Source organism: Hibiscus syriacus, unplaced genomic scaffold (genome assembly GCF_006381635.1).
Source record: "Hibiscus syriacus cultivar Baekdansim isolate YM2019G1 unplaced genomic scaffold, ASM638163v2 tig00110940_pilon, whole genome shotgun sequence".
NCBI lineage: Eukaryota > Viridiplantae > Streptophyta > Magnoliopsida > Malvales > Malvaceae > Hibiscus > Hibiscus syriacus.
In genome coordinates, this window is record NW_024062923.1 from 1,440,834 (window position 1) to 1,573,240 (window position 132,407).

Sequence of the window (132,407 nt, forward strand, 5' to 3'; positions counted from 1 at the left end):
GGAATCCAACAACTCATAGTTGAAGTAGATAGCCTCGAAGCAATACAGACACTGAAGAATAGCACAAACAAAGAAGGAAATATTACCATAATACCGTACATAAGGGAACTGATAAACCGGGATTGGAACGTCAGATTGTAACATGTCCGAAGAGAAGGGAATAAAATTGCTGATAAACTAGCAAGAAGCGTCAATTTCGAAGATAGCCAAACCAGAATCTTACAGGAGCCTCCTGCTGATATAAGCCAACTCGTGATTGAAGAATACAATTAGGTTTAAGTAATTAGGTAGTTTTCATTTTCTTACAAAAAAAAAAGTTATAACATCGACAATGGTATAGTTACTTGAAACCTGGTTGAAAACGGCAGTGCTGAGTATGATTGCTCCATTTTATGCACTATGATTGATACCCACATACACAGTACTTGGACACTATCCTTGGTTGATTCATCGTGTAACTCGGGATTCATAAAAATTCAAACCCTGAACCTCATTTTTTATATATACAAATATGTGTTTAATGTTTTAAAATTAAATTGTATTCAATTATATAGACTTTTGAATTAATTAAATTTAAAATAAAATTATTAGAGTTTTTAAAAGTTAAATGACAGAAAATTAACTAGAATAAGAGAGAGAGAGAAACATAAATAAAGTAATTTTAAATAGAAGTAATTTAAAGAATTTATATTATTAATATACCTTGTGTGTGTAATATGTCGATAGTGAAATTCATCAAGTGACTTCACTGGTAAAAAAAGAATGTTGTCACTTTTATGTTTGAGCAGTTTGGTATGAAAAATGTGTATCGTATATGATCAATAGATTAATAAAGTTTGAATATGTACAACTTTGTAATCGATATATATAACAAAGCTGTCAAAGTCAGAAGAAAGAGAGGAGGAAGTTAGAGACTAGGGAAAGAAAAAAATGATGAAAAGCAGCCTTAAACGCAAGGCAATATACGGAGGTTACTGCTGTTTTAGTTTCTCTCATTGATTAATTGATAATTTACATTTTACTAAATACATTATTATTTATCATCACTCATTTTAACTAACACCATTTAGAAACTTGTGTCTTCACTCGTTTTTTAATATATATATATAATTTAAATTAACCCAACCCGTTACCTCAATTTAAACAAACTTAATCAACTAAATCACCCAGAGACTACAATGCAACTTTGAATGCAAACGGCAGGGGAATTACAAAAGGCCTTAAATATGTTCAATTTTTTTCTTCCTTAAAACCATATATTCACGGAAAAATAAAGGGTAGCAAGTAATGTTAGAAAATGGAGCTACCATCCAAAAATATATACGAATGCAACCCAATATTATCAGCTGCCAGCCTTTCTCGGTGATTCTCCGCAACAGCATTTGCTCATTACATAATAACAATTGAATACAAATGGTGGTATCCATGGGGTGTTTTCCCAGTAATTTTGGTTTCAAATACTTGTCACCACAAAGTAATCTAATAACGGTTCCAGTAGGTCCTGCGTCTGAACCAATTGTAGTCAGGCAAACCTTGGATAGGATCCATTGCAGCAATTGCAATATCCTGCCATAACCAAACACTGGAAATTCAAACTTCCATCTCTACAAGTTCGATGTCTCATCCTACCTAAACAAAGGCACTACGAAGTCATATAGAGTAGTGATAGCTACTTTCTGGTGTATATGTTGCACAACACCGTCCGAATAACAAAAGTCCACTATTTAAGATCATAAAATTATATACGAGCAAAATAATCTTTGCTTCTACTCATCAAGAGTTCCCCTTGAATCATTAGAAATTTTATTTCCTTAAAAACCACATATGCGCTGATTCCAAAGATATGATTACTCCCATGCACTTCCCGAATTAAAGAACAATATAAAAACCAGAGTAACACCAGCAATTTGCTCCAGTATATATTAATCCAGGTAGATGCTAAAACTAACGTTGTTAAAAACTCTTCAAGGCAGAAAAAAAATATACCTGGTGCCCAATATCTTCAGCTACAGGACTAGTTCCATCTATGTGAAGCATCAAGGATGACTTTAACTGAAGGGGGAAAAAGGAAGCAGATAAGCACAGGAATATAATTTCGCAAGTTATTTACAGGAGACATGATATTCACTATTCATGGGCACAGCCTTGGTACCATACACAGATTTATGTGATGTTAAAGTGCAAGAAGGTGTTAAAGAAAAATCTACAAAACAAATACCAAGGTCTTTTAATGAAATCTACACTTGTAGGTACGGGCATAAATGACACGCTAGTAGGGGTGTAAACGAGCCGAGTCGAGCTCGAGTATTGCTGAGCTCGACTCGACTCGAAAACTTTGAAATGAAGCTCGACTCGACTCGAAAACTCGTGAGCTTAAAATTTTCAAGCTCGACTCGAACTCGAAATCCTAAACTGAAGCTCGTGAGCAGCTCGAAAAGGTTCGAAATGAAAAAAAAATATTAAACTTAACTCGATTGAAGCCTCAAACTCAAACTCGAACATGAACCTTAAATACAAGAAATCTTACTGTATTTTTTTTATAAAAAAATCAATACATAAATATTAATATTATTAATAATTTATTTCTAAAAAAATAAAATCTTAATATATTATATTTTCGAGCTGCTTACGAGCTTTTCGAGTCGAATATTGAGTAGCTCGTTTCGGCTCGTTAAGAACTCGAGTCGAGCTCGAGTCGAGTCCATTCGATCCGAGTATTTATGGAGCTTTGATCGAGTCAATCTCGAGTAGCTCGCGATCTGTCTCGTCTCATTTACAGCCCTACACGCTAGTATTCAAAGGCTACTCGAGTTCAACTAAAAAAATTGAATTTGATTCGGTGATAATGGAGTCGAATTCGAGCACCATAATACTTGTCTTGAGTGGCTCACGATCCTAATCGAGCTTCTCATTAATACATATATTAAATTATAAAATTACACAAGTATCCTTATTTTACATGCAAAAGACATTTAATTTGAGTTCGAGCTTAATGGAGCTTTAGAAAAAAAATGGTAATCAAACTAAATAGAGCTCGAGTAGCTCGATTATATCTCAAGTCGAGCATGAGCTTGCCATTATTCGGGTGCAGCTTGGCTTGATTACCCCTACTTATTGGAGCATTATATACACATTTTTAAAGTAGAATCTAAAATCGCCTACTGGAAACTAGTTTTACTATTGGAATACTGCTAGAAGTTCTTAAAAAGGCACAAAACGTAAAATACAAAATATCTATCAGCCATGAAAAAACGGGCAGCACTTTTAGCTACCTGATTACGAGCATGAATGACATCAGCATCTGAAACACGGTGAGCTTGGTTATCTCATACATGATAGCATACGCCAAATCATTCCAAACAATCAGGCTGAAAACAGAACATAAAAGTTAATATTCTTTCATAACGAAAGGTAGAATAATAAATAAAAAAAAGGAATACAAAAGTACAACAGCATATAGCCAATAACCCTTGGTTTATACAAGCAAATCAAAATGTTAAAACTAATTAAGCCGGGGAGGGGGAACCAGATATGATGTTTAGGCCACTACATGAGAACTATAAATATCTAAGATGATATCAAAGAATATGGCAAATTAACTTAAATATCTAAGACAGGGAATCTCACCTTGGCACAGCATAGACACCGAAAAGACCAGTATCTTTATATTTAGTGTTGAAAACCATCATGCATTCTGCAATTTCATTAATGCCAACTTTTTGTGCCAGATCAGAGCTGTTTGGAGGAATAACATAACAAATCAAAACATTGTTGCAACAGGAGAGTCTCATCATGAAACAGCCGAGAAGGACTAATCCAGTTTAAAATGTGATTTGATTAAGGAGAAAACTCACCCCATGTGCTTTCCACCCCCAACATTTTTGCTGCATGAACCCAACATTGCCTGCATAACCATTAGCGCAATGGAGTCTGGATCTGTCCAAGATGCACCCTCAAAGGCAACTGCAAATTGTGCTAGAGGAACATCATCATTGATTATTCTCACCTGATTTTATCAAAATTAAACAATAAACATTAGAAGGCTAACACATTGAATGTCATTACTGAATAAAAAGGTTCAATGTTACTACAGTAATGGCACCCACCTCAGAACCAGTAAATGCAGCTGGTTCATTAACAACTAGCTGAGAAGCAGTGGTTGGATCAGATGATAACTTGGTAAACAACTTCTTTACTTGCTCAACAACTTCCTCATGCTTAACAGCTCCAGAAGCGGCAATGACCTGTAAAAGCTACCAAAAAAAACATTTATATGAACCTGACAACAACAACTCTTTGCACAAAGTACTTTCCTTGCATGATATGCTAAGAAATAATTTGAATAAGTCGTTAGTTTTAAGGATTTCATCATATATTATTAAATGGATACCACATTGAATTCATCATTTTTGAGGACATACATACCACTCGGAGCAGTGTAGTGTGTCTGTATATTTCTCCAGATCCCCTTTGGTTATTGTCCTAATATTATCAACAGGTCCCAAAATAGTTCTACCAAGAGGAGTGTATTGGAAAGCAGTTGAATGCAAATGGTCAAAATAACTTCTTCTTTGACCCTCAACCTACAAAATTCCCAGAGATTATAGCCTTTCTATGAATGATCAACATAAACTAAAATAGAAAGACAAACAAGAGCACTAGTTAATGCCATCCATTTAAATGAATATAAACAGGGTGATGTACAGTTCAAATATCACTGCTCGGTACAAAAGTAACAGAAATTTTAATTATGACCAACTACTCATACAAACCAGTAACTAACCTCATAGACTTAAATACAGCATATGTAACCAATAAAAACAGTTATTTCCAAATGTATCAAACATACCAAACAACTCTTACTTAGAAGCTAACAAGAAAACTTAACCTATAACAACCCAATTACCTCACTTTATTCACTAAAAACAGATAATGAATGTTCTAATTCAATCACGAAAACACATGCCGTCCAAAAATCATTTTTAAAAACATTATTACCCGATGTTAGCCAGACTTAAAGGAAAGAGTGATTATCGGATATGAATATGTGCTTGACACATATGCTCAAATTTTTCTAAGTTCTTTCACATATTTGGAGGATCATAACCCTACTCATGTTCGAACATGTACCAAGCACGAGTGTCAAGCACGAGTGTCAAGCACTTGTATTCCCATTACCTCTCATATTCCCTAACAACGGATAAAATACACGACAAAATCAACCAATCAAATACACATCAGCCAAAACAAACTAAAACACATAAAAGGCCAATTTTTTTAAGTTGCTAAATATATGCTTCAACGTTATAGTCATTTTCGTCAAATGTTTCTTTAAAATCATAATATTCTGCGAGAAGGGGGGGGGGGGGGATTCATAGTCCCTCTTGTGTTCTCTAAAAACAGAAAGAAAGCACTCTTATCAATATAAAACAGAATATTAGATAAAACCCATTTAAAAGAAAAGGAAAAAAAATATTTTTAGTTACCTCCTCCATTTCCCTTAGAATTACATCCCTTTCCCTACTAATTCTATGTTCATCAAACTTCGAATTCTGAAAATATCAGCTAATATCCAGCGCTTTAAAGACATCTTATCCATGACTTTGGCGTAATAAGTCGTCTGTTCCCTCGAAGTAAGCATTCAAATGCCCTCCCATATTCTCATCTCTTCCTCCGTTCCCTCGCGGACCTTTAAATATCATATGCTCCAAGAAATGGGCGGTCCGTTGGTCTCATCGGTCTCGAATCTCGACCTGCATCGATCCAGACGCCAATGGTGGCCGTGCGGGAAGACAGAGTAGATTCGGTTGTCGACACGAAGGCCGTTGGGCAAAGTAGTAATTTTGGTTTCGGGTGAAGACAGGATGTGCGTGTGGAATGCTAGGGTCGGATGAGGTGAACCGTATTTGAGGAACGGGCATCTGGGTTTGGAGCTTTTCTTAACGGTGAGGGCTAAGCGGTCGTAGATCATGGCGGTGGTGGAGGAGGGGAGATCTCTTTATTCTTGAAGAGGCGGTGGAGGCGAGAGGAGAGGCGGCGGAGGAAGCCGATAGGGCGATGGTGAAAGAAGGGGAAGGCTTGTGGGACTCGCGAGCTAGAGAGAGAAACTGCTTCATCGCCATTTTCTGATGATTCTCTGTGTGTTCTCTCTCTGTTGACTGAAGAGAAGTCTTTCCTTTTCTTAGCTTAATGCTTAACACTGATTCGACATCGTATTGTGGTCGATGAGATAATTGTTGTTAAAATAGTTAATTGGGTTTGTAATAGTTAAAATTTGTTTTAAGTTGGTTGGTCATCGAAGAACAAAAGGAAACGCATAATAATTTGCTCGTTAGAATGAGATTTCATTTCCACAAAAGAAAATGACAACTGCACTAAATTGGTTGCAAGTACACAATCTTCATAGGACTGTCAATATGGTAATGAAATAACAATGAAACCAAAATCACTTAGAGAATCTAAATTTCTCTTGCTCTGCCTTGGAAGTGTATGACTCATGTCATTCATGACATGCATTTTATCTTCTTATGCTGTGGAATTTGGAACTTTGGCTCCCTTGGAATAGTTGGATTCTTTGATGACCTTCAACATAACCAAAACACACTACATAAGTACAACAATGCAAATGAACTTTCAAACTACGTTATTCCGACTCTTCATTTTCTTTAAGTATTCATGAACGATACATATTCGAACAAGGGTACGGGCATGATCCTTAATGAACTTGGAATAGCAGGCAGCATAGTATCTGACTCTCATCTAACATAGCTTTTGAAGCCTGAATAAAATAAAACTTTAGATAATTTGAAGCTAAACTAAGGCAAAATTTACCTCCTAGGTATAATAGGCCTGTCAAAGTAAGGCATAGGCTGTGCTTTTGGAACGAGATCCTTCCTCAGCCTCTTTATCTCTTCTTCTTCTGCCATCTGCAACAGAAAAGAAAATTAATTAGTGTAAACACACATTTTCGTTCTACTAATATTCAAATTCTTAAAAATAAGATAAAATTTTACTAGGATTTAAACTCCTAAAAATACGATAGAGTTCTACTATTATTTAAACTCCTAAAGATAGGATCCACAAGCATTATAAATAGTCATTGTAACTCACTATTGTAACACATTCGGAGGAGGATATACGAATTACCAAGCAAAAAATTACAAGCAACTCGTAGCCATTTTTCGAAGCATTTATATTTTGAAAGGTAAAGTTCATACCTTCGCATGTTATTTTTCCTTACCCTTGCTGTGTTTTGATTTCGAAAGAAAACTGAGAGAAGTGTTTTTGGCCGATGAACGGGGGCATTTTCGAGATCTATTTTTGTAGATCTAGTCCCCAAGACTTGTGTTTTTGAAAAACTATTCGGATTTTTATAAACGGGTCGTGTGGATCCGCGTATTTTGTAGTTTTTTTCTTCGATTAGCTTTTAATTTTGACCGGTAATTTATTTGTTATTTTAATTTAACCCTTATTATTTATATATATATATATATATATATTTTATTATATTTTATTTATTTATTATAATTTGTTTACGTTATATTATATTATTTCATATTATATATATATATATATTATTATTTTATCTATATTTACTTATTTGTATGTTTTTTACTATATTTTCATCACGTTATATATATATATTCTTATTTTATTTTATTTTATATTTCTATGATTACTATTTTTAGTTAATATTATATGTATATTTATTTTCATTTAGTATTATTATTATTACTATTTAGTATTTATTATATTATACATACATTTTATATTTTTATATATATTTTTTTTATATTTTATTTATACTATTTATTTATTTTCATAATATTTTTAGTTTCTTTGCTCTTATTAATATTTTTCTTTTTTAAAAAACACTTTACCTTTTTTATTTTTTGTATATATATTTTATCTTCATTTATTTTATTTATTCAATTCATTTTTTCATCCAATTTTTTATGTTTATTATTTGGTTTCATTTTTTCCTTAGTTTACTATTTAGTTTTGTTATTTTCTTTTATTATTATTATTTTCTTTTAAAATCTTATTTTTTTAAAGGGTATTTTCGTAAACTCGTTAAGGATAAGTAATTCGGATCAAATTTTACCTTTTAATTTAACTTGCAAATTTCTTAATCAAAGACAACTGGAAATTACGTAGTACCGAAAGGACGGTTCAAGGGTGCTAATCCTTCCTTGACCGTAACCGACTCCCGAACCTGACATATCTTTGGAAAGACGCATATCAGGTAAGAAATAGGGTATCCGATCAACCCATTTGTTTTAAATAAATGGTCGGTGGCGACTCCAATTCACATTTTTCAAGTCGAAGCCCAATTCCGGTGCCCAACCGAAAGACGGTTGCGACAGCTTGACGACTCCGTTGGGGAGACAGGCTAAGGTAATTTCCAGTTGTCTTTTTAATGAAAATGGTAAGTTTAAATTTTAAGTAACATTTCGATCCTTATTACTTACTTTTGATTATATTTTCGAGTAATAGTTTGTACTGACCGTTTTTAATGATTTCAGCCCTTAAAGATTTTTCATCTAAGGCTCTAAACCCGAGCTCCAAACCCTGCTTTAAGTGGGGGTGAAAGCGACGCCTTCGTGTGAATTTATTCACCGTGCGGGCCTAGCAAGTAGCCTTCGGGATTCATATACCTTATGTCTTCGTGTGAATTTATTCACCGTGCGGGCATAAGGGAATGTGTCCTCTCGAGTTTAACTTAGTCCACACAAGCCTGTGATGGGTTTAGGACTAAGGGTCTGGCAAGACCAAGGGGGCACCGGCAAGGAGAACTCGGGTACCGTTTTTAGAACCTAAACTGGGAGACCATGGAAAATTAGAGCCTACCCCGAAACCACATTTCCGAAACCTAGGATATTTTTACCTTAACCATGTCTTTTTTTCCCCTTTCGTCATTTATTTATTTATTTATTTTACTAACATTTATGCCTTTGTGTTTGTTTTTTTAGCATTTGCATCATAACAAGAGGCTATTCATCCTTAAAAAGCGTTTGTTACACACAAAATAATCTGAATTAATGGATAAAGGTGTTGTAATACAAGAGATTAAAAACGCTAAGGCATGACTATGGTCCGAGAAGATTCAGAAAGAGAAGGGAGACAGTCTTCAGGGAAATTATGTGTCAAAGCTTGTTAGTTACGCATCTGTCAGCCTGAAACAAAATGATGTCAAATAACTGCGAAATATTTGGGACAGTTGGTAGGCCTGTAAATGAATTGAACGTTCATCGAACCGTTCATGAACCGTACGGCGGGAAGTTCGTTTATGTGCGTTTATTTATTAAATGAACACACATGAACAAGATTTTTGTTCGTTTAATTAAATGAACGAACATGAACATAGTCTCGTTCGTTCATTTACGTTCGTGAACGTTCGGTTATGTTCGTTCGGTTATGTTCGTTTATGTTCGTTCGATTATGTTCGTTTATGTTCATTCATTTATGTTTTAACCCAATCTTCTTAAATCAATTTTGGTGACCATTTGTAAGTATCTTAAAATATTAATTAATATGATATTCTGATGACCAACTCCATAATTAATCCAATTTTATTGGAGATTAAATCCAATATGTTGACCTGGAGGCACTCGCACCTATTTCATTTCCCTCTTTTTTCCCAACCCTAGTGTTCACTAGAGAGTGGAGACGATCGCTGAAAGCTTCAAAACAAGTTATATTATAGTGCAATATGAAGTTTTACATGTTTGTTTTCATCTCTTTCTCTGTTTTATTGGCTTAATAGTTGATATGTAAAGTTATTGCAGGTATCTTCACATCTAAAACTCAAGAAAACATCATACTTCTTTATAGAAATAGATGGGAATATAAAGGTACAATCGCGAAGTATACGAGCATCAGTAAGAGAAAAATATAGAATTTGCCAGAAAACAAAACAAGGTTTCTATGCAATTTCTGAAAAGAGTGTAATAAGAGAAAATTATTGTTCATATGTAATCATGGACCACTAAGATAAATGTTTATAGCGTTAAATTAAGTTGTTGAATCATTTAATATCTTTAAAAGATCGATCGAATATTTGATATCTTCAAACATTTCATCACTGCTAATCAACTCTTACGCTATTTATCACTGTAGATTTGGTTGATTTGCATTGTCGACTATTTCATGAAAGAACAATGGATGGGTCTCCAACGTTATGTTCGTTTATGTTCGTGTTCATTTATGTTCGTGTTCGTTTATGTTCGTGTTCGTTTTATGTTCGTTTATTTATTAAATGAACGAACATGAACAAATTATATTCCTTAATAAACGAACATGAACAAAAAATTTTGTTCGTTTATTTTACAGGCCTAACAGTTGGGGGAATGATAGAAAGCAGAAGTTCAGCCAACGATATGGTGATATTGCCCTCTTACTCCATGTCAAGACTGATGAGCCCTTGCTCCGAGCAATAATTCAATTCTGAAACCGGGATAGTTGTTGTTTCACCTTAACCGGGAGGACATGGTGCCCACAATTGAAGAGTATACTACCCTACTGCAATGCGAAAACATCAGACTAGAGAGGGCATATATCAAACACATCAAGAGTCCACCTTTCAAGAACGGACTAGCTAAGATTGCAGGGGTTGATGAAAAATGGGTGACTGGTCGACTTCGACACAAAGGTAACGGGGAAGGAATCGAGTGGATCTTTTTGCACTGGGTCTGTACGGTTTTATTATATTTCCGAAGACCTTGGGGTGCATCGACGCAGCCGTAGTAGAACTATTTGAACAACTTCCAAGGCGAGTCAACCCAGCGCCGACCATCTTAGCCAAGACCTTTCGGTCTCTTAATCATTGCAGAAGAACTGACGAAGGAATGTTCATTGGATGTGTTCAGCTCCTTCAAGTCTGGATTCACAGCCACTTCTAGAAGACTAACGGGGTTGCCTACCGCCGATTCAGCACTACCTATTCACCATTGGGAGAGTTCATCACTATGAAATGGCATGGAGGCACTTCGAAGGAAGAATGGATGAAGGTCTTCACTTATCTTCAAGACCAGGATATTACTTGGAGAGCCCCCTAGTTGTTCTTCAGTGACGTTCTTTTTCGATTTGGGGATTCTGACACTATGACATTACTTGGACTTTGGGGTGCAGTTGGGTATGCTCCGTTGTTGGCACTTAGACAGTATGGGGCACGTCAGTTTATCCCATCAACATACATATTATCTATATCAGAGTTTGTGTATCACGGTGACAGTTATAAGAAGAGGATCAAAGAGGCAACCGAGTCATGGAAGAAAGTATCCCGGATGGATATCGTGGCTTCCAGAGATATGCTTACTCCGGATTATGGAGTGGCGAAGATTGAGAAAGAATGATAGCATCCGATGCCAGACTGTGAAGACACCCGGACCATGGAGGAACATCTCAGGCCTGTCTCTTCTGAACTTGAGATAGTCAAGGCAAAGTTTGAAGCTGTGAATAATGAGCTGAAACAGAGAGTTAAGGAACTAAAAGCTGAACGTTATCAATGGAAACTAAATGTCGATTCTCAGAAAGATAGAGCAGACAAACTGGAAAGGGAGCAGAAAATAGTATATTTTGAGCTTCAAGACTTGAGAAAGGGGTACCAAGATAAAGTCAATGATAACTCCTGAGAATCCAACGCCTGAGAATCCAAACGGCTGATCTGGAGAAACAACATGAGAAAGATGGTAAAACAATATCTTCAAAACGCAAGCGAATGAGCGTCAGATAGTGCCCTTTGACGGGGGTTTGTAGTGGCGTTTCCGTTGGGAGCAAGCAAACAAAGGGTAAAAGCCAGAGACGCAGTCATCCGAGATTTCCTGGATCAAGTACAGAAAGCAGCTCGCCACCTACACGGCCAAGCAATGGAAGCTGGAGTGGTCCAACAAGGCATACAACCAGTGACAGATAAAAATAGAAGACTTGTCAACTTGTTGGAAGCTGTTCGGGGTCTAGAGGATTTAGTCTGAATGTACCTTTGATTGTTTTTATGTCTCTTACAAGATGAAACATTTTTGTCGAAATAAGGATTATTTATAATAATAGGCACTTTTCTGGATCAATGCCTCGAACATTTCATGCATTTTTTTCATTTTGCGTTGTGCATCTACATTTCATTTTTAAGCATTTTCATAAACATGAAATTTCTTCATGGAGGATTCAATGAAGTGGTTTTAACCACATGACACCACATGGAAGCAAGATTATAACATCAAAAGAAAAAAACTGAAAACAATATCCTAAGAAAAGAATCCCCATATCCTAAGGGCTACGATGTTGAAGCTGTTAGCTATTACCACATAAGAAGCCCCAAACATTCCTCTGAAAACTGTAAGGCGCTTGCCGAAGAAGGGGGCATGACATATACCATTTGCACTTAGAGGATTGTTTTGTTTGAACACGTCTTTGATCTTTCAAGTTTGCTTAATCTTTTAAATGATTGAATTTATGCTGCTTTCTAAGGTAGAGCAATTGAACAAATTTTAATCTTTAGATCTTCGAATATTAAATGAATTAATGATTCTTTTAATTCTTCAAGAATTATAGATTTTTGACATATGGAAAGATTAGACTTTTCTTACCATGTCTTAAACCCCATAATAAAATACATTGATTCTTTGCCCAAAACAACTCGTGGTCATTACCAAAAGACGAAATTTTGACATTACCTCTTTTGAAATTGAACATTGTCTTTATCTTTTGATACACTCATACCCTTTCTTTGAGTCAATAAGATCACACCACTGTCTTTTGTAGACTCAAAAATAACCTTTCTTACCATTAAAACCCAAGGCATTGAATTGTTCATTTTAACATGAGCATTCTTCTAAAGAACAACTTGGGGCATCTCGCAGAGAGCCTGAACATTGAGACATCTGGGAAAAAAGAAGAAGAATTCATTCGAAATAATTCTATCATACATTAATTACACTGTTTATGTGAATAGAATTAATCTTGAAAATCTATCCCCCTGGGGATACCTCTTTGTGAAGATTTACATGTATGAATGATGAACGACTTTTTTCTTATCCCTTCACAACAGGAGAAAAATATATCCCTTGTGTCCCCTTTTGAGCTGTAGTATTTTTCTTCTGATTCAACCCTAACTAAGGATCACCCTCTACACTGGGGGGCAAGGTGGAAGAAATATGCTCACATGAGCGAAGACATTGATTCAGATGATATACCAAAAGGTGAACCAAATGCCAATTGCAAAGATTCAATCATAACAAAAAGGGCAAAAAAAAAAGAAGAAAAAAAAACAAAAATCTAAAAGAAAAAGGGACAAAAAAACACATGAAAAGATTCCCTAAAGACAAATGGTACATCTTCAAACTATGAGATTGATCAAGCACAATCATTCCTGAATCACTTCACTCGAAGATCATAAAGTATCAAGAGAGAGAAACATTTTGAGCAAGATTGAAGGCATCAGAATGAATTGATCCTTGGTTCAACACCCTGAAACACTTGTTTGGGCCTATTTACCCTTTTCTTTCATAACCATGAACCCTGACCTACATTACGTGCCTTAAAAGTCCCTTCTAATCATACATGGATTCTAAACAAAGAGAATATCTTCAGATTTCATCCCCACCCATCAAGATTAATCTTTGTTGCAAAAAACAATGTAATTAAGCATGGTAGAGAAAAATAACAAAGGGGGGTTCAAGACGTAAATCATGAATAACGTCTTGAAACCAAAGGAGAATTCGAGTTGAAAACCTGAAAAGGCGGCTCGAATATAAAAATTGTGCAACTGAGGCGATCACACAAATTCCTTGATAAGGTATCGCACAATCCAAATGTGACTATGAAAGCTGGGAGTCGGAGAACACTTCCAGTAGAGGAGCATGCAAGCTACCCATCAAACCTTTGAGCATCAAATGCCAAACCTTTGAGCATCAAATGTCAAACCTTGAGCATCAAATGCCAAACCTTGACCAAACACAATAACCTGAGACCTTTTATCATTTCCTTACTAACCATTCCCAAAGATCAGTAGAGGAGCATGCAAGCTACCCATCAAACCTTTGAGCATCAAATGCCAAACCTTTGAGCATCAAATGTCAAACCTTTGAGCATCAAATGCCAAACCTTTGACCAAACACAATAACCTGAGACCTTTTTATCATTTCCTTACTTAACCATTTCCCAAAGATAGCTTTGATCTTGGCACGTGTCAAATAGCTATAATTTATTGAATGATTAACATTGTCATTAAACATTTGATATCCAATGAACTCTAATTTTATGATTCATCTCAATTATAAAACCGTGAAAGAGATAATATTTTCAAAACTTTTGATTAAACATTTTTCGAAACTCTTTATTGATATTTTCAGAACTTTGAAAATAAAAGAGAAAGAAAAACATTTTTTTTCAAACAAGGCAGTCTCTATAGAGTGGATCTTGGTAAATGACATGTGACTCTTAGACACAAAACTCATGCTCAGAATCAATGTTGAAGTAAGAAATGAGGAACATTTGGGCATCTTTGGAGATTCAACATCAAATATTAAGGCATTTTTGGATATTGGGGCATCATTTGGGGATTCAACATCCTAATACAAATTATCAGACCTTTTTCAAGAGATAAAATATAACCAATTCATGTTACATGCATCTTATGCATACATTTTAGAGCATCATATTTATCATTTTCCACATACATAATTTTTTGCAGCTTTTAGAGTCAAGTTTCAACTTCAAGACGAAGGATACTCGATTCAAAAGCACCTTTAAAGATTCATGTTGGTTGCTTAACTCAGCAGCAAGAAGCTACACTTCGACCAACTCGACAGATTGAAAGTTTCTCTCGAAACAACACAATTTGCTCGAGAGTGGATTTCAACTTCACGACGAAGGATATCTAGCTCGAAGCCAAACTTCACAATAAAGGGGTCTCCACGGTTTCAACTTCACGACAAAGGGAATTGTGTCCACCCGCAACATACAATACTTGGATTTCAACTTCACGACGAAGGATATTCAAGTCAAGGCTCAACTTCACAACGAAGTGGCCATCCGCGATTTCAACTCCACGATGGAGGATATCGTGCCACTCGAGACAACACAAGTTCAACTTCACAACGAAGGGACGGTGGTTGTCAACAAACAACTTCCCAAATTCAGAGCCAATTTCAACTTCACAGCGAAGGATATTGAACTACATACAACACAAGTTCAACTTCACGACTAAGGGACCGCTGGTTGTCAACAAACAACTTCTCAATTTCAGAGCCAATTTCAACTTCACAACGAAGGATATTGGACTCCAGAAAACGCAAGTTCAACTTCACGACGAAGGGACTACTGGTTGTCAATAAACAATTTCCCAATTTCAGAGCCAATTTCAACTTCATGATGAAGGGACCGCTGGTTGTCAATAAACAACTTCCTAATTTCAGAGCCAATTTCAACTTCACATCGAAGGATATTGGACTCCAGACAACGCAAGTTCAACTTCACGACGAAGGGACCGCTGGTTGTCAATAAACAACTTCTCAATTTCAGAGCCAATTTCAACTTCACAACGAAGGATATTGGACTCCAGACAACGCAAGTTCAACTTCACGATGAAAGGACCGCTGGTTGTCAACAAACAACTTCCCAATTTCAGAGCCAATTTCAACTTCACAGCGAAGGATATTGGACTCGAGACAACGCAAGTTCAACTTCACGACGAAGGGACCGCTGGTTGTCAACAAACAATTTCCCAATTTTGGAGCCAATTTCAACTCCACAGCGAAAGATATTGGACTCCAGACAACGCAAGTTCAACTTCACGACGAAGGGACCGCTGGTTGTCAACAAATAATTTCCCAATTTCAGAGCCAATTTCAACTTCACAGCGAAGGATATTGGACTCCAGACAACGCAAGTTCAACTTCACGACGAAGGGATCGTTGGTTGTCAACAAACAATTTCTCAATTTCGGAGCCAATTTCAACTTCACAACAAAGGATATTGGACTCGAGACAACACAAGTTCAACTTCACAATGAAGGGACGCTGGTTGTCAACAAACAATTTCCCGATTCCAAAGCCAATTTCAACTTCACGACGGAGGATATTGGACTCGGAACAATGCTACTTACTTGGATTTCAACTTCACGACGAAGGATATCCAATTCCAAGCTCAACTTCACGACGAAGGGGCCACCCGTGGTTTCAACTTCATGACGAAGGGAATCGTGCACACAAGCATCGTACTACTTTCCAGTTGCAGTCGAGGTTTTCAAGTCGAGAAGAGGACCTGGGTTAGCCGTGCCTGAGTGACAAGCAAGCAACCATTTTCAAGCAGCATAGCTTAAGTCAAGAAAAAACTATCTGTCAATGAAGATTTTTGAGTTCGATTCCGATCCAAGGTCTTTAAACCGAGAAGAAGACCGAAGGGCAACGGGAAGCCACGTGCTGATTCAAATTCCGAAATACGGCTTCAATTTCATATCATTTCAAGATGAACTCGACTTCACGATGGAGGAGTCGTCCGTAACTCAATTCGATAGGGAGTTATTGAAACATCAGAGTCAATTTTCAACTCCACTGAACGAAAAGTGTGTCTTTTAATCTTTGCCCTATCCCCGTTACACGACTATGGGCAAAGAGGGGCAGTTGTCAACACACCTTTTCGTCCTACTAGGATTCAAACTCCTAAAAATAGGATAAAATTTTGCTAGGATTCAAACTCTTAAAAATAGGATAGAGTTCTACTATTATTTAAACTCCTAAAGATAGGATCCACAAGCATTATAAATAGTCATTGTAACTCACTATTGTAACATTCGGAGGGGATATACGAATTACCAAGCAAAAAATTACAAGCAACTCGTAGTCATTTTCGAAGCATTTATATTTTGAAAGGTAAAGTTCATACCTTCGCATGTTATTTTTCCTTACCCTTGCTGTGTTTTGATTTCGAAAGAAAACTGAGAGAATTGTTTTTGGCCGATGAACGGGGGCGTTTTCGAGATCTATTTTTTATTTTTGTAGATCTAGTCCCCAAGGCTTGTGTTTTTGAAAAACTATTCGGATTTTTATAAACGGGTCGTGTGGATCCGCGTGGATTTGTCATTTTTTTTTCTTTGATTGGCTTTTAATTTTGACCCGTAATTCATTTTTTTTAATTTAACCTTATTATATATATATATTTAATTATATTTATTTATTTATTTATTATAATTTTTTGCGTTATATATTATATTATTTTCATATATATATATTATTATTTTTTTATCTATGTTTACTTTTTACTATATTTTTACTATATTTTTCCTAACGTTATATATATTCTTACTTTATTTTATTTATATTTCTATGATTGCTATTTTTTAGTTAATATTATATGTATATTTATTTTTCATTTATTTATTATTATTATTACTATTTAGTATTTTTATTATATATACATACATTTTTATTTTTATATATTTTTTATTATTTTATACTATTTATTTATTTCATTATATTTTTAGTTTCTTTGTTCTTATTATATTTTTCTTTTAAAAAAAAACACTTTACATTTTTTTCTTTTTGTATATATATTATCTTCATTATTTATTTTATTCAATTCATTTTTTTTCATCCAATTATTTTATGTTTATTTTATTGGTTTCATTATTTCTTTGGTTTACTCTTTAGTTTTGTTACTTTCTTTTATTATATTATTTTCTTTAAAACTATTTTTAAGGGTATTTTCGTAAACTCATTAAGGGTAAGTAATTCGGATCAAATTTCACCTTTTAATTTAACTTGCAAATTTCTTAATCAAAGACAACTGGAAATTACGTAGTACCGAAAAGACGGTTCAAGGGTTAATCCTTCATTGACCGTAACCGACTCCCGAACCCGACACATCTTTAGAAAGATGCAGATCAGGTAAGAAATAGGGTATCCGATCAACCATTTGTTTTAAATAAATGATCGGTGGCGACTCTAATTCACATTTTTCAAGTCGAAGTCTAATTCTGGGACCCAACCGAAAGACGGTTGCGACAATTAGGTTATTTTCTCAAAGCCAAACACCTTAAATCATGGATATATTTGTTTAAAGATTGTTTACCTTTTGTTGTCTTTCCCTTTCCATTTTATACTGCTCTATAAGACTCATCTTCTCAGCAACCTGGAAACAAACAAGAAAAAGGTGACTTTTAAGCCCAAACATGTTATCTATATACTACCAATCACACAGTAGTAATTAAAATGAACCTGGTGATCAAACTCTGCACGCTCCACCGCTCGTACATCACTATGGAGTCTTAGGTCCACTGGTCTGGTGCTCTCTTTAACGGAGGTTTGACCAAAACCTGCATACACACTGAATTGATGAGGAAGACGCATGCAACTGTTAAATTTTTTGAGCAGTAGGAATCCGCTGCTTCTCTTGCTCTAGCATCATTTCTTGGATCTTCTTCATGAACTCTTCTCTCCTTTGTTTTACCTCTTTGCTTTAATAGTAACAAGTAATTGAAGTTCATGAACTCTTCTCCTTTGTTTTACCTCTTTGCTTTAATAGTAACAAGTAATTGAAGATTATAAGAATCCTTCAATAAAGATGGATACAATCTAAATAGAAATCCAAACTCAAAAGATGTTGTACCTCAGTTCTTAGCTGAATGGTTTTAGGGACGTCGGTTTGAGCTGCTTTTTCCATCTCCTCCCACCAATTCTCCCAACAGAATCAGAGCTCTAAAATGCAATACAATTCATAAGCCAAAATGCAGAAAATAACATTTATATTTGCATATACTTTTGTCTGTGATCCATGTTCAAAATACAGACCGTTTGCATATATATGTACATAACATCTTAGCTTAGGTGAAAATTCGACCACATATGAAGTTCGATACGACAAAAATAGTGAAAATATATTAGCTTAAGTGAATGGTTACTTACGTTTCTTCGGCTTCTTCGACCTCCATTAGAATTCCTACTTGAAATACTGCAAAACAAAGGAAACAATAAAACAGAAAACACAGAATCAGAGAACTTAAAAATATAAAATGAAGAAGCAAATATGGCTACAGGTGGTAAACTATAACCAATCAGTGCTTCTCTGACCTTCCTTGGCTACTATCCCACGAAGAAGAAGAAAACTGAGAAAGCGGATCCAAACAATTAGCATTCAAAACAAATCTGACGGAAAAAAATGAAGTCTCATATATTCTCAGCGTCACCCTCGGTCACGTTCGTTGGTTTCAATCAGGTAACTCCCATTTCAGTGGCTTCTTCTTTATATCATTATCAAGATTATCAATCTTCTCTTCTTTTGGTTCCTTTTCGTCTTCTCCTTCCTTCTGTCCCCTTCGAACCCGGTATAGAAAGAAGCCTCTCAATGGCCTTAACCAGATGCATAACTTTCCCAAAATCAGGCGCACTATTCCTTGCTTCTTCCATCAACTTATCTCTTCTAATAATAGTAGACTACCTGTTTCACTCGAGTTTCATTCTCGTCAATCTCTTTGAATATCTGATCCATACCCTTCAACCAAATCACCCGTCTCTTTAGCCTCTTCTTCAGCTTCAATTTTAGCTTTGTTCTTGAAAAAACTCTTCTTGAGATGCTCTCAGATTCTCATAAGCAATGCATAGACATTTCTTCGAATTCCCACCTAGTTTCTTTGCATTTGCAATTAACCCCATCCGTCGTTGGTTTTGAATCAGACTCTACTTTTTCGACTTCTTCTTAGCCACCACAATTCCTTTCCCTAAGCTTGTTACTGGGTGAATAGATGACTGGATTCTTGGTAGAATGCTTCTGATGTTTTGAAGATTTCGTTAATGGAGAACTTAAATCGGAAACATTTGGATTAGAATCTCAGAAATTTTAGATTCCTTTGGGTTTTTCGATCGAGATAACCTTCCGGGTCTTTCACGTGAGTCCCAGTTTTGAATTCTTCCGGACCTCCATTGAAGAAAAACTGAGGAAGAAGAAAAACTGAGGAAATCTTGCGAGGAATGATCCTGTAAATTGAAAATAAAAACTGGGTATTAGTTTATGATTGATGAAGAAAAGGAGAGTTCCAAGAAAGTGAAAAAACTGAGGAATCTATGAATTTTTTTTATCAAACAATAAATTAGAGAAAAGAAGAAGAAAAAATGAACGTTAGAAGCCTGGCGACGCTCTGTGAACGGCTAGTTTTTGGGTTATTTAGAGACCGTCAGATTAATTTTTTAAATGTGAATTTATTTATAAACCGTTGACCGAGTGAAGATTAAGATAATAATTGGGATTTGCTTCGATTAGTAACCGTTTATGGATGGGGGAAGACAGGAAGGATCATTTAGATACGAAAAACACCCTTGATTTTTTTGCAAATTACAGTGGAGTCCCTTTGGGTTGGATTATATTTAGGCAATGGGTTGATTGGGCCAATTTGGGCTAATGAAATCATTTTTTAAAAAAATAATATTTAGTTATTTTTTTATTGATTTATAACATTTTGATCACTAGAACATTAAATACTGTTAGTTTGATAATGCGGGTATCAGTAAAATTAGTTAATTTTTAATTTGACTTTTGAACTTTAAATACAATATTAATTTAACCCTTAAACATTAAATGCTATTAATTTTTTTTAATTTGATTTTTGAAAATAACTCGTCATTGTCGTCGGTCACTTTCAATCGTCATTAAACCTTAAATGTTTTTCAATTTATTCTTGAAAGTGAATATAACATTTATCAAAACAATGCATCTATCAATGATTTTCTTTAAAAAAAATCAAAAATCCAAATTTATATAATAATTAAATATATAATTTTTAAAAAATATATAATAATTTAATTTTAGATGTAATAATCGAAATAATCGTTGAGAAAGAATTTAGTATAATTAAAAACAGGTGCACGGGAGAAATAATAAGATTGGATTATATTCCCCACACCATTATGATGGCATCAACTTTGAAAAATATAAAAGCTTTGAAAATGATGTTTATCAATGCAGCAAACACACTTCCTTAGCACATGATCGGTCGGGTATGGGCCTTGGCTTCGGAGGATCGATGCACCTCGATCATATGCATTACAAATGTTGAGCAGCTCACCTTTGATAATTGGAGTAACGATTAAGAAACCATTGTTAAGATTTGGAGCAATATTCTGATGAATATTATAAAATAAAATAAATTATGAATTTGATTATAATATAAATTATGTTATTTATGTTTTTATTTTTTTTAAATAACGATGAATTTAATGTTATAATTTAGTTTTCAATTTTTTAAAAAGATTTTTATATTAAATTTATGGAGTTGGAGATATTAATAATATGTTGTTCTCTTCTCGATCTACACTTATTATGGCTTCAAGTACACACAAAACTTTAGTTACGCGGAGTGGTGAAGCAACTTATTCATCTTGTTTTGAAGATTTCCCTTTCCTATCTGAATGCTACCCATTTAAAATAAATAAATAAAATATAAACTATAACATTACCAATAATTTCCACCCAAATTTTCTAAGATCTAAGCTACCTTCAATTAACATAATTACGATTAGGTTCCATACGCTTTTCCTTGGCTTAAACTACCATATTCCTAGGATCTACAAACTTAAATAGATAAAAAGATGTTTAAGAAGCACGGATTGTATTATATATAAGTATGTTTAGTATTGATAGATTTTAATTGTAATGATATGTTGAAATATAAAAATAGATAAAAATATTTTTTTATTACAAAAGGGATTTAAATTAAAATAATTTAGTTTATATAACATAAAAAATATCCATATATACAGAAAGTATGTTTAGTATTGATAGATTTTAATTGTAATGATATGTTGAAATATAAAAATAGATAAAAATATTTTTTTATTACAAAAGGGATTTAAATTAAAATAATTTAGTTTTATTAACATAAAAAATCTCATCCATATATACAGAGAAACTGGCTGAATCTTAACTTAATTGACATATTCATTGTCATAACATCTAAAAGATCATAAATTTTAACATCAAATAACCTCTGAATTAAAGAATTTAGGAATAATATATAATTCTAGACGTCATATCTAATATAGGTATATAACAAGAATTTCAAATAAATTCGGTGAAATACTTTATATGCATATTTATAACATGAAAAATTAAAACATAAGGAATAAATCTTACATTTAAACAAAATATTATAATTTAATTTAAAGTTATTTTCTTATTTGCTCTTAAATTAAGATATATCTTTTCTTTAATCCTAAGCCTTTGGACTCAAAACCACTTGTTAGCAATATCAAGAAGAATGGACCGACTATTACAACTTAATTGAATCGTGTTTTTGAAGATTTTATGTCTCTCTAAAATAATTCACAAAATTCTATCAAACTATTATTGTATTAGAACTTAATTGAACTAACTTACTTGTACTTACCGTTGCTTTAGATTTTATGAATGACTCTTTTCCATGTAAAAAGAAGAAGAAAACCCAAAATAAAATATTTAATACATTACCGATCTATTCTTTTAAATATCTACCTATTTTTTTATAAATAAAATTAAAATTTTATTTAAAAAATAAGTTATAATAAAGATAACACAATCACAACATAAAAATCTAAAAGATGTGGAGGGAAATACAATCATAACCTTCCTTAAATATATATATTTTATCTTCAAACATAATCACAATGTTGATGTAGTCGTAGAGATTGAGAGAATCAATCTAACAGATTGCTCCACCAACGATTTTGAATGTATCGATAAACCGTCGTAAAAGAAAATCTGATTATATGAGGTCGTTGACTTTTCTTGATCAAGAGATGATTATGATAAATGCAATATGCAACGCCAAACTATTGTAATAATAAAAAAAGGCTTAAATATACAATAGGTGCTCAAAGTATGTCTGTTTTTCTAGTTTAGTGTCTAACGTTTTTTTTCTTACAGTTTGGTGCCTAACGTTTCATTACGTTACTCAAAATGGGTCACGCCGTGACAGACCGTTAGTTTTCTCCGTTAAGTGACATGGGTCACAATCTGGTAATTTTAAAATTTTATTTAAAATTAAAAAAATTATATATTTTTTTAAAAATAAAACACAAAAATTTTGAAATAACCCCAAAACTTTGAAAACATTCAGTTCAACCCATTAACCTTTAAATGTAACACCCCAACCCGTACATGACCCAAAACCTTTAAATGTAACACCCCAACCCGTACATGACCCAAATACGAGTTCGAGATGTCACATTGACTTTTTAAAACAATTTCTTTACAAAATAACTGGACATTTGAACTTATATTAAGAAAATATAATAAATACTATTAAATTATGCTTCATTATAAAAATTTAAGGAAAAAAATACGTATTTGTGAACAATACTATACGGTATGAATAGTACCGTGAACAGTACCATGAACAGTGAAAAATTTCGAATATAAATTGTGTATCGATGCACTGCTATAGTAACTTTCGTAAAAATATGTATAATCTCGTAAAAATCTAAGCTTTCATCTGTATAAATTTTATCGATTACATATATGCGTTTAAAACATTACAAAACTCAATCGTATGACTTTTCAAAACCGATTAGAACATATCGGATTTAATCCTTATTTACATGTCAACCACTATCATTATTACAAAATACATACTATACAATTCTTTTTGATGATCTTTGGAAAGGATAAACCGACCTGTCTTGCATAACTTTTACCAATCTTCCTTTTCTCGGAACCTACGCATGAATAATCACACGCTAAGTCTACGACTTAGTGAGACATATACACAATAAAAATAATGCATTTCATATCTATATGAACATATCATCTACTCATTCAATCATGTCATATGATTCCATGTAAAATAATAAAATGATAACATGTAATAATGCAAACACTTTTATACCTTTTTGTAAGCCATGTATTACTGAGAACTCAAGGTATTCGAGTACATTGAGGTTGTACACTATGTTGTCACCACAACTCGTATGTGTCTCACTAGGGGCTATGAAATTTGTCCAGAAGGACCTATGTACTGTATTTATCCCAAAAGACGACTCCTTAAGAACCATATACATATTCCAATGGATCAAATATGTCTCAAAAGACCTTGTAAATATTCCAAAGGATACATATATGTCCCCGACCACGTAGAACCCTCGACTCTTGGCATGCCAACTATACCTATAGCTCTCGTATCATATACCATGGTCATTATTCTTGTATTTCATATGTTCATGTACCCATGTCATTTCTCTTGTGATCACATATACATTTTCTTCTGTCACATACCACATGTATGTGTAAACATCTATGTCATTTCATATAACATGTAATACATATTGCATATTCATGTAAGCATGTAGATCGTGTAACATATATAGTAACATACATCCATTTCTATGTACTAATGCACACATAATAATCACAAAACATTTTAAAAGTTACTTCTTACCATAGTAACTCCGTCATTGGCTCATCGCAAGACAATGTTTGATCAATAACATAAGTACAATTTAAATTGCACTCACCTTAGCCTTGCTTTGATTCGATTCTAATTCTTTGATTGTTCCGGAACTTGTTTAGGCTCAATATCTACATAAACATAATTTCCGAGACAATTATCAAAAGCCTAAACCTTATAACTTGATATTAATAACTCAAGCTAGCTTAATGAACCAAAATTCCATTTTTCCTTTAGGGGTGTATCGATGCACTATGGGTGCATCGATACCCAAAATAGCTTCGAATTTTCCATGCATCGATGCACCCCTTAATGCATCAATGCACCTTCAAATTTTATCTTAGTGCATCGGTACACACATAGTGCATCGATGCACCTGCCCAGAATAAGCTATTTCATCAGAAAATCATCAACACTTCTCTCAAATTTCATATATAAAATCCTTATCATGCTACTAAACTCATCTATAACAACTTTAACTAATTTCTATCATTCCAACACTTTATAATCTCCCATATTTCATCCAAATTCTTAAGGTTAAGAATCATACCAAATTTTTCATGTTATCCAAACTTAATTCTAACACTTCTAACTTCTTATTCTCATAGATGACAAGTCAAATTCATCCTCCAAATTCATTAAAACCTTCTTATTCAAAATTTCACTTAAAAACCCATTTTCTTTAATCTTTCATAACTCCTTTATCTTTTGATTTTAAGACAAATTAAGCTTTCCTTAAGATTAATTATCATCTAAGGATCAAAACCCAACTTAAATTTCAGCTAATAATCAACAATGAAGAAATCTTACCTTTGCTTGAGCTCTCACGTGGAGGAGGAAGAAGAAAGAAGATGAAGAAGAGAAGTGAAGAAAATATCTCTTTCATCTTATCCCCACCTCCCATATATCATTTTCAAGTCAAATGACCATTTGCCCTTTCATTCTTTTAATAATTACTAACAACTTTCAGGAAATATCTCCACATAAATCATTGAACTATTCTACTTTTATCCTCAAATTCTAAAATTTTTACAATTTACTAACCCGTAGTTTGGGATGTTACATTAACCCCGTCACCGAACCACCCTTCTCCCGACCGGTGGTGGTGTACATCGCCGCTCCCCCGAACTTAGCAACAACCGACGACCTCAACCCATCCTGAGATCACCTGAAACCGGTCACTGTCGAACTTAATCGCAAGGAAACCATTCAGTCGCCCACCTCCAACCTCAGCCACCTCTCGTCGGGAGTCATCCGCCTAGCCAAGTGGAAGAGTCGTCCCGGACCGGTCATAGCCCAGCCATCCACTCGCCTCCAGTCACTGCTGTTTCTGGTGGAATGGCGTTGAAAGTCCAACAAAAAGCCCCCATCACCATTCAATTTTTACGATTTCCTGCCAAAATTGTCGCCTTTCCGCCTCACCGACATCGATGCTGAGCTCGCCGGTCCCGTCTGACCAAAACCCAACTAGTTTGGTAAGCCACTGTCACCGACCGGACGAGCTTAGAAGAGGGTTGGTCAAATGATTTAGGGGTTAAGGTTGAAATAAAGGTTTTCAAAGTTTTGGGGTTATTTAAAAAATTGTCTTTTTTAAAAATAAATATATTTTTTAATTTTAAATAAATTTTTAAAATTATCATATTGTGACACATGTCACTTAACGGAAAAAACTAACAGTCCGTCACGACGTGACCCATTTTGAGTAACGGAATGAAACATTAAGCACCAAACTAAAACAAAAAAATGTTAGGCATTAAACTATAAAAACGGGCATACGTTGTACACCTTTTGTATATTTAAGCCTAAATAAAATCATACCATAAAAGCATAAAAAAGTATACATCAAAATAAATAAAAACCAATTCTTTAAAAATATGTGAAATAAAAGAATTGAGTGATGTTTTTTTAAATTTAAAAATAAAAAATGAATAAAAAAATTAAGAATAAGAGAGACGAGAACACAATGACTTTATTATATATCAATCTTTAGAGTTCACCAACAAATAAGAATTCAATAGGAAAACATGCCATTCGAATATAATAAATAAATAAACAAACAGAAATGAGACATGGTTTTATTAATAAATGGCATTTTTGTAATTTTATTCCAGTTGACCAGAATTTCAGTCGGTAATCACTTTACACGTTACCCTCCGTTGTTTATTGCGGAAGCGGAATTCTCGGCAAAAAGAAAAGGGTAAAATTGGAATTGAATTTAGTATAAAAAAACAACCCGCTCTTCCGAGTTCATGTCGTTCAAGCGAAGCTTTCTTTCTTCTCTTGCTCTGAACTAATTGTCTCTATTCGAGGAGCAGTTTTTGAGGTAAAAGAATGCGAATTATTCCAGTTTCAAATCCATTTTCTTTTCTTTGCTTTGAATTTTATCTTTAATGATCTGGATACCCTTTGTTTCTGCTTGAAAAATATCTACTTTTTAAACTTGTTTTTTTCTTGATCTGCTTCTCCACTTGAAAAGATTAAAAATTTCTTTACCTTTTCCACCTTGATTTTTCTTTCATTAAAATGGGTAGTTTTTGCTTCTGTATGAAAGTGTCATTTTGGTAGTGAACTAGACACTTCATAATTTGAATCTTTTTGCGTGGTAGTTCTTGATCTGAGTCATAACTTGTTGCTAGTCTACATTGTTTTTTTCTTTCTTGAATCAAAGCATTTACTTTCCATATTACTAGACTGAGCTCCTTTTGATTGGTTTAACAGAAACAGATCCGCTTGCCGAGTTGTCTCTTTCGGTTTATATGTAAATAGCGTTCATGTTTTGGTTATGAAACTTGAACTAGAACTTTGATTCAAGCTAATTAGCTATGGATCTGAATGGATTTATTTTGATTTCCATTAGCTTGTGTTTTGAATTTTGGATCTACCATTTTGCTATTTTAATATGTAAATAAGTTTGTAACTGAAATAGTTGTCGGTGCTTGAATGGATGCCTGGGTCAGATCTGAGACTATATTTTCCTGTAATTATTGTTTTCTATTCTATGGCAAAAACTTGTGTATGCATGTCATGTCAGTATTTTTCCGTACTGCTATTTGATCATAAACACAACAAAAATTTATTAAATGGTCCAGTTTTCTGAAAATAAATATGATGTGTCTAAACACAAGTTTTTTTTGTTTATGCTTTTGGGAAGATTTGAGGAATGTTTTTCGCTATTGTGTTTTGATTACTGATCTTTGTTTAGGTAATAGTATAAAAACAAAATGGTGAAGATCTGTTGCATTGGAGCTGGCTATGTTGGTGGGCCAACAATGGCTGTCATTGCACTTAAATGTCCATCTATTGAAGTAGCTGTTGTTGATATCTCTGTGCCTCGGATCAACGCATGGAACAGTGATCAGCTTCCAATCTATGAGCCTGGTCTTGATGGTGTTGTGAAGCAGTGTCGTGGGAAGAACCTTTTCTTCAGCACCGATGTTGAGAAACATGTGCGTGAGGCTGACATTGTCTTTGTCTCTGTCAACACTCCGACCAAGACACGAGGGCTTGGAGCTGGCAAGGCTGCTGACCTTACATATTGGGAAAGTGCTGCTCGCATGATAGCTGATGTATCGAAATCTGACAAGATTGTGGTTGAGAAATCAACAGTCCCTGTTAAAACTGCTGAGGCGATTGAAAAGATTCTCACCCACAACAGCAAGGGATTCAGGTTCCAAATTCTTTCGAACCCCGAGTTTCTTGCTGAGGGAACTGCAATTCAAGATCTTTTTAACCCTGACCGTGTTCTCATCGGAGGCCGGGAGACCCCAGAAGGCAACAAGGCTGTCCGAGCATTGAAGGATGTTTATGCTCACTGGGTACCAGAAGACCGAATTCTCACCACCAACCTCTGGTCTGCAGAGCTTTCCAAGCTTGCTGCCAATGCTTTCTTGGCTCAGAGGATCTCTTCAGTAAATGCCATGTCTGCTCTTTGTGAGGCAACCGGAGCTGATGTTACACAAGTGTCATATGCTGTCGGTAAGGATACAAGAATTGGACCGAAGTTTTGAATGCTAGTGTTGGCTTCGGTGGTTCCTGCTTCCAAAAGGACATTCTGAATCTGGTTTACATCTGTGAGTGCAATGGCCTTCCAGAGGTGGTGAGTATTGGAGACAAGTCATTAAAATTAATGACTATCAGAAAAACCGTTTTGTTAATCGTGTTGTTTCCTCCATGTTCAACACGGTTTCAAACAAGAAAATTGCTGTTTTAGGGTTTGCTTTCAAGAAGGATACCGGTGATACAAGGGAGACCCCAGCCATTGATGTATGCAAGGGGCTTTTGGGAGACAAGGCTCGGTTGTGCATATACGATCCACAGGTCACTGAGGACCAGATTCAGAGGGACCTTACCATGAACAAGTTTGACTGGGATCATCCCTTCACTTGCAGCCCATGAGTCCCACAACTGTCAAGCAAGTCACTTGTGTTTGGGATGCTTATGAGGCAACAAAGGATGCTCATGGAATTTGCATTCTGACGGAGTGGGACGAATTCAAGACTCTGACTTCAAGAGGATATATGACAACATGCAGAAGCCAGCTTTCGTCTTTGATGGCCGGAACATTGTGAACGCGGAGCAGCTGAGGGAGATTGGTTTTGTAGTCTACTCGATTGGTAAGCCACTGGATGCATGGCTCAAGGACATGCCTGCAGTGGCATAAATGTGATGCATGCAAGGCTGATAGATGCTTATGATCCGTGTCAACGGATTAAAGTTTGAGGCTGCCAGTTCGATTCTTTACTACCATTTTTTTTCCAACAAGTTTTACTGTTCCTTTGCTTCCCTTCACCGTGGTAGCCAGCATAGTTGGAATTTTACCATCATGGTGAAGACAGTAAACGGCCCCTGTTGTGCCAATATTCAATAATGTTTACATTTCTGTTGTTTGTTAGAAAACTTGATTATGGTTGGATTTATTATCGCGTCATCTGTTGAAATGATTTTACTCTCAAAGTCAAAAGGGGTATGCATGAGTAGTTGCATTTTGCTTTGACACAAATGAGTTGCCAATATTTAGGCAAAAGCTTCAAATGTTTCTCCCTTTCCATATCTTTCCCCTTCTCTGCAAATGAGCACAAGTTACTACACTGAGAATCATCTGTTGAAATTTATAAATTCGCCTTACTAATATAAAATCATGTGTCCAGATGTAACTGAATCTAACAACTAAGCTTCATGTGGCATAACACTAGAACGTGAATAAAAGATGAATAAATAAATAAATAAATAATAAATATTCGAGCACCCTTTAACTAAAGAAAAACTTCTTTTTATAAAATAATTATTCCCACCCAACTTGACTCCCACGTCGCATTGGATATGATTTGTATAATAGGATTCAATCTGATTAAAATTATTATTAAATTTGTAAATATATTTAATATAATTATGAAGATATAGAGATATTTGACATCCACAAGAGAAGCGTTACGTAATTCTCTTTTGTATACACTGATATATCCACCTTGGCCTAACTTGTGTAGGAAGTTATTATTACTTACCAAGGATTACTTTGAGCTTGAAATTGAAGGAAGCTGTAAGCAGAGGAAAAGCAAAACAAGGACCAATTTAAGTCAATTACTTCACTATTTGAATAATTTACTTAAATAACTTCACCTCACACTTCAACTCTGCCTTCTTCAAGGGCCAAGACTTATTTACTTCATTCGAGGCTAAACAGAAAGCGAGAAAGGATGTTAAAATTAATAATGCAAAATTAATGAAATTCAGAAATGAACTGAAACTTATCATAGTTTCTTTAAGCAATGTATTACTTTAAGGATTCATAAAAAATGATAATGCAAGTATAAACATTTGATATAACTTTAATCAACCTGCTTTTGAATCCAAGATTTTATGCTAAGGACATAATTGTAATATCCCAAAAATCGGGTCAGTGATCATAGTGAAATAATTTAAAATTGGTAGGCTTTAATTGAGTAAATTGAAAAGTGTAAGGAATGATTTAGGAAATTGTGTTAAGACTAATTAGTAGGGGGAATGGAAGAATGAAAGGACATTTTGGTCCTTTAGATGAAATGAATTTCAAATTCATTTTTTATTAGGGATTTAAGTGATAAAAGGAAAAAGTTAAAGAAACTAGCTATCTTTCTTCTCTTCTCCTTCTTTCCGTGACCGTGCTCTCCCCATAGCCAAGATAAGTTTTATTTGAGTTAATTATTCTTTAGTTTATGGGTAAGTCTTGATATCTTAAGTAATGTGTAAGCTTAAGGAAGGGTTATTGGAATATCAGTTCTAACTACGACTATGCTACTAATGGTAGAATCTGGTTGCTTTGGAAAAAATGTATTGATTTCAATGTCATTTTTGCTTCTGATCAAATTATCACTGTTAAGGGCTTCACAATGGTTTCCCTTTTTTCTTATCTGCTATTTATGGTAGCAATGATGGAATTGTTAGGAGACAATTATGGCACCAATTAAAACATGTAAATTCTTCTATTGGTCATTACCCTTGGATTATTGGTGGTGATTTTAATACTTTTTTGCATTCTTATGAAAGTCTGACCATGAATTTCTTGGTCATCATTATCTGCTGATATGAAAGATTTCCAAGAGCTATTCATGAGTTAGAACTTCTTGATCACCCTTTCTTTGATCCTACTTTCACTTGGAGTAACAAGCAAAAAGAACTTTTTCTTGCTAGGAGGCTTGATAGGGTTCTTATTAATTCTACTGGGCTACTTCTTTTCCTCTCTCTTTTGTGGAATTCCTTGCTCCTGGTTTATCTGATCATTGTATGGCTATTGTTAACCTTGTCAAAGAATCTCCTTTTAATAGACCTAAACCTTTCAAATTTTTTAATTTCTGGTCTACTCACCCTAGCTTCTTGAATGTTGTGAGGAACTCTTGGCTCCATAATGCTTCTGGTAATCCTATATCTGTCTCTTTTCTAAGCTTAAAAGACTCAAAACTGCCCTTAAAGAGTTTAACAATGAAAATTTCAAAAATCTCCCTACTCAAGTGAAAGTTAAAAGAATGAGCTGGAATTGCAACAATCCGTACCTTAAAAGGTAAGGATGGAATCGAAAAGGAGATTATTATTCAAGATGAGCTGAAGATTCTTGAAGAAGCTGAGAATTTGTTCTTAAACAAAAGGCAAAAATTCAGTGGATTAAAAATGGTGATAAGAACACTAAATTTCATTCTATTCTTGCTTTAAGAACAAGAGAAACACCATTCGTGTTCTGATTAATGAAAATGGCAATCGTTTGGAATCTTTCGACGATATGGCTAAGGAATTTACTTTCTCTTTCTCCAATTTGCTTGGATCTGTTGACAACAAAGTTAAAAATACTGATCCTTCTTCCCTTAAAGAGCTGTTGAATTATTCTCTTCCTTCTGAAGCTGCTTCTGCTCTGGTTAAGGATATTACTAAAAAAGAAATTCAAGACGCTTTTTTCAGTCAAGGGAATGATAAACCCCCTGGACCTGATGGTTATTCTCCCTGTTTCTTCAAAAAGGCTTGGTCTATTGTGGGAGAAGACGTCTTGGCTGCAGTTAAGTATTTTTTCCATAACAACTACATGAACTCTGGATTTAATTCCACTGTCATTGCTCTTGTTCCCAAAGTTCAAAATCCTCTAGTTGTTAAAGATTTCAGACCTATCTCGTGCTGCTCAGTTTTTTACAAAGCCATTACTAAAATTTTAGTTAAAAGATTGTCTGAATTTCTCTCTGATATTATCTCTTTAAACCAGACTGCTTTCATCAAGGGTATGAGCATTGTTGACAATACCCTTCTCGCTCAAGAATTGGTTAAAGGTTATGGCAGGAAATCTATTTCTCCTAGATGCTCCATGAAGATTGACCTTCATAAGGCTTTCGACTCCCTTCATTGGGATTTTATATCCTTTATTCTCAAAGCCCTCCAACTACCTCCTAGATTTATAGCTTGGATTGAGACTTGTTTCACTCAAGCTAGGTATTCCATCTCTTTTAATGGCTCTCTTATTGGTTATTTCAAGGGAGCTAAAGGTTTAAGGCAGGGTGATCCTCTCTCTCCCACTCTTTTTGTTCTTGTTATGCAAGTTTTATCTAAGATGCTTAATTTGGCTGCTGCAAAGGAGTGTTGGTTATCACCCAAAATGTAAAAGGATTGGCCTTACCCATCTTCTTTCGCTGATGACTTAATGATCTTCTGTAAGGGTAATGCTGACTCTATTATGGGTGTTTTAAGTGTTCTAGACCTTTTTTATGAAATCTCTGGGCTTCAACTTAATTTCTCCAAATGCGAAATTTTTTCTGCTGGTTGTTCTTCAAGATCAGTGGATTTATTTCAACAGATTTCTGGTTTCAAAAAAGGTAGCTACCTGTGAGATACTTAGGTATTCCTCTTGTTACTCGTAACTTACTGAGAAGGATTGTGTTGTGCTTATTGATAAAATTAAACAGAGGCTTCACCATTGGTCTGCTAGAAATCTGAGCTACGCTGGCAGACTTGAACTCATCCGCTCTGTCCTTTTCAGCGTCTCAAATTATTGGTGCAAACAACTAATCCTTCCCAATTCGATCCTTACAAAAGTGGACCAACTCTGCTTCAGATTTTTCTGGAAAGGTGACGATAAGTCTGCCACAGGTGCTCGAGTAAGCTGGGATTTTATCTGCTTCTCTAAAGCCGAAGGCGGCCTTGGCCTCAAAAACACTAAAATCTAGAACAAAGCGTGTTCTTGATCTAATCTGGAAAATCTTAGGGGTGATGGCTCGCTTTGGGTGGCTTGGTTAAATTCTTATGTTTCAAAGATCAAGATTTTTGGAATTTTGTTACAGGTTCTAATGTGGGCTGGAGTATTAATAAACTCCTAAATTTGCGTCTACTGCTCTCAACATCTTTCCTCATTAAGTTCTTTTAGGCTAAGAGATATTGGGATTTTATCCGAATCAAAAGGGAGAAAGTTCCCTGGCAGAATCTAATTTGGTTTCCCATGCACATTCCTAAATTCAGTTTGATTGCTTGGATGTCTTTGTTAAACAGATTACCAACTAGAGATCGGCTCCTCAAAATGGGTATTTCAACAGAATGGACATGTGTAAACTACAGAATCGATCAGGAAACAAGAAATCATATTTTCTGTCAATGCACTCTTGCTGTTCAACTTTGGAGCTCCGTCCTATCGCTTAATGGCTTGAAGAATACATCCACTACATGGGAAGAAATGGTTAATCAGGCTACTTCAACATGGAAAGGGAAATCCTTACTCATCACAATTCTGAAGATTTCTTGGACATCCTACATTTACACATTGTGGGAGGAAAGAAATCACAGAATTTTCAAAAGTCATCACAGATCTTCAGATGAATTGCTCAAGGTTATTATTGAAGCTGTGCGAATCCAACTAAAGGGTAAAAATATTAATCGAGCTGATAGAATTAATTCTAACCTTTGTATTGCATAGGGTATTACTTAACCAATCTTTGCCTTTTGTAAGAAAGTTGTGTATAATTCTTTTGTATTGATCGGTTGATTGTATTTTGTAGCAGAACTCTGCTTTGGAAAATAAAAATTTGATTTATCCAAAAAAAAAAGATGATTAAACTAAGAAATGGATGTTTTATTTGAGATTGAAGAAAATGAGTGTACAATAATTATAAAATTTTAAGGGTAGGCATATTTATAAAACTTTAAGGTGAAACATATTTTCAATAGAAAATATAAAAAATATCTAAATATAAAAAAAAATTGAAATTAAACCCAAAATATTAAATAAATAGATACAAGTATTGCAACAATACCCAAATTCATTATCAGCAGTTCCATCAAGAAATGCTGAATAACCCTCGAGCCAAGCAAATATCCCAGAAATGAAAATAAGGAAGACTCGGAAATGCTAATCCATTATGAAAAACAATTTCTATTTTCCATTATGTAGGACCAACGACTACTACTATTTCACCGCATTCAAATATGATTGATAATCAATTACAACAGAAATGTATTATGAAAATAATTGATATACTATATTTACATGATAGAGATAATGCTTAAGGAATCTTTAAGTGATGAAATAATAGTATTCCTTGTCCTACATGATCGACTAATCCGAATTGGGATTGTAGAGCAAGGGCGAAACTCCCTATCCAATTTATTATATTCACAAACATCAAGATTCGAACACCTAAAATACTTATCACACTAGACCAACTGATTGTTGATTGTCCTACATGTTTATCAACCGTATGTAATGTGATATTATTTTTATAATATTTTAAATGAAAAATTAGATCGAAAGAATCACTCCTACAATAAATCTTTGTAGTACTTGATCTATATTAACATGATATAATCCTTAAAGAATCAAATATGTTATTAAAATTTAAATATATAGAAAATCAGATAAATCCTTAAAGAATCTTAATTCAATCTCGATCAATAAAGTTATAAGCAAAGGGACATATAAGATTGACAACATGGTTTCATATTTCGTTTGTCATTTTGTCTCATATTTCATATTTGTCCAATAATACACGTGATGCACGTTAACTTGTAAAATAACATAAATAAATAATAAATAAAAGGTGATTTTGAAGATTTTTTTTTTTGGAATTTTTGGTGTTAGAATCTAAAAATTTTAATAATTGCAGGGTGTCTAACATTTATCTGCTACCAAAGTTTAAGAAGTTTCGATTAGCGGTGGTAAAATTTGGCAAAAGTTCTCATATAATGCTACAGGGAAGTTTTAATTCTCAAATTAAAGTATTCATTCGATTAATTCCTTAAATGGGGTGTTTTCTATAATAAATTTGAGATCTTTCGGCGTCTTTAGGATTAACCAATTTTTTGGTGGGATCTCCCAGCGTCTTCAGGGTGTTAGATTATTTGTGTTTTCTACGGTAGATTTAGGATTCTCGACGATCTTCAGGGTGAACCAGATTTTTTTACTTTTTTGCTTGGATCTCTAGGCGTCTTTAGTTGAAATCCATGAAAAAATTTGGCCTTTTTACACAAATATCACCTTAACATAAATTAATTACTTGTTAGGCAATGTTTAAGAATATTTTACAGATCAAACAAATTTTTAAATACTTTCTATAAAATTAATCATTTTGTTAGTATTTATTTAATTATTGTATTATTTAATTTTTTTATTTTTTATTTAATTATTTATTTTTTTACAGTTAAAATGGAAAGTAGTCCTTGAATAATTATATTCGGATTTCTCGGCTTTTAAACTTTTCTCTCGGCTATAAATACGCTCTCAACACGTGGATATCTATACTGAAGCGACGACATTCTTCTAGTTTAGAGGATTGATGTGAATGTTTACAGGTTGAGAGCGTATTTACAGCCGAGAGAAAAGTTTAAAAGCCGAGAAATACGAATATAATTATTCAAGGACCACTTTCCAATTTATAACTGCAAAAAAATAAAATAATTAAATAAAATAATAAAATAATAAATAATAAAATAATTAATACAAAATATGATTAAATTTATAAAAAATATTTAAAAATTTGTTAGATCCGTAAAATATTTTTAAACAGTGCTTAACAAGTAATTAATTTATGTTAAGGTGATTTTTGTGTAAAAAAAGCCAAATTTTTTAATGAATTCCACTAAAGATGCCTAGAGATCCCAATAAATAATCCAAAAATCTGATTAACCCTGAAGACGCCGAAAGATCCCAAATTTACTGTAGAAAACACCCCATTTGAGGAATTAATCGGATGAGCACTTTAGTTTGGGAATTAAAAATTCCCTGTAGTATTATATGAGAACTTTTGCCGGTAAAATTTCGAGTCTGAATTTATAACTAAAAAGTATGAACCTTTAAAATTCTAATATGAAATGCTAAAATATATTCTGAACATATATTACCTTATAATCATCCAACGTAACTAAAGGTATATACGACGTAACTAAATTCAATAAATACGTGTAACAATAATACTCAAACCTAAAATATATATTATCTTATAATCATAATCATGTAATTAAATTCAATAAATACACGTACCCTGAATTCTAAAATATTAATAATGACAAGAACACGTACTAGTAAATACGAATACATAGTGATCATATCAATGATTGCAGAGTGACGGTGGATATGATTAATGGTCGGAGAAACAAGAAGCGAAAAAACCTTCGAAGTATTTACCTAAACGATGAAGAATCAAGAAACTAAAAATATGCAGACGATGAAGTATATGCGACGGTCGAAGCCAAAAAGAAACGACAAAAAAAAATTATACATCATGGGTCATCGATAGAATTTGAGTTAAAAAAACATTAGTTGTATATTAATTTTTTATTAATTTAATAAATTAATCAATTTTAAATATTATTAATCGATAATTGAACTTTAAAAAGAAAATTTAATCGTTCATCCGCTGCATATTTTGATGACCGATCAATTAACCAAATTAAATTTCGATTGGATTTTAACCTAATAATAAATACCCTAACAATTAATATACAAACATAATAATTTATTAATAACTCACTAAATAATAATTAGATAGAAAAAGGTAGGACGGGGTTTGAATTATTGAAAACATAAAAATATGTCTAATGGTCATTAGAATATATCTATTTGTTACCAGACAGCATTTGTAAGTACTATGTAACCAAATTCTGATCCAATCGAAGAGACAAAGAGGTATTAAAGAAACCTTATAGTCATAAGCCAAATTAAATGAGTCCTTCACTTGTCAATTTACACCCCACCAACCTTGTTTCCTCAAACTCCTTTGGGGACCATATTCAACAAGTCACTTGTTTTTTTTAGATTAGATTGATTGTAAAAAAATATTTTTTTAAATTCTTTTTAATCAATTGACAACGCACATATCATACAAACGTAATTAGTATAAGCTACGACCTTAAATAGCTCACAAAGAATATATATGTATATATTTAATACAATGGACCATCAAAATCCAAACCCAATTCCAAGGGAATCCTAAGGACACAAAGAAGAGAAGAGTACATAGGGATGGCAAACGGGCGGGTCGGGTGTGGATACCCCCTCCCCCATCTCCATACCCATATAATATTTTTCAATCCACCACCTGCTCACCACCCATGATGGGTAAAAATTTTCAAATCCACACCCGCCCACGTAGGTACATTCTCAAATCCATCTCACACACACTACCCAACTAGAGATGTACCCGACTAGACCTGCTTGACAACAAACTTAAGTTATACATAAGCAACAAACACATAAATAAAACTAGTACTTACTCATTTTGCCCTAAACTGATATCAAGTAGTCTAAGCTCCATTCCAATCCGAATTTCAGTACGTTTCCACAGTTTCGATAAGTTTTGATATGTTCCAACCAATATCAATGCATGTAGATTGATATAATATTTCGACATTTTAACTAAAAAACGAGTATTTTATTATGCAATCCCTTCAAATATCCTAAGACAGTGAATCCTTTATACAAAAAAAAACCACAAAATCCAACATCATTTCAAACGTGACAATGAGCACTCCCAAGTATCATCACCAAGAATCCAAAAACCATGGTTGTGGATACCATACTAGTACGAACCAACATGTACTGTTTAGGCCCTAAACCAATAAGTTTAAGTTCCATTTCAATCAAAGTTTCAATATGTCTAAATCATTTCAATGAGTATTGGTCAAGTGTTAATATAGATCTTAATATAGATCTTAAAGTACATAAAACACCATAATAAAAGACATAATTAAAGTTTAGAAACAAAAATGACAAACACATAATGTTTTTGTTCTTTGGCACAATATTATAAAATTTTAGACAATACTTGTGACATCTGATACTCCAGTATTACAATCATCATTCTCATAAAACACCATAATTAAAGCCTAGAAACATGAATGACAAACACATAATATTTTTGTTCTTTGGCACAACATTCTCAAATTTCAAGCAATACTTGTGACATCTGATACTCCAGTATTACAACATCATTCTCTATTTCTTCCAATTGAGAGTGCTCCAATTTAAATTCACTACTACCTACATATATAATAGAAAGTAAAAATAATATAAGTTAGTAACTAAACTTTAATAAGATAATTAAGCACAATTTGACAACTAATATAAACTAAATAATAATATTACCTTTAATATCGGCCCAAAGCCAATTCTGAGCACACATTAATGCTTCAATTATCTCCGGAAGTAGTCGACTACGATAAGGACCGATTACTCTTCCACCTGTACTGAATGCAGATTCTGATGGGACAGTAGAGACAAGAATGCTCAAAATATCCTTTGTTATTTGTTGGAGAGTTGGATAACTATTTCCATTTGTTTTCCACCAGTTAAGAATATCAAAATCATCAACAAATGGTATGTTAGCAGTTTCTAAGTACATGTCCAAATCAGATTTTTCAAAAATTGCATTATTATTTTGCTCTACAAATTCAGTAAAACTCGTTCAACATTGTTCTTTTGCCCTTGGTATTGAAAAAACCAACAGATTTGGTTTTGCTCTTACTTGCTTGGTTCTTACCATTTCTATATCCATACTCATCCACCAATTCATGTAGAAGACCTTCAATTCTATCAATCTCAACTTGAACAGTAAATGCATCATAATTTTTGTCAAAATAGAAACGAATCAATTTCAGCTTGAACCTCGGATCAAGTATAGTGGCCACGCCCATAAGACCATTAACATCAACCCAATACTTGTTGTACTTCTCCAACATTACTAGCACCATCTTTCTTATATAATCACAAGGCGATGAAAGCCAATTCGACATTGTTATTCTAAGCCCACAAATACATGGAAAATAATTGTTTGCTGTGGGATATTTAGAGGCATAAAATTCAAGTGTAATATCGTAAAATACTTCCAATAATTCACAAATTTTCTCCATATTTTCTCAATCTTTATTAAGTGGCGAATTCTTAAACAAACTTTCATGACCACTCAAGACAACAAATACCTCCTTATAATTTAAAGCAACCATAAGCATGCCATAAGTCGAATTCCACCTAGTCTTGCAATCAAGTTGTAACTTTTTTGTACATTCAGGAACCACTTGCTTAGCTACTTGTTTAAATTTTTGATTTCTTTTATCTGAAGCAGTCCAAAAGGCAACACTATCACTAATTCTATCAAGACCATTTTTTATCACATCACTCAACTCATCTTGAACAATCAAATTAAGTATATGAGCACAACAATGCATATGAAGAAAACGTCCATACAACATTAGCGAGCCATAAGGAAACTCTTGACGCAAAAATATCAATCATAGCATCATTAGTTATGCAATTATCCACAGTTATAGAAGACAACCTGATATCAATATTCCAGGAGTGGATGCATTCTTTCAAATGTTCAGCAAGAACCTCAGCCGTGTAAGGTGCTGGGACATACAAAAACCTATCATATTAATGTGATATGCATTAACACATGAAATAAAGGAAAGTGAAACTTCATAAAAGAACAAACTTCTAAAATAATATTACCTAAGTGTTCGACTTTGGAGTTTCCATCCATTGTCAATAAAGTGTACGGTGACAGCCATGTATCCCTTTCTTTGATTGCTTGAGGTCTACATATCAGTGGTCAAGGCGATCATACTATTCGTTTTTCTCAATAATGCACTTATGCCCTCTTTTTTAGTCTCATATATTTGCATGATATCTTTCTTGGTTGTATTACGACACAAAACTTTAAAGCCTGGTTGAAGTGTATTGGAGTACTTCCTAAAGCAATAATGCTCAACAATGGTAAGAGGGTATTCATGCAAAATGATCATTTCTGCCAAGTCTTTTCTCCCTTGATCTTGGTGGAATTCATATGGTGCCAAAGAAAGAGTATCATTCGAACCACCATCTTTAGATTATGTTCCAAATAGCCTTGTTTGTCGAATATCTATACATTTTCTTTTGACACATTTATTTGCATGCTCGGTTAAGTGACTTGTCCCTACTCTTTGTCCTCCAGTAAGTTGCTTATTGTAGTAGTTACATTAAGCTTTTATTTCCTTCCCAACTCGTTTTCTTGTAAAGTGAGTCCAAGTTGTTGATGTATGCCTCGAAGTTAAGGGAAGACCATAGGATCTGCATCATTGGTTTGCTTTGGACTTTTGTCACCATAGTCAGAAATTGGGGTAGAACTTGCTGTAGTTGTTGGCTTTGAGATTGATGGTGATGAGGGGGTTGTAGTATTGTGTTGTTCACTTTTGTCTGTCATTATGTATTTTGTCATTACAATTACAATAAAACATGTTATATAAGATACATAAAACACATTGAATAGGGGAAAGTAATAAAGCATAAGGAAGACTGAAACACCCTCAACCCGTACCTGACCCGGATACGAGTCTGAGGTGTCACATTGACTTTTCAAACTTTGACTCTTGACGAAAATCAAAGAAATTTAAAACTTTCAATAAAATAACATTGTTACTTTACACAAGTTAACCAAAACAAGACAAAAATGATCGGAGCATTTGTAACTAACACTTTTCTTACATGTCAACACATTATACACCATCAAAATACGTACTTTATCAGTTACATTTGATCTGATCTTGTAGTAGTGTTGCTATTCTTGCCATTCCTATTTCTGTTCTTCCCGATTCTTGGTGCCTACGTGTAAATCACTTACACGCTAAGTTACAGACTTAGTGAGGCATCATAAAATATATAATACACTTATAACATGTAACAATATAAACATACTATATTCTATCATATTATCTAAACTCATTTCATTATCTCAAACAAAATCATCTCAAATTACATATAAATAAATAAATAAATATGCATAAATCATTATTAATCTCCTTATTAATCCCTGTGCATACGTGATTCAATACAAGTAATGGTAACATGATAAAATACAATCATACAAACTCTTTTCATATCTTTTATAGGCCCATGTACATTACTGAGAACTTAAGGTGTTTGAGTACATTGAGGTTGTGCACCACTATACTGTCACCACAGCTCGTATAAATGTCTCGAATGACCTATCCAGAGGTCATAAAGAACCTCGGCAACTGTCCATAGGTCCCGAAGAACCTAGATAAACTATCCATATGTCCCGAAGAACATAGGTAAACTGTCCATATGTCCCGAAAGACATAGGTAAACCCTCGACTCTTGGCATGTCAACTATACCCCTAGCTCTAAAATAACATAACATGGGCATTATCATTTATAACAGTTCACATATTAACATCACTTATTCATATCATTTCTATTATAAACACACATCTCTTCTTTTCTGTCACGTATCCCATGTACGTATAATCATTGATCTTATAATCACATATTTCTTTTCTTCTGTCACATACCACATGTATGTGTAAAACTCTATCTCATATCATATAACATGTAATACAAGTGCATGTAATCACGTATTAAATGTGATAACATAGATCATATCACTTAGTCTTCTCTATATGCACATATCACATTCATATTTCATAGTCATATAAGTTCATAAATTTATATACATATCTATATCACGTAACATTCACTATAACATATAAACACATATGCATATAATCATCCATCTCATACTCTACCACACAAGCATTTGAGTACATTCATATGAGTCATATAACATGTGGTGAATCATATGTAAACATATATAACTTACACACATTATCCATCTCAAACTATAATACATTGATACATATCAGTATACTAATTGATATATTTTAAACTATCACTTTTTACACTAAAATAAAGGTTATTTCATCTCTTAATGAAGGTATGTATCGATGCACTCTATAGTATATCGATGCATCCTTTAACGAGTGCATCGATGCACTATCTATGAATCGGTACACAATTCACATTTAATGTTTTTATCTTAAGAGGGTGCATCAATGAACTAATTGCATTCGATGTTTATTTGTTTGAGAGTGCATCGGTACACATTGAATGTGCATCGATGCACACAACCTAGAAATTCCAGTTAGAACACGAAATTCACTTTCTTTTTAGCTCAACTCTTCATATTTCATTCCCTTTTATATTCTTAAATCGCATACATATATTCAAACTCATTTCTATTCATTAATCACCTCTTTAACCTCAAAATCTTATCCTTAATATGTAATTCAAGAATTACACTAAATTTTCAACATGTTCCAAATTTAATTCTATTGCTTGTAACTTCTTAATTAGACCCTTGGCAAGTCAAATTTGGTTTAGAAATCTAATAAATGTCTTTCAACCAAGATTTCATTTATTCACTTCCTTTCTTTAATCATTTCTACATCTTTCCTCTAATTGTTTTATGACAATTTAAGCTTTCCTTAAGCTTAAGAGTCACTTGATAATCAAAACCAAACTTAAAATTCAACTGAAAATAAACTAATAAGAACTCTCACCTTTGCCTTGAGCTCCCACGTATGAAGAAGAAAGGAGAAAAAGAGGACTCTGGAAAATGGGATATTTCTTCCTTTCATCCACGTGGGTTACTCCCTTAAAAAGGAAAAAAAAATCTTTCCTTGCCAAATTACCATTTTACCCTTTACTTAATTTAATAATTACCAACAATCATCCTCTAAATGATCCAATTTAATTCATGAACTTTTAAATATTTCAAAATCAGACCCCCAAAGTTTCAAAATTTCTATTTTAATCACTACCCCAGATTTTGGGATATTACAAATCTCTCATCCTTTAAAGAAAATTCGTCCTCGAATTTTCACTAAACATATCAATAAAAACATATCTTCTAATGTTCTCATGATACCTCTTTTACTTAATCTTTCCTTCATTAATTTCTTCAACTACCTTTTTCCTTTATACATTTATCTACTGTCAGTTATCATATACACAGTAACCCATAACCTCAATCCATTTATGTCTTTTCTCTCATTCGATTCTACATTTTCCTTTGACCTTTCTAAAATCCATATAATGTCACTCATCGTATAAACAGTAACATACATTTCATCACTCAACATCATAAGTCCATCTCTAACTACCTTATAATAATAACCAAATTCTTATTCCATCAATATTTGACTAAGCACACAACCTTAAATCTTTTCAGATCATCTTGCATATTTTTCTTACTTCTATATCAAACTTATAATTCACACTTTATACTCTTTTCGAATTAATTTTTCTATATCTATTTAATTCTTCATAAATCACCATTTTCTTGTCTCATAGATCATATCTTTTTCCTTATGCTTCCATAATCCTTTCATATCACTTATATTTATCTTTAAATAACATTCCACGTTGTATTTCCATAATTCAGATATTTAACACTACTTGCACAACCTTATTCCTTGTAAAATTCTTATTCAATCAAAATGTATTTATCCCTTTTTCATCTCAAACTTTTCTGTTAAATCTTTAACTTCCATCAAATATATAAATCCTTTAACTTTAATACATTCGCTCTCACATTACTTTGTTATTCAACCTAATTCTCTAATGCAAAACATAAACCTTCGTCAAATCATCCACATATATATTCTTTATAATCAAAATAACTCATCCTTTATTTACTTAATTTATTAAACCTTCATTTTTATTTGTCCCTAATACAATTTTCTTGATTCAAATTCAAACATTTCATTTATCTTTGTCTTATACACTAATCACGTATATATATATATATATCCCAAACTCTTCAAAAATATATTCCTATCACTTGCTCTTTTAATATTTTTCCTCATAACATATATCCTCCCACACTGACACTTTCAATCCGTCTAAGTTGATTAGTTGTACTTCTTTCTAATTTACAATCATCATTTGCATATTAACTATATAACTATTCTATCTCCAATATTACTTCAATCCCTTGAAGAATAACTCCATTAGGTTAACAGAGAATTTAACTCCCTAAATCTGAATGGAACACCTCCAACATATATAGTTTACTTGAGCACTATGCCTTACTAAATTTGTCACTTTAATATTACCACAAATGACTTCTATCTAAATTCTCAATTCTCTCACCCATTAACTACTCATATATATATGCAACTCGGATCAACCAATATCATCATAACGCATTTACTGTACAATAGAAAAATACCTGCTATTAGCTCTGGATCATCAAAATCTTCATTGGTATTAATATTATACATTCGAGCAGTGGAACATATTTCCTGTTGAGTAGAGGATTCAGGTTGACTTCTGCCTCTTCCTCTACCCCTTTCTCTTTGAGATATCGAAGAAGATCGCTCCAACTGTGCATGCTCTTCTGTCCCCAATGGAAAATCTCATGAAATGTCATGTTTCCCCACATCGGAAACAAGATCCAGATTTAACTCTACACGTCCCACCGTGATATCTTCCACAAGTTTGACAATGTCTCTGTTGTACTCTTCCATCACCAGACCCTACTGATTGGGTCTGTCTATTTCTCATCTGATTTGATTCTCTAACGGAGGATACCACCGATCCAGACCTTGCCTGAGACTGAAAACCAGAATCTCTACCTCTCTTGGGTGGTGCAAAACTCGATGAAGCCCCGGTTCTTTTAGAGGGTTGCGTTCTTTGATCCCCAAACCTTTCATTCTGAGCTCTCTCTAGAGCTTTAGCATGATTTAATATTTCTTGAAACGAGGAAAAGTTCAGCACTATTAACATTTCTTTCAACCTCGGGCGCAAGCCCTCTACAAACTACTCACACGCATCATTCTCTGTTGGGATCAACTCAGCCGTAAAACGACTTAACTTATTAAACTCGCACTCATACTCATACACTATGCGATTCATCTGTTTCAGATTCAAGAATTCTTACTTCATTTGCCTGATGAATTGTTCTCCTATATACTTGTGCTTAAACTCTTCTAAAAAGAGAGACCATGCCACTTGATCACTGGTCATTCTCAAAGTGACATTTTCCCACCAAATTCTCGCTTGCCCACGAAGCAAGGAGATCACTCCGTTCAGTTTTCTCCACATCAGAACAGTGGAGTCCTTCTAACATAATTTTGACATCATTAAGCCAAAGGTCCGCAACAACATGACCTTCTTCGTCTTCACCTTTAAACTCTGGAGCTCCTAAACCCTTCAACTCATTTGCAACATTCATTCTTGGAGTTGAAGTAGTAGGAGGTTGGAAACGCGTCAATACTACATCTAATGTTCTAAAGAACACATATTGATCAGCTTTAGGCACTCCAGAAGGTGTCTGTTCTTCACTTTACCGGGCCAGGGCAGGTGAATTACTACTTTTAGTGGGCCGATCATCTTCTGCTTGACTTTGAGAACTATCATGTCCGGACATCTATAAAAACATATCCATATCATTCTATCAGCAAAACAACATACTTACTATTATATCATATCAGAAGTATTCACTATTTTGTTGGCATTTATACCTTTTGGGACACTCTAGACTTCGGTTTATGCCGAGAATCAACTAAATTTTAGCTCTAATACCATTAAATGTAACACCCTCAACCCGTACCCGACTCGGATATGAGTCTGAGGTGTCACATTGACTTTTCAAACTTTAACTGTTGATGAAAATCAAGGAAATTTAAAAATTTCATTAAAATAACATTGTTACTTTATACAAGTTAACCAAAACAAGACAAAAATGATCGGAGCATTTGTAACTAACACTTTTCTTACATGCCAACACAATATACACCATCAAAATACATATTTTATCAGTTACTTCTGATATGATCTTCTAGCAGCGTTGCTGTTCTTGCCACTCCTATTTCTGTTCTTCCCAATTCTTGGTACCTACGTGTAAATCACTTACACACTAAGTCACAGACTTAGTGAGGCATCATAAAATATATAATACACTTATAACATGTAACAATATAGACATACTATATTCTATCATATTATCCAAATTCATTTCATTATCTCAAACAAAATCATCTCAAATTACATATAAATAAATAAATAAATATGCATAGATTATTATTAATCTCCTTATTAATCCCTGTGCATACGTGATTCAATACAAGCAATGGTAACATGATAAAATACAATTATACAAACTTTTTTCATATCTTTTATAGGCCCATGTACATTACTGAGAACTTAAAGTATTTGAGTACATTGAGGTTGTGCACCACTATGTTGTCACAACAGCTCGTATAAATGTCCCCGAAGGACCTATCCAGAGGTCATAAAGAACCTCAGCAACTATCCAAAGGTCCCAAAGAACCTAGGTAAACTATCTATATGTCCCGTAGAACATAAGTAAATTGTCCATATGTCCCGAAAGACATAGGTAAACCCTCGACTCTTCGCATGCCAACTATACCCCTAGCTCTCAAATCACATAACATGGGCATTATCATTTATAACAGTTCACATATTAACATCACTTATTCATATCATTTCTCTTATAAACACATATCTCTTCTTTTCTGTCACATATCCCATGTACATGTAATAATTGATCTTATAATCACATATTTCTTTTCTTCTGTCACATACCACATGTATGTGTAAAACTCTATCTCATATCATATAACATATAATACAAGTGTATGTAATCATGTATTAAATGTGATAACATAGATCATATCACTCAGTCTTCTCTATATGCACATATCACATTCATATTTCATAGTCAATAAGTTCATAAATTTATATACATATCTATATCATGTAACATTCACTATAATATATAAACACATATGCATATAATCATCCATCTCATACTCTACCACACAAACATTTGAGTACATTCATATGAGTCATATAACATGTGGTGAATCATATGTGAACATATATAACTTACACACATTTAATCCAAACTATAATATATGCTTGTTCATACTATTATACTATGACATTTATCTCAGAAATAGACTTATCACAAGTCTTATTTCCATTACCTTATACCTATATTATGCACTTACCTTAGCCTTGCTTGCTTTGATTTGATCATAATCCCTCGATTGTTTCGAAACAGTATTACACTCTAAATCTATATAGCAATACATTGATACATATCAGTATACTAATTGATATATTTTAAACTATCACTTTTTACACTAAAAGAAAAGGTTATTTCATCTCTTAATGAAGGTATGCATCGATGCACTCTATAGTGTATCGATGCATCCCTTAACGAGTGCATCGATACACTATCTATGCATCGGTACACAATTCGCATTCGATGTTTTTTATCTTAAGAGGGTGCATCGATGCACTCCTTATGCATCGATACACTAATTGCATTCGATGTTTATTTGTTTGAGAATGCATCAGTACATATTGAATGTGCATTGATGCACACAACCCAGAAATTTCAGTTAGAGCACAAAATTCACTTTCTTTTTAGCTCAAATCTTCATATTTCATTCCCTTTTATATTCTTAACTCACATACACATATTCAAACTCATTTCTATTCATTAGTCACATCTTTAACCTGAAAATCCTATCATCCATAAGTAATTCAAGAATTACACTAAATTTTCAACATGTTCCAAATTCAATTCTATTGCTTCTAACTTCTTAATTAGACCCTTAACAAGTCAAATTTGGTCTGGAAATCTAATAAATGTCTTTCAACCAAGATTTCATTTATTCACTTCCTTCCTTTAATCCTTTCTATACCTTTCCTCTAATTGTTTTATGACAATTTAAGCTTTCCTTAAGCTTAAGAGTCACTTGATAATCAAAACCAAACTTAAAATTCAACTGAAAATCAACTAATAAGAACTCTCACCTTTGCCTTGAGCTCCCACGTATGAAGAAGAAAGGAGAAAAAGAGGACTCTGGAAGATGGGATATTTCTTCCTTTCATCCACATGGGTAACTCCCTTAAAAAGGAAAAAAATAAAAATCTTTCATTGCCAAATTACCATTTTACCCTTTACTTAATTTAATAATTACCAACAATCATCCTATAAATGTTCCAATTTAGTTCCTAAACTTTTAAATATTTCAAAATCAGACCCCCAAAATTTCAAAATTTATATTTTAGTCACTAGCCCAGATTTTGGGATATTACAAAGACATTGAACATGGGAAAGTAATAAAGCAAAAGGAAGACATTGAATCTCTGAACATATGAAAAACTAAATATTAACAACAAAATGTTTACAGCCCGTTATTTGCAAAATATTACTATAATTTAAGAGATTGCAAAGTAGGCTTAAAGCACCCCCGAAACTAAAAACACAAAGCATCAGTTCACAATGACAAGGTTTAGATACACACTTTATTTGTTTATAAATAATAAATAGCCAAGAGCTATCATCCATAATAATTTAAGCACTTTCTCCAGTTAAAAGACAAAGTTCACATTTGGTTAATTTGATACAAACTATAGATTCAATAAATAAAAATAAAGTGGATATGGGATTTTAACCTCAATTAGTTTTACATCATAAAGTGAAACACAGGGGGCATACAGTTTCAATGTCATTATTCTTACCATACTATTCTTCTTCAGAAGGACAACACTTCTGAATCATCATATTATCGAGCATTGACAATATATGCTATTAGACATTATCCGATTTTAAATTCAGTGGTATTTAACATTTTCTTAGAATCTTCATGATCAAATGTTTTTAATATTTAAGATACTAGACTATATATATGTTCTTAGAATCTCCATGAAGGCGTTGAATTGCATGTCTGCAAATTGTATCAAAGTCGAAATTGGGAAATCCAATCATTACATGGACAATCAAAGGAACGGGATTATCATTGCATTAAAAGTACAATGACCATTTCGAAAATAAAAGACGGACATATATTTACCAATATTAACATGTAGAAATGAACAAAGAAAAAGAGTTAAGTTCCAAAATAGAATGCATGAAAATGATTTCAAGCAGGAATGAAGAAAAGCCCACATCTGAAATTAAGTCAATAATGTAGAGTCTCTACTCTACAATACCGATAAGCTAAAATTTGGACCTCCGGATACAGTAAAGAAAAAGACAAAGCTACTAGCAAATAAGTTCTAAGGAAGAACTTACCCAAAACCAGTAGCATGTCAGATTGCAATTAAAATCAGGGTAAACCGGCAGTAAAAAACCAAATAAGGAATACCCAGAAAAGGACTATGAACCAAGCAGTCGATTCAGATCAAGAAAAACCAGACGATAATCCAATAATTAGAAGGAAAAAAAGAAATGAATAAAGGTGAAGAATGCATAAGACCAAGATTAAATAAAAAAAGATTACCCCTTTCTCTTATATTGTCGGCAAAAACTTGATAGTAGCAGATGAAACTGAGAAATACGTAGAACTAGACTGCCTTTGAAGATCGGCGCAGTAATGACTAATGAGAGGTTTGAAAGGAAAAAAAATTATGCATAAACTTAACTTATCCCTAATATTTGGTTAAATAACAAGTTATATCTTATACAATATTAGAATTTATAAATTAGTCTATAAAATTACACCTAAATTCATAATGGTCCAAAATGTAATGGATATTTAGCTGGGCGGGTGGATGCGGGGCGGGTAAGGTGTCAAACCCATTACTCCCACTACTCGCGACGGGTACCACTTTCTAAATCCACATCTGCCCACTACCCACTAAAATTACACCCATCCCCGCCTCAATTGGAGCGGATGCGGTGCAGAATCTATGAAATTGTACCCGTTTTCCATCCCTAAGAGTACCCGAAACCAGGAGGGCATGCAACTGTTGTTACCCTACACCAGTCCAATAAAAACTCTTTTTAGGTCCTTTCGTAAGAGAGAATATACATATTTTAATTTAACCCTATTAAACGAATTAAGCTAAAACAATGACGAAATTATATTTTAATCTTTAAAAGATCAATTAAAAAGTTAAACTAAAATAATGATAAAATTATATTTTAATTTTTAAATAATTATAATGTAACACTACCTTCATTAAATAACACTGTTAATCTAGTTAATATTCAATTAATTAGAAGATAGAGAATTGTTGTTATTTCTTGAGGTTTTGAATTTAAGTATAATGATCGTCAAGGGTGTGAGAATTCAATGTCAAATGATTGAGAGTTATCTTTGAACAAATATACTTACACATATTAATAATAATGATAATTAGAAGACAAAAGAATTTTAAGAAGAGAGCGAGTGTAATAGGTGTAAAAGAAATAAGTATATTGATATCACGTTGTGGTGTTTGGTTTGACGCGCATTTTTTAAACTGAATAATATAAGTTGCATTGAATGCTGTAAACTTATGTTGATGCAACTAATTTTTTAATTACTATTGTTTAGTCTTAAATTATAGTAATTTTTTTTAATAAATCACTATATTTATTCAAAATAAAAAATATCCTAAATTACAATAAAATTTTATAATTATAATTGTAAATTAAGCACATAATTAGAACAATATCCTATAATCATTGAAAAAAAACTAGCAATTTAAGATCACGTAAGGACCATACAAGGAAAGATTAAACCTAACTAAAAATTCTAATAAAGATAGATACACACAGATCTAATCGCACCAACAACGAACTACAAAGGGATCAAACTATTGAAAGACTACCGACAAATCTCAAATCATTTCAAACAAATGAAAAGCTATCTATGAACGTATAACATGTATACAAATCCAATCTGATGGTCAAAAAACAGAGAAATCAACAATATAATAGATAAGAGCAATCTTGATCATCCGTGGTGATGTCTAATCAACCCCTATAAATTAAAACAACGGCCAAACAACCGAAAAATGTCACAAGGTGAAAGAAAATGTATCATAAAGACAGAAACAAACATGTCATACAAATAAACTTATTGAAATAAAAAACAGATAAAATAAAAAGACATAATAATATATGTTTGAACATTAATGTTTTAATTGTTTGCTATATTACTTGATGATGATGATGGTGATGATGATGATGATAAAGGAATCATATAATAATATATGATAAAGGAGCGGATTTGAAGAATTTTTTAAACCAAATGTTTTGAATTGTTTGCTATATTACTTGACGAAGATAATTTATAGTTTGAACATTTACAATTTATCATATCGCGCGTAAAAGAGTGAAAATATTATTATCATTTTTTAAACTCATCATTATGTGTCCTGGACATCGCTTACTTTTGTATAATTGGAGATTGGATGTGACAAGCATATGGGGATGTTTCGTTTGAGTCAGATTGTACACCATTGGTGGACCCTATACCTTCACTGCAACTACACTCTCCTTTCACTTTTCACTGCACCATATTTGTCTGTAAATTTGAATTTATGTCCTAGGTTATTTGTACTCGGAATAAGTATCGGTTGGTTGATTAAATTTGTGTATTGACTATTATATTTTCTTTTATTTGATTTAAATTTTGAAAAATAAATTATCAAGTTTACAATTTAACATGATTTAAAAGAATGTATACACAATTGACATAATCTGATAAATTATTTTATTAGTAAAATATGAACTTAAGTAAAAAAATATAACGAAAAATTATATTTTTTCTTGAGTCAATCAATTTTTTTATTTTAAATTTGAATTCGACATTATACTTCAAAAACTTTACCTAAGATCTATTTTAGAATTTAATCTTATGAAGCTAAATCAAATCAAATATATCAAATATAAATAGTTAATACGTAACATTAAAATACATAATTCACCTAAAATGTCAGTTAACCCTAGCATGACGCCTCATTAAATAACTATGATCAGTAGAAACTTCTAAAATGTGTATTCTAGTCATAAATGTTAGTAACTTTTATCTTAAATTAATAATAATAATAAATAATATTTTAATATTTAAAATGTATTATATAACATTTGGTATATATAATTTATCTTCAAATTTAATCCTTAAAACTTTCTTATTAATATATCATTTTATTTATTTTCTATAGTGAAAAATTATGTGACATTCTAAAAATGTATTATTTCTAAGAATATCACGTGATATATAACATATATTAAATTTATTATTTAAAATTTTATATTTTTTTAAATAAATTTAATATATAATATATGCATCCTAAAGAATACCTTATTAAATATCAAATAATTATTTTTATGTTTAATAACAAAATATAACATACTTATAAAAGTATATTAATTAGATACTAGTTTTTTTTAAAAAAAATATGTATTAAAATAATAATAGTAAATTACCATTTAACCCTAGAATAATCAAAATACGTTTGAGTAGTGTTCCCCCTGATTCATGTCACGTGCAACATGAAAGTGCAGTCATCTATTGTTGTTGTGTATATTAATGCCCCAAATACTACATATTCCCCCTTCCTCCCTCTCTCCCTTTCTCTCCTATTCTTTTTACTTGGCTTCCTTTTCCTTCACAATTCCTTCGTTCCTCTCCCATGTTTCCACCTTCCCACATGCCTTCCCTGTTCAACTTATCCCTCTCAAGGTCTCTCCTTTCTTTCCCATTTCTACATGATTTTCCTAATATACATAAATATTTTCCTTTGTTCAGTTTTTTTTTGCTGATTTGTTACAGGTGGATTCATCTTTGTCAGCTTCAAAACTGTCACCGAGAGAGCTTTGATAATGGCGGCGGAGACACCAACGATGACAAACCCAGTTCCACCACCATAGAATGCTACGCTTGCACTCAAGTCGGCGTTCCGGTTTTCATTCCACCAGCTGCTGCGACCAAGCTCACCCTCCTGAATGGGAAGCCTCCGCCGGCTCATCTCTCGTCCCATTCATCACCGCAAGAAGATCACTCGATCGGCCGCCGCTCGGAAACCCTCGGGGCCCTTGGGGACCGTGCTTGATCCGAGGAGTAAACGCGTGCAGAGATGGAACCGGGCGTCCTGCTGGTTCGTGGCATGGCCTTAGCGATTGACCCTCTGTTTTTTTATGCTCTATCGATAGGCAGAGGCGGTTCGCCTTGTTTATACATGGATGGTGGTCTCGCTGCCGTTGTAACGTTCCTCCGAACTGGCGTTGACGCTGTCCATTTGTTCCACCTTTGGCTTCAGTTCAGGCTGGCGTACGTGTCGAGGGAGTCCCTCGTCGTTGTTGCGGTAAACTCGTGTGGGATCCACGTGCCATTGCTTCTCACTACATTCGTTCCCTTAAAGGTTTCTGGTTTGATGCCTTCGTCATTCTCCCAGTTCCTCAGGTTTTCTCCTTTCCTGATGCCCCTTAAAGCCTGGTTTGTACATGAATGATAATATTGTTTTAATTTTCATAATATTTTTGCATTATGATTTTTTTATAAAAGCAAAACTGTGAATATACATATAATGTATTATCACATCATCAACAGAAAACGGTTTGCTGGAGATTTTGGATTTTTGCTACTTTTCATTGAGATGGGCAGCGCAATACTCATCTAAGGTTTTACAATTCTCACTTTTGTTTTTGGTGGGTTTTGCTTGAAACATTGCTAATGATGGTATGCTTTCTACCAGATTTTGCAATGCTTTCCTGAATCATTGGAAGCGTAGATTTTTTGTTTTACTTTCACGGTTTCACCTACACAAGCTTTTAGGGTAATTGATTGATTATTTAATTCTGATGAGTTCAAAAGTGAAGAATTTAAGTGGAATCCCACTTTTAAAAATAATTTATTTTGCTTTTTAGTATTAAAGGTGTATGTAGTTGAGTGTATAAGCTGAGTCAGCCGCAGTTAAAGGGCTGTTAATCATATCAATATCAAGTGATACTCCATTACCTGCAGTGAGTTTACCTGGACCAAGGAACTCAGATTGATTCACCAAATTAGATGCATCTAGAGTGACATGGTGTGTGGCTCCTGAGTCCACCACCCACCGATTAGCAGTGTCGGTGACCGCATTTGCCTTTGACTGGGCATTAAGAGAAGCATCCGAACATCCTTTAGAGCAGCAGTCACAGCTCTGATATCATATTGAGCTACTGAAAGTTTAACAACTCAACAATATATTCATCAAAGAGAAGTGAAGTACATAATGCTCACGAGCACGATATTAATACACAGCCTTACAAAGCAGTTAATTTTAACAAACTATTAAACCACCCTTAACAGATTAACAGCCCTTTAACTGCTGCTGACTCAGCTTATACACTCAACTACATACACCTCTAATATTTAGGGTTCATGTGCTTGATATTTATACAAGTTGGTTAAAGATTATTTAATAATTTGTATGTTGTTTTGCAGGCAGTGTTCTGGTTAGTTGTACCAAAACTAATCAGGGAAGAGCAAATCAAGCTTATAATGACGATACTGATATTGATCTTCTTGTTCCAATTCCTCCCAAAAGTTTACCACAGCATTTGCTTAATGAGAAGGATGCAAAAGGTCACAGGTTACATCTTCGGCACCATTTGGTGGGGTTTTGGCCTTAATCTCATTGCCTACTTCATAGCCTCTCATGTAAGTTATTCAACTTACACTTTCACCAACACTAGTGAACAATGGGATTAATTTCTCTCCCATTTTGATTATTTTTTTGGATCAAGGTTGCCGGTGGGTGCTGGTATGTACTAGCAATACAACGCGTAGTGTCGTGTCTTCGGCAACAGTGTGGGAGAAACAAGCTGACGCCAGACAGAATAGTGATTATCCTGTAGGCTAGCTCCGACAGACGATTCACAAGAGAAAATTCGCCCAAAAACCAGAGAAAAAAGTCTCTAGGGTTTAATAAAATATTATAAAATCAATAACTGTCAAAAGCAGTCCACAAGCCGGACTGTTATAGCTAAAAAAAATCGTCTTTATTCGAATTTTGCCAAAAATAGCAAAAATCGTATTTATTCGAATTTTGCCAAAAATAGCAAAATCCCGAAAATCACTCTAAATTGAAATTCGAAATAAAATAAGCAATCTCCCAAAAATCCGGTCTAAATCGGATTTAAATTGACTTCCTAATTAACAATCGAAATATTACCATAAATAGTAAAAAATAACTAAATCTAGTGATTCGGAGGGGGGTCTTATGCGCGATTCTGACACCTGTAGCCAAAGTTATGGCCAAAAGACTGAAACATACTCAAAACGACCCCAATAAGGAACATGTCACAATCAATTCCCGCCTTTGCGCTGATCTGCCAACTCATGGTATCTCAGCGCCATCAACGTGCAATCTGACAGCTCAGCATCATCTGTCTCAGATCCCCCTGCATCAGTCGCCCCGGTTGGAAAGAACTCGTCCTCGAGTTCAGAGTAGTGTCTTCAGGATCCACAAAACAATGACTCAGGTGCTTCACATTAAAGACATCAGAAGTCTTCAAGTGACTGGGAAGTCGCAACCTGTAAGCATTATCATTGATCTTCTGCAGGACCTCACAAGGTCCAATCTTCCGATCCTTAAGCTTATTATACTCACCAACAGGAAAACGATCACGAGTTAATACAGCCCAACAAATCACCAACATCAAAAAGTACCTGACGACGATGATTGTCGACCCGAGTCTTGTACTTGGTATTGCTCTCATGAATGGTCTGTTTCACCTGCTCATGGATACCCCGAAGATACTTTGCCATCTCATCTGCTTTAGGACTGAAACGTCCTATACGTGGAATAGGGGCTAAGTCCAACACCCCGGATGGGTTCTGACCATAGACAATCTCAAATGGGCTTAAACCTGTGGTTCTGTTTTTTGATCTGTTGTAGGCAATTCTGCCTGAGGCAATGCCAAATCCCACTGCTTCGGCTTCGTTCCTGCCAAACACCTTAAAGGTTTCCCAAACTTCGGTTCACCACCTCAGTCTGGCCATCCGTCTGGGGGTGGTAGGCGCTACTGAAATTCAACTGCGTTCCCAGTTTCCCCCACAGGCTCTTCCAGAAATGACTGATGAACTTAGTATCACGATCTGAAGTGATGGATCGAGGAACACCATGTAAACGCACAATCTCCTTGAAATAGAGATGGGCAATCCGGTCAGCATCCATAGTCTTTCTGCAAGCTACAAAATGAGCCATCTTGGAAAACCTGTCAACCACAACAAAGATAGAATCAGAGGCCCTTTGGGTGCGGGGTAAGCCTAGTACAAAATCCATGCTGACATCGAACCAAGGAGCTTCAGGAACAGGTAAGGGAGTGTACAATCCCGCATTGGTGAGAACTCCCTTAGATCGCTGGCACACATAACAACGGTCCACATAAGGGCCACATCACTAGTCAACTTGGGCCAATAAAATTCAGAAGAGATAAGGGCCAATGTCTTATCTCGGCCAAAGTGTCCCTCATTATGGAGTTCACTTATAATTTGCTGCCTCAATGAACAATCTGGAATGCACAATTGTAATCCACGAAACAGATACCCATTATGCAAAACAAAATCATGACGGTGACCCTCAGTTACCTCCTGAAATATCCTTCCAAAGGAAGGATCAGCTGCATACATATCTGTGAACGTCTCAAATCCTGCAACTTTAGTACTCATGGTGGTGAGAAGTAAGGTACGACGGCTCAGGGCATCTGCGACGCGGTTCAAACTCCCTGCTTGGTGCCTCAGCGTAAAAGTGAATTCTTGCAAGTATGCTACCCACTTGGCATGACGTCTACTCAGCTTGTGTTGGCCATTGATGTACTTCAAGGCCTCATGATCGGTAAACAGAATAAACTCCTTCTGTACTAGGTAGTGACGCCAATGCTTCAGGGACTGAACTATGGCATAGAACTCCAGATCATAAGTGGAATAATTTTTCTTTGATCCCGATAGCTTCTCACTGAAAAAAGCAACCGGACGACCTGCCTGACTCAGAACACCACCAATGCCAACGCCAGATGCATCACAATTTACCTCGAACACTTTGTCAAAATCTGGAAGTGCCAAAACTGGAGCCTCGGTCATCTTCTGCTTGACCAGTTGAAAACTGGCCTCTGCCTCCTCAGACCACTGGAAATCACGCCCCTTGAGGCACTCTGTGATAGGGGCGATCAGAGTACTGAAATTTCTAATGAATCGACGGTAAAAAGACGCCAAGCCATGGAAACTTCGGATGTCATGTAATGTTCTTGGTCTGGGCCACTCCAAGACTGCATCTATTTTTGACTGATCTGCATGAACACCATCAGTAGACACAACAAAACCAAGAAAAGTCACAGAAGTAGTGAAGAAAGAACACTTCTTTTGATTGACAAACAAGCACTCCGTTTTCAGCATCTCAAAAACAGCACGGAGGTGATCGAAGTGTGAAGTCCATGTCGGACTATAAACGAGGATATCATCGAAGTAAACTACAACAAATTTCCCCATAAAAGGCCGCAAGACCTGATGCATAAATCTCATGAATGTACTGGGCGCATTGGATAACCCAAAAGGCATGACCATCCACTCATACAACCCTTGTGGCGTTTTAAACGCCGTCTTCCACTCATCTCCAGGCCTTATTCTGATTTGGTGGTAGCCGCTCTTAAGGTCAATTTTTGAGAAGATCTTAGAACCAGATAGCTGATCCAACATCATCTAGACGGGGAATTGGAAACCGGTACTTCACTGTAATTCTGTTGATCGCTCGGCTGTCAACACACATACGCCAAGAACCATCTTTCTTTGGCACTAACAGAGCAGGGACTGCACATGGGCTCATACTCTCTCGGATATAGCCCCTCTCCAACAACTCTTCCACCTGTCGCTGCAACTCTTCGGCCTCCTTGGGACTGAGGCGATATGCTGGTCGATTTGGCAAACTTGACCCAGGAACAAGGTCAATTTGATGCTGAATATCCCTCATAGGTGGTAGTCCAGGAGGAAGATCCTCTGGCATCAAGTTAGAGAATTCTGCTAGCAACCGCTGCACCTCTACTGGTAAATCTGTATCCACGTCTACTGCATTGTTCTCGCAAGGTAGCAAGGCATAGACCACGTCGCCATGCTCAATCTCATCTAAAAACCTGGACATAGAAAGCAGATTAGTATTATGGGTTACTGGGGTAGGAGTAAGTCCTTCCCGCCGGGGTGCCAACACAATCTTTTTTCCCTTGATGCTAAGGGAATATGTATTCTTCCGTCCATCATGAATGACACTGCGATCATACTGCCAAGGTCGACCCAACAATATATGACACGCATCCATAGACACAACATCACACCAGGCATTATCAAAATATTTTCTACCAATTGAAAAGACACCAGGCATCGCCTATCAACTGTTACCTCACTGTCTTTATTTAGCCATGACAACTTGTATGGCTTAGGATGACGGTCCGTCTTCAACTGCAATTTCTGGACAACCTCCTCGGACACTACATTCTCACAACTGCCGCTGTCAATGATCATTTTGCAGACTTTATCTGCAACTGTGCAAGTCGTGTGGAAAATATTGGTTCTCAACCAATCGTCCCCTGAATCGCCCTTGGGGGTAAGTAGACTCTTGCGAACGACCAGAGTCTCATGACCATCTCCATACAGCACATCATCAGTCTCATCATCGTCATACACGGGTTCGCCAATCTCCTCATTCTCGTCTTCCACGTTTTCCTCAATCAACAAATTTTTGCCCTTTTGACTAGCAGGCTTCCTGCAATCAGTCGCCCTATGCCCTTGTTCACCACAACGAAAACATCTAATAGTAGGGTTAGAATTACCCTGCGTGGCTGCTGAGCAGGACGGACTCTTGAGGGCGAACTGGTCGACTGTTGTGATCGCTCCTGATCACTGGTCTCCTGTTTTGCTGTTTTTCAACAGCAAGTGCACGCTGGTATGCTTCCGAAACACTCCACAATGAATGAAGGCTGAGGACATCTTGCAAGGGCTGGCGTAAACCCCCCAAATATCGCGCCACCATCTGCTCCTCCGTCTCAGATAAATCGTTCCGGGCGACCAATTGGTAAAACTCCTCCGTGTAATCATCGACTGATCGCGCGCCCTGCCTTAACGCATGAAGTCGCTGAAATAAGGTTTGCGTGTAGCCGAAGGGAAGGAAGTGGCCCTTCATCTTCTTTTTCATCTTCTCCCAATCAGTGATCTTGGCTTTGCCCTGTCTTTCTCGTGAACGTCGTAACTGTTCCCACCACGCAGATGCTCTGCCCTTGAGTTTGATGGCGATCAGTTTCACTTTCACACGATCGGGGACTTCCTTATATTCAAAAATACGCTCCACTTCATTAATCCAATCCACGAATCCCTCGGCCTGTAATGTACCAGAAAACTCAGGGAGATCGACCCGAAAACCGAGGTCTCCATGACGCTCCTCCGACCACGGTGCTCCCGGAATCCTGCGCCCCGGAATCCTGCGCGATTGTGATATGGGTTTTCGAAAGTGGAATTTGTATCGTGATCAGAGGCCTCACGATCCTCTAAATCCTGCGCCGCTAGGCGCTGGGTTAATTCTGCGACTTGCCTCTGCAAATCCGCAATCATCACATCCTGAACGCTGCGATCACGGCGTTGGGCTTCCTCATTCGGAACCTGCTCACGACGACCACGACCACGACCTCCAGCCATTGAAACTGGTGAAATTTCCCAAGAAGATGTTGAAGCTCTGACACCAACTGACGCCAGACAGAATAGTGATTATCCTGTAGGCTAGCTCCGACAGACGATTCACAAGAGAAAATTCGCCCAAAAACCAGAGAAAAAGTCTCTAGGGTTTAATAAAATATTATAAAATCAATAACTGTCAAAAGCAGTCCACAAGCCGGACTGTTATAGCTAAAAAAAATCGTCTTTATTCGAATTTTGCCAAAAATAGCAAAAATCGTATTTATTCGAATTTTGCCAAAAATAGCAAAATCCCGAAAATCACTCTAAATTGAAATTCGAAATAAAATAAGCAATCTCCCAAAAATCCGGTCTAAATCGGATTTAAATTGACTTCCTAATTAACAATCGAAATATTACCATAAATAGTAAAAAATAACTAAATCTAGTGATTCGGAGGGGGTCTTATGCGCGATTCTGACACCTGTAGCCAAAGTTATGGCCAAAAGACTGAAACATACTCAAAACGACCCCAATAAGGAACATGTCACAATCAATTCCCGCCTTTGCGCTGATCTGCCAACTCATGGTATCTCAGCGCCATCAACGTGCAATCTGACAGCTCAGCATCATCTGTCTCAGATCCCCCTGCATCACAAGCAGTGCAAACTGTCGTTGTCTTGCTCCGATGAGGTTTGTTACCAGGGTTTATTTCCTGCTGCTGAAGTTGTTGGCAATGCTTGTGGTGGGAACTCAACAAAACTTTTAGGCCAACCATTGTGTTTAGATGTTGATGGACCTTTTAATTATGGGATTTATCAGTGGGCTCTTCCTGTTGTTTCAAGCAATTCTCTTGCTGTTAAAATCTTTTATCCCATATTTTGGGGCTTAATGTCTCTCAGGTACACTAATTTCTCGAATTCATTTATTCCATTTCCTTATGATTTTGTTGGTTCAAATTTCTTGTGTGTGTATATAATATATATTTATATATCAATTTGCAGCACCTTTGGAAATGATCTTGAACCAACAAGTCACTGGTTAGAAGTGATCTTCAGTATATGCATTGTGCTTGCTGGGTTGCTGCTCTTCACTTTGTTGATTGGAAACATCCAGGTGATCATTGAAGAACTCATATTTTTCCATGGAGTTGTTTAATGTCTTCAATAGCTGATGTAAACTGACAACGGATCGATCCTTGCATGATCAAGGTCTTCTTGCAAGCAGTCATGGCAAATAAGAGAAAAATGCAGCTGAGATGTCGAGACATTGAATGGTGGATGAAGCGTCGACAGTTGCCATCCCGTTTGAGACAAAGAGTTCGCCACTTCGAACGCCAGAAATGGGTAACTCTGGGAGGAGGAGATGAAATGGAAATAATCAAAGACTTGCCTGACGGGCTTAGGAGGGACATCAAGCGCTACCTTTGCCTGGACCTTATCAAACAGGTACTAATCTATGTTATCAAGATGTACATTCGACATATGTGCCGATTGCGAACAGTCCGGATAGCATATGCCATTTAAATTTCAATAAAGACCGATTTATGGTTCGATTCCGGTTTCTTTCTCAGGTTCCTCTGTTCCACAACTTGGACGATCTAATTCTTGATAACATCTGCGATCGGGTTAGGCCGCTTGTTTTCTCTAGCGATGAAAAGGTATGAACATATGAAGTTTATGTTATGTCTCACTCTCTCACAAAACTGTACAAGGTTGTTTAACCTGTCAATGTTCCCATGGAAACAGATAACTAGAGAAGGAGATCCCGTGCAAAGAATGGTTTTCATAGTTCGGGGTCGGATAAAACGCAACCAAAGCCTTAGCAAAGGCATGGTAGCAACAAGTATAATCGAGCCGGGAGGTTTTTTCGGTGATGAGCTGTTGTCTTGGTGTCTTCGTCGCCCATTTATGGACCGTCTTCCGGCTTCATCCGCAACATTTGTTTGTACAGAGCCAATCGAAGCATTCAGCCTCGATGCAAACCATCTCAGATACATCACAGATCACTTCAGGTACAAATTTGCAAACGAGAGGCTCAAAAGAACAGCAAGATACTATTCATCCAATTGGCGAACATGGGCAGCGGTCAACATACAACTCTCCTGGCGACGGTACAGGACAAGAACCAGAGGTCCTATGATTTCCGCCACACAAAATGGCAATAGCAGTGACCGCCGATTGCTGCAATATGCTGCCTTGTTTATGTCAATCAGGCCACATGACCATCTAGAGTGAAAGCAGCGGATACGGCAATTCTTTGGTCATTTTGTGTTGTTATCTAATAGTTTTTATATTTCTTTTGGCAAAATATTCATCATGGAGATCATTGGAACGTTGTTCTAAATTAGATCATCATTTTCTATTATTTTAATAAACTGAATATCATATGTAAACGCAAAAATTATATATACTAAAAAATAATATATACTAAAATCATGTTAATAAACACGACATGGAGATAAAGGTGCTCGACATCTATGAAATACATAGCATCATTTATTGATCTTAATATCTTTATTTACACCACAGAGATTCTAATAAACCTAAATTTACAACAGCATTTTTCTGTACATTTATGATCATATACATTGGTTTTGTTTATTTATTGTTTTTTTTCTTTCTTGTTCATTGGTCACCATCGTCCCCTGTTCATCATCTGTTAAACTTGATGAAGGTTATCCAGGTTCAGAGGCAAATCCTTCACCAACCAAAATCTAACACAAAAACACTTGATTAGAATCACAAATGTTAATATCTTCTAAAACAACAAATTACAATGTCTCTAGTAAAATGCAGCAAAAAAGGCAACATGTTTTAATTATCTGCGGAAAGAAGAGGAAATGTAACCAGAGTTGAAACATTTTCACCTGTGTTATCTCCTTCGTCAATCATTTGATTCCCTCCTTTGACCGAAACAAGGCTGTTCACGTATACGAGAGTTGCGAACGACTTCGGGACCCCATAAATCGGAAGATCCTTGAGTTCTTGGTTCTTAAGGTTGTAAGAAACAACCAATCCATCAGAGCCTTCCATGAGGATCTCGTCATTTTTCCAAAAAGCCAAAGGCATTTCCACTTTTGTAAGAGGTCCGATTGTCAATATCTTTTTCCAAGATTCCCTCACTCCATATTCCTTCATCACGTATATCTCGAACGATTTTTCGATCCCCTTTCTCGGATAGATTACTAAAGCAATGCATCCATGCCACACCAAAAGACTCCGGCACATTGAATAATCATACAAGGGGAGGGCACTTGGCATTGGTATTACTTGAAACTCTTCATTCCCCAAGTGGAATGAAAGGATGACCTCGTTTCTGTTATTGTCAATAGCATACCAATGAAATGCTCCATTAAAGTATGTCTCGAAACATGGAGAATACCAGACATGGGCGGGGACCTTAACATCGATTTCTTTCCAAGAACCAATTGCCAAAGAATATACTTCGACCCTGGAATAGTGGGGTAAGTCACTCCCACTCCGCTCCTCCCAGTATGAAACGATCCTAACGACTTTACAGTGATGTGTTTTAGCATCATATCCAAATCCTAAGGCACTGGTTTGTGGGATCAAGTTCGAGATAGGCGGATAACAAGGGATAGAGGATTCCGGGAGCACCATGGACTCCCTAGTTGCAGGGTTACATAGAACTATATCATCTCTGTAATTTGATAGGCAAATAATGCCATCACAATGACCTAAAAGCTGTAAGCACGGCTCCTTCTTATATAAAGACAAATCGACATCTAAATTTACGAAAGAAAAACCATTGCTGCAGACCAAGGACAACATGTTTTCTTTCTCTCCTAAGCACGTTAGAAGGCATCGCTTGAGAAGGACACATACATTGTTGTTGCAGTTGTACTTAAGGTGCAATTCGATGAACTTAGGATTGCTAATGAGAGCATACCAGTATTTGCAAACACACTTGCATCGCATCAATGATTCTACAGGCAATCGTAAGAGGATTTCAAGAAATAATTCTCTTGGTAGATCACCAATGACCTCCATTTTCTGCTCTTCTTATGCTACTTGTTTGCTACAGTCGAGCCAAAGCCTGCATAGTAACAAAAATGATTAAAAACACATGTATATATTGTTGCTCAAACCCTGGTTTTCTGAAAAAAATATACCAGCATCCATAAGCATCTGCCAGAACAAACCATGGAGAACTTCAATATACAGTTTAAGATATAGGCACTTGTCGATGATAGTTGCTGCGAATCTATGTTTAATACTCAACTTCACAGGCAGCAAATCTTATGCAAAAATGATTACAAGTATTAATTCCGTTTACCTAAGCAGTGAGATTAATTTCAATGCCATATATGTTCAACTCACTTCCAAGCTAAGCAATAGAAGAAACCAGAGGCTCTTTAGTAAATTTACCTGTATCATCTCCTTCATGCATTTGATTCCCTCCGAGTGAAATAAGGATATCCGTATAATAAAAATTGTTCACAATTTTCCAAACTCCAAGGTTGTTATACTTTTGTGTGCTCTAAGACTGTAGGACATGACACCTCCACCATCATCGTCCCCGATTTGTTATCAAAGGAAATTCAAGAACACATGTTTAAAGTATTCAAATCGCTTTCTTTCCTCTTCTTTCATTGGAATAATAAACAAGGGAAACCATATTTATTATAATTATGTATATGTTCATGAGATTAGGAAAAAAACATTTTTATATTTACTTATATAACAAACACTTGATTAAGGAACTTAAAATAGGCTGTAAATAATACTTAAAAACTGCTAATAAATTCAAGACATACACCAAAACCTATCTGCTACTATATCAATATTAGTATAAAAATTGTACACCCTACTTTCAAGCATACAGTTTTCTAGTATTTCCTAACATAATTAGTAAATAGAATAAATACACGTGTAAATCCTACTTTCGTCCTAATACCTTCTATTCACGGAACTGCCGTCACAATTTTTAATTCACCAAAACACCCTTGACAGCATCTCAAAATTTCAAAACCATCCCTTTTTATTGCTAAGTTTCCCATCAAATATCAGAGTTCCTTTTTTTTTCAACAACAATGCTATTGTTTTTCACTTCCTTTTCAACAGATGGAAAACTTAGCTTTTTCATAAGAAAAGTAATCAGATAATAGAGTTTCAAGTATATGAATAAGCAATAGAATTATAGAAAAATTAAAGTGAATGGAATCATACCTCAACACTTGCAGAATAGGGAAGATGGGGTTTAAAGGATATATTGAGGTAAAGCTGTAGAGGGCAAGGAAGAAATTGTTGAAGCTTTTATACGGTAAAGGGAAAGAAGCAAAGCACATCTGAATATATTTATGATGCAAAATAATATATAGTATTAAATAGTATGGATACATAGAGGGGGTGTAACATCTTGTACTAGTTTCTTCTTCCGATAGATATACCTCGGAAGTATTATTGAGATAAGAGTGTGTGCAAGTGATAAAGGTCAAGCAATCATGGAATTCTGTTTTTGTCCACACCGCTTACATTTAATGATTTAAACTCATCAGGCAATATACTAATAGGTTTACATATTCCTCTTCTCTCACGTCTTCCCGGACCCCTGCTGTTTCCAATCGCTTTCTCACTCGATATCTTAACTACATAGATTAGTTTGTTTTTATTTAATCTCATCAGATACAATTCCTACACTACTAAAAGTTTATTCTTTTACTCGTTCACAAATAAAAGATCTAAAAAGAAAATAAGAGAAAATTTTTTGTTATATTTTTTTATTGGTTCTATCGTGGTTATCGTCGTTGATCATTATCACAATCATTATATCCTCAAATGTTTAGATATATTAGATTTAAAAATAATATAAATTTAAGTTTATCATCGTCTTTGTTCGATTCAGTTTGTGTTCATAACTTCATATTTATGTAATTATATATCTTTGACACGTAACGTACATATTTATTTTTCTCAGATAAAATTCATGTTTTTTACCTTTAATTTTTTTTTTCATTTTAACTTAATATGTACTCATGTTTATCGTCATATAAATAAAAAGCTCATCTTATAAGATATGTTTTTTTATATAATGCGTCGTACTAAAATGAGAATTAGAATGAAAAATTATTATTATTATTATTATTATTAATTTAAGTTTATCATCGTCTTTGTTCGATTCAGTTTGTGTTCATAACTTCATATTCTGGTTTTTTAAATATGCATTGGAATATTGGATAAGCCATGGCAGTGTCAGTCGTTTCTGAACATATTAATATTACTTCATCTCGTCTTAAACTTTATAATAATTTACAATTCTTTTTCTTTTTGTTTTATTTGCTTTGCTTTTATACTATGTCTTCTGCAATGTATATAAAAGAATAAAAATAATATAATTTTAAATTGAAGAAAAATAGTATTAATATATGATATTAACGTGACGATTCATATTATTAATGTGACGATTTATAAAATTAATATAACTATTCAGGATGAATTATGATTTGATAAAGAGATTTAATCGATCTTTCAAAAAAATTAAGGATTTAATTGATTTTTAAAAAATGTTTGAGAATTTATTAAATTTTTTAAAAAAAAATAAGAGTTAGTAAATTATTTAAATTTAAATAAAAATACAGAAAATATTTAAAATATTTTCTACAAATAAATATTAAAATGCTAAAAAATAAAAATTTAAAAATATTATAAATATTGCTAAATTTTTCAAAAAAAAAAATAAAATATCACAAACTAAAAATAATAAACTACAATTTCTTTAGAAAATAAAAATTTAATAGTAATTACTTGAATATTTTTAATTTTTAATACTTTCATTAGAAAAAAATATTCTATTGTTTTTTACTAACTTGAGTTAACTATTATTTATTGAACATACTTTCAGTCAAAAATATAATAATTTTTATATTTTAATTTTTGAATATTTTATATAAATATTTAGGCACAATGACAATATAACTTGTCATGTCTCATATTATTCATATGATAAGACAAATATATACAATAGTTCTTGTACTTTAATTTCTCTCTCTCATATTTATAATTTAATCTCAGTTTTCATTTAGGCATATAAATATGTCAATCATATGCAATGATAGATCGAGGGATTGTTCTTGAAATTTTCAAATTTTAGATTTTTTATTTTTTTTATAGATAATTTTTTCATCTCCTAAAATTTTATAAAATTATTTCTTTTTAAAATTTTATAAAATTAATTTTTTTAAAATTTTATAAATTTATCGTCTAACATAAAATTATACATTTAACCATACATATATTTACATGCGTTAAGGATATACATATAGTCGAATTAGCAAAATTTGTATGCTTTTAATGTTATATACATATAAATCATGAGTATGCACATCATACACTTTTATTTCATGTATGGATGCATATTAAACATGTTTTCATTATCACATATTTATATCATTAACACGTATACAAAGTATTCTTATTGAATTAGTGGAGACTTAAAAAATTATCTTCTAAATATAATTAAAAAACATATTAAGTCATTTAAATCAATTATACATACATTTAATGATATTCTAGATAATTCGAAGAACTATTTACAAGTAGCAACACATAACAACGTATAAAATGCACTCAACTTGCTTTTGAGTTTCTGAAGTAGTATTTTTATGGCCTTATGATCTTATATTTAAATAATATTAAAAAATGAAAATATTTAATTAAAAGTGTATTCAATAAATATTAGAATACTCAAGATGACGAAAGAGTGTCGAAAACATTTTGAATGAAAGTGCTAAATTTTTTAGTAATTTATGATTTATTGAGTTATACTTATAATACTTTTGATAATTTAATTTTGATTACTAGCTAAATGACAGGATGATTATTAGCTTACATGTAAAGTAGATGTCTTAATCAAAACAGAAATCTGTGGGAAATGTTTCAATCAGATGTGTAGCACACGGTTTTGTAAGTGGCATATTTAATCTTATCTCTATTTCTCTTTTTTTCTATTTTATACCATAAAATAAATTGAAAGTTTACCAGTTGTCACAAAATTATTAAATCTACTGTCGGTAACACTATCAAGATTATTAAAAATTGATAATTTATTTATACATAAAGTTTTTGGTAATTATCTTCCAATTTACTTTGCAAGTGCAAGTTGGTTCACAACTGATAAAATGTTATGAGAAATATTAAAACATATTTATCATACAAATGAAAATTACAGTTTAAAAATAAAAAAATCAAATGGATTTTTTAATAAATAAAAATAGTGCAAAATAATTAGGGATGGGTATGGGATCCGAATCCGACGGGTTTCAACACGACCCGATCGGATCGGGTTTTTAAAAAAAAATTGGGTTCGGATCGGGTTTTTTAAAGGTGTGTTCGGGTCTGTCGGATTCAGATTTATGGTGAAAATATCTGAACCGACCAAAAAAAATATTTTTATCTTATTATTTAGGAGTAATTACAATAATACCTCTCTATTTATTATTTTTTAATTAAATCACTGTTTTTATTAAATAAAAATAATAAATTTTTATTATTTCAGGTAAAGTCGGATCAAGTTAGAATTTTATCTTAAGAAGTCAGATCGAGTTCGAGTCGACTGGAGGATATATATTTTTCAAATCGGGTCGGATGAATAATATAAAATTTTTTGATCGAATTGATCGAAACCCGACCCATGCTCGTCCCCATTTACTATCCGAGTTTCTCCTTATCTGCAGCACGATAAAGAATCATCACCTTCTTTCAATAATAACCCAATGCCAAAATCATCCATCATCAATTGAGATCAACCACAATAATAAAAAAATAAAAAAATAAAATTCCAAATACCCTTTTGTCTAAAACAACTAAATTCTGAAGCTTTTTTATCACAGTCTACTAAATCCATCAATCATTTGTTTGGATCAATCTATACTTCCACGTATCCTTTAAAAGCATAACCCTTTTACAGACCGATTAATATGTCCCATTAGGGTCAATCAATCATTTATACAACAGTAACAGCAACAAGCTTCATATCTTTAATAACACCTGTTCTCCAGAAGAGCGTGAAACAACTATACAACATTACTTAAACAACTCCAGTCAACAAAATTGGATAGTCAATAGACTTCTCCCCACTTAATCAAATTATGGTTCAGCAGCTATTATCGTTTCAATTTTGCCGTGTTTGATTTTCCCTTTCCACCATATGCTTACGTGTTTCGTATCTGTGTTGGTAGGGATCAGCAGCCGAACATCCGGGTACTTCCACTCTTATTTGCTCCTCTTTTAGTCTTAAAACTGCCGCTCCCTGCGCATTTTTTTCCGAAATCCGTCTCTTTAAGTAAAGGATTCTTCTCAGATGCCACCTTGTTCGGTTTTGGCAGCGGCAAACTATTGGTAATCGTACTCTGGTTGCTGGTTCTGGATGCTGGGACGTCATGATTATGTTTTCCCTCGTATGTCGTTATGACGGCTTTCGGATCAGTTGAAGCTCTTTCCACATGTTTCCGAACATTGCATCTTGCACTCGTGCATTTGTAGTAGCTCCTGTTGGAATAACGTAGATGCATTAATCCCGAAACATAAACCAGAAGAACTACTTGTTTCGTATTGCCAAGTCTCAATGTGTGCCAAACATGGGCATCAAACACGGCTACTTAAAGCATAGAATAGGACCATAGAGAAAAATATATGATAGTCCATTGCACCTTGGATGAGGGTTCCCTTTGACCACTTTCTGACCATATTTGCGCCACCGATAGCCATCATCTAAGAGATCAACTTCGCTTCTCGTTTGCACGACAATTTTCGGTTCCATGACCGTCTTATGTGACAAGGATACAGCAGCTTCACCGGCAGCATTCCTGCGGTCAAAAGCACAATTATCCAAAAATTATCAACGTTGAAGATATATAAATTTATATGATCAGCCACGTTTGATTTGAAATTCACCTTCTTTTCGGATTTGGTTCATCATCAACTCTTTCTTCTCTACTCTCTTCATCGCATTGTTCCACGTTGTCACTTGATCCAGGTAGCTCCACAGCTTGAGTAGATTCATGATTTGTCCCAGGTATCACATGCAGTGGTAAAAATTCATTTAACTTGTTTGAGTTTCCTGTTAAACCCTCAGAACCTAGTTCAGGAGCCTGTGAATTTTCATTTCCGTCGCTACTGCCCTTCCCTTGTTTATTTGGTTGAGGCTTTTCATGATTGTGTGCACCTTTGTATATAATCTCGGTTATTTGGCCATCGGCAGATCGCTCAACCTTCTTCTTGACGGGGCAATGCGAATGCGTACATTTATAGTAGCTTCTTGGATATTCACAGCCTTTAATTGGCTTCTGCCCATACTTACGCCAGTTATAGCCATCTTCGGCAGGTTTATCCACTGCGACAGAAGGTTGATTTTCCCTATCGGATTGAGAAGCTTCAGCGTATTCCATTGCTGAACTTTGAAGACCAGAAGCTGAAGGAACCATCTGAGATGAAGTTTCTTCATGATTGAAGGATTGATGATGGATCAATGACTTTGGAGGAGCTGCCATTGACAAAGTCTGATATTTCATTTGCGCCTGCACATGAGACTGCACTATGGCAGCTTGAGCTGTAACCTGTGCTAATGCTTGCTGGTGGGATATTCCGAAAGGACTCTGCAAAATCATGGAACAAAAAGTCACTAACCGATCATTATCGAATTAAGTGCATGTATACGGTGTCTTGACAGCCATAAAAAACACCACCAAGTAAAACAGTATTCTAAGATTTAATGACGATCATCTCTTTTATGATTTTAAATATGAAATGGTATTCCATCTGGCTTTCACGTTGTTGGCAAAAACTTCTGATAAATTGGTTGAAGATTCAATATGTCCAGAAATATTTGAACTATTAAGCAACAAATTACATTTTGCCAGAATTTGATTCAAAATTACTAGTTTAACATCTCACGCTTCATAAAAGGTTCAAATTTCAATAATGCATAAACGAAGGCAATACATCCTTAAACAAATCTAGTTAAAGATGCTGAACAGATCAACTAATTAACCACAAAATTTTCAATTCAATGATTGAAAAAGCATCCTACGTACTTCAAAAAAGAAAAAGTTGGGTTTCAATATAATATATTTAGAAAGTAAAAAAAACATGAATTCGTTGTGAATTTCAAATTCACTACTAATTAGACATCCAACAACTGCATAAATTTCAGAAATACTCACGAATGCTATGTTTATATGATCACTCAATTTACACTATTTTTTAATCCAAATCCAAATTATTTACCTTTATTGAAGTAATAAAAACTCATCCTTTCTTAATCTATTGTTCATCAATACAAATAACGAAGCAGCCCATAATTAAAACAACAAATTGAACTCACTTTACCTGTGGAGAAAGACAATAGAAGCCAGGAGAGATAAGCAAACCAGAAGGGCTTAGCCCAGCAGGCACAGTGAGCAAAGGAGACTTAGCAGCACCCGAATTCAAAGGTCTACTCTCGTTAACGAAGAACTGTTTTCAATTCCATCTTTAAAACCCACTTCCATAAATGAATTGTCCATTGAATTATACGGCAATCTAGCTCCGGAGAAGCCATGGCACCAGCTAAAGCTGAGAAAAAGACCTATGCTCTGTTGAATCGGGTCAGGGAAAAAAGCTGAAACCAGTGTCATAGGCCCTGGACTTAGCCCTGAAACACTTGAAAACAAGTCATCTGTTGTTGGCCTTGGTGTTAAAATTATTGTTGGACGTGTTGGAGCTGAAAGCTTTGATCTTGTTCCTTGCTCTGCCATTTTTTTCTCTCTGTTTTGCTCTGTTTTCCCCCTATTTCTTCAATTCATATATCAGAGAGAAAAATAAGTTAGAAAATTGTTTTCTTTGATTTCTTCGTTTCTCGGATTCTTAATTTTGTTGTTTCTGTGTGTAAATGCGTTGGTTTCTTCATATAGTTTCGTGTTATCTTCGACGTTTGAGTGGAATGCCTAAACAGTAGAATTGAAAATGACATTTTGTTTACTGTAAAGTTTACAAATAGTGGATCATATGATATTATTTTATTTAGTCCCCGGCTACTATAAGATATTATAAGACATTATTTTATTGAGTCTTACGACTATTAAAAATTATAATATAATCACATGACTATTTATATATTCTAAACTCGTTCCCTTTTGTTAAAATTGTCACTCATCTAAACTAGAACATGTTAACTATGATATGATAAAAAATTTGATCCTCGTCTATAGGACATTGCTTTGTTGAATCAATAAGTTAATATCTAGTTAAGACGGCCATCAAATTTTTAACGAAAAAGGACGAGTTCAGAACATATAATAATCGAGTGATTATTTTGTAACTTTTAATATTCTAGACTCAACAAAACAACGTCATATAGTAAATGGATTATCTTGTAACTTTTAATATTCAAAGAACTCAACAAAACAACATCTTGTAGTCGGGAGATCGTTTATATACTAACTTTTTTTATTATTATAAGTTCTATAAATAACTTTAATTTTAGTTTATTCCATGTTTTATTATGTTAGATAGGCCTTCTAGATGAAACTAATCTTTTTTTTTTGGATAAGTTAGATGAAACTAATCTTACTCTATAATAAATTATAATTTTTTTTGTTGTACTTCTGATTTCAAGGTTATACATTGATTAATCTGGATCGACACACGTTGCACATTTGATTTTGGTGGGTAAGTGTCTCAGTAGGGATTTTTTTGCATACACAATAACTCAAACTTGAGATATTACTTAAGCGATATCAAATTGTTTACTACTTAAACCAATCATGTCTGTAAATTATAATTATTTTTTATGCGAAGGAAGATTGGGTTTAAGAATTTTTCCAAAATTTTATTGATAAGTTTAATTTCATTAAAAATTTGCTATATTACTTAACTAATAATAAATGAAAATATAAAATTTATAGAATTAAATTAAAATCAATTCTAATGTGCATAATTACATTAAATTTAAATTAATACGTCACAAAGAATAAGTAAAAACAAAAAGCATCAAACACATGTCCTGTACAAGAAAAACTGAAGGATCGAAACGTCGCCGTACTCGAAATAGGTCTCGGCTCGGAGTTGAAAAGATAGCCTCGATTTGCCTTCTCACCCTTGCTACCCGATGTTGAACAGAACAATACAAAAATTGTTTCGATGAATCTCCACATACATAAATGGAATTGATTACTCGAACTCCAATATGAGTGTCGGATATGTGTATGATTTCATTTGGAAATAAAATGAACAAGGGTAATTTTTTTTGTTATTAAATTAGATGTAATTATAAAATAATATTAATTTTATATATCTTCAACAATTTAATAATAACATTTAATAATTTTTATAGTTATTGATACTTGAACACGAATAACTTTAGTACATCACATGAAAGTCCTTTAAAAGGAAGCCGATAAACCGCAGGTTTTCTTATTTGGAAAGCCTTTTTGCTGCCAAAATCTTCTCATTGAAACTGGTTGAATGTACCAACTTACATATGGCAGATCGTACGCTTTTCCCTTCCAAATTACGTCTTTCGTCTTTCACACTCTTAAAGCTTCCATGAGAACGAGCCAGTTTCTTTTTCCAATCACCGGGTTCCTTTCCGAAGCGTGAACGCTCGTGAGTAGGCCTACTGATGATCGAAATCCAGCCGTTTGATTCTTTTGGTACTTCATTGATCTGTTGCTTTGATTCTTCCTTGGACTCTCCGTTCATTTTCATTTCTTTGTTGGTTTGTTATAATATCATATGCCCTCTATATTTTTCTGTCTTCTGTATTTGTTTTAGATGAATTAATTAAATTTCTTTTCTTACATTTGCAGTCTATCTCATTGTAGAGGAGCTTTTCGAGTATATATATATATATATATTATGATTTATTTATACAATGTAAAATTCTTTTAGTTTTATATTGATTTAAGATTGTTGAATGAACGAAAATAAATTGTTGAGATTAATTATTTATTTATTTTCCTAGTGAAACTAAAAATTTTACACTTTGTTTAAGTGGATCATAGTTCATATTTATACAAGGATTAGGGATAGGCATGTGATCTAAATCTGACGGTTTTGATTTGATCGATTTGATCGGGTTGATTTTTTTAAAAAAGGGTTCATGTAGGATCGAGTTTTTTTAAAGGTGATTTTCGGGTCGGATTCGAGTTTAGGGTGAAAAATACTCGACTCGACCTAACCAGGCCCAAAAAAAATATAATTTTACCTTATATATTTAGGAATAATTACAATAATACCCCTCTATATATTATTTTTTTCAATTAAATCATTGTTTTTATTGAATAAAAACAATATTTTTTATTATTTAGAGTCGGGTCGAATCAGGTTCGAATTTTATCTCAAAAAATCAGTCGGGTTCGGGTCGAGTGGAGGGTATATATTTTTCGGGTCGGGTTGGCCGAAACCCGATCCATGTCCATCCCTAACAAGGATAGATCCAATTACACACTATAAAAACTCTTTTAATTTTACACAAATTCTGTACTATTGGATCAGCAAAAAAATGACTAAGACTAACAGTATAAAATAAGAATATATTCACTCGAAATAGATAGAAACAAACAATTGAGATTATCTCATTATTGTTTTATTCTCAACGAATATATTATCATTTCCTACTATTAATATCAACAGTTTATGCATATTAATATTGTCTCTCCAGGATTTTATGCACGCGACGCACGGGATTGAGACTTATTATTTGATTCGATCCTTTGGTTGTTATGGAAGAATCGTAATAAGAGAATTTTTTATCCGGATTATATTGAACATGAGTCTGTTTTAGAACAAGGCAAACGTCTTTGCTTTGAAGCTAACTGTGCACTTGTTTCCTCTATGTCGAGGAGCCAGTCTTCTCATCGGCAGGATAATAGGATCGTTTCTTGGTCTCCGCCTCCTCCAAATTGGTGCAAGATTAATACAGATGCTTCTCGTAAAGCAGGAAACGGAGTTGCGACTTGTGGAGGTGTCCTCTAATCCTCGAATAGAGTTTGGCTTTTTGGCTTTTCTAAGATAATCAGTATATGCTCTATCGTTGAAGCGGAACTATGGGGTATTTATGAAGGTCTCTCACATGCATGGAACCGTGGAGAACGGCAAGTTATGGTAGAAGCCGATAGCTTGGAAGTTATTCGGATGCTACAGGGGAAAACCAAGAGAGGTTCGTTTTTATCTCTTCTTGACCGAGTAGTTGAATTATTAAATCGGGAATGGATTGTTACTTTGAGCCATATAAATCGGGAGGCGAACGAGGTAGCTGACAAGTTGGCGAGGATCGCTGCTGGGCGAGGAGATACTCAGTTGATATTTTATAGTCCACCGCCGGAGGTTTTTAGTTTAATACAAGAGGAGTCCAGTGATAGTTCTTGTTTTCTTTTATTCACCAAAAAAAAACATCAACACTTTATTTTCACTTATTCAATATTTCTAAATTAACGTAAAACATTCTGTTTTACCTTGTGTAATTAGATTATATATATATATATATATATATGCATATTAATAACCAGTAAATGCTTGTCCATTCATGAATATAATACAGGAAGATTGACAATATATATGCAATATATTCAAAACAATTATCATCCATATATAGGAAAAGCTAACGGAAAATTTTCATTTTTAACGTTTCGCGTCATTTGATTCAATGATTAAGATATAACGAACTGATAATATTAGTTATTTAAATATAAAGTTTTAAGAACTACTGACCAAAATAAAATAAACTGAAAGCAGAAGTGACTTTGGGTGTAGTTTAACATTCAACTTTTAGACAAGCCTAGAATTAATCTGAATTTTTAGTGCTTGAAAATCCCTCTCGATAACATCCCTGGGTGGAAAAAAGGGGACATCACTGTCATTCTGTCAATTCCAAAGGCAAAATTTCCCAATCAACCAATAAAACCTTCCCAAGCACACACACACAATATATATATTAAAAAATATACATTAAAATCCTTCGTTTCTTCGCTCTCTTTCGCTCTTCTCCGTTCAGATTCTACGATTAAAGAAAACCTAACCGAGGCATTTCGGATCAAATCAGGTAGTTTTTGCACTTACCTTTTCACAATGTTTTAACGGGTATGATTAATTGTTTTTTCATTTTTTTTCTGATTCAAGGGGGAAATGGATGGATCGGGAGGAAGAGGAAGTGGAATGGATAGTGTATTACCTAATTACAAGCTTGGAAAAACGCTTGGGATTGGTTCGTTTGGAAAGGTTAAAATTGCCGAGCATATTTTGACCGGTCATAAAGTTGCCATTAAGATTCTTAACCGAAGGAAGATTAAGAATATGGAGATGGAGGAGAAAGGTAATTAAAAAAAACTGATTGAATTCTTTTCTTTTGTTTGTTAACGATTGAGTTGTTTAGGTTTTGTTTAGCTTTTGAAGTGGGAAAAAATTAAGAATTAGGAATATTGTTAATTAGGAAAAAAATATGTTTTTTAGTTTATGGTTTATCAATTTAATTGGTCACCTGGTTTTATTTTTCCCTTTTACTTTTTTTGTTCTGGATGAATTTTTAAGCTTGTCATATTGAAAATCGAATTTCTTAGATTCGGTTTGGTTATTGTTTTTGATACTTCTTGTTTTCAGAAGAAAAAGAAATAATTTCATTATTATTTATTCCTCTTAGGTTGGAAATTGAGTAAAGTAAGAGGGACCTTTAGTAGCATTCTCTATGCATCTTTTTTCAGAATTCTTGCATGCTGTAGTCAATTTCTATCGTATGATTGTGTTGAAATGAGATTCCATGGATGCAGGGATATAATACACTGATCTATTCCTTGTAACAAATACTAGATTTAGGTCAGTTTTTTTAGAGATTTTTTAATTATTGATTATGTAGATAATTATGTACTATTCTTTACTCACAAAATTTAGGAAAACTTTTCTCTTTTCAGCTTTTACTTTTCCTTTTAAAGTTTTTCTTACCCATTAACTGAAGGAGGCTTATATTTTGGTGCAGTTAGAAGAGAGATTAAAATTTTGAGATTGTTTATGCATCCTCACATCATACGACTCTACGAGGTCATAGAGACAGCAACCGACATTTTTGTGGTTATGGAGTATGTGAAGTCTGGAGAACTCTTTGATTATATTGTCGAGAAAGGAAGATTGCAGGAAGATGAGGCTCGCAACTTTTTTCATCAGGTCTGGTTGGATATTCTTGAGCATTAGTATTTATGGACATTCTTTTTCTTGGAAATTATTAGTATGAAGTCTTTGTTTGGATGCAGATAATTTCTGGGGTTGAGTACTGCCATAGAAATATGGTGGTTCATAGAGATCTTAAGCCTGAAAATTTACTTCTGGATTCCAAATGTAATGTGAAGATTGCTGATTTTGGCTTGAGCAACATAATGAGAGATGGTCATTTTTGAAGACAAGTTGTGGAAGTCCAAACTATGCTGCCCCAGAGGTAGGAGTTTGTGAATTACAATTAGTGATGAATTTCTTATCATTATGGTCTTGAAACGAACATTGTCTTCTTTTACTTGATAGAGAATTTTATACTGTTATGATGACATTATCCAAAACTAAGTGGATGTACATTGTACAGGTCATCTCTGGGAAACTGTATGCAGGACCTGAAGTGGATGTATGGAGCTGTGGTGTCATATTGTATGCCCTTCTTTGCGGTACCCTTCCTTTTGATGATGAAACATTCCTAACCTCTTCAAAAAAATCAAGGTAAGAAGCATCATTTTTCGTGTTTGTTGTCTGAGATGTCTTTGTTGGCACTAACGGATAAGTCCTGATTTTCAGCTTATGGTCATCTGATCTTCATGTTGTTTCTCTCCTGTCAATATTCTGAATTACATATTTGACACGGGAGCTTTTTAATATTAGGTATATCTATTATTTTTCTTGTTAATTATTACACATATAGACAGATGGCTAGGATTGTAAGTTATTTTTAGGAGAAACTTTATTTGTAACCCTAGTCTAAATAAGCGGTGAAACCTACAGCCAATTTTATTAATTTTTTTTGAATTAATAGACATCAGAAACTAGAGGTTTGTATAACCCTATGTTTTTCTAAAGTTCCAACGTCTATCTTTGCTCATTTTCCGGCCTCCGGTTTGCTGCTGTTTTATCCCTAAACCATAGCTTGGAATTTGCATTATTTGTCCTTCAGGGTGGCATATACACTCTTCCAAGCCATTTATCTCCTGGTGCTAGGGATTTAATCCCACGGATGCTTGTAGTTGATCCAATGAAGAGAATGCCCATTCCTGAGATCCGCCAGCATCCATGGTTTCAAGCACATCTTCCAAGATATTAGCAGTCCCCCGCCAGATTCAATGCAGCAAGCGAAAAAGGTTGGTGATATTTTTCTCGAGACTTGAATTTGGCTGTAAATATGCTTATTTTATTTACTGAGATATTAACCTTTGAAAGGTTTGGTGTCATGTGAAAATTGACTGTTATGGTTGAATAAATATTCCTAAACTGCACGTCCTTGTAAAATTCTGAACTCTTGTCAGCTTTTAAATGTGGGTTTGCTACATTTTAATTCCAGAAGATCATGTCATGGGAGAAACCTTCTGAGCAGTCATGCCATTAATGTTAAAACAGGAGAGTTGAATTATTGTGTTCTCCTTGCTTGTTATTGGACTCGGGGATATATGTTTGCTCCAATAAGTTCTTTCCTTACTATTACCTATCCCCTAACATCTGATTTTTGGTTGTTGACAAAAGCCTCGCGTAAATGCTTCCTAGATCATACCATAAGATTTAGCTACCCATTTATTAGTGCCTCAACATTATGAATTCTTCTATATTAGGTATTTTGATGATCTGATGTTCTACTTTCTGATTGAAATGTAATTGCAGATTGATGAAGAGATCCTTCAGGAAGTGATTAGGATGGGATTCGATCGGAACCATCTGATTGAATCTCTTCGCAACAGAATTCAAAATGAGGTTTGAACTTCTCCAACTCCTTGTTCTCATGATTTTTGGGGAGTTTCTTATTTCATTTGAGTATCTTCCAGGGAACTGTTGCTTACTACCTACTATTGGACAATCTGTTCCGGGTCTCCAGTGGCTATCTTGGAGCTGAGTTTCAAGAAACTGTGGTGCGTTTTTATTTTCTACTTTTTCAATAAATCTGCCTCATTCATTGGATTAATTACATTTGACTGGGAAAAAAACAGATTCGTCAGTCATGATCTAATAAACTGATGAGTGACCTATTTCTCTTTACATTTTTATTTTATTTATTTTCGGACTTTCAGATAGGGCTGGAATTCAATTGATTTTTAATAATTTCTAGGAATCTGGCTTCAACCGCATCCATCTAAATGAACCTACAATTCCAGCTGTTGGACACCGCCTTGCAGGATATGCCGACTATCAAGCAATGGGTTTAAGGGGTCTTGAGAGGAAATGGGCTCTTGGACTTCAAGTTGAGTTTGTGATTGTCAAGCGGTTTTTCTACTTAAGTGCCCTTTGTTTTACATTGATAGTCGTTACATTGATACTTAGTACTATAGAGAAGATTGACAACAAGACTAGATTTAGTATGTAGGATGTGCAGTGTACCAATAGTAGGACTACTTTTATGCAACTGAGTTTGATATCGTGCTGTTTTTATTTTTGTAGTCTCGTGCCCATCCTCGTGAAATCATGACAGAAGTTCTCAAAGCCCTGCAAGAACTCAATGTCTGTTGGAAGAAGATTGGTCATTACAACATGAAGTGTAGGTGGCTTGCCAACATTCCTGGTCTTAATGAAGGCATGGTTAACAATTCTGTGCTCAATAATCACTACTTTGGGGATGAATCAACCATTATAGAAACTGATGGTATTACCAAGGCCCCAAATGTTGTCAAGTTCGAATTGCAGGTAATGTCCAAATGATATTTTGGGTTGCTCTGCTTAGATGAAATTATTGAATGCCCTAAATAAAAGTGCTAACATATGTCATGGATGCCAACAGCTTTATAAAACCCGCGAGGAGAAATATTTACTGGATCTTCAGAGGGTTCAGGGGCCACAGTTTCTTTCTTGGATCTCTGTGCTGCATTCCTTGCGCAACTCCGGGTCCTCTAACGTGAGAAGGTTATACTTTCAAAGACTCTTGCCAATGAATCTCCTATGATGCAAGTGAATAAGAATAAGAATGATTAAATTCTATGTATATAACTCTTTCTTTCCTCCTTTTTTGGTAGTTTGGAGGAAAGTTTCTCCATTTTGTTTTATAAATTATAACCCTCCATTTTATATGGGTAGTTGCGGAGGCCAAGGCAATATTACCGTGTATTTGCAGGTGCTGACACAGTTTGCCTTAATATAATTAGTGTTCCACAATGTTATATGGAACTAAAGGGTAATTTTTTTATGCATTATCATAAATTAAACTTATGTTTTAGTACTATTCATACAACTTGCTGAAGAAAGAAAGAATAACAATAACTTCAACCACATGTAAATGGCTAGAAATATGGATTTTACTTGTGCTGGTGGTTAAAATGAAGAAAAATAAAGTTTGATTTTGTAAATTCGTTTTGTACATAAACAAATAGTCATACAATGAATGCAAGTTACGGAATGAAGCTTGAATATCAGTTAACAAAGGAGATGGTTGGAAGATCAAGGGAGCTCTAAAGAGATTTCATTATCACTCAAATTGGAACTCGAATAATCAAAGGAAGATTACGGGCTTTCCTCCCGCTTTCCCCCACAATTTCTGCATCATCTTCGTTCCCTTTGTTCTTCTTACATGCATTTCCAAGTTCTGCCGACTCTTCCGAATCCTCACATTTTTGGTCCATATTTTAGCCTCAACAGCTCTGTTATTCCATTGAAAGCATAGAGAGAAGCTGAGATTTGCGTTCATATGCCATTCTCTTCATCACCCCTCTAATCATCGAAGGTTCATCCCGAACTCTCTTCTTCTATTACTGTTTCAATCACTTCTGCAATTTGAAAAGGTGAGCAACAGCACAATGATTCTATGTTATCAATGAATTTAAAATCCATTGCCCCATTTCTTCCCCTTCTCATCATCGGTTGTGCTTTTGGTGTCATCATTTGGGGTAAAAGAATGATCCTGAGGATCATTGAGAGAATCGGGAAACTGGGCATCAAAGAAATCTAGTGTTTCTTCTTTATTCATCCACTGATTGCTGAAACGGCCGCTGGTTGATGGGTTCGGAACGTGCAAAAGAGCTCGTGAACTGTTGATTCAAGTCTCTGCTAAACAAGATTGGTGATCTTTGAAGAAGAGCAGGATTTAGATTAGAAGATGGTGAGAAGTTTGTCTTTGTATTGGGACCACGTAGCAAGCAAGCAGCTTCGTCGTATGCCATGGCGGCTTCCTCTGGCAGTAAAGTAAGTGCCTAACCATACCCTTACCTTCTGTAAGGTATCTTTAATCTCAGCAACCCATCTACCTGATGGCCTTTGCCTGACCCCCACAAATCCCTTCCTTCTTCTGCTCCTCCCGATGTGGTGGCCTTCACTATTTCATCCCAAGCCATTGCTTGTTCAGCTTCAGAAGCAGCTTCACTAGCCTTTCTTTTCCTAGGCCATAATTGCTTTATTTCTGGTTTGGATATCTTGTTCTATTTTAGCTATGGCAATTGGCAGATGATTTGATGGTTTGGTTTTTATTTTGTTGCTCTCAATTCATATGACGAGAGATGATCATGTCAAAGAAATTTTAGGTTTGAAAATGTCTTGATGCTTCAGCTAACCTTTTTGTTTTCACCTTCACCTTACTGATCTTGGAATATTATATGAACATAAATATATATATATATTAGATAATTGGTGCATTTCAGCCTATTTTGGCCTCACCAAGTCAAAACTGTATTTGCTTCCATTGTTAATACTAAGCACTTATTATTACTATTTTAAAACACCATACTAAAATTTAGACTGTTGTTTAATAATTTGTTATTTATAATAAGCCCAGCTTGATCAGCATATATTATAATTTGATAATAAAATAATTTCATTTTTATAATTAATAGTGATTTGAGCATTCAGGCTTGACATAAAACTAAATAAGAGAATTTAAAAGTCCTAAAAACTGACTTGACCCTGCTAGTGGATGCCGGCAACTCGTATTAAAATTTTGGTTAGTTATATGATTAAATTATTGATTAATCATGGTTATTGAATTCAATATTTTAATGGGGTTTTCCTTATTCAATTCTTAAGTATTAAATTGATTTGTTTGTTCTTAAAGATTAAAATATCTTACATATATAGGCATTGACAAATGGAAAGAAATTTTTGAATTGAACAAGTGATTTTGTTATTCAAATAAATATCAAAATTTTTTTGGATTAATCTAGGATTATATAAATAATATTTGTTCTAAGGATTCTCAATTATTTGACAATGAAAGTCAAACACCCTTGCAACCTCTTATGCTCGAATCTAGGGCTTCTAGGGATAACAAATATTTTTTAACCATTATGGTAATTTGGTTCGTACAACGACTATCGAAGTATAAAATTATATCATACTTCATATATTTATAATAAAATTAAAATAATCATATGAGGATACATGATGGGATTGTGGTATTATATTAATAAAGCAATTTAGATTATTTAAAGTTCTCTAATGAGACAAATTTCCCCCTTTTTGGTTATTTTATACCAATGGAGGTTCTCATATAATCAAAATATTTATTTCCATTTAATAACAAAAGGCAATGTATAAAATAAATGTATGATAAATTTTAGAGGGTAATTATTTCTAAAATTAAATAAAATATTTAAAATATATAAAAAAAATTAAATTTACATGCAGACAAATATATCTAAACTTGGTATTTCATTAGAAGGAAATTAGGCAACAAAGGATAGATTGATTTGGCATATGTTGGGGGCTTTTCCCATGGTATTAGTTCAAGAACGATGTTGTCAACTTCGCCTAGTTCCGAAACCTTAACTCAACCCATTCAGAATCAAGAATAGGCTCACTCTCGGGTATCTTCACGTCACATGAGTGGTCCATCATCCCAAATTCAGTTGTCACCTAAAAATCTGCTAATCGCCCATTACTAACATTCCGAACAGATCGCTATTTCGTACGGTCAGATCAGTTTTTTGTTTTAAAAATTTAATGTAGTATTAGACTTTCTAAGGTAAATTGGATTAGGTTTAAATAAAAAGATTTAATTCGATATGAAATATTTTATAATTATTTATTAAATATTTAGAGATAATTAATAATATTTTGTATTTTAATTTTTTCAATTATATATTTTTTACTTAATAAAATATATATATATATGTCAGATCAAGTCGGTCGAATACAATTTTCAATGTAAAAAATTAGATTAAATTTTGGGTTGGGTAAGACCTTCATAAACTTGGGTCAAAGTAGAGAAAATTTTAATATTCAAAAATTCGAGGGGTCAAAAGCCCAATCCAACTATTTTAAATAGTGTAATATAACTATAAATAATATATATTCTTAATTTTAATTATTAATAACACATTTTGAGACACACCTTAGAGAATAATATTGATAGGTTTAACCGCACAAAGAGCGGTTGATGCATATATATAATGGAGTTGCTTGTAACATCATGTACAGAATGATCCAGTAGCAGAGAAAGGGATTTAGCCTCCCATCTAGAGCTTCCTCTTCATTTTCTTAGATAGGCATAGATGGTGTTTGTTACTGCTCATGAAGCTCGGAGGATCTTTCTTCGAGAAAAATCCTGGGTTTATCACTGCTTACCTGAGCTTCCTCTTCATTTTCTTAGATGGGCATAGATGGTGTTTGTACGTGCTCGTGAAGCTCGGAGGATCTTTCTTCGAGAAAAAGATCCTGGGTTTATCACTGCTTACCTGATGCCCTAATCAAAGTCAAAAGTCATTTAGAATATTATAGCATACTAAGATAGAGAAATGGCCAATCCTCCGAGCTTTCCCTTCCTTTTCTCCTCGCTTCCTTCGTCCCTTCCTTCGGGTATGTGCCCAACGATCTGCTCTCGCCACTGGTAAGACTACATGCCTTAATCCTCACTACTGGCCTTTCCACACCAGAAACCTCATTTCTACTCAACACCCTACTCCACGTGTATGCATCTTGTGGTGATATAGCCTCCGCCCAAAACTGTTTGAGAAATCCCCCCACACGAGCAAGGATGTTGCAGACTGGACATCCCTCATGTCCTCCTTTCTCGCCAAAATAGGCCTCGTGATGCTATACTTTTGTTCCCCAAATGCTTGAAAACAGGACCGAAATTGATGATGTGGCGATGATTTGCGTATTTAGCGCGTGTGCATGGTTGCGGGATGTTGGGGGGGGGAGTCAGGTCCATGGGCGTGTGTGAAGATGGGTCTGGAAGGAGGTTGAAAGGTGTAACGCGCTGATGGATATGTATGGGAATCTGGATGGTGGCGGATATGAGAAGGGTTTTGGTGAAATGGAGGAGAAGAATGTAGTGTCGTGGACAGTGGTTTTGGATGGGGTGTTGAAGTGGGAGGGGTGTAAGTAATGGAAGGGAGGTGTTCGAGATATGCCACACCGAAACGAGGTTGCATGGACGATAATGATTGTTGGTTATGTAGGGAATGGATTTATCAAGGAGGGCTTTTTGCTTTTGAGTCGGATGTTGTTTCATTGTGGGTTTAGATTGAATTATATAACACTTTGTTCTTACTGTCAGCTTGTTCACAGTCCGGAAATGTGGTAATGGGTAGATGGGTTCATGTTTATGGCTTGAAGATGATGGGGATGGAGATGGATATCATGGTGGAAACTGCCATGCTGGATATGTACGCAAAATGCGGGAGGATCGACGCTGCAATCAAAGTTTTCAAGTGCATGCCACGAAGGAATGTCGTGGCATGGAATGCTATGCTTAGTGGATTAGCTATGCATGGAAGAGGCCGAGTTGTGGTCGAAATGTTCCAGCAGATGATTAAGGAAGTCAGGCCAGATGATTTAACCTTTAGCTGTTCTAAGTGCTTGCAGTCATTCTGGTATGATAGATGAAGGATCTTATTATTTTGATAGTCTCCAATCTGTTTATGGTATTACGCCCAAGATTAATCACTATGCTTGTATGGTAGATCTACTTGGAAGGGGTGGTCGTTTGGAGGAAGCTGAAACTTTGATAAACCAAATGCCAATATCTCCAAATGAGGTGGTTTTGGGATCTCTTCTAGGTTCCTGCAATTCACATGGAAAGCTACAATTGGCCGAGCACGTTCTGCAAAAGCTTATTCGGATGGATCCTCATAACACCGAGTATCATAGCCTGCTTTCGAATATGTATACATTGGCGGGGAAGCTGGACAAGGCGAATGCTCTTCGGAGAGTACTTAAAACTAAAGGAATTAGGAAGATTCCTGGAATGAGTTCTATCCAGTAGATGGCCAACTTCATCAATTTAGTGCAGGTGATAAATCACACCGAAAACCCATGAAATTTATATTATGTTAGAAGGTATGATTCGAAGATTGCGATTGGCCGGATATGTTCCAAATCTGGCTGCTCAAGTGTTTCCTGGCTCTGATGGTGTGGAAGCTGGGTTTAGTTTGGAGAAGGAACAGGCATTGTTCTCGCACAGCGAGAAGCTGGCTGTCTGTTTTGGACTTTAAGCACAAAACCTGGCAAGCCTTTGTATATTTTCAAGAACTTGCGAATATGTCATGACTGTCATGCTGCCATTAAGATTGTTTCGAGATCTATGACCGGAAAATCGTAGTCGAGATCGGAATCGTTTCATTGTTTTAAGGAGGGATCATGTTCTTGTTGTGATTTCTGGTAACCATTGCTGTTATAATCTGACATTGAAAGAATCAACTTCAGAAAATAGGCTAAACATTTAAACTTTGGATGATATCAAATTATATTGCTCTTTCTATCCCCCTAAATGCAAGATATGTATTTCTTTTCATTGTTTTCGCATTTGATTTGAAAGAGAATATATATAAATATTTGTCTTTGGTAACCATTGACTGTTATAATCTGACATTGAAAGAATCAACTTCAGAAATAGGCTAAACATTTAAACTTTGGATGATATCAAATTATATTGCTCTTTCTATCCCCCTAAATGCAAGATATGTATATTCTTTTCATTGTTTTCGCATTTGATTTGAAAGAGAATATATATATAAATATTTGTCTTCATTTTCCCATTGTTACAATCGGATCAATGACCAAATTGTTTATTAAAATTGAAAATACCGATATTTAAATGGCCTGATCTCCTTTATTAGGAGAAACGGTAAGAAATCCTTTAAAAGGTGCTCTGTAAAGGATTTTACTGAACATTGTAACAACTGCCAACTGATTGGGGATGTAGCTCAATGGTAGAGCGCTCGCTTTGCATGCGAGAGGTACGGGGTTCGATCCCCCGCATCTCCAGCTTTTTTGTCTTTATGAAGTTAAATTCAGACAGTTAAAACAAATTATACTTTTTCCCCACTGACATTGCAACTTTGGAAGATCGATAATATCCGTACATTCTCAATAATTTGGAGCAGCTCTTCAGATATCCCAAAGAATGTTAAATCGAAAGCCCTCAACAACAATAGTGCTAAATCTCTTAGACCACTTTCTCTAACCCTAATTTGACATCTTAAAATGGCAATGCATGCAGCAATGTGTTACTCTTTTATTCCGAACTTTGGACGCTTGTCGGACCTTTCCCTCTTGAATTTACTATAATCTGCAAGCAAGCTACCATCTACTTTCTGCTTCATGCTCTCAACCAACTTTGTCATTACCTGTCAATAGTCAATAGTACGACTTCTGGAATAGTTAGATCATGCACAAGATATCGAATTCGAGGAATACTGATATCATATCGACAAAACAATATGGTAGATGAAGGGATAAGTTCTGACCCCTTTTCCGAGGCTGTTCCGAACATTTTCAGTAATCAAAGCGAGTGCAGGAGGAAGGACAAATTTTACGTGCATTTCTAAATGACCCCTGAGCCACGTTCTACTTCTTCTATCAGGGTATAATGTTCCTTTCACGTCGAGTGTGAAATGAGATGGATCAACAAACATTACCAAGTCCTTGGACTTCCCATCTTGTCTGCAAGATGAGCTTTGGGTCAGATAAGAGGAATGTTTTATATTAAAAACAAAAGAATTTGGTGCAATTGCAAAGCTTTGTAATTCAAACGTTTTTCTTTAGCTGCTTACAATGTCGAGCTCGAGAACTTTCGTGTATCATGAGGGACTTCCGGCGGGTAATCTTTACCTCCTGATTTGCATCTTAGTCTCAAGTCCAATACTGACCAGACGTTTAGAACCAATAACTGCAGAGGCACATCTGGATTCTCAATTCATCCTGCACAAGTTCGGAACATATCCAGCCAAATATGGGGAAAATATTGTTGGGACAGAGCTTGCAAAGGTGCTCATTTCTTGTAGTAATGATGAATTCTAAACACTGTTTTCAATTATGTTAAGCAAATTGCAGTTGTATGTATATTTCATATTTAAGCAAGCAAATGAACTTCCAAAACCCAAGCTTGAACAAGGAAATAATGTAAATGGAACTCAATGCTAACCCTGTTTAGCATCTACGATAATTTTTTCTTAGAAATCATGCGTTTTTCCATTCCATTCTTGCAGTTCTATACTATAGTCCTCGGCAAGTGACAATTTGCTAATGGCCAGCTCAGTTGTGCTTTTTGCAATCAACTAAAGCTATGTGAACAGGTCGGTCACTACAAACCAGATAATTATTTTCAAAGTCTTTGCCAAATGTAAGCAGCATATTAGCTCCAAGAACATGTGGATTTTACTGCTTGTTGATCAATGAAGCAAAATAAGCTTTTTTCATGAATTTGTTTTTAAAGGAAACAACCATCATTGCTGTTCCACAGAATAACAAAATAAGCTACCATATCAACGAAATATTGCTTAAAATCTGTACCAAAAGAAACAAAAATCAAAGAAGAAAGCCAAGAACCTGATTAAGCTGGCTTCTATTACTGTCAGGGAATATTGCCTTAAAAATTCTAACAAAGCCTGTTCGAGAAAACAACCACAAACTCACATTCACCAACAACAATGAATCAATACCCATTTCATAAAAAAAAAGTTAAAATAATCAAGAAATTAGTTAATGGGGTTACACCCATATAGAGGAATTGTTGAAAAAACAAATGCACCGAAAGTGCATTGGATTAGTAGGCACCGAAAGTGGTACAGTTTTTATTGATTTTTAGGTATGGGTAAAACCTCAAATTTAGTTATTATAATTTAGGGTATTTACAAATTAGTTCTTAAGCTTCAACTATAAATATCCTAGCTCATTTAGCTTCAAAAACCATCCCAAAAAATTCTAACTTTCTTCCAATACTAGAGAGATTTAGAGAGTTTCTTGAGAGTTGTTTCTCATTTTATCTAGAGAGAATTATCATTGTTTTCTCCTTGGTAGATCGAGAGAGGTTGTAATTCATATTTTTCTAGTGAAATTCTTCTACCGTTGCCCGTGGTTTTTACCCTATATTATTCAGGGGTTTTTCACGTAATTTTGTGTCTCTTTTATCTTCATTTTTATTTTCTCAAATTATCAGTTGTGATTTTGCTCTATCCGATAGCCGTCTTCCGCGACAATTGGTATCAGAGCTAGATTAGAGTGTGTAATAGCTGCTTATTGTCTTTGTGGCTGCCACCAAAAGGTGGATCCTCCAACATAAGAAAGTAAGAAGTTATTACTCATTCTTTGAAGGTTCCAGAGAAACTATTCACGATAGTAAAATAGTGGGAGCTATCCGTAACGAAGCAATGGCAACGAAAATTTGATATTGAAAAGTTCATTGGAGAAATTTCTCATTGTGGAAATTGAAGATGAAGGCCATCCTAAAGAAAGACGGGTGTCTAGCGGCTATCAATGAAAGGCCGGTGGATTTCGCAGATGACATCAAATGGAACGAGATGGACGGGAATGCTATGGCAAACTTTCATCTAGCATTAGCAGATGAAGTATTGTCAAGCATCGAGGAGAAGAAGACAGCTAAGGAGATATGGAATCATCTCATCAAATTGTACGAGGCCACATCGCTGCACAATAAAATTTTCCTTAAGAGGAAATTGTACACTCTCCGTATGCCAGAATCTACTTCAGTGACGGAGCACTTAAATACACTGAACACCTTATTTCTCAGCTTACATCCTTAAGTAAAATAGGAGAACAAGAACGTGCTGAACTTACTTCAAAGTCTACCGAATTCGTACGATCAACTCATCATCAACTTGACAAACAGTAATGTCACCAGTCTAGTCTTCGATGACGTTGCAGCTGCTGTTCTACAAGAAGAAAATCGGCGCAAGAACAAGGAAGACAGACAAGTAAATGCAACAAGCAGAAGCGTTGACAACGATGAGAGGGAGATCAGCAGAACGTGGCCAAAGCAGCAGTCATAAACATGTAGATCGAAGTCGAGGAGCAAGAAAAATTTAAAGTGCTACCACTGTGGAAAGAAGGGTCACTTGAAGAAGGATTGTTGGAGTCTAAATAAAAACTCCAATCCACAAGGCAATACCACAAACACTTTAGATGATGGAGATGCTCTATGCTGTGAAGCGTCAAACACCATAGAAGGCATAAAAAGATTTACAAATATATGACTCATTGATTCGGGAGCGACATATCACATGACCTCAAGAAGAGAATGGTTCCATCATTATGAACCTGTCTCAGGAGGATCTGTGTATAGTTGCAATGATCATGCCTTAGAGATCGTTTGTGTGAGAACCATCAAATTGAAGATGTATGATGGAACGATTAAAGTTATTCGAGATGTGCGGCACGTAAAAAGGTCTGAAGAAAAATTTATTATCCTAAGATTGTTGGATAATAATGCTAGCAAAATTGAAACACGGAAATGAATCGTGAAGGTGTTCCGTGGAGCGCTTGTGGTGCTGAAAGTGAAAGATAGCTGCAAACTTGTACATGCTGAAGGAGAGACATTGCTAGAACAGAAGCCTCTGTTGCCTCATGTAGTTCAGATTCTGCAATGCTATGGCATAAGAAACTTGGACACATGTCAGAACAAGGAATGAAAGTCCTTGTGGAGCAAAAGCTACTTCTAGGCTTAACAAAGGTATCACTTCCTTTGTGTGAGCATTGCATAACAAGTAAGTAGCACCGGTTGAAATTCAACACATCAAATTCTAGAGGCAAAAGTGTTCTAGAATTGGTTCACTCTGACGTATGACAAGCACCAGTAACGTCCCTAGGTGGAGCAAATACTTTGTCTAATTTATTGATGACTACTCCAGGAGATGTTGGGTGCACCTATTAAGAAGAAGTCAGACGTGTTTTTAACTTTCAAAAACTTCAAAGCGCGGGTGGAACTGATTCTGAAATAAGATCAAGTGTTCAGAACAGATAATGGAGGAGAATACACAAGCGAATAATTTGATGACTTTTGCAGGAAAGAAGGCATCAAAAGACAGTTCACAGTGGCGAACACTCCTCAACAAAATGGAGTGGCAGAGCGGATGAACAGAACCTTGTTAGAAAGAACAAGAGCAATGTGAGGGACGCAGGCCTAGAAAAATCATTCTGGGCAGAAGCAGTCAATACCGCCTGTTATTTGGTGATCGAGCTCCATCAACTGCAATAGAGCTGAAGACACCAATGGAGATGTGGACTGGTAAACCAGTTGATTATTCAAACCTCCATGTATTTGGAAGTATTGTGTACGTGATGTACAACGCCCAAGAAATTTCAAAGCTGGATCCAAAATCCAGAAAATGCAAATTCTTGGGGTATGCTGATGGAGTAAAAGGGTATCGCTTGTGGGATCCCACTGCCCGCAAAGTGATCATTAGCAGGGATGTTATCTTTGTAGAAGATAAGCTACAAAGAAAAGAAGACAATGACAGCGCTGAAAAGTCAGAGACTACACAGATACATGTAGAAAAGGAGTTTGAACAAGGAGATTCTTCTGAAGTAGAACCAGCACATGATGAACAAGAACCAGAGAGTTCTAAAGCTCCAAAAACTCGTCAATCAGATCGTGTGAGAAGACGTCCCAATTGGCACTTAGATTATGTTATAGAAGGAAATGTTGCATACTGTCTTTTAACAGAGGACGATGAGCCATCAACATATCAGGAGGCAATAAACAGCTCAGATGCTTCACTGTGGATGATGGCGATGCAAGAAGAATCGAAGCCCTTCATAAAAATAATACATGAGACCTTGTGCCACTACCACAAGGAAGAAGCCAATGGTAACAAATGGGTTTTCAAAATCAAGCGAAATGGTGACGATCAAGTGGAGAGGTATCGTGCAAGACTGGGTCAAAGGATATGCTCAGAAAGAAGGTATTGATTTCAATGAAATTTTTTCTCCTGTGATTCGACTAATAACAGTTCGAGTAGTCTTGGCAATGTGTGCTACATTGAATTTACATCTGGAACAACTAGATGTTAAAACAACTTTTCTTCATGGAAATCTTGAGAAGAGATTTATATGCTCCAGCCTGAAGGTTTTGAAGAAGACGAAAAGAAGAACTTGGTTTGCAGGTTTGAACAAATCTCTGTACGGTCTAAAGCAGGCGCTGAGGTGTTGGTATAAGAGATTTGATTCCTTCATTATGTGCCTTGGATACAACAGACTTAATGCAGAGCCTTGTGCTTATTTCAAGAGGTCTGGTGATAACGATTTTGTTATATTGTTGTTGTATGTGGATGACATGTTGGTTGCATGACCCAACAAAGATCATATTGAAGAATTGAAGGCACAACTGGCTAGGGAATTTGAAATGAAGGATTGGGATCAACAAACAAGATTCTAGGGATACAAATTCACTGAGACAGAAGTAATAGGAAGATTGGCTTTCACAAAAGAATTACTTGAAGAAGATCTTGTCACGATTCAACATGCAAGATTGTAAGCCAATTTCTACCCCTCTTCCTATTAACTTCAAATTATCCTCCAGTATGAGTCCTGACAGTGAAGAAGAGAGGATGGAGATGTCTCGAGTACCGTATGCATCAGCAGTGGGAAGTTTAATGTTCGCTATGATATGCACAAGACTAGACATTGCAAGCAGGGGAGTGGTTAGTCGGTACATGGCGAATCCAGGCAAAGAGCATTGGAATATTGTAAAGAGGATCCTAAGATACATCAAAGGGACCTCAAATGTTGCATTATGTTACGGAGGATCAAACTTACTAATCAATGGGTATGTAGATTCTGACTATGCAGGGGATTTGGATAAAAGCAAATCTACTACATGATATGTGTTCAAAGCTGCTGGTGAGCTGTAAGCTGGGTTTCAAAATTGCAGTCAGTTGTGGCTACATCCACAACAGAGGCAGAATATGTAGCAGCTACACAAGCCAGTAAAGAAGCAATTTGGTTGAAGATGCTATTGGAGGAGCTTGGGCACAATCAAGAGTATGTCTCTCTGTTTTGTGATAGTCAAAGCGCCTTTCATTTAGCAAGGAATCCAGCATTTCATTCAAGGACAAAACACATACGATTTCAATATCATTTTATTCGTGAAAAGGTGGAAGAATGGACGATAGATATGCAGAAGATCCATACCAAGACAACATAGCAGATTCATGACGAAGGTGATCAATACTGATAAATTTACTTGGTGTCGATCCTCCTGTGGCCTGTCAGAAACGTAAGCAACATGAAGGTACAAGGTAGAAAGAATGGTGTGAAGATATGATTGTTCCAATCAAATCTTCAAGTGTGAGATTGTTGAAAAACAAATGCACCGAAAGTGCATTGGATATTAGGCACCGAAAGTGGTGCAGTTTTTGTTGATTTTTAGGTATGGGTAAAACCTCAAATTTAGTCATTGTAATTTAGGGTATTTACAAATTAGTCCTTAAGCTTCAACTATAAATACCCTAGCTCATTTAGCTTCAAAAACAATCCCAAATCATTCTAGTTTTCTTTCAATACTAGAGAGATTTAGAGAGTTCTTGAGAGTTATTTTCTCCTTTTTATCTAGAGAGAATTATCATTGTTTTCTCCTTGGTAGATCGAGAGAGGTTGTAATTCCTATTTTCTCATAGTGAAATTCTTCTACCGTTGCCCGTGGTTTTTACCCTATATTATTCAGGGGTTTTCCACGTAAATTTGTGTCTCTTTTATCTTCATTTTATTTTCTCAAATTATCAGTTGCGATTTTACTCTATCCGATAGCCGTCTTCCGCAACAGGAATATCAGCGGAAATTCTTGCGGAATGTATAGCTGCTAACTCGTTTCTGACCAAAGATTTGTGTGCTTTGGACTTGATATTTGCATGGCATTGGAATTCGGGTTTCTTGAGCTTCACTTTCCATTTCCATTGCTGAAATTGTTGAGTCTAGAAAAGAAAAAATTGTGTTGAAATGAGGCAAGAAAACCTGGAGTAGCAACTTCACTCGTTATCTGAATTTCCTTTTCGAAAATCTGGGTTTGCAAAATAAAAACAAAAAAGGAAAGAAGGCCAAGATTGTGCTTAATAAATTTTGGTGGTGATTGACTAAGAGAGTGAGAGATAAGCATATCTGATATCCCTATTTTTTGGTTACATCGCATCTTGTCGGAGATTACATGTGGTAACCAACTCTAAACAGTGGGCCCTTACGAAAATATTTTGACTACAAAATTTTATTTTGTTACAATTTATTAGAACACATAAATATTATTAAATAAATCAATTAAAATTTTATAGTATATGTATAAATTTAATTTATAAAAAAAATTTCTAATATAATGTGTTTTTTCAAAATTTAAGATTGTATTTTTTTTCAAAAGTATTTTAGATTGTATGATTTAGATTTTTTTTGGGAATCATAAAAAGAGCCTATATAAGTTTACAATATGGAGGACTAATCTTGTCTCTAACTAGAAATTCCAACGGGAGGATCCATGAATATTGTTGTAGAAGAAATCAATGGTGTCATAACCGTTTTTAGGTGGGACAATTATTTATTGTTTTAAAAACAGTTACGACTTTTAATTTTTGAAAATGAGTAATTTGAATTAAATGGATAAAATTAGATAGAGTCTCCATCAACCTTTGGGTTAGGTAGGTCGAATACATAAAAACGTATTTAAAAATAATTTAAAGAAAAATCATTTTTTAAGACAAAAGTTGGTCTGCGTTTACCAAAGATTCGATTAAAACAGGTTTGAGAGTCGATTACGCGTGGGGAAGGATTAGCACCCCCACAGCGCCCAAAACTGGTACTGTGTCGTTTACATATTGTCGTAAATTGTGGAAATCAGGAATTGAATATAAAGTTAAAATATGATTAATTTATTGAATATTGCCATTTCGATAAAACTTCATATCAGGTTATACTATTTCTATCAAGTGATACTTTCCACTACTTGTTATACAAATACATGTTCTTAAAAATATTCAGATAAGTGATATTAAACATATTAGTAAATAAAATGAGTACTTTTGTGATTATTAAAAAATATCAGTTATAAATAATACATGAGTATATGAAGATCAAAATATGGTAAATAAATATATACATAATCATAAAATTGAGAATATATATATATGTATATAACTACTCAATCTGTAGAAAAACATATAAATGTTTAGTAAGTGTATATATAAAAATGTATAAAATACATTACTATATACAAACTATAAGACATTATATATATACACTATATAATATAAGTCATATATATTCGAATATGCGTATATGTAAAATAACACAAATGATAATATGGAAACTTTAAACAAGATTACAAATAAAATTAATTACCCATAACAAAATCAATAAAAATTTCCAACGAATTATAGCTTATAACAAAAGGCAAAAGACCAAAATATAATTACACTGCAATTGAACAATACGTGTGCTAAAGAACAGTATAAGCAAGCTAAGTCCAACAGGAGCTTACATGGCAAGCAAAGCAAAGACAAAGAATGAAGCATGAAACGAGATGGTTACTAATGGGTTCTTTTATTTTTTTTATTTTTCGGTGATTAAAAATGCTAAAGGATATTAATAATAACTTGTAATTCTAAATTACAAAATCAACAACAAATCAGGGTAATAATTAAATATCAAATTATATATATATATATATATATATATATACTAACAATGAAAATAACTCACAAACAATATCTAGATTTAAATAAAATACACCCCCCGTAATTATAAAATGATCAAAATCAAATAATATAAAAAACTAAAATGAATTGATAAAAAACTTACAATACTAAAACATGAATAAATTAAAGTAAGATAGCTAGATCTAAAATATAAGCAAAATTATTCATATAAACAAAAAAGGACGAAATTAAAATTATCAATAACTAATAGACTCAAAATGAAAATAATAAAAACTTCATTAATGACCAAATTAAAATAATACAAACCAAGAGGGCCTTAGCCAAGGAATCTGCGTGAGAACCCTCTCCCTTCTTCTTTTTTTCTCCTCCCTGATCGATTTACAAGCCAACCTCCTCCTCCTTTTTGCTTCCCACGTTTTGCTCCCTTTTATAGTTGCAAAATTACAATCATTAAAACAATAATCCCCCCACCCCACTTTTATTTGCTCCCCATTTTCTTTTTAATGCTATACCCACTACCTTATTAAATATAGGTAGTGGAATAATGAGTATTGCATGTAATTGCATTAATATGTTGGTGCTTCACGTGGGAACTAAAAATTGGCACAGGTATGAGTTGCTGTAATCGGGTCCGGGTCTGGATCGGTGGGCCTCGTTTAGTTGCTGGGCTTGCAATGTAATTGGGCTTCTCATATTGGGCCTGCAATGTAAATGATAATATTAATAATAATAATAATAACAAATATAATAAAAACCCGGATAAAAGGGTGTCTATAAATGGACCTGAAAGTTTCGTTAGAACGTCAATTGTCATCCCGTGAGATCCATCGAAAGTCAATTAACCATTTGCATTTGTATAATCTGCAAGAAATATGTGGGTACCCTTAATTTGATTTAATTCGGGATAAAGTTGATAGCTTTAAACTGATTTGTAGTTTTAATTTTGTGTTTGATTTTAGTATAGTTTTTGTCTTTTGATTGATTGTTTCTTGGATGGCTTTTGCTAATTGCTAGATGTTAAATTTCCTTCTTTTAACTATTTTACTCCTGGCTTAGCTTTGATGAGATTTATGCCATGTAACCGTACACTTGTATGATACTTGCTCGTATCTGAGTAACATTGATAATATCATCAGCCATTTTATCAGAGTTGAAAACTTGATAGAAGCAGATAAACTGCTATGAGATATCCAGATTTATGTTCCATCATTCCTGCTAGTGTCAATCTCAAGGTATCTGTGATGCAATGTTGCACATCCACTCTGGTAGCTTTGCGTCGGATTTATGAATCCATCCTGGCTAACCGTCTCCTGCTTATTTGTCAGTTCGTTGCATACTTTGGCAATTGAAAATCCGTTGCCTGGCAAAGACCAAATAGCTGCTCTATATTGATTGCTTTAGCTTTCTCCATTTGCAAGTACTTTATATTCTTCTGTTTTGTTGTTAGCTTTGATTCTTTTCTAGCATCTTCATCATGTTGATTTTTAAGTAATTTAAGTTCCCGAAGATTTATACCATCATATATTGGAAAATTTTGAATGTTGTGGTTAACTATTTTTGATTATTTTTATCACTAAACTCATTCAATTGAGCGTATTTAATGTTGCAGGGACAGCGGTGATGATGAAGAGAAGCATCATCACGGCTATAAGCACCACCACCATAAGCGCTATGATGAGTGATCGTACGCGTGGTTCCCTCTACAAACGGAGTTCATGCCATAGTAGTCACTGAATAAAAGATCAAGCATGCCTCCCTTACCAGTGTCTAGTTTGTGTCTGTTCGATTGTCAATCAATAAAATGCCAAACATTGGGCTGCTGCCCTTATGCTTGGTGGTTATGAAATGTCATGGTGTACTTTGCGTATTAACAACTTACAAAATATATGACTTACGATATGAATTACAAGTGGTAGGATCTGAATGGTTTCCAGGGAAAAAGAGTCTAACATATCTTTTTTGTATCAAATTAAAATTTAATTTATCATCGGTGAGCTGTTTAAACGAAACTGATCTATCAAAATTCAACACGTAAGGCGGAAAGGTAACAGAGTTGCTGATCTCTTGGCAAAGTTCGCATCATTGGAAATTCAGGAAGTTCGACTGTTCAGCACACCACAGGCGGAGGCACTACTGCTGCTCCAGGAAGAAGCCATAGGATATCCCATGCAAAGTTTAATAGAGTATATTGCTCATCCATTTTTCACCCAAAAATATCTAAATTTAATTATTTATATTCGTGTTATAAAAATATTTAATTATAAAGTGTAATTATAATATTAATTAAAATATATTTTTTTATATTAAAAAATTAAGAAAATAAATAAATAATACTAATAATCCCTTGAAATTCTTTTTTTTTCTTTTGGCAAGATTATGTGTCAGTAATTGTTTTTTGAGATATTAATTTATTAAAAAATATCATGTGGTTTATTCATTTAACTGTAATAAATTAGTAGCGTGCAAATTTGGTTATCCGAGTATCATTTATTTTATTTAGAATTAATCCGTTTGGAGAAGTTATTTGGGCATAATGAAAACATTACATTTACAGAGTTTCAGAGTTGAAGCCATTGAAGAAACTAAATGAAATTATCAGCCAGACCCATTGCTGCAAGAACAGTGTGTGTGTGTGTGTGTATAAAAGTTCAACATAGTAATCTGCATTAGAAATGAGGAATTTCATGAACATGAGGTTTATGAAGGTAAAAATCTGAGGTTGATCGGTTCAACTTTGGCCGAGTTTTACTTTTATAGTTTGAGTTCAATTTAAAACGATAATCATGATTTCTCAAATTTTATTTTATTTTTTACTAAAAGGATGAATTCAATTAAAAATAATAATACTACTAACCATACTCTGCTTCGCATTTATGGAGAAAATTTGTATGTACAGATTTATAAATGCATCCACGACCCATGGGCTGGCAGTGGTATTGGCTGCACCACGTGTAAAGAGAGTTTGTAAGATATTTGTAAAGCAGGTTTTAGTTCTTCAGTTTTCATTTCCAAAATAATGCCATCTGCTATTTTGTTTGTTTGTTGATAAATGCTGCACTTTATATCCAAAAGAACAAATGTCTGTACAATCAACTTAAACTAAATTATCAAACAAAACAGAATTCATCAACTCAGTAACCCCCACACACAGCTACATGTTGCACTTAGTTGTGACCACCTGACCCCCTGCAACCTAGCCACTTTAAGACAAACCATCTCCTTTAAGTTCATTACTAGATGAGCTTCAGCCCTGCAAACTTTAACAAAATACCTCCTATTTCCTTCTTTCCATAACAAAGCAAATGCAACCATTCCAAGCCAACCGAAACAGGTAAGAAAGAAAAGACTTACCCCTCGCATTAGCACACGCCCAACTCAGCTCCGTATTCCAATTCATGACAGGCCTAGAAAGATCACAAGCCCGCAAAACCCATTCCCGAACACGCTTCGAGTAAGGACACTCAAAGAAAAGATGGTCTCGAGTCTCCAACTCCCTCGAACATAGTAAGCAAGTACCATCAATATTCCAACCAAAAGAAATTAACCGATTCCTGGTTGGAAGTCTATCTAGCACTGCCATCCAAGTAATCATCGAATTCTTAGGAATGTGGCCAGGATGCCAAAGTACCCGTTCCCAAGGAACTTTCAGCCCCTGCGCACCTGAGGCGAACCAAATCTCAGCCAGCGAAGCAATAGGGTCCGTGAGTGTGCCTGAAATCCCAACAACTTCTGATCGCAAGCTTAAAAGCTTCACCCACACCCATCCACCACGAGAAGTTCTCAAAACCTGCCAAAAGAACAACCTTGCAAGACATAGGAATGAAGCCACGCAATCCAAATGGAACCATCACTCAACAGAATTTTCCTAATCAAAAGAACTAGACACGCCTTATTCCAGTTATGGATCCTTTAGCCCCAAGCCTCCTTATTCTTAGGTCGACAGATGGCCGACCAACTCACACGAGCCCCAAAGGCTTATCTTCACTTTTCCAAAAAAATCGCATGCACAATTGATAAATTCTAGCTAAGACAACATTTGGAAACACCAGCTATCTCGACCAATAAGCCTGGATCCCGAAAAGAACCGATTGAATAAGCTGGTATCTCCTCGCATACGAAAGCTGTCGAGCCTTCCAACATTGCAGCCGCCTAGTAATCCTGTTAATAAGCGGAGCACAATCCCAAACAGAGAGCTTCTTGGCCACAAGAGGAACTCCTAGATACCTCACCGGTAAGGAGCCCTTACGAACACCAGTTGCATCAATGATCAGATCCAAACCTCCTCGCTAACTCCAGAAGAAAAAATCTCCGTCTTGCCCAGATTTAATCGCAAACCAGAGAAATAATAAAACTTACTCAACACACCACACCACCCGAGTCGAGTCCTCATCCCCCTAGAGAAACCAGCAAATCATCCGCAAAACAAGATTGGTGAGCCTGATTCTATGGCATTTGGGAAGATACCGAAACACTCCAAATTCCGCTGTTTTGTCCAGAAAACAAGAAAGGACAGTCGTCGCAAGGACAAACAAATAGGGAGAGAGCGGATCACCTTTCCGCACTCCCCTCGTTCCCGCAAAGAAACCCCCTAAACCACCATTGATGGCAATAGAGAATCTTGGAGTGGTAACACATTTTTTGATCCAACCAACCATCCTATCCGGAAAACCCACAGCCTCCAAAATCCGCAAAGGAAACCCCCAATCCAAGGAGTCAAAAGCCTTTTGAAGATCCACTTTAATCGCACAACATAGTGGCATCGAAGATCGATTATACCCCTTCACGAGCTCCTGAGCCATCAAGGTATTGTCCACAATGCTTATCCATAAACGCACTCTGACTAGGCGTGATTAACCATGGAAGCGCACACTTCAATCTACTAAAAATGACTTTCGAAATACACTTAAACTACACATTACACAAGAGATCGGACGAAAATCCCTCATATGCATCAGATTAGCTACTTTGGGAACCAACACAAGAGTGGTCGCATTAAAGGCAGGTACAACTTTGAATTCTCAGGAAAAAACATAGGACCGCATCCACAAATCATCCCCCGCAATACTCCAAGCATCCTTGAAAAATCCCACAGAAAAACCATCAGGCCCCGGAGCTTTGTCCGGATTTTGATCGAACAGAGCCTTCCTAACCTCCTCCCGAGACACCGGCCGGCACAAATCAGCTTGCAACTCCTCCGAAATAGAACGCCCAACCACCTCCTTGATAAGCTCACAAGAGCAGCCTTGAACCTCCCCATCATGAGCACCCAACAACTTGCCAAAAAACCCACAGCCTCAGCCGCAATCCCATCATAATCATCAAGAATCTGACCGAGATCATTAGTAAGAACCTTGATGCTTTGTCGATTTTGCCTAACCCGAACCATAGAATGGAAAAATTTAGAATTCATATCACCTTCCTACATCCATAAAGCACGAGACTTTTGACCAAAAAAACTCTCCTCCGCATCCAGCAAACATTTTAACTCAGTCGAGAGAGACACCACACGATCAAGCAACTTCACAATTACCACCCAAGACCTCTAACTGCACCCGCTCCAAAGCCGCCCTTACTTCTTTAACCTTCAATGGCAACCCACCAAAGCTCCGATATTAAGCTCACGCAAACAAGGCTTTAAGCGTTTCAATTTAAGAAAAAGGCGAGACATGGCATCAAATGCACGAATAAGGGAGCTCCAACTATCACCAACCACCTGTAAGAAACTCGGATCCTTCACCCAAAAATTGAAGAATTTAAACAGCTTCGGAGGGGACTATTGTTCTTTTCAAGCCAAATCACACTAGGACAATGATCCGAGGGGTCAGGTGCCAAGAACTCAACCATAGCATGAGGAAAAGAAGCCTAGCCAAGAAGGACGACCCTTGACAGTTTGACCAAGTAAAAACCAGACCAGCAAACGCATGATTAATAAGACCCAAAGACTCCACACAACAAGTAAAGGTCTCCATATCACGAGCTAAAGCATGACTAACAGTCTCAAAACTCTCCTGCACACTAGAGATAATATTAAAATCCCCTGCGACCAACCAAGGCTCCTCCCCTATACTCCTTTGGAGCTCAACTAGATGACTCCACAAATGAACACACTCACTCCCTAGATTACTTCCGTAAACACAAGTGACAAAAAAACAGACATCACGCATACGGATAGAAAAGTAACACTCAGATCCGTAATCTCCACTTCATGCACATCAATATAATCTCTACATAACAATCAAATCCGACCATTTACAGCAGCTAGATAATTATTAAAACCCTTCCACTCCCTCGTATTTTCAATTTAAAAAAAATAAACAAAACCCTTAAATTATTTGAAGAATTCAAACCTCTAAATTTTAATTACGGAAATGATATTTACTCGTTTTTGTCTTATATGACACAGATAACAACAAATAAAATATTATATTTGGTGTAAATAAAGAAAAAAAAAAGAGCGTTTTATGTGGACGTTTTTTTTTTTGAAAAATCATCTTTTTAATTTAATATTTTTGATCAGGCATCGATCAGATTATATTTCTCGATCTAACACCCTTTGCAGTAAGGCGCGCCCCTATAGCGTATTATACACTGATTTGACGTCATGTAGGGTAAAGCGCGCCTTATATTGACATGGATATACGTGTGTATGGTACGAGGCAATTTCGTAATTAAGGGTATAACGCGGGGCAGGGGCTACGCCTTACCTGTGATTCTGACACGCGTCAGAAAGGCGTTGCCCCTGCCCCGCGCTATACCCTTAATTACCAACCTACACCCGTCCGTTCACACCCATCTCTCCCTATAAATACCCCCATTTTCAATTAATTTCATCACACCAAATCCTCTCAACTTCTCTCAAATACTCTTATATTCTCTTATTAAGGTATATTTTATTATTTAGTATTTTTTTAGTAATTTATTTAATTATTTTAATTATTTAATATTTTATTTAATTAATTTTTTTTGCAGATTCAAAATGGAAAGTGATCTTCTTTTGTTGGATGGAAATCATATATCTCGACACTTTGCTGATACGGTAACATTTTAACGTTTTAATTTATATTTTAGGAGAGAGACCGTATATTAGATCATTTTATTAGGAACCTTAAGTTAGTTATACCTACTCGTGTAATGACGTATTTAGTAGAGGCTAGATTCGGTCACCTAGGTAGATATCAGAGTCACTGTAAGATAGAATCAGACCTTATTTCTGCCTTAGTAGAGCGGTGGAGGCCGGAGACCCACACATTCCATCTTCCGTGCGGAGAGTGCACGATCACACTTGAGGATGTTTCTATGCACCTGGGGCTTCCGGTGGATGAAGGTGTGATATCAGAGATAGCTTCCGGTTCTTAGACTACTTTGTGCCGGGTTAGTCTAGGACGTGTCCCGGAAAATTTTAACGGTGGACAAATACCGTTAAATTGGTTAGATGCCAATTTTTGGGAGTTGAGCGAGGACGCGTCTGACAATGAAGTTAAACAGTATGCACGGGCATGCATACTGCAGCTGATAGGAGGGTTGTTGATGCCGAAAAAATCGCGCAACCAAGTTCATTGTATGTGGTTGTAATATCTTGGCGACTTTTATCTGGCCGGATCACTAAGTTAGGGCTCGGCAGTTTTGGCTTGCCTGTACAAGGAGATGTGTCGAGTCATTGACTACAGGCATAATGCTATCGGCGGATGTCTCCTGCTGCTGCAGTCTTGGGCATGGTATCGACTGGAGGGTCAGTTTGTACCACATTTGCTGGAACTCCATCTACATCATCATCACCATCGGAGTTGAATTGCTGTGATTCTGGGTGAATGAATAGTCCAATCTCAGCACTATCCGCACTAGGATCACGAAGCGATTCTTCTGGTGGAGATGATGGTTCCTTCATGCTCTCCACATTTAGGTCGAATAACCTACTACTGGCACGCCTTCCCCTTGAACTAGAAGGCATATCTGGATTGAGATCGAGAAAGCTCGCAGTCGAATGCCTCCCCCTAGAGCTTGAAGTCATCGTGTCAAATGGAAACTACACAGATTGTTGTGTCGATGACATCTCCATATTAAGGTCAAATAAATTTGCAGATGAATGTCTTCCCCTCGAACTGAACGTGATGTTGCCATACGGATTATTCGTGGATCCACCTCGGTACATATCGTAAGGAGTTGTGGATGAATGTCTTCCCATTGAAGTTGATGTGTCGGCACCATGATGTGTATTTCACATTATGACATTAAAATCATTACACATTACTATAGTCGGACTGTCAACTTGATCAACTTGTTCAGCCAGCCCATAGTGTGAGCTTAATGGCTGACGCCAAACAGCACACACTTTAACAAACTTTGTATACATCTCAATATCGTCGTATGAATAATTACTTTGAGAATTAGCCATCATTTCAATATCATTATTGTTCGATAGTTTAAAACGTTGTATAAATTAATGACAACAATGATGTTGGAAATCTGTACTGCAACGACGACATTCTTCTACTACTTCCAACATGAACCTTCCTCGAAATCTTCGTTATCAGCTCCTCAAGAGTTATGTTTCTCTTAAATGATATTTTAACACGCTAAATTGATACGAAAACAAAGCCAGTTTCATCTTATCAAATTTCTCTATCATAATAAACAATAGCTGAAAGTCGCGTCATTCTTAGAGTTTAAAAGTGCAACAATATTATATCTGCAAAGAAACAACTGAAACAAATCTGATTAAATAAATAATATATGACCAAAAATATAATAGAATAAATTTTTTACACATAAACGTAAATAATTTAAATAATATAATTTTATATTATTACCTTCACCGCAAAAATATTTCGACGTATGCTCTCACTTTTTAATTCTACAAACACATAAATTAATTGAAAACAATTAGTATAATATTTTTTCAAATAATCATATATAACTATAAAATAAATATTATAACAAAATTACCTTATAACGAAAGATCGAGCAAACTTCTGAATCAAATATAAGATGATTGTAGGATGTTATTTACCGATTCAAAGGATTGTTGGTGAGAGAGTTTACGGGAGACGACTATTTATAGCCGAGAGATGATGCCTTAAAGTCGAGAAGTTTGGGAAAATAATACAAGGCGCGGTCCTTGCACCGCGCCTTGCAATATGCATGTTTGATAATTAAGATAATTGAATAGCGCGACTCATGCCCCGCGCCATACACACGTGTATCCATGTCAACAAAAGGCGCGCCGCAGGAGGCGCGCCTTACCCCACGTGGTGCCAAATCAGCGTATAGCGCGCTGCAAGGGACGCGTCTTACTACAAAGGGTGTTAGATCGAGAAATATAATCTGACCGATACCTGATCGAAAATATTAAATTAAAAAATGATTTTTCAGGAAAAACACCTTTCATGTGTTTGGAACTGGATACATATGATAATAGCAATTTGTTTGGTGATCCTCGTTCAATTAGTACTCAACTCACGACCTCATTCATTCCAAGTTGACTTGAACAGCCAGTTGGCAATTATCTTTATTTTTCATTTGAAACTTTTATGAGAATTAAAAATAATTTAAATATTATTTTCAATCTTATCAAAAAATTTATTGAATATTAACATTAACTTATAAAACTAATCGTTTAGTATGAAATTCAAATTTATCGAAGTTTAACACATTTATAATAACTTGAAATAAGGCTTGCTGGGAATTTGTATATCATGTTATGATCAAATTTATTTTATTTTTTTAATGTCGTGCCCGATTCTAAAGGGGACCAAAGCCCGCCACTCAAATTCCTGCTTGATCTTTGTTTCAGTTTATGTAATACGTTTTTCTCTTTTCGGAAACAAACATTCATATAATAGAAAATCAATCCCCCCATTAACGAAGTTCCAAATTATTGATTGGGGAATTCAACGCCAGAGAACTTCAACGCCAATTGAAACAACAAAATAACTTGCTCATTTAAACCTAAACCCAAAATGGAAGGGGTCTAGGAAACTGCGATGCGCGGCATTATATGCTATCCAATGCCTGCTGTACATCAGCCTTCAAATCTTGAAAGTCTTCAACTCCGAAGCTGAAACGAACCAAGTTATCTTCAATCCCGTACTTGCGCCTCTCCGCTTGGCTAAGATCCCTGTTTCATATTGCACAAATTTATTAATGGACTTCCACAACCGCCCCCTCAAACAAGGGACATACAAAACACACAAGGACAATACCGATCTCCTTCAAATACTTTAACAATCCTATTTGACAATATAAGATGACATCAATCTGCACTAAGCTTATAATGCCTTATCTATTCAGTTCATTACAAGTCGCATTGCGTTTCATGTATTTAATCTCAGTATCTTCCCTCAATCTCAGTTCATAAACAGTTAAACCATTGCCTAGACGGATAAGCACAAACAGTACAGATCAATACATAAAACAGGAATAGTGTCATACCAATAGGACATAATAGCCGGCTGATCGACAATGCTCTCACAACCACCAAAGGATGGAGCAATGTATGGAATCCTTAATGCATCAACAAACTTGCTGGTGGTCATCAAATCTCCATCCACCTGAATGATTTAGAAGACATTAACTACAAACAGTTTTTCCATGAATAACACCAAATGGAAGTAAAGATATTAAAGATGAATATCCGAGGTACAAGGTTAAGTAATCGAAGACAACAAACCTCAAAACTGACCACACCACCAAAGCCAGTCATTTGCTGCTTGGCAATTTCATGTTCTGGATGACTTGGCAAGCCTGGATAATAGACTCGTCTCACCTTCCATTGATATTTAATAAGCCAAGAGAATAGGAAATTAGTCCAAATTGGAAAAGTCGTAAAAGATCAATCAGATGTAAAACCAAAGCTAGGTGGAGGTCATTCAACCAGGTATGCCATGCAAACGCAACACCCGTCCAACAGTAGAGGCATATTCCCACTGGGAACCAGATGCAGTGGCACTATCAGTCTATCACATCAGTTGTAAGTATACCAAATCATTCAAGGAAATTTAAACATGCATAAAGATGGCATAAAAGGTTGGAAACGACCATTGAGACACCACTACACCAGAATCCAATAGAAGCCAACTTAGTACACATGCTCATCTTCACTTTTTTTTTATATAAAAAAATGACTTCAGTTTCTTTAGAATTTTGCCTGATTGTGGTTTTTAATTTGAGTTGCATTAAATGGAATGTACATAAACAAGATATAAAAAAAGGGAACGTAACAGCAATTCATACCCTAGGATGTGCCTCTAAAACTTTGGCCATCCTTAATGCTGTTGAATTCTGTTGCTTTACACGAAGATGCAGCGTCTTCATGCCTCTGATGATTAGGTAAGCGGCATTCTGTTTTTAAGTAGAAACAAACATATTACTTTGTGATCCTTGCATACATGTAATGGAGAACTACTAGGGCACACATATTTGAAGAATAAGATGAAGGTCATTAAAGCACCATTCTTAAAATAACACAAGACAGTGCAAAATAAGCATGTACGTTTAGACAAAAACATGATAGACAATGCAAAATTACTTGATCAAGATTCAGGTAAGGACAACTCACCGGGTTGAGTGTACCACCCAAAATATGATGCAAAGTACGAATTTCAGTAATCAGCTTCTCTGGACCACTTATGCAACCAGCAAGAACCTGTCAAATGAAGAATTACACTTATTTATGGTTTGAATTAACAATAACTAACATCAAGAATGGATTTCAAACTGACTAAATTAACAAAAGACGTGCTTACATCATTATGGCCACCAATGAATTTTGTAGCAGAGTGCAAAACAAGATCAGCACCAAGGGCCAGGGCCTTCTGGTTAAGAGGTGTAGCGAAGGTACCATCAATGCAGACAAGTGCTCCTTTGCTGTGACACAGCTTTGAAACTCTTTCTATGTCAACACATCTGAGGAAAGGATTTGTTGGAGACTCGGTAAAGAAAAGAGAAACCTGCATGGAATCACAATTCACTCTCAATTCAGGATAAGCTATCATTACCAAAGTTAACATAATAGAAAAATCTAGATAACAAGGGAACCACTTTCTATCACACTGACTTTGTTCTTGTTGAGTGCAGCCTCCAGGCCATCCACATCTGCTGGATCAATAACAGTAACCTGCATATTGGATGATTTTTTTTATAAGAACATATTGGATGATCACCAGAACTCAATTAGAAATTTCAACAAGTCAAGCATTAAAATGGTAGTTTGTTGCATACAACATTATGTTCTTAATGCTCTTATATATGTCAAAAACCCAATAAAAGAGGAATTCTTGTGAATATAAACTTTTACTCTAAAATCTACATCATTTAGGTGCATAGCTCTTTAGGTAGGCACTATTGATGAGGCCTTGGCTTAATAGCAAGGAGGAGACTTTTGGAACTTTGAGGTCCCAAGTTAAAGTCCCACAGAGAGTGGGTTTGGTATTTATTACTGTCCAGATATATTATGGTTGGGGTTATTCAGGGTGAATTCCGGTTTGCTAGTTGGATTATTTAGTTAAGTTATTTGGTGATATACAAATGTAATGCTTGATCATGATTGTAACTTCTCGTATAGTTGTAATGATTAAAAATCATATAGTTGATCATGACAATATAACGACAGAAAAGAAACAATAACAAAATTGAAGTCATACCGAGATTCCCATTTTAGGCAGAAAGTTCTCAATGAATATCCTAGTTTTCCGGTAGCAATCTGTTGTTGTCACCATATGTCCCCCAGCAGGGACTAATGCCATCAACATGACCGTGCTAGCACACATACCAGATGCCATAATCAGGGTCGACTCAGCTCCCTCAAGTGCACTGAACCAAAGAAACATAACCTCGTGAGTGTTTTAACTCCATTTAAACTATCAAAAAGGATGATAAAAAGAGGCAGCCAAACCTTATCTTCTCCTCTGCAACCACTGTGGTTGGATTTCCATACCGCCCATATTCAAAACTTGTATGGCGTTTCTCCTGCAGCAGATCACATAGAACATTAATTCACTGGAATTTATAGGTCAAATATCAAATGCTTCTAAGAACTTGTCCTTTCATCTCTCAACTATACATTAACTGGATAAGCAAAAAGTGTCTGTTTGCATTGTATTTTGGCAAATTTAACCCATGAACATGATACTCTGCCCATGACAATAGCTACTTGCAAGTTGCATATAGTGAACCAAGAATCTATTAAAATAGAAACCTTAACTAGTAGACCGCAAATCTTAACCGCCAGACAACAGATTTATTAATGCTATTATTATACCTTGAAGTCAATAAGCTCCTGAGTTTTCTTAAAGAAGTAAGCGGAAGTATTAACCACTGGAGTGGTAATTGCATCAGTAACAATACCGCGACCTAATCTTTCACCTGTAAAAAAAAGGGAAAGAAAAAGAAAAGCAAATTCGTTTTAGATACTTGTTATCACAAAAATGTAAGGATGTAAAGAAAGAAAAATAAGAGAACATAAATTGATAATTAATAAATCAATGATTAAATCTAGATAAGAAATGAATCTTAAATAATTTGTAACGTACACAAATTATTGTAATTATCAAATTACTAATTATCTCAAATACATGGATCTAATTTAAGCCACATATATAGCTTTCTCTTTTTTTCCATTCAAAATAAAAACTTTCCAAAATAAAAAAGAGAACATAAAAATAAATAAATAAATTTCAGTGAAATTGAAAATTAATTCAATTACCAGCATGAACAGTGATGCTCCCATCGGAGCGCAAAAACGATGTCGCTGAATTATCTGAACCTCCAATCTGTACACTACGGTTGTCAGTACAATCTTCTACATTCGTCACGTCATCATTGACAGTGACGGCGGCGGCGGCTGCAGCAGCCGCCGGGGAGGGGGAATCCGAAGCGGGACCATTCGACCACGAAGCAGCGACGATTTGCGCGACACCGATATTGCTACAGTTGCGTCGAGCCTTGATGCTGAGCTGACGCACGAAATTCGGCGGGAAACGAAAGATCAGAGACGACAAACCACGTGTACTGACACCTCCGGCATAAAGCGACGACGCCGTCACCCTTCGGCTGCACGAAACACGAGGCTTGTCACCGATCGGCGCACCAGAGAAGTCGGGATCCGGACGGCACTCAAATGAAGAATAGGCATTAAAAACCCTAGGAGAAAATGAAGATGAGGAGACCGCCATTTTTTTTTTTTACGAAAAAAGAAATTTCTCTCCTTTCCGCGGCTTCTCCGAAGGCTCCTTTTAAAGACTTCCTCAAAATGAAACTGGTTAAATACGCGAACTCCGTTGTCGTTTTGTGGATTTTCTTTTGGGTAAAATGAGTTGGTCCTCCACTTGTTTTTAACCAGGGTTAGATTTAGGTTTTATGGAGACTAGTTGTTTTGTTAACGTGGCGGATAGGCAATGGTTGAACCCCATGTTTGTTTGTAACATAACATTCCAATTTCCTCACTTTCTCGATTTTTTTTCAGCATCAAAATTTCCCTGAAATATATATATATATATTTTTAAATCTTAAAATATATTAATAATTCTAGAATAAGTGGTTAATAATTTGATAAAAATTTACTTGTAGGTAATCTCATTCTTTCAATCAAATGTTATAATGTTTTAAAAATAATCGGGGTGATTACCTTTAAATTCTAAATGTAGTAATTTTATATTTCTACCAAATAAATCAAGTGAAATGATAAAACATTTCAAATGATATATCAAATAATATTACATTTAGGGATTGTTACGAGATCCGAATTCGATGGGTTCAAACCAATCCCTATTGAGTTTATTTTTTTAATCAAAGTCGAACCGAGTTTATTTTTTGAAAGTTATGTTCGGGTCGGTTTAGGTTTTATTAAATAAAAGTAATATTTTTTACAAATATATTATTTTAAGACATGTCAGATCAGGTTCGAATTTTATCTCAAAAAGACGGGTCAAATTCGGATCAAGTGAAGAGTATATATTTTTAATTCGAATTTGAACCGAGTAAAGGGTCTAATTTTTGAATCGGGTCAAATTAACTAAAAACATAACCAATGTTCATCCCTAATTACTTTTCATGATTTATATTTTCAGAAACAATCTCATATTAAGTGAATCAAACATTAAATCATTAAACATATATAATATTTAGACATGTAATGAATGTGTATACAATAATTTATATTATACTGATTTTAAAATATTTATATATTGATGGTATATACACACAATAAAAATGGCAATAGAGTGAACATGTGAAAGTTGTCCAAGTGGAGTGCCTCTTTTATCGTGGTCCATGAGTTAGATGGAGCTCCTTTGCATAGAGTAGGCCTCAACAAAAGGGAAATCATCAGATGCGGAAGTTTTAATATACGAGTAAAAAAATATTATCAGTTTTGTTATTATTTAAATAATAAAATTATTAAAAAATTATCGAAAATATTATTATTTTTATCAATTTTATTATTATTGGCGTTTTACTAGTTTTGTTAACAAAACCAACAAAACGATATCGATTTTATTATTTTTGGACATTTTACTAAAAATATTAAAAAATATTGATATTTTAAATAAAAATAATAAAACTAATAACATTTTTTTTAACTATACATATTAAAGATATCACGCTATAAATTCTCCAACAACAACGATCAGACAAAATCTCGTAAATCGTATCTTCTTTTCTACCTTTCCGTAGTATCTTTGAAAAATAATTGTTGAAAAACAAGTTTTTTTTAGATAACGAGGGGTAATTAGATTTAAAAATAAATCATTATGTATTATATATCACGAAAAAAATAAATTATAAAAATTTATTTATATAATACCCTCAATTAATTATAATTGAGTATACTTTTAATGTTAATATAAGATAAATTTTATATTATATTATTGGAAGTAAGTTAAATAAGGTTAAACCAATAACATTTGTTTAAGTTTATCACGTAAAATATTTTTCGAAAAATATTTTTTTTTCAATGCTTGGTTGGTGGAAAACATATTAGTTAATGTAAAACATTTTATTGATCAACACAATTTACTTTGCACTTTTTGAAAATGAGTTATTGTCTGATTTTTCAAACTTTTCACTTCAAAGCATAATTACTAAGAATAATATTATTTTATGTATTTAATATTACTATAATATTTAGTATCATTTTAATAAAATATTAGTTATTAAAATATTTAAAATATATTTATTAATATTTTTAATAATATAATATCATATGTTATAATATTATAATAATATATTCAATAATATTAAATAATATATGATATTATATTCTTATTTTAATAATATATAATAAATTATTAATAAAAAATATATTATTTATTCATTTCATGAAAAATAATATTATTGAATTATTAGTAATGAATAATATTGTTTATGTATTTAATATTAATATACTAATATAGTAACATTTTAATAAAAAAATACTTAAAATATATTTATTAATAATTTTTTAAATATAATATTCTTATTTTAATAAATATTTAATATAATTCATAATGTTTTTGTTTTTGTATAATATACTAGTGTTAATATTTGTATTTATTTATAAAAATAATAATTTAATAATAATATTGACAAAAATACTATTAAATAAAATATTTTAATATTTTAAAAATAATATTATTAAATTTTATAATAAATAATATTATTTATTATATTTTATATTTATAATAAACAATTTCTAAAAATTATTAATTAATAAAAAATAGTTAATATAATAATTTTTAAATATCATAAGATATTTTCCAAAAAATATTTTTATATTCCGGTCATAGTCATAGTCATAGTTTCTATATTCCAGCCTTTATTTTGTTGTGCACGACAACGGGGACGACGAGGTTTGAGTAAAGCCGCCTCGTAGTAAATAGCAATAGTCGCACTTTGATTTCTATATTCCATGTCTTAGGTTTCACATTTGATTCACAGATTTTTTAATTTCAAAATTCTAAATAACCTATTGCTGTCGTTTTTAATTTCAAATTTCTAAATTTATTTTATAATTTGGTACGCTTAATCGGTGTTGATAGTTACATATCAAAATTTATTTAATTATCATCTTATTCAGAAGAATACTTATTTTTCATTTTTTTATTAATTTAAGATAAGTATAAAATAATATCTATTTAAAGATAACTTTCAATTATTTGACATTAAACGCTCACATTTATGATATTTTTAGTACTTGAAACTTCAAATAATATCAACAATTCTTTTATCAATGAAATCGTTTGTTTCATATTATTTTTATTATTAAACATTGATTAGTTTATTTTTCAAATATATCAATTGAGATGAATTTTACTAATAAGACTGGGATGATAATTTTAGCAGTTATATATGCGTCTTGGTAAAAACACAAAAGAAGGGTGGCTAAATCAAAATAAAATAGTCAAATAAGTTTCAAAAGCGAAATTTAATTGATATTCTTCGCATGTGAAGTTAACTTTTACACGAAAGTTTAAAAAATACAATTTGTTTGTTACTGATATTACTAAATAATATTTTAATTTAGTGTGGTAGTCGACAACTAAGACTAAATATTGAAATATTAATAATTAGTTGGTTTATTGAAAGGAAATATTAGATTAATGGCATAATCATGTTTGTGTAATGATGAGATACATTTATAAATGTACGATGTCCCTAAATAAGATGCATCTATAGGAATACCAACCAATAAAATATTTTGTATTTCTCTATCTATACCAGATAGGGCAAACCATCAAACTTCATCATGGTTCATATCCCCCATCTTTATAAACAAAGGCGCCTCTAGCCCTCTATGAACTTAAAAAAAAAAAGTTGTCTCTAAGGCTCTTCCATCCTAGATCTATACATAGGAGATCCTAGGGACTCTTCCATCCCATATTTGATCCATCCTATATTTTATTTTCCCTTAATCTTAATATGTGTCAAAATTTTATTGGAGATATTAATTTATTAAAAAAACATGTAGATATATTAACTTAATTGTTATTGACATGTGGATGTTTCACGTCCGTTGTTGTTAATGGTTCAACAGTTTAGTGATCAAAATGATATTTTTCTTAATTATAGTGACTAATGAAAGTTTTTCAACTTTGATGACTGAAAGTAAAAGAACACTAAAAGTTCAATGACCACCAGTAGAAGTGTATTTATTTTAACATTTCTAATCTGAACCGTCCAATATCGATGACTTTGCAGATATCCAATCAGAATATTATATACCAAAGATAGCGTCAAACGGGTATTCCGTGTAATGCCCTAAAAGCCGTATGCTTATATATAGCAAGCAACCAGGCAATTTTTCCAAACGCCTCAATCCCTCTGTAACTTGTGTGCGGCTGAAACTGAGGTCTCCAGGCAAAGACCAATTTCTGGCCACCTCTTCTTCTTCTTATTAATTTTTTTTTTTCAATTTGAGAAAATATAAACGCACAGTGTACTGAGGCATCATGAAGAATGAAAAGCTTTCATGAACATTTGCCTAATCTTAAACGTGCAAAAGTGAAGAAAGGGATCCGCTTTGCAGCTTAAACTTTTAAACAATGTTTTTGCTGTCAGTAATGCCCCCTTACAATTACTATCAACTTATTTCTCTTGTTTTAAGTTTATTCAGCAACTTTAGATTCTCTCAAATCTGCTAGTTTTCTTCTTTTTGAACGTTTTAATTGTTTCTGGTGAGTGTTTTCCACCGTGCTTTGTTTAACAGACACATCTTATTAATGTATTTCTAGTTTTATACATATACTTCAAATCAGGTCCTACATATCCTAGGAAGTTAAGTTTAAGTATTGTTTCTTTCTTTCTTTTTTTTTTTTTGGGGGGGGGGGTGGGGGGTTAGCAAACTCAACTCTAATAATACCTACCCGGAAAGTTTAGGATTTGAATACCGTCATCATCCATTTTTTCCGGGTATTGACAACTTTTTCATATTATAATCTAGTATAGTAATAAAAATAATGTGTGGTCGTATATAGTTTGTATATAATATATAGTTCGCATATTAAGTGAATATATATCATATAGGATATAGTTTAGTATATAATATATAGTTTTCATTAGTTATTAAATAGTTGTGTAGTGGTCTATATTAAATAATAGTTATATATTATATGGTTCATATTAAATAATTACATGTCATTATATATGATATAATTTCATTAAATAATTAACATATCATATAGTTTGCACTATAAATAGATAGACCATATTAGAATAGTCCATGTTAAATAAATAGCCCATTTTATTTTCTTTTGTAAATAATAAAAACATAAAAATAGATGAGTTTATTTCATTTGATAAGTCCATTACATAGTTTTTTTCAAAGGCCTAAATAAGTAGCCCGCACATTTGTTTTACAAATATATAAATAAATAATAAATATAAAAAAACCTAGCCTAATACATATATAGCAGCCGGTTTTGTGTAGTTGGGGGGATTTTGCCTTGAAAATCCAAAAAGATGGAGTCTTTATTGTTGTGCAACTTTTGAGGTGATACATCACCAATCCTTGTTGAAAAATCAAATTGTTTTCATCCCTTGATTAGTTTCCACTCAAAGGTTATCATTGCTTCAATTCATGGTAAAAAACACAAATCCATGCGAGTCCTTGGATGAGAAATTTGATCCAAAGGCTCTCATTAAGTCACATCACCTATCCAAGAGAAAAAGCATGAAGCAATCTCAACCATTGGATCAAGATTGGATCAAATGACTAAGGTTTCATCATGTAAAGGATGCTTGGCTCCCCACCGGCCGGAGAGTTCATCGGCGCGTCACTGGCTCGTGAGTCCGATCATCTTCCTCGTTGTTTGGCCGCCATCGCCGATCACGTCTCGAGCATGTAAAAAATTAAAAAAAAAAAGAAGTTTATTGAATATAAGTTCATTTCAACTGTTTTTGAGCGAGAACGGCTAGATTAAGAGCTAAATTCAAGTGAAGAAATGAGAGAAGAAAGAAGCTCGTCGGAGGCGGAACTCGTCACCATCGTGGGAGGCTCAATTTTTACATGAAGGTGAGTTTCCCTTTGTTTTATTTTCTGATTCGAATATATATATGGTTGCCGTATATTTCGCCTACGTTAGGTGGTGGCCAAAGATTGGGTCGATGCACATGGGTTTCGGGTTTCACCATGGTTTCTTAGTTGTAGGATGAAGAACACTTGGGCTTCTTGGGTAGTTTTGATTCGTAAAAGGAAGAACCAATTTATTTTTTGGAGTTAGTTTGGATTGAAAAAGAGGAAAATAGATGAACATGTTAGTGTTTTTTAGAGAGTTTGGGTGTTTGATCTTGAAAATACATTTTGGTTGGTGTTTTAGTGTTTGTTAAAGATTGAAATGCGGTTTTTAGGATGAGCAAAAAACGGACAAGATTGAATTTTTGGGGCGTATTTTTGGTTAAGAAGAGAGAATTTGGGAGGAGGAAAAATTTGAAGAGATGAAAACAAGAGATATTCTAAAATTTTATCTTTTATATTGTGTAATTTTTGGGTGAATTGTTTCATTAAAACATCCCCAGTTAGCATTATTGTGCTTCTGGCCTTGATTTTTCTTTATTTTATTTTAGTCACTAGATGCTTATAATTCATTCCCCGAATTTTTATTGAATTCAATGTAGTCATCAATTTCACTCTAATTGCTTTAATTATTTTATCAAATGTGTTTAACTATTAATATTGAATGTCAATTCTTGAATTTTTTAAAGTAGTCACACGTTTAAACATAGAATAAAACTTTTAGATTTTTAAATCTTTTAATTTAATTGCTAACATTAAAATCAAGCCTTAGACTTTAAGTTCTTCAGTTTTTAGCTTTAGTCATTAGATTGATCCTTAGTTTAAGTTCTTTAATTAGAAATTAATTAAGTTTAGAATTATCCTTTTAGGATTGGTTTCTTTAATAATATTAATTAGAAATAAATAAATAAATTCATTAAATGATTAAAATAGAATATCTATTTATTTATAAATACCGAAGGGAATGATCTCAAAATAAATAAGTATTCTATCGGTGGTCACTTTAAAAGTTAAATAGGTTCATTAATTAAAATAAAAGGGTGGAAGTTTGTTCTTACCTTTAAATTACTAAGGACACGTTGTTTTATTAACATCAAAGGCTTGGTCTTCGTTCTTTAAATTAATGAAAATCCTTATTATTTTAAATAATAATTTGACTAGATTGTCACCTTTAATTTTCTTTTAATTTTATTATTTAAATGATAAATAATTGCCTTAATTTGATTAGGAGTTAGTTTCTTCTTTAATTGGAAATTGATAAATGTTTGACTCTATAAAATTCTCTAATTAGATTAAGTATTCTTATTTTAGGGAATAAAAAGATCATTAATTAATTAAATATTCAAATTTCTTAATTTTCAATATAGGTACAAATTCGTAATCGAAGGTACCAATTTCTTTACCCAAACGTAATTGACTTTCGCACCCATAATCTTTGAATTGCATACCAAATCACGTATTTGTTATGTATTTATTTATTTATTTAAAATGACGTATCCCATGTTTTCAACCTACCTAATCTCAAAGGTTGATGACGACTCCAAACGTTTCAAATCTTTTCTAAAATTTCGATTCTTAATTTCAATTTCTAAACTTATTCTTAATACGCTTCGAAAAGTCGTCATTACAAATCCTTTATTATTCTTATATGATTCGAGTCAAATTTGAAAACTCAAATTTTTTTAAAAGTTTAACTTTAAATTATTTTCAATCTTAAATAATCTAACAATAATTATTTAAATTTTGAATCTGAAAATAATGGAGTTCAAAACACATACAAATGAGTTCGATGGCCCATTTGGTTTGGCATTGACAGACTTCCATTGACAATGGTTGATTAGGATTCAAATGCAACACTATAATGAACTATAGAAAACAGAAAAACGACCTTTAAAAAAATTTAGATTGATTGAAATAATATAAGTATTTTATATAATTTTGCATTTTGTAAATTTTAGAATGATTTGAAAACATATGCATTAACAACGGACATGATCTTCTTGATCATCCTTTGCAGAGGTGATGGAGTTAGGCATCATACAGGCTCGAGACATCAAGAAAATATTGTTGAAAGAAGTTCACCGAAAGTACAAATACCTAAGCCATTTGGTTGATTCGACCGTAGTACTAAGTTTCATGGATGCATTCTCTATTTATAACTAAAGACAGATGAACCGGAGGGATCAAGAGAAGAAATCCTTCGAAATTGAGGATGGGTTATTCTGTTACAAGGTAATGCTATTTTGATCGAAGAATACTGGAGCTATCAATCAAGATTTTTAAAGAACATATAGGTTAGAGTATAGAAGTATATGTTGATGACATGATTATGAGAAGTATTTCAATGGATCATCGCATATTAGATCTAAATGAAGTTTTCCACAAGTATAAGACGAGAAACCCATCAAAAATGGATGTTTGGAGTAAGCGTTGGGAAATTTCTCATATCAAATAGAGGAATTAAAGCTAACATGAATAAAATAGTGTAATCATAGAGATGAAACCTTCCTCATAAGGGAGGTCTAACAGTTGACAGATATAGTAGTGGTGTTAAGTATATTTTTTTTATAAAAAATAGCGAATAAATTCCTCTTTCTTTAAAACTCTATGAGAGATTTTTTTTAATGGATCCTAGAGTGTCAACATTTTTTTGTTGTTGTTGAGGATTTGAGACAATGATAGTTGTTTTGGTTAAGAAAATAAGGGAGACCCAACAACCAATATATTATGTCAGTATAATCTTGTAAAAATAGTTAAGTATACTTGAATGGAAAAAATAGTTTTTCTTTAGTCATAATTGGAAGGAAATTGCACAATTACTTTCAAGCCATCCATGATATTGTCTTGACAAATCAACTAGTCAAAGAGGAGTTACATAAGATTAACTCTTCCAGAATAATGGTCAAATAAAGTATAAAACTCAACGAGTTTATAATTAAATTCATTTCAAGAACGAAAATAAAAACTCAAGTATTGATAGATATAAGTAAATAGTTACAAAATCGTCACGATACCCTTAATTATCGTTAAGGGAAGATATATCTTGTTAATTTAATGATTAATATCCCTTAACGACTGTCAATATCTTCATGATCATTTTGTAATCATTTAAAAATTATAGTGATGATTTTATGATTTTTAAAAGTTTAATGACAAACAATTGTTTGAACAAAGTTTATTGACCTATGATATACTTATCCCTGTTAAAAAAGTAGGATTAAAACGAGATGGACAATACAGTCTCATCTCGCGCGGAGCTCCGGAAAGCGACCATAAATGATAAGAAAACGTCCAAACGACAGGAGCATCAACCGCCAGCAACGTTCATCAACGACCTTTTGGTCACCATGCGCGAACATCCGATCCTTGAAGCAAATCCATGGTTTCCTCATCACCAAAGGCTTCAACTCCAACCCATCAGCCTTACGGGAGCTCATTTTCAAGGCCGCTATGGGAATTTCAGGTGCTCTGAACTATGCTCATCAAATGTTCGACAGAATTTCTGAACCAGATACTTTCATGTGGAATACAATTATAAGAGGCTCAGCTCAAAGCCAAAATCCATTAAAAGCCATTTTAAGATATACCCAGATGGCAAAATGCGACGTTCAACCGGATGGCTTTACCTTTCCTTTTGTTCTTAAAGCTTGTACTAAGCTTCGTTGGAGGAAAATGGGGTTTGGGATTCAAGGGAAGGCCTTGAAAATGGGGTTTATGGAGAATAGTTTTTTAAGGAACACACTTATTTATTTTCATGCTAATTGTGGTGATCTGAATGTTGCAAGTGAGCTTTTTGATGATTCGGCAAAAAAGGATGTTGTTCCTTGGTCAGCTTTGACTTCGGGGTATGCAAAAAGAGGGGAGCTTGATGTGGCAAGAAGGTATTTTGATGAGATGCCCGTGAAAGATTTGGTTTCTTGGAATGTTATGATTACGGCGTACGCAAAAAGAGGTGAAATGGAGAGTGCAAGGAAGCTTTTTAACGAGGTTCCAACGAAGGATGTTGTGACCTGGAATGCTATGATTGCAGGGTATGTTCTTTCCCGGGACTGTAAGAAGGCATTAGAGATGTTTGAAGAGATGAAGAACACCAGGGAGAGGCCGGATGAGGTTACCATGTTGAGTTTGTTGAATGCTTGTGCGGATTTGGGGGATTTGCAAGTTGGGATAAAGATACATTGGTCTCTTTCGGAGATGATGTCAAGCGACGGCTTTAACGTTTTACTTGGGAATGCACTTATAGACATGTATGCAAAATGTGGAAGCATCGAGAGGGCGCTAAAGGTTTTCCTAGAGATGAGAGAAAAAGATGTGTCAACATGGAACTCAGTAATAGTAGGGCTGGCTTTTCATGGCCATGCTGAGGAATCAATCAATTTGTTTACCAAGATGAGGAGGTCGAAAGTCAGGCCAAATGAGATCACCTTTGTTGGAGTCTTAGTTGCTTGCAGTCATGCTGGGAAAGTCGATGAGGGTCGTCAATGTTTCAAGCTCATGAGAGATGGCTATGGTATCGAGCCAAATATTAGGCATTACGGGTGTATGGTGGATATGCTAGGGCGTGCGGGGCTATTGGATGAAGCATTCAAGTTCATAGACTCGATGGTGGTCGAACCGAATGCCATCATTTGGAGGACTCTGCTTGGGGCTTGTAGAATTCATGGAAATGCTGAATTGGGAAGGCGTGCAAATGCAAGACTACTCGATATGAGACGGGACGAGAGCGGAAACTATGTGTTACTTTCAAATATATATGCTTCTAAAGGTGAGTGGGATCGAGCCGAGAAGCTAAGGAAGATGATGGATGACACCGGGGTGAGGAAAGAGGCTGGTTACAGCCTTATTGAAGCTGAAGAAAAGGTTCTCATGAATTTTTTATTTGATTCAAAATCCAACATAAATTTAAGACCAAAGAATTTTGTGCCATGATTGGATGAGTAACCGGTCGACTGAATTAGGATAAAACCAAAAAGTAATGTGAACTGTTGAAAAATCGAAAATCAGTATAATAGTTTCTTATATTTTATTATTTTTCTGAATTTTAGTCCAATTATTTTAAATCAATTGAGCCGACTCAACTGGTTGTATTAAAAATGATGGGTCTAAATGATTCCACCATCGGTCTAAATTTACAACACTGATTGTAGGTAGACATGTTCAAGAGTCAAGTTATCCACTCAATCTTGAAGATCCGTTTCAATTTTAAAGGGATTTAGACAAAAATAATATGTTCGAAAAATAAGCTGAGCTCAAATTTTAACATTTGAGCCTCGAGTTTGATCTTACTCATTTTTATGGTTTTAATATTTATTAATATACTATATAATATACGACATATAAAAATTAAATTTATAATAATAAATAATACTATAATATGAGTATTAAAAATATATTAAGATTATGTATAACAAATAATTTTTAATAAAATGAAAATATATTAATGTAACTTGTAGATAGAGGAGAAATCTCTATTAAAGATAGGATACACAGCGTAAAAGACTCATCGAGTCATTCATTTTATATATTAATGTAACACTAGAACATTCTCACTTTAACACAGCTCAGTTTAATATACTGGGTTCCAATAAAAGCCTACTTACCGACGTAGGAAAAAAGGATAATGACATGGGTTCTCGTAAAATCCTAATTCCAGACGTAGGTAATAAGGCTTACAATCCTGTTACTTAGGGTTACCATTTGAGTTCCCCTAAAATCCTGCTAGGCGTGAACATTGTCACCTTCTTCTTGAAATGGATCAAAAGAACAGGTGGTGGGGTCCACCTTCCCGGGACGTTTTATTAGGTAGATTCTCTCTCTGTTACAAACTGAAGCTTTGGTCTTTAGTGACAGAGAAAGTTTAATCTGTTGTGTCTGATTGTTGGACTTTGAATCCACTGTTAGTTGATGGTATACTTTACCTCTTGTCAAGTCACAAGCTATTTTGATTTGGAATTAGTACAACCACAACCAATAACTCTTTCAACTACAGTTTCTTGCACTGATTGCTTTGAGCCATCTCGAGTTGGGTTTCTGCTGTCAATAAGGTTGTTCAGCCGATTGGATTCTTGTGAATGCAACTTTCAGATAAAGTAGAACTCTCTATTAAAGATAGGATATAAGGCGTAAAAGACTCATCGAGTCATTCATTTTATATATTAATGTAACACTAGAGCATTATCTCTTTAACACAACTCAGATTAATATTATGGGTTCCAATAAAAGGCTAATTACCGACGTAGGAAAAAAGGGTAATTATATGGGTTCTCGTAAAAGCCTAATTCCAGAGGTAGGTAATAAGGCTTACAATCCTGTTACTTAGGGTTACCGTATGAGTTCCCCTAAAATCCTGCTAGGCGTGGACATTGTCACATTCTTCTTGAAATGGATCAAAAGAACAGGTGGTGGGGTCCACCTTCCCGGGACGTTTTATTAGGTAGATTCTCTCTCTGCTACAAACTGAAGCTTTGGTATTTAGTGACAGAGAAAGTTTAATCTGATGTGTTTGATTGTTGGACTTTGAATCCACTGTTAGTTGATGGTATACTTTACCTCTTGTCAAGTCACAAGCTATTTTGATTTTGAATTAGTACAGCTACAACCAATAACTCTTCTAACTACAGTTTCTTGCGCTGATTGCTTTGAGCCATCTAGTGTTGGGTTTCTTCTGTCAATAAGGTTGTTCAGCCGATTGGATTCTTGGGAATACAACTTTCAGATAGAGGAGAACTCTCTATTAAAGATAGGATATACGGCGCAAAAGACTCATCGAGTCATTCATTTTATATATTAATGTAACACTAGAGCATTCTCTCTTTAACACAGCTCAGATTAATATTTTGGGTTCCAATAAAAGGCTAATTACCGACGTAGGAAACAAGGGTAATGATATGGGTTCTCGTAAAAGCCTAATTCCAGAGGTAGGAAATAAAACTTATAATCCTATTACTTAGGGTTACCGTATGAGTTCCCCTAAAATCCTGCTAGGCGTGGACATTGTCACCTTCTTCTTGAAATTGATCAAAAGAACAGGTGGTGGGGTCCACCTTCCCGGGATGTTTTATTAGGTAGATTTTCTCTCTGCTACAAACTAAAGCTTTGGTCTTTCGTGACATAATTTTATATTATTTGATGATATAATTAATTGTCACTGAATATAAATTATAATGTGACATTATTCATTAACGTCACTATATGTTTATCAATACGTGCCAAAAATATATACATCATCACATTTAACATTTAGTGACACACCTAGTATGATGTTTATCGTGACGTCAATTTTTGTGTCACTAAATATAAATAGTGACGTAAATGTAAGTTTCAATGACAATATTCTAGATGTCACAAATAAACAAATTTGTTGTACTGTACTCGAAAAAATGTTATTTTATAATTTTATATTTTTTAAAATTACATTATTAAAAAATATATTAAAAATACATTATTGATAATTATAAATTTTTAGAAATATATTTTTAAATATAATATAAGATTTTTGTATGCTCAAATTCGAGTTGGAATCGAGTTTGAGCTTGAATCGAGCTTGGGTCTCGAGTTTTAATCGAGCTCCTGAAAGTTTTTTGAGTTCGAGTCTTTTTGAGTTCGAGTCGAGTTTCAATATTATATTTCGAGTTCAAGCTGAGCTTGATAATTTTTAGATCGTGAGTTTTCAAGTCGAGTCGAGCCTAATTTTAAACTTTTCGAGTTCGAGTCGAGCTCAACAATACTCAGCCCTATCACTAACTTTAAATTTAAAGTTAAAATTATTTTTACGAGTTATTTGTTTTTGTTTTAATTTTTTTAATAGTCTAAGATGATTATAATATAGTATTGCGATTCGGTTTCGGCTTTAGTTTTAATTTTAAAAAACCATTTATTACGATTCGGTTCAACTTTTATTAAAAAATCGAATCAAACCGAACCAAATACACCCCTAATTATTAGTAAGTAATATGAATTAGTTCAAAAATAATATTTACTATTTAAAATATATATTATTAAAATGAATGTCATTTCATATTAAATGTTGGGTATTATGCACGTTTCCTCTGCTTTTTCTCCATTTTCATCTTCTCTTTTCCTTGTTTCATATCCCTTTCTCTGCAACTCCAATGGCATCTCCTCTATTTTTCATTTTTCTATTTATTTGCATTCCAACCTTTTTCTTTGCTACGTATTTTCTTGTTGCAAGGAGGAAGGCTGATGTTGAGCCCGACGTTGAAGCCAAAGAACCCGACGTTGAAGCCGAAGAACCCGACGTTGAAGAGGTAAACCCGTACGAAAAATATAAACTCCCGGGGAGAGCTCCCCCACCACAGTTTGTGAAGTTTTCCCTCTCTAATGAGGGAATCGAAATGATTTTTAAATGATGGAAAGATCTCCCAGAAATTTGTTTGTTTGTTTAAGGAATGTTTTTTGTTTTTTGTATGTTTAAGGAATGAAAAGAGCATTATGTTTTCATTTTCTGATACGAGGAATGTTTTTGTTCTGCACCTCAGTCATATTGTCATTAAAAGCATTAAAAGCATTAAGGACAATCACAACACACAAAGCTGAGCTCCTCTAAAATCCTGCTAGGCGTGGACATTGTCACATTCTTCTTGAAATGGATCAAAAGAACAGGTGGTGGGGTTCACCTTCCCGGGATATTTTATTAGGTAGATTCTCTCTCTGTTACAAACTGAAGTTTTGGTCTTTCGTGACATAATTTTATATTATTTGATGATATAATTAATTGTCACATAATATAAATTATAATGTGACATTATTCATTAACGTCACTATATGTTTATCAATACGTGCCGAAAATATATACATCGTCACATTTAACATTTAGTGACACACCTAGTATGATGTTTATCGTGACGTCAATTTTTGTGTCACTAAATATAAATATTGACGTAAATGTAAGTTTCAATGACAATATTCTAGATGTTACAAATAAACAAATTTGTTGTAGTGTACTCGAAAAAATGTTATATTATATTTTTATATTTTTTAAAATTACATTATTAAAAAATATATTAAAAATACATTATTGATAATTATAAATTTTTAGAAATATATTTTTAAATATAATATTAGATTTTTGTATGTTCAAATTCGAGTTTGAGCTTGAATTGAGTTTGGGTCTCGAGTTTGAATCGAGCTCCTGAATTTTTTTTGAGTTCGAGCCTTTTCGAGTTCGAGTCGAGTTTTAATATTATATTTCGAGTTCGAGCTGAGCTTGATAATTTTTAGATCGTGATTTTTCAAGTCGAGTCCAGCTTAATTTTAAACTTTTCGAGTTCGAGTCGTGCTCATCAATACTCAGCCCTATCACTAACTTTAAATTTAAAGTTAAAATTATTTTTACGAGTTATTTGTTTTTGTTTTAATTTTTTTAATAGTCTAAGATGATTATAATATAGTATTGCGAATTGGTTTCAGTTTAATTTTTTTATACCTTTCGGTTTCGGTTTTAGTTTTAATTTTAAAAAACCATTTATTGCGATTCGGTTCAACTTTTATTAAAAAATCGAATCAAATCGAACTAAATACACCCCTAATTATTAGTACGTAATCTGATTTAGTTCAAAAATAATATTTACTATTTAAAATATATATTATTAAAATGAATGTCATTTCATATTAAATGTTGGGTATTATGCACGTTTCCTCTTCTTTTTCTCCGTTTTTCATCTTCTCTTTTCCTTGTTTCATCTCCCTTTCTCTGCAACTCCAATGGCATCTCATCTATTTTTCATTTTTCTGTTTATTTGCATTCCAACCTTTTTCTTTGCTACGTATTTTCTTGTTACAAGGAGGAAGGCTGCTATTAAGCCCGACGTTGAAGCCAAAGAACCCGACGTTGAAGCCGAAGAACCCGACGTTGAAGAGTTAAACCCATACAAAAAATATAAACTCCCGGTGAGAGCTCCCCCACCTCAGTTTGAGAAGTTTTCCCTCTCTAATGAGGGAATATAAATAGTTTTTAAATGATGGAAAGAGCTCCCAGGAATTTGTTTGTTTGTTTAAGGAATGTTTTTTGTTTTTTGTATGTTTAAGGAATGGAAAGAGCATTCTGTTTTCATTTTCTGATACGAGGAATGTTTTTGTTCTGCACCTCAGTCATATTGTTATTAAAAGCATTAAAAGCATTAAAGACAATCGCAACACACAAAGCGCAAATGTCATTAAAAGCATTTCTAGAAACAATTTCGGTTATCTTATCTCTCTCTCGAGGCATAGTGTAAAAATTCAATGCTTGGAGTCGAGTTTGGTTGAGAAGATTCACTATAATCTCTACTTCTGCCGAACTAGTTTTTGGAAAGTCAATTTGTTCATCTATATTTACAGTGCTCATCTATTTTTTACCGTATGAGTTCCCCTAAAATCTTGCTAGGCGTGGACATTATCACCTTCTTCTTGAAATGGATCAAAAGAACAGGTGGTGGGGTCCACCTTCCCGGGACGTTTTATTTGGTAGATTCTCTCTATGCTACAAACTGAAGCTTTGGTCTTTAGTGACGGAGAAAGTTTATTATGATGTGTCTGATTATTGGACTTTGAATCCACTGTTAGTTGATGGTATATTTTACCTCTTGTCAAGTCACAAGTTATTTTGATTTGGAATTAGTACAGCTACAACCAATAACTCTTCCAACTACAGTTTCTTACACTGATTGCTTTGAGCCATCTCGTGTTGGGTTTCTGCTGTCAATAAGGTTGTTCAGCCGATTGGATTCTTGGGAATACAACTTTCAAATAGAGGAGAAATCTCTATTAAAGATAGGATATACGGCGTAAAAGACTCATCGAGTCATTCATTTTATATATTAATGTAACACTAGAGCATTCTCTCTTTAACACAGCTCAGTTTAATATATTGGGTTCCAATAAAAGCCTAATTACTGACGTAGGAAAAGAGGATAATGATATTGGTTCTCGTAAAAGACTAATTCCAAACGTAAGTAATAAGGCTTACAATCCTATTACTTAGGGTTACCGTATTAATTCCCCTAAAATCCTATTAGGCGTGGACATTATCACATTCTTCTTGAAATGGATCAAAAGAACATGTGGTGGGGTCTACCTTCCCGGGACGTTTTATTAGGTAGATTCTCTCTCTGCTATAAACTGAAGCTTTGGTCTTTAGTGACAGAGAAAGTTTAATATGATGTGTCTGATTGTTGGACTTTGAATCCACTGTTAGTTGATGGTATACTTTACCTCTTGTCAAGTCACAAGCTATTTTGATTTGGAATTAGTACAACTACAACCAATAACTCTTCCAACTACAGTTTCTTGCACTGATTTCTTTGAGCCATCTCGAGTTGGGTTTCTTCTGTCAATAAGGTTGTTCAGCCGATTGGATTCTTGGGAATGCAACTTTCAGATAGAGGAGAACTCTCTATTAAAGATAGGATATACGGCATAAAAGACTCATCGAGTCATTCATTTTATATATTAATGTAACACTAGAGCATTCTCTCTTTAACGCAACTCAGATTAATGTTCTGGATTCCAATAAAAGGCTAATTACCGACGTAGGAAACAAGGGTAATGATATGGGTTCTCGTAAAAGCCTAATTCCAGAGATAGGTAATAAGGCTTATAATCATGTTACTTAGGGTTACCGTATGAGTTCCCCTAAAATCCTGTTAGGCGTGGACATTGTCATATTCTTCTTGAAATGGATCAAAAGAACAGGTGGTGGGGTCCACCTTCCCGGGATGTGTTATTAGGTAGATTCTCTCTCTGCTACAAACTGAAGCTTTGGTCTTTCGTGACATAATTTTATATTATTTGATGACATAATTAATTGTCACTGAATATAAATTATAATGTGACATTATTCATTAACGTCACTATATGTTTATCAATATGTGCCGAAAATATATACATCGTCACATTTAACATTTAGGGACACACCTAGTATGATGTTTATCGTGACGTCAATTTTTGTGTCACTAAATATAAATATTGACGTAAATGTAAGTTTCAATGACAATATTCTAGATGTCACAAATAAACAAATTTGTTGTAGTGTACTCGAAAAAATGTTATATTATAATTTTATATTTTTTAAAATTACATTATTAAAAATATATTAAAAACACATTATTGATAATTATAAATTTTTAGAAATATATTTTTAAATATAATATAAGTTTTTTGTATGTTCAAATTCGAGTTTGAATCAAGTTTGAGCTTGAGTCGAGCTTGGGTCTCGAGTTTCAATCGAGCTCCTGAAATATTTTTTAGTTCAAGCCTTTTCGAGTTCGAGTCAAGTTTCAATATTATATTTCGAGTTCGAGCTGAGCTTGATAATTTTTAGATCGTGAGTTTTCAAGTCTAGTCGAGCCTAATTTTAAACTTTTCGAGTTCGAGTCGAGTTCAGCAATACTCAGCCCTATCACTAACTTTAAATTTAAAGTTAAAATTATTTTTACGAGTTATTTGTTTTTGTTTTAAATTTTTTAATAGTCTAAGATGATTATAATATAGTATTACGATTCGGTTTCGGTTTAATTTTTTTATACCTTTCAGTTTCGGTTTTAGTTTTAATTTTAAAAAACCATTTATTACGATTCGGTTCAAATTTTATTAAAAAATCGAATCAAACCGAACCAAATACACCCCTAATTATTAGTACGTAATCTGAATTAGTTCAAAAATAATATTTACTATTTAAAATATATATTATTAAAATGAATGTCATTTCATATTAAATGTTGGGTATTATGCCGTTTCCTCTGCTTTTTCTCCATTTTTCATCTTCTCTTTTCCTTGTTTCATCTCCCTTTCTCTGCAACTCCAATGTCATCTCCACTATTTTTCATTTTTCTGTTTATTTGCATTCCAACCTTTTTCTTTGCTACGTATTTTCTTGTTGCAAGGAGGAAGGCTGTTGTTGAGCCTGACGTTGAAGCCGAAGAACCCGACGTTGAAGAGGTAAACCCGTACGAAAAATATAAACTCCCGGTGAGAGCTCCCCCACCTCAGTTTGTGAAGTTTTCCCTCTCTAATGAGGGAATAGAAATGGTTTTTAAATGATGGAAAGAGCTCCGAGGAATTTTTTTGTTTGTTTAAGGAATGTTTTTTGTTTTTGTATGTTTAAGGAATGGAAAGAGCATTCTGTTTTCATTTTCTGATATGAGGAATGTTTTTGTTCTGCACCTCAGTCATATTGTCATTAAAAGCATTAAAGACAATCACAACACACAAAGCGCAAATGTCATTAAAAGCATTTCTAGAAACAATTTCGATTATCGTATCTCTCTCTCGAGGCATAGTGTAAAAATTCAATGCTTGGAGTCGAGTTTGGTTGAGAAGATTCGCTATAATCTCTACTTCTGCCGAACCAATTTTTGGAAAGTCAATTTGTTCATCTATATTTACAGTGCTCATCTTTGAACATGGAGTGAAGACTATGAGCTCATATGTTAACCCTTATTGCCTATGTATGTTATTAGTTTTTTTTTACCTTAGATAATTGAAATAATCTAGCATATATTCAAGCATAGAAACGTGAAACTCCCTAAGGTGCTTTATATACATACAAAGGTGCTTTACATACATACAAAAGCCTCGTTACCCACTTTAAAATAAGAGTGCTTTTAAAAGCCCGATTGCTTCTAAAGTACCATGTAATTAACTATAAAGCATAAATTATGCGTTATTACATTAAATTGTACATTAATTTATATAAAATGAGGGACTCGATGAGTCTTTTACGCCGTATTGCTTATATCGGGTTTTTAATTACTTTTATCGGATGTTAGCCCGTACGTCCTATATCGTATGTCCTAGATGAAGCCTGAGGACCTAAAGTACCGAGCTTCCTAGTATAACAACCACATCAAAAGGATTTCACTTTCCTATGAGCTCATATGTGCGTTGGCATTACCTAAACTCTCATCTAAAGTATATAAAATGAGGGAACTCAGATGTTAACCCGTATTTCCAAATTCACTATATAACCAGGCACAATTAGGTTCTCGTAATACTTCTGTCCGGTCACCACGTCCCTAGAGCACTTCCACTTCTTACTGTTAGTTCTCCGGCACCGGCTAGACTACGGGTCCATTGTTGCTCTTCCCCAGTGCCTTGATGCTAATACTGCTCACACATGTTCAAACTATTCATTGTATTCTCTTAGGTAGACAGACAAAATCTCGTAAATCGTATCTTCTTTTCTACCTTTCCGTAGCATCTTTAAAAAATAATGGTGCAAAAACAAGTTTTTTTAGATAACGAGGGGTAATTAGATTTAAAAATATATCATTATGTATTATATATCACGAAAAAAATAAATTATAAACATTTATTTATATAATAACCTCAATTAATTATAATTGAATATACTTTTAATGTTAATATAAGATAAATTTATATTATATTATTGGAAGTAAGTTAAATAAAGTTAAACCAATAACATTTGTTTAAGTTTGTTTGTTTCACATAAAATATTTTTCGAAAAATATTTTTTTTTTCAATGCTTGGTTGATGGAAAACATATTAGTTAATGTAAAACATTTTATTGATCAACACAATTTACTTTGCACTTTCTGAAAATGAGTTATTGTCTGATTTTTCAAACTTTTCACTTCAACGCGAAATTAGTTTTGCGTTGCGATTTTCATTTTCGCATTGCGATTCACTCGTTGCGATTTTCATTTCGCATTGCGATTCTCTCGTTGCGATAGTCATTTCCGCGTTGCGATAGTCTGTTTTGCATTCAACATAATGCAGATTGAAATCAACAAATCAACTATTACATTTCAATCAATTAAACAAGCACAAATATTATGTACATATCAATTAAACAAATCGAAAATGAAAATCGCAACGCGAAATTAGTTTCGCGTTGTGATTTTCATTTTCGCATTGCGATTCACTCGTTGCGATTTTCATTTCGCATTGCGATTCTCTCGTTGCGATAGTCATTTCCGCGTTGCGATAGTCTGTTTTGCATTCAACATAATGCAGATTGAAATCAACAAATCAACTATTACATTTCAATCAATTAAACAAGCACAAATATTATGTACACATCAATTAAACAAATCAACATTTACAAATCATCTTTTACAAATCAATTAAACAATCAAAAAATAATAATGAAATCAACTTTTGCACCCATACATCCATTTCACGCAGCTCACTTCAGGATTAACCTGCAGAAACCAAACATTGAATCAACAACACTTTCTACACATCTAAAACCTACAAACAGCAAATTATTGAATTCTAGCTACTTAACCAAACATTTTTAAACCAAAAAGAGTAAATATGTTTAACAACACTTGCATTTGACTTACAAATTGTTTATGGACACTTTCATAACGCGGATGCAGGTAGGAAGCGTCTCGCATATATCGCTCTAGCCATAAAATGCTGAAACCACAAGCCTACTGCACCTCTATCTTTATCGGTGGGAGGTAGAAAATGTGTACTTCCTATCGTCAAACGCTCCAAGCACATGCATACGAGAGGACCACAATCCCCTCTGGCTTCCTTCGTTTGTTGTGGCGCGGTCTCGTCTCTGATAACTGTAACATTGAACTTATTTGGCTTCTTGTTTCCAGACTTAGTCCAATAATCAATTGCATCCAAGAATTTAGCCAAATGAGAGCTCCATCCCTTAATTATATCTCTCAAATCAGACAATGATATGTAATTTATCATGCTGTCATATACTATTATCTTTAGGGATGGGAGCTGAAGCTCGACGAGAAGCCAATGAGTACGGTCCAAAATAGGGATAAATACCTGCATCGAAATGTAATAATTCAAATTGCGCACTTATTTATGAACACCCTTAATATTTAAACAAATATACTAACCTTATCGACCTCCCACCATGCAGGATAAAGTTTAGCTTGTCCATTAGCCAACACATATGATTCCTGTCGTTGATTCTTCAAGTGAACTACGTGAAAAGACGTCGGCATAATTGTATATCGCGTTTTTTTAATATTTTTCTTCAATTTCCTTACAATTAGAAGACGTGTCACCCATGCATCAATATGCTGTTTTATAAAAAAAGACATATATTAGTGAATTACATAAATTTTAAAAAAAATTAATCAAACTGAAATATAAGAAATATAAGACTTACCCCCCCATCGAAATAGCCGTTGTCTTCAACCCCTAATAATACACCCCACCAAGACCGTTCAATCAACAAATGCATATCATCGTTGAGTTTGTATATGTCAGCGTAACACCCTTGGCTCCGCTCATGTAGATAAAAATCAACTGCGGTCTTAGCCCAAAGGGTATTATCCAGAATTGTTTCCGGTAGTTGTTTCCTCTCCACTTCATCTGCCGGAATGGTACTGGCCGATAACTTATACGAAAGCCAACAGTCATCCATCATGTCCGACACGTGAGGGGGCTTCTCAATAATTCGATATATTACGCCTTGTGAATCGGGCTCTAGAATGTTGGGAGGGACCTCTTCAACGATGACAGTGGCCTCTTGAACGGTGGGAGGGGACTCTTGAGGGATGATAGGGGCCTCTTGAACGATAGGGGAGGCCTCTTGAACGATGACAGGTGAGTCGGGCTTTTTTCTTATGGATTCTTCGCACTATTGGGGTGAACGGAGACGTAATGGCATGTGCACGCCGTCTGATGCGTGAACTCTGTCTTGCAAGAAAAATCCGACGTAGAGCATCCACCTTAGCGGGCCGCTAAAAATAAATTAATACATAAATCAGTAAATAAACAGACATGATATTAAACAGTGAGAACAAAGAAAAATATATTTCAAACTTGCACGGTATTCACCCAAGTCATTATTATATCATTGTTCACAAAATGCATCAGATAACATTCCAGAAGTAAGCACTTATATAAACATTTAAAAGGACAACATATAGGTTTAGTGCAGGTTCAATGACAACATAAAGAGTAGTAGTTTATTCTTGAAACTTAAATTTTCAACACTGTGAAGTTAGTATTTGTCTTTTGGTTGAAGTAATGCAATTCATTCAAGTTTCAATTTGCAGAAGAATAATAGAATCTGAAACTTAAAATCGCAACGCGAAAATGACTATCGCAATGCGAAAATGACTATCGAAATGAGAGAATCGCAATGCGATTTTCATTTCGCATTGCGATTCTTTCATTGCGATAGTCATTTTCGCGTTGCGATAGTCATTTTCGCGTTGCGATAGTCATTTTTGCGTTGCGATAGTCATTTTTGCGTTGCTATAGTCATTTTTGCATTGCGATTGTAAACTATTCTTCTTCTGCAAATTGAAACTTGAATGGATTGCATTACTTCAACCAAAAGACAACAAAAAACAAATACTAACTTCACAGGGTTAAAGAATAAACAGTTAAACAGTATTGGCAGCAACCGAATGAATTTACTAAGCAATCTAAGTGAAATTACGAGTAAATTTATCATCAAGTTAAATATGAAAAATATTAAACTTACCTCGTTGCGTAGAGTATGAACCTCGTTCTGCAATGATGCTACAATCTCACGTAGAACTGCTACCTCACCACGTAAAGTAGACACCTCAACACGCCATGCACCATTGTCATCGCATAAAGTAACGACCTCCTCACGCAAGGCATTGACCTCATTACGTAACTCCCCTAACTCATCCCGTGGAGGTGGAGGTAGAGGTGGAGAACAGAGAGATAAACGTCGTGGTATCTTTGTCGGTCGCCTATCATGAGGTGATGGTGGAGAAGAGGCTCGATGATATGACAGAATAGGTGATAACTCTTGTTGTGGAGGTGTATATTCGGGTCGATCAGGTGATGGCTCTGGGTGA

The 132,407-nt window shown here is 34.4% G+C and overlaps 4 protein-coding genes, 1 non-coding gene and 6 pseudogenes across 8 annotated transcripts; 6 read left to right on the forward strand and 5 right to left on the reverse strand.

Moving 5' to 3' along the window:
- Positions 1-1,945: 1,945 nt before the first annotated feature.
- Positions 1,946-6,161, reverse strand: LOC120147653 (annotated as a pseudogene).
- A 330-nt stretch (positions 6,162-6,491) lies between these two features.
- Positions 6,492-19,646, reverse strand: LOC120147485. The gene is made up of 9 exons (XM_039160856.1): positions 19,555-19,646; positions 19,273-19,413; positions 19,065-19,139; positions 18,900-18,945; positions 18,634-18,692; positions 18,213-18,348; positions 18,067-18,126; positions 6,832-6,926; positions 6,492-6,582 (listed from the first exon to the last, which is right to left on the reverse strand). Exons 1-9 carry the CDS (start codon positions 19,644-19,646, stop codon positions 6,504-6,506), a joined length of 783 nt encoding a protein of 260 aa, XP_039016787.1. The 3' UTR covers positions 6,492-6,503.
- A 6,887-nt stretch (positions 19,647-26,533) lies between these two features.
- LOC120147728 lies at positions 26,534-29,399 on the forward strand (annotated as a pseudogene).
- Positions 29,400-52,622: 23,223 nt separating this feature from the next.
- LOC120147420 lies at positions 52,623-61,994 on the forward strand (annotated as a pseudogene).
- Positions 61,995-62,238: 244 nt separating this feature from the next.
- Positions 62,239-64,915, reverse strand: LOC120147419 (F-box protein CPR1-like). Of its 3 annotated transcripts, none has more exons than XM_039160794.1 (3): positions 64,816-64,915; positions 62,493-63,682; positions 62,239-62,339 (listed from the first exon to the last, which is right to left on the reverse strand). In XM_039160794.1, the coding sequence occupies exons 2-3, from the start codon at positions 63,634-63,636 to the stop codon at positions 62,326-62,328; spliced, it is 1,158 nt and encodes a 385-aa protein (XP_039016725.1). In that variant the 5' UTR covers positions 63,637-63,682; positions 64,816-64,915; the 3' UTR covers positions 62,239-62,325. The 3 variants fall into 3 exon arrangements, with proteins under 3 accessions (XP_039016725.1, XP_039016726.1, XP_039016727.1); XM_039160795.1 differs by lacking the exon at positions 64,816-64,915 and adding an exon at positions 64,017-64,273 and having other exon boundaries at positions 62,493-63,687; XM_039160796.1 differs by lacking the exon at positions 64,816-64,915 and adding an exon at positions 64,015-64,031.
- A 3,724-nt stretch (positions 64,916-68,639) lies between these two features.
- LOC120147416 lies at positions 68,640-71,576 on the reverse strand (annotated as a pseudogene).
- Positions 71,577-75,590: 4,014 nt separating this feature from the next.
- Positions 75,591-79,973, forward strand: LOC120147418 (annotated as a pseudogene).
- A 3,291-nt stretch (positions 79,974-83,264) lies between these two features.
- On the forward strand, positions 83,265-85,472 carry LOC120147486 (annotated as a pseudogene).
- A 436-nt stretch (positions 85,473-85,908) lies between these two features.
- TRNAA-UGC lies at positions 85,909-85,980 on the forward strand. The gene has a single exon. It is a non-coding gene; the product is annotated as a tRNA-Ala (tRNA).
- Positions 85,981-104,473: 18,493 nt separating this feature from the next.
- LOC120147413 (cystathionine gamma-synthase 1, chloroplastic-like) lies at positions 104,474-108,861 on the reverse strand. Of its 2 annotated transcripts, none has more exons than XM_039160790.1 (11): positions 108,346-108,861; positions 107,902-108,005; positions 107,536-107,609; positions 107,285-107,453; positions 106,699-106,758; positions 106,388-106,591; positions 106,120-106,287; positions 105,876-105,983; positions 105,313-105,408; positions 105,075-105,193; positions 104,474-104,760 (listed from the first exon to the last, which is right to left on the reverse strand). In XM_039160790.1, exons 1-11 carry the CDS (start codon positions 108,812-108,814, stop codon positions 104,637-104,639), a joined length of 1,695 nt encoding a protein of 564 aa, XP_039016721.1. In that variant the 5' UTR covers positions 108,815-108,861; the 3' UTR covers positions 104,474-104,636. The 2 variants fall into 2 exon arrangements, with proteins under 2 accessions (XP_039016721.1, XP_039016722.1); XM_039160791.1 differs by having other exon boundaries at positions 104,476-104,760; positions 106,201-106,287.
- An 8,993-nt stretch (positions 108,862-117,854) lies between these two features.
- Positions 117,855-119,580, forward strand: LOC120147414 (pentatricopeptide repeat-containing protein At5g15300-like). Its single transcript, XM_039160792.1, has one exon. It carries the CDS (start codon positions 117,904-117,906, stop codon positions 119,554-119,556), a length of 1,653 nt encoding a protein of 550 aa, XP_039016723.1. The 5' UTR covers positions 117,855-117,903; the 3' UTR covers positions 119,557-119,580.
- The last annotated feature ends 12,827 nt before the right edge of the window (positions 119,581-132,407 follow it).

What these genes read in the sequence shown, in the direction of transcription:
- LOC120147485 (XM_039160856.1), bottom strand. Translation starts at nt 19,646, where the DNA reads ATGGGGTTAATTGCAAATGCAAAGAAACTAGGTGGGAATTCGAAGAAA. An exon ending in AAAGGGAAAGACAACAAAAG is followed by an intron (nt 6,927 to 18,066) that starts GTAAACAATCTT and finishes TTTCTGTTGCAG; the next exon opens with ATGGCAGAAGAAGAAGAGAT. An exon ending in AGGCCTATTATACCTAGGAG is followed by an intron (nt 6,583 to 6,831) that starts GTAAATTTTGCC and finishes GTTATGTTGAAG; the next exon opens with GTCATCAAAGAATCCAACTA.
- LOC120147419 (XM_039160794.1), bottom strand. Translation starts at nt 63,636, where the DNA reads ATGGAGGTCATTGGTGATCTACCAAGAGAATTATTTCTTGAAATCCTC.
- LOC120147414 (XM_039160792.1), top strand. Translation starts at nt 117,904, where the DNA reads ATGATAAGAAAACGTCCAAACGACAGGAGCATCAACCGCCAGCAACGT.
- LOC120147413 (XM_039160790.1), bottom strand. Translation starts at nt 108,814, where the DNA reads ATGGCGGTCTCCTCATCTTCATTTTCTCCTAGGGTTTTTAATGCCTAT. An exon ending in TCATTGGTGGCCATAATGAT is followed by an intron (nt 106,288 to 106,387) that starts GTAAGCACGTCT and finishes TTCATTTGACAG; the next exon opens with GTTCTTGCTGGTTGCATAAG. An exon ending in CCGGCTATTATGTCCTATTG is followed by an intron (nt 104,761 to 105,074) that starts GTATGACACTAT and finishes AATATGAAACAG; the next exon opens with GGATCTTAGCCAAGCGGAGA.